The sequence below is a fragment of the Pithys albifrons genome, chromosome 2 (genome assembly GCF_047495875.1).
Source record: "Pithys albifrons albifrons isolate INPA30051 chromosome 2, PitAlb_v1, whole genome shotgun sequence".
Taxonomy (NCBI): domain Eukaryota; kingdom Metazoa; phylum Chordata; class Aves; order Passeriformes; family Thamnophilidae; genus Pithys; species Pithys albifrons.
Window position 1 is genome coordinate 9,115,901 of NC_092459.1, and position 144,179 is coordinate 9,260,079.

The following is a 144,179-nucleotide window of genomic DNA, read 5'->3' on the forward strand; positions in this document are numbered from 1 at the left end:
AGAGTTAACTATACCAGCTACCTGGAGAAAGGATTGCAGTGCTGATGTTATATTTTTGAGTTTGGCAGTGTTTGAGTTGTTGTCCATTTTGGATGGCAATGCATTGCTTAATGTTGCACTAAAGTAAATGGAGCCTGGCCAGTCATAAAAATTCAAGGTGCAGGGAAATGTCAAAGAGGTACTCCTTCCCTAATATGTAAACCAGAGGCGTAAATTCCAAAAGGAGTCAACATTGGCATATAATTCTCAGAAGTCTGTAATTTTCAGAATGTGTGTTTTAAGTTACAGCCAAATGTATACAGTGTGCCACTCTCTAGTTAGCTAAGACTATTACCTCTGCAGTCTAAGTAAAATTCTTCTATTAGAAAATGTAGTTGAAATTTCTGCCATTTGCTGTTTGTTTGGAATATGAAGAAACAGAAATACAAAAGAATGGCTGTGGTTCTGGCTGCAATTGATTCTGTGTTCCCCCCACAATGTTTCACAGCAAGCTGAGTAAAAGTATTTTTTGTTTTCTTTGCCCTTTAATTTTATGATGAGCTTCACTTTTTAAATTTGAAAATACAGAGAATGATTCAGTTTATGTCATGTTTTATTGTTTGATTTTTAGCTGTTAAGAGTACTGTCTCATTTCTTCATAAGGTAAGGAAGAAATACCAAACATGCAATTGTAAGATGTTCAGATTGTTGGATTTTTTTGTTGTGTTTTTTTTTTTTTAATCCAGCAAGCAACCAACTGTTTTAGAGCATCAGGGAAATGGGGCATAGGAAAGTTTTTATCAGAAATTTTCATGCTTTGATAGTTCTTCATTCTATCACAGGGCTGTGCAGAACTTTTAAGTGTCACAAGATAGAGAGAAACTTGATTTGTGCACATAGAAGTGAAGAGGAAGATGGTTCTCCTCACTGTCTGTCCTTTATCGTTATACTTTATGGTTCATTTATCAGTAATGATTTTTAACATGTCTGTTTATATTAAACCCAGGGTAATTTAGTGTCCTATGGTAAGAGGAGAGACTCTTACTTCAGGAGGGAAAAACATAAAAACCAGATTCAGGCCAAGCAAATAAACTGTATTTGACGTGCAAATAGTTTAAAAAGCTACATCAGCACAGGTCTAGTAGGTGTGCTGTTATATCTTAGCAGTAGCATCTCAGAGCATCAACAGCTGCTCTGTTGGCAAATACAAGAACTACAATGTTTGGTTTCATATAATATTACTCTTCTAGTGTGTGAGTGCAAAGTAGTTTTTTTCATGCTTTCATAATGAAATATATATTTCCCAGTGTACAGTGACAGATTAATTAAAGAGATTAAACTTTTTTATTATTATTACCATGCTGAAGACATGAAATAAGAATTAGGGGAAAAGATCAAATGTTATAAATTTATTTTGGGACATATATATTGCAACCTCTGTGGAAGCTTTTGAAAATTCTGGCAAAGATCAATACACGTCCAATAAAACCTTTAAACTTGCAATAAAACAATATTTTAAACATTATATATATATTTTTATATATATTCTTAATTAAAGGGATCATTTTAGCAGGATTTTTTTTTAAATATACTGCATTCCTCTGACATAGCTCTTTCCAGATTGAAGGGATGCAAATGAGGTAAGAATTAAGGCAAACCTAAAAGGCATGCAAATGAAGTACATTTATATCCACTGACAATACAAGCACGTGTGGATCAGACGTGGGAGCTGAAGAGCTCTTCCTCTCTGTCTGTCCAGAACTACTTTACAGCAGAATGGTGACATGATTTATAATAAACAGTTAACATTACCATGGGAATTCAGTGTCACTAACATTACTCAGTCTAGGAGACACAGAGCTAGCATCAGTAAAACATGAACAATAAATAATATAATTCACTGCAGCACAGGCCTGCTGCACAGGCTTCAGAGGAAGAGGGTTGTTATGAAATGACATTGCACACATCACGTTGTGGCAGTTTATTTTTATAATATATACTTTTAAAATTCTTTAGCAAATGACATTCTCATGCACACGAGTGTTTCAAACACAAGAAGCAAGTCCATTTATAGGTAGTCCAAGCAAATTTTTGTGTGTGTGGAAATAGCTGCAAACTGAATGGAACATTAAACTTCTGTGCAGTCTATGACGCATTGTACACAAGCTCATTTTTGAATGTCACACTGCAGGAGTAATACAATGGACGGATCACTCTTTGCAGCTTCTTTGAATTCATCCAGTGTGATCTGATCGTCTTTGTTCTTATCCATCTTACTGAAGATCTTGTCTACCCGTTGCTCAGGCGTCAGACCATCCTCATTCATTTTCATCATTATCACAGTGCCCACCATTTTGTAGATGGCCTTTGGAAAGAAACCAAATGAAAAATTCAACATAAAATTCAATCTAATTTTCTGATGTGATCAGATTCTGGAAATCTGTTCTAATAATAAAATGATTGCCAGTTTCTCTAAAGATTTTTTCCTTTTCTTCTTAGAATTCCGTATTCAGATACTTAAAACAAGGAAGAATATATTTTAGTTTCTTTAGATGTGGGTTTATTTTTGTGGTTACATTTTGTATTCTGGAATGAATTTCTTTGGTTTCCTGTTTCACAGTGCAAAACTCTTGTAACTTATTCTCTGGGTCAACTGCTTAGTTGAAATATTTCACATAAATTCTGAATAATTCATTTTAGAAGTCATCACCTTTTAATATGTTTCTGTGTGTACATGTGGGCACAATCTGGTATTAACTACTGCAGCAAGTAGCTGGCAGATGATGAAGGCAGTCAACTTTATCCTTCCTCTTATGTGTTGTGGTCATCTTAAAGCCCATCTGGGAGAGCTCACTTAAAATAGTGTGTTGTTATCCCTGTAATTTCTGTAATCATCTGAAGTTAATCTCTGGTAAGGTTTCAGCTACTTGAGCTACAATCCAGTAATTTCAGGGGTGTCAAGTGACTTTTGAGATGGGCTTTGTAAATCCTATGCTGGGCTGTTCTTATGATTAATCCATTCATCAGGGGAAAAAAAAAATCTCTGGATATTTAAAAGCTTATATGCACATATGTACTCTGCAATTCTCCTAGATTACATCTACTACCATGTCAATGTGCTTGTACCACTTAGGCATAAGTCAGAATAGGATGAGTGTGTACAATGCAGGCTTTTAATGGTATCAAACAGCCTCTGGTGTGCCTAAAATCTAAAGTCTGGGCGAACAAGGAATCAAATTTTATTAATGTTCAGACATTTTTTGAGTGTCATATTGATCTCACCTCTATAATTTCCAGCATTTCCACTCTTGTAATTTTACCATCACCATCCAAGTCATACATGTTGAAGGCCCAGTTCAGCTTTTGCTCAAAGCTGCCCCGTGAGGTGATGGACAGAGCACAAATGAACTCTCTGAAGTCGATGGTCCCATCTCCGTTTTTATCAAAGGTTCGGAAGGCGTGCTGGGCAAACTTTGAAGCATCTCCATATGGAAAGAACTGCAAAAAAAAATAATTCATAGAACTGTGGGTAATGCAAAGGAGTGAGGTATACACCTGCCTGCAGAATACTGCAGTGAGGCATTTATGAAGAGTGGCTGGTGAGCTCTGTGGGAAATGGAGGATCTGCAATGTAAGGTTCCCTAACAGTCACATTGGAATGATTATTAAGAAATTTATTTCTACAAAAATCTCTCAGCTTGCCGCAAACTATATTACAATTATATTTAATGCTCATTTACAGCTAAATTAACTATATGAATCTTAAAATGAAGTGTAAACGGGTCTAAATGGGAGATTGTATGTGATATTCTCTGGCTATGAAATACAGCAACCAGGGTGTGTTTTAACAGTACTTTAGCCAGCCCTTTATATGTTGCAACCAAGTGTATGTGTGGGATTGTTGTTACATAACTTGATTTATTTAAAAAAAAATAATCCATATATAACAGAAAAAAACCATGAACACATGCCCTATTCTGCCAACCAACATTCAAGTAATAAGAACTGAGATCCAGTTAAACAATACAGTGCAATGATTTTCATATTTAATATCCATTATCAGTGAATGCTGCAACTGACTGTAATTTAACAGACAATTTTAAATGACCATAACATGTATTGTTTTCAGCTGATGTATTTTCCCCTTTGGAAATATATGGCTTAAGACGTTCAAGCTGGTAGTTGTTCTTTCTGTGGGTTAGACTCAAGAAAACACACCCCTTAAGAAAGGGGGTTTTAAACGCATGCTGAAGACCCATTGTAGTGCAGGGACCATACACAAATAATGTTTGTTTCTATATTCTCAGCACAATTTCATGGAGGCTTTTATGCTCCTAATATATAAACATGCATTACTCCCCATTTGAGAGCCATCTCATTTTGTGCTGTTTAAAATTCCAATTCTTAGTAAGTACTGCATTTAATAATGTCAGTTTGAAGGAAAGTCTTCAGTGGCAGCCAAGGAAGTGGAACTGCATTTTATGATTTTCCATTTCCCTTGTCTGTAGGCTGATGGTTGCTGTAGTCACATGTGAACAGTCTTGAACAAGATACTCCAATTTCATGGGTGATCTTGGAGCATATACAGAAAACAGTGCTGACAATAGTCTGACTGAATATGGATGTGGAGCATGACAAGTCTTTGCTGCTTTTCCCTTGAGGATGCCAAATGGCCATTTCTATACTGTGTCTTGCCCTAAAAATGCAAAACTTATTGCAGAGCCAGCTGCCTGCACTATGTGGCCATGTGGGTCATGTCAGGAGCCACTGCTGCATTGCCACAGGGGTCCTAACATGAAAGTTTCCTTTCAAGTTACTGGTTTCTCTGATACCAACTTTTCAGTCACCATTCTAGATAACCTTTGCATTGCTGAAGAGCAGTGCTACAATTGCTTCTCTTGCTCAGTGCATTATGGTGATTGTAAAATCTTCATCTTCCCCTCAAAAGGGAGAGCAGTTTTGCCCAGCTCCATCCATTCTGAATACTGCCCTGTTGTGAATTACTCCGAAAGGGATGCAAATTGCTGTATTATCCTGTAAGTGGTATCAAATATGCCCATCTCACTTCCCAAGTATCTTTTTGGGAGGATATTTGAACATGGTGTGGAGTTATTGAGTGAGTGGGATGCTGTACCCACTCCAGTGGTAATTTATCCAGGTCAACATTACTGTTAAGGTTGTGATTTTCTCATTTCACTTGGTATGGATCAGTATCCACCCACTGCTTCTACACTCCTTCTCCAGTAGCTGAAACAGTATTTGATATTGTCTCCTCCTGAAAATGTAACTTCTGTGCCTGTACTGAACCCAGCCCATTTCTGTTTCAATAATCAAAACTGATGGATCTGTAACTACCTCAAGGTACTACTGCAGCTCTTTCTGTACTTTCTGCTTTCTGGCCTTGTTATGGGTTTGGCCAGGTGGGCCTAAATTTAGGTTTTAAAGTTCAGACTAGGCCTGAAATTGTCAGCTAACTTGAGCTGGGCTGAGCTAGCTAACAGCTGACTTCTTCTAGCCAATAATATTGTATTCCATACCATACTACATCATCTCAAAGGGTGTAAAATCCAGTGTGTGGGAGTGGCTTGGGCAGTTCTGCCATGGCCGAGGTACAAGCTGGACATGATCCAGCTTCTGTCTTGGACCAGGCCTTGCTTCTGCTCTTGCTGCCTCTGCTTGCATTTTGTGTGAATTCAGGGAAGTAGGAACATTTTTGTTGTTACTCTTTCTGTTTCTTGCTAGGTGTCTTTTAGAATACTTATAGATTTAGAGTGATACACTTTGTATTAATTGGGGAGTGGGAAGTTATTTCCTGTTATATATATGTAACTTGTGTAAGTGTGTGTTATATTGTAGTTTTCTCTTAATTTTCTTTTTTCTGTATAAATACATGTAGTTAATTTCAGCATAAACCTGGTTTAGAGGTTTTTTTCCTTTTTCCCTCTTCTTTTTTCCCTTAGCTGGTTGGGGGGAGGAGGAACCCTTTTCACTCTGTCCTAGACAGTTGGCGTTTTGCCAGCTCAACCCAAAACAGGCCTTTAATCATAACTGGGCTCATCAACAGATACAAAGATATATGGGTTCTCTCATACAATCCAGGACTGCAGTGACTGCAGTTACCAGACCTTGCTGAACTGTGCCTCAAACTGCTGTCAAAGCAAAGAGGGCTACCTCTATGGGAAGGTTCCTTGGGCTCACAGCCCCTACATTCAGCTGGGTGAGAACAGAATTTTCTGAATATTAGCCAAAACATGAATGTTACTTGCAGGTTAGTGAAAACCCTTCTCACTGCTTCCTCTTCTTCATGATCTATGTCCTTCCTCCAACGCCTGTACCAACTGCAGATGTTGACACAGGTGATACTTAATTTTACATGTGAGTGTACATGAATGTGCACTTGGTCCAGACTACTGGTGAGAGTTTAAGAAATGGTTCTCATGCCCTGCATTCCACCGTGAATTCCAAAGTATCCCCTTCTGTTCTTGAGAGGCTGTTCAAAGCAAAGACAAATCTCTTGCTTTTAAATCTGTACTGATGTCTACCCTGTATGTGTTACAGAACAAAATAGTTCAGAACTTTACAGTCTTCCAAGTACTTTTGTTCAGAACTAACTATTGCTGAGGATCTGTATTCCTGTGATTGCCACTCTATAGTCCCTATAAGAGAAAGGCAAATAGCTGGAGGGATCTGGGACTGTTCTTTTCAATGTCCAGAGAACGAAAATATATAAATGGTACAAACATATTGGTGAGATCAAAGAACTAAATTCCTGTGAAGAAGTGCACCTACACAAAAGGTTAAGAAGTGGCAGACACCCAAAAACATGCAGGAGCCCAAGAACAAAGCAGGGATTTGGCTGAAGGTGCCAAAGACCATCACCAAGCTGACTACCCCTTTGCCAGTCATACCATTAACCTCACGTAGCAGGGAGAAAAACATCCTTGTAATTTTTTATCACAGGCAACACCTCAAATTTTTCAATTCTCAGGTGAGGAAGGTGGTGGCACTGCTCAAAGCTAAGCCTTGGCATTTACAGCCTCATAAGGTAAAAAAAAATGGAACTGTTGCCCTTTTTTTTTTTTCTTTTTTTTTCTGTTTGCCTCCCTGTAGGCAGCAAATGCAGTAGAAGGTCTTTTAGGGACTGAAGGCACTCTTCTCCAGTCTGTACCTGCTGATTTTTAGTATTTTTAGCTCAGAACAACTAAAAAACATTGTCAAAACTTGTTTAAAAACTTACTTGAAGACTTCCACTGGCCTGTTTTGAAACAATTCATAAATACGACATGGAGTAAAAGAAAGCTAAAACAATTATGGAGCAAAAAAAAGCCAGCTCTGGCAAAACATTATTTGACTATTGAAATACAGTGAGGGCAGAGGCTTTAACTACTTTCAGAGCAGTCTAAGCAAAGTGACAAGGGGAGTCAGGGATCTCTGGAAAACAAACACCCATTTTGTCAGGGAATATGAGTAGTCTGCCTCTGGCATGAGTTCAGTGAAAACCTCAGAAACAAGAAACAATGGATTTTCAGATACTAAAGCCACTGGGAGGGTTGGTGCCTTCAGCCTTGCCTTCTCTGCAAACCCTTGTCCAGGTGATCGATCTAAATATGAAAGCAACCAGTTCCCTTCTACTGCAACCTACCACTGAAAAGAGCACTCTACACACCAGCATTGTCTCCTGCTCTACCTGTTTCCTCCAGAAATCAAGACAAACTATATCTGCCCAGCCTTTTTACAGCAGCCAGTTCCAAGGGGGACCTAACACTGTTCATTCCTTTGTTTCTGCTTCTCTAGTCTCATCTAGTGGAAGGTCTCCCTGCTCCAGCAATGGTGTCCCTGCCCATGCCAGGAGTCTGGAACTAGATCATCTTTAAGGTACCTTCTAACCCAAACCATACTATGATTCATCTCTTGCTTGGTCTATGTGTTTTCTAAGCAGTTAGATCAACATGCTGGGGTGTGAACAAAGTGTTATGTCTACAGATAACTGCCAATTATGAAAAGAAAAAGGAAGATTAAAAAAAAAATCCCTTATTCTGCTTCTAAATGTTGGAAGAGAGGATTGTCTTGCAGATTCTTAACTCCCACAGTGTTTCTGGACACTTTTGTGGTATATGGGAGGCATTCAAATGGTCCTGGAATAAGAATGTCCAGTGAATAGCATCTGCAACTTGTATATAACTTGGGAAAACTGATTAAATATCTGGAAATATTTATCTGCTTGGCTGCAGCTGCTTTAGCCTCGTTGAAGCCATGCTGTTCCACAGACGACTTGGTGATGAACTCTATTCAGATCATCTTTGGGAGGGAATTAGTGCAAAAGCATAAAGCATATGCTAAAGCATATGGCTAAAAATTTAGCATATGTCTGAAACATAAAGAAAAAAACCCAAAGTCAACTTCACTAAATTCTCCAGGGTTGGAGGGGCTGGGAAAATGAGCGTCTCTCCTTCCTTGGTGTGGTGGAGTGGAGTGAATCTACAGACTGGCCTGAGTGGTACTTTGCTTCCCACATGATGTTTTATCATAGCTGAGATGCATTTCTTTGAAAGGGAAATTCTGCTATAAAATAGAGAAAACCAGAATCAGACTAGTGTACAGAAAGCAGAACATGCTGCCTACACATGCCCAGGTGACAACTTGGTCACTGAAGTAAGGTCACAGCTTCCAGAACTGAGGTGGGAGCTGGAGCACAGAAGAGGAGGCAGGGAAGCAGAAGGTGGTACAGGGTTTCTGTATTGCAGGTTTGAAGAAGATGGAAGAAGCAGCTGCTGATGCCCCTGACAGAGGAAATGCCCCATGTGGGGCTCAGCACTACCAGCTCTGCTGAGGGCTGATGCAGCCAAGAGGGATGAGGGGGCACAGGTGTTGGCAGGGGCCAATATGTGAAAACGAGCCTTACAGTTGGCTCCCAAAGGAAAAACCTTACACAATTGATGCTGTTATGCTTTAGGAAGGAGTTACTTATCCTTCTTATCTGCTTTATTAGGGATTTATTTCCTCCCTTTTATAAGTTTGATAGGCAGTCGGGTCACCTTTCTTAGTGGAAACATGAGCACTCTGAGAATCAAAGAGTTTGGCTGCATTTGGAAGCTCATATAGGTAATTTTTTAATCAAAACTCTTAAATTTGAACCCAGATGCTGATAGCTGCTGGTCAAGCCTGGTCTTACAGCTCCTTGGAACTGAGGTCACTGGGGAGGATGCCTGTGATGACTGAGTAGCAGTCTCTAGTCTGCTCTCTAGTTTTCCAGGAGGATGAAGTTCTGGATTCCTGCCAGAAGTACAAACACAGAAGTTGAGGAAGTATGGAAAAATATTATCCTTTAATTGTCTCCTTTACTAAAAAATAATTGTAACTTACTACAATGTACTGTACTCTTGGACTTCAAGTTTTTAGGCATGAGAAGGGGAAGAAATGCCCAGGCTGCGACCTGTTGGGAAGGCTGTGCTGCTCTGGTACCAGGGTGACCTGCAGGGCTGCAGCCTGTCTCTGCCAGCAGCACCTCTGTAAAAATGATAACCAAAGTAACAAGGGCATGAGCAGACCAGCACAAAAAGACACAGCAGCACATCTGTCCTTCTTCTCAAGAGATCTGACTGCCCTGTGACTACACAGTTCAAGGGCAGGTCAGGACAGAAAAACCATTAAAATAGATAAAAGAAATATTTTTAAGACTTCATAGAATCATAGAATCGATTGGGTTGGAAAAGACCTCCAAGATCATCGAGTCCAACCCTTGGTCCAACTCCAGTCCATTTACTAGATCATGGCACTCAGTGCCACGTCCAATCTCAGTTTAAAAATCTCCAGGGATGGTGAGTCCACCACCTCTCTGGGCAGCCCATTACAATGCCTGATTACTCTCTCTGGAAAGAATTTTTTTCTGATCTCCAACTTAAATTTCCCCTGGCAGAGCTTAAGCCCGTGCCCCCTTGTCCTATTGCTGAGTGCCTGGGAGAAGAGACCAACCCCCACCTGGCTAGAACTTCCCTTCAGGTAGTTCTAGACAGTGATGAGGTCACCTCTGAGCCTCCTCTTCTCCAGGCTAAACAACCCCAGCTCCCTCAGCCTCTCCCCATAGGGCTTGTGCTCCAGTCCCTTCATCAGCCTTGTTGCTCTTCTCTGGACTCGCTCCAGCACCTCAATATCCTTTCTGAACTGAGGGGCCCAGAACTGAACACAACACTCAAGGTGTGGCCTCACCAACGCAGAGTCCAGGGGAAGGATCACTGCCCTGGTCCTGCTGGTCACGCTATTTTTGATACAGGACAGGATACCATTGGCCTTCTTGGCCACCTGGGCACACTGTTGGCTCATGTTGAGCTTCCTGTCAATTAGTACTCCAAGGTCCCTTTCTGCCTGGCTGCTCTCCAGCCACTCTGTGCCCAACCTGGAGCGCTGCAGGGGGTTGTTGTGGCCAAAGTGCAGGACCCGGCACTTGGCCTTGTTGAACTTCATCCCATTGGAATCAGCCCATCTCTCAAGGCTATCCAGATCCCTCTGCAGAGCCCTCCTGCCTTCCAGCAGGTCGACACTCCCTCCCAACTTGGTGTCATCAGCAAATTTGCTGCTGATGGACTCAATCCCCTCATCTAAATCATCAATAAAGATGTTAAACAGGACCGGACCCAACATAGACCCCTGGGGAACACCACTGGTGACTGGCCGCCAGCTGGATGCAGCTCCGTTCACCAGCACTCTCTGGGCCTGACCCTCCAGCCAGCTCCTAATCCAGGAGAGGGTACACTTGTCCAGGCCATGGGCTACCAGCTTTTCCAGGAGTATATTATGGGAGACAGTGTCAAAGGCCTTGCTGAAGTCCAGATAGACACATGCATAGCCTTCCTCTCATCCACCAGGTGGGTCACCTGATCGTAAAAAGAGATCAGGTTGGTCAGGTTGGCTGCACTTCCTGGGGATGTGCAGATTAAAAATTGGGTAAGGCACAATATGCCTCTCTTATTCATGTTATATCTCACCTTAATCTCACCCTTAATTTCTGAACTGCCTCCATGCCCCGTGCTGGAGTGGAGATCATCCCACCACGAGTGGTTGGGACTGACAGGGACCAGGGACAAGGCAAGGCTGAGCAGGACAGGGCTGTGAGCAGGAGCCTCTGTGGGTGAGAGAGCCACAACATCACCCTGGAGCACTGACATGCATTGGAGAGAGGCTTCTCCAAAGAGTCACCTTAAGTGATCAAATGTCAGACTTCTCCCTTGCTTGGCTGTAGGGTAAGCAGAGAGGTCACTAAGGTTAAATTATAGTTAAATTGCAAAGTAAATCTTCACAGCCCTAAGCAGGGAGATTTCTAGCCTTTATAATTCTCTGATTAGGCCCTTTTGGCTGGAGTGTTTTCTGGGCTTGCCTGCAAAACAGGCTTTTGTAGGCAAATGACAGCAGTGGGATGGTGCAGCATCTTTTGCTTGGTCGGAGGTGTGAGTTGGACATGGAAACCTCACACTTGCCTGCCTTCCTCATCTGAGACAAGCTGAACGAGTAGGTCAGGGCAGTGCACCGGCTACATCATAGTGTGGATGAGTTCCCAAACTGGGAAGAGCTTGTGTGAACTAATATTAAAGGGATCGGGAAGAGAGCAAACTTTTTTTTAACAAATTAGTGGTTGAGGAACTGCTTTAGGAGACAGTAGATTTGCATTTGAGTATTTCCTCCATTAAATATATTTAAAAATCTACTTTAACTCAGGTAATTTTCACAATTCTCCTTTCGCTTCATCTGCATCTTAACCACTATAATACCTGGAAGAACATACGCTATTAGAAGTATGGGCCAAGATAAATGATCCAATTATTTCAATGAGTTTTGAATTGGGTTTAAGATCATGCTAAATCTGAAAGTATTTCCTTACTACTTTCTACTTGTGTTAAAGGTTTTCCCTTAGTTACTATTCATTGGATGAGATATTTAATGAACTGAAAAAAATGCAAATGTTGTTTTTCAAGTCCAGACCCTCAAGAGCCTTTAGGCAATCAAGTCAGAACCCACAAAGGGACACAGGCAGTAAAAGGTACTGAGCAATCTTTGCCATAGCCAGGTCTTCCATCACTCTAAGCATCCAAATGTTTTGGCTGTGGTTTTTCAGGGGCTCTTCTCAAGCAACTCTTTTGTCTAGACCTTGGAGATTTAGTTCCCCCAAAGGCAACTTAACACACCTCACTGTGTTGAAGCCCCTATGTGGTTCCTATTCCCCAAGGCCCTTTAATTGAAAACCATTTAGATGCATTTACAAAACCACTAAGGATTTAAGTCTCAGAGCTCTCCAAGGCAGAGGTTTGCTGCAGACATAACAAGCAGTGAATGAACACCCAAGAATTTGGCTTCACAGAAGCAGAAGTAACTTCATCAGCTATGCATTCTTCCATTAACAATTTAATCAAATGTTAAAGGATCTCATCCCAGAGATACAGATATTCTTGTCCTGATCCCAGCTCTTAGCCACAGAGTAGCAGCACATCAGCACAGAAAGGCACATCACATGCCTTTGAAAGGTCTGGGGCTCTCTTGTTCATATGCATAAAAAATGATGTGAGGGTTACAATTTTGTTTCTTTACTGAAATTCCAGGTGGAACAGGATAATGTTTCTGCACTGTGCTAGAGGTGGGATGCTGTAACAGATCCAGACCTGATATACAGAATTGTGGTACAGATGGGGACCCACTTCTCAACCTTCTCCTTCTCCTGTTCCCTCTCACCCTCCATTATCACTCCCTTATGCAGAGAAATCCTCGGAGAGATCTAAAAGCAACTGCTCACCCCCAGCTACAGCAGCGAGGCCACTGACCTCCATATGGAGCAAGTGCTGCACAAATGGGGCTGAAAGGGATCCTGATCTCTGCTCCACCACAGGTACAGTCAGAGGAAAATGGGAGGGTTGGTTGGGTCTTGTGGGTTAATGGTGCATGTAAAACTGTCTGGAATCGCAGCAGCGTTTTGTGCTGCTATTTCAAAGCTGCCCGACCTTGCCCAACCACATCTTGTGTGTATTACTAAGCTATTTAGCTTAAAAATTCATTTTATTAAGCTATTTTTATGTTGCAGATAAAGTTGGAAAGGGCTAATATAGGCCTAATAAACTGTTCATGGATTTCAGCTGCCTTCCAAAACACAAATAAATGGATAAAAATGGTACTACTGTGTCACAGTGTACCTTTTGAAATCCAAACTCAGCGTATTACTCCAAGGCACTCAAGAAACAGGAAGATTATCACAGTAGATTACGATATTTAGCCTGTCCATGTGCAGGACTGCAGCTTCTGCTGGTGGAATATGCAATGAAGCAACAGCATTGATGTATTTTTTGCTGGTACATTAATATACATTGCCTCAGAAGTCAGATTCATATTGTGTTCCTCCTACAGCTGCCTCTACCAGGAGGAAAACATTAACATAGTTTTCCTGTTTCTCCTTCTCCCATTCAACCTCTGAAAGGTTATTATCTCCTTCCATCCTGTCACATGTGTACCAAACCATTTCACACACAAAGCACATGGGTCCCTGCTCAGTATCTGGGAGAAAGGCCATTTTCTGGCTCCACTCAAGCCTTTTTATTATGCTTTACACAGACAAAAGATGCATTGGGACAACGCACTGGAATATGCAAAATTGGAGCATGCAATGCCACAACCCAGTACTGCAGGTCTGCACAGCTTTTACCAGCTGGATTCCTTCAGAGGAATCAAGTTCTTCTCTCAAGTCAGCCAAAAAAGGAGTCTGATTATGTTTTGCTGAGTATCAGGGAAGAGATTACCCCATAGGATTACAATGGATTGATACACATAAATCTGGGCTTCAGTCTGACAGGATTCAGATCTGAACCTTTTAACAGTGGCAAAATTCATTGCTGCAAAGAAGAAATAAGAACAGTATTTTCTGCAGCAGGGAGAATAAAAACAAGACATCAGGGATAAAGAATCAGTTGCAGAGCAGGAACAAAACAGAGGAATGAAAAAACCCACACCCTTATGCACTGTTGCAGAGCTAATCTTGACAGCAAAAGCTCTCCAGCCCTTTGCACCATAAATGCTGAGTCTGGTATAGCTGCATATCTGCAGTGTAAGGGGGAAATATCCCACCTAGGAAACCTGCCTCCAGTCACCTGGCTGCAGCTTGCCAGAGGGTCCCAAGGAGCAGGCACCACCCACAACTGTGAGTCTATAGGTCTCAGCAGCATCTAAGCCACAGGGCTCAGCCTCTGGGTCTAAACATCTGTTTAGATTCAGGACTCGGTTCTCCATGTGTAAATTTGTGAGCTGTCCTCACCTCAGAGGTGCACTGGGAAGATAAACACAAAGAAGGATTGTGATTATTTCAGATACTGCAGCAGTGGGAGTCATATCACTGGCAAGAACTGGGGAGAGCTGCCAAACCTCGTGGATGTTTACTGCTCATGCCCCTGCTCAGTAGCTTTAATGCTGTGAAGACATATGCATGCATAGACACATGGGGAGGTTTAGAAGCAGCTGTCAGTTTTTTATATAAAGAAATATTTAGATGAGCCAAGAAATGTTTCTCCCCTTCATAGGGAAAATTCACAACTTGTACAGGCTGAAGTGGGATTAGCGAAGAGTTTGTCTCACTCAGACCTCCAAAGACTGTGACTAGCACTTACATTATTGTTAAAGACTAAATTACTCTGTCTTGCAGATGTTTTTAGCCATTGTAGAAATGCTCATTTGAACAATATAGAGAAGAAATATTTGAAAATTTAGGAGCTGATCATGAATTATCAATAAAAGATCCTTGCACTCATGTGACACAGAAGTTAAGAGCCCAGAGAAGCACAAGCCACAAGCTGTGCTAAGGCAAGACCCACTGTAAAAAGCAAGAGGTTGGAGCAAGATGGATGGGAAAAGAGAAGTCATGCTTCTTCTTCACAAACATCCATCTGGCAAAGTCTACCTCTACCTCTAAAAAAACATCCAACCTGAAAAGTTAATCTCTATATTCATATTTCTGGGAAATTAACTAGTCATTAACTAGCAGGAAATGAATTGATTTTCAATCTCAGCTTTTCTCTGATTAGATTTGGACAATAAGAAACTTAATTGAGCTGTGGTAGTGCTAGAGGTCAATGCACTAGCAGATCAGCTATTACTCACTGCTACTAAAAAAAAAGTCTTCAGAGAAAATTCTCATCAAAACAATTAGTATCACTAGTTCTTAATGCCACAACTACAACTGATTAAATGTTATTTCTCTTTGATCTTCCTTAACTAAGCAGCAGCACTGGAACACTTTATTTATTTTAAGTTTGGCACAGTTTTCCAGTACCCCAAGGTCAGCAACAGCACAGGGCTATGACAATGTCAGGATCCTGCTGCACTGTAGCTATGCCCCAGCCTCATTACAACGTCCTTTTTCTTGACACCATGTTATCTCTTTAGAAATCTGGGAACATACCAGATGGAGAATACACTGATCTGGGACATTGTTAATTTTTTTTCACCCCTTCTTTTTTTTTTCTCTCCCCAGTAGAGATCATCTGACTCCTTTTCATTTCTGAAAGAGGCTTTATTTTCCCAGGGAGTTTTGGTTCCAAAGCTTCAGAATATTAACTTGAATGCTATGCCTGCTGTGTTGTGAAGTCCTTAGTGCAAATTTCCCAAAAGAGCAGGACTATAGAAGCATCAGTAAGTGCCATTTCCAGCCAAAAAGGGATTTGAAACACGAGTTGCTGAAGTCTGAGACAACCATCTTATGAATATACAGATGGGACCGCAGAAAAAATACTCGTTCCTGAAATATCTGCCTGTCTCATATACTTATGTAATATGCCCTCCTAGAATTCCTATACATATGGAGTTGTTATAGCTCAGTACTGCAGACAGGAAACTGCAGAAAGAGAAGGAAAATGGCTGTTTCTGGGCATATCAGAGAACTGACACTTCCCAAAGGGAGAAGAGGTAACGGAATGGAATGGACCATGAAGTCAGAGGGGAGAGGCAGGAAGAGTGGTAGCAACAGCAGCAACAATTGACATAATAGATAAGAGGGCAAGTGGGCAACAACTTGGCATAATCCTTATTCCCTTATGTCCCTAGGCATATCCTACTGACTTCAGTACTGAGTTTGAAAACAATCCAACCACTCACAGAGGAACGGTACTGAAATTAAGTTTGAATCATTTGAAATCAGGCCCACATTTCTATCTGCTGCAAGGTCTGTCTCAGAGCTTTTCTTCTGCAATGAAGCTGAGAGCAGAGAGGTTTTCAGCTATCCTGAAAATTCTGTGCAGCCTTACCTGGGAGATCCATCCCTCTGTAGGCCTTCCAATTCTGTTTTTATGGAGACTAATACTAAAAATGAAAAAAGATTCTTTTAACACAGTGCAGTTTTCAGCAGACAGCTTTCCAAGATAATTTATTTTCTTCCATATCTATGCCTTCTCCTGTAACATAAACCGTTTCAAAGGTCAGTGTGAAGACTGACAATTCCAACTGCATATAAAAACCTTGAAATATCAGCACTCTGGTGCAAGGGATCATGCATCTATATCTACGTATACATCTGGAGAATCTGTATCTCTGTATCTATATAGAGAGATGTATCAAGGGAGTGGACTAAATCAATTGCTGTCTAGAAAGAGGACAATACTGTTGAACTCATTAACGTTTAAAAAGAACCAGTTTTATTTATATGAAATGTTGGGCACATTTGTAGTTCCAGGTGAATAGCCATTATTATTGCTGTTACTGCTAGTCACAGAATCTAGGAATCTTGGTTGAGCAGCATTTGGATAACACCTAAAGTTCAACATGTAGAAAGAGGAAAAGACAACACTAGGAGCTTGGAAGACCTTTCTTTGTGACTTGAATCCAAAGGATTTTCCCAAGGGTGAAAAGAAGAGAGGAATGGCACAACCCATTGTGTCACCTTCTGAGAATTAAAAAGATATGTGGGCAGGTCTAGAAAAAACCACAGGTATTCAAACAGTGATAGTTCTCAGGTATGCTGTCTCCTTGGCTAATAGCCTGACAGAGCAGTTCCACTAAGGGGAAGGAATTTTGAACAAAGACTTCCAAATTATGGAATTATTTCAATTATGGAATTAGGTGAAGGAGCTTTACACTCTTCTTCCTTGTCTAAAATAGTGCAAGAAGGCAAAGTCCTCATCACACACAACTTATTTTTCCCATCAGTTATGTTCTTTGTTATCTGTAGACAGAGATGTAGAAAACCTCCCCATGGCCATATGGATAACTGCCTTCACATGGAGATGCCACCTCCCTGGATATGCTGCTGCTGTGCTGGTACTCACTGTGCTCAGCCAGTGGAGACAAAATGTGGATACTGATACTAGTGATACTCACTACTAGACAGTTCCCAAAGGTGTCTCCTTTCTATGCAACTGGTCAGCTAAAGAAGACAGTATCATTTCATAGAGTACAGCTTTTCCCTGACTTCATCCCAATCAACTCTAATCAACTCCTGAGGGATGCAATTTCTGTGAGATTACATAAACTGGATCTTTGGACAGGGAAAATTACCCAGAGATTCCTTTTCCTCACTAATGTAACTTTGGATTATTACCTCCCAGTGGGATTCTGTGGGTTTATTCATTCTTCCAGGTATCAGACATGATCACCAGGGCTCATTTTAGGGAAATCTGTAAACTTATTAGTATGAACTGAAACATGCTATTTACTGACTTAGGGCATTGCAAGCGAGAGGCAAGATTGCCTCCTCTCCTGCATTTGCCTGCTGAAGTAACTTTAAATCCTTCAGTACATGGTAACTTTGAATTTCAGTGCCTTTTTGCCATGATTAAACCACCACTGAAGCAAAAAGCTACAATTGGTGGAGCAGCCTCTTCTCTTACAGAAAAGTCAACTGGCTGTGAGCTTACCTGACACTTGGTTCCTTTAAGATCTTGTAATTTTTTGTGGACATAGTCTGCAAAAGACTTAACACTACAATGCAGCGAGACCATACAAAGGGATAGTACAAAAAAAACCACAATAAAATCTGCAGAGAATGAGTTACCTTTGATTAAAAATTATCTTCATCTAAGAAGTGGAAAAACTATACTCACAAAAATGTAATCAATATGCATGCTTAAAAGAAAGCTACTGCCCATGCTCGCTCTTCCAGCACCAGGATATCTCATTGCATGCACTATTTGCCATTGTTACAAGCCTAGCCATACATACACACAGTGATGGAAGTTTCAATGACATAATTAGGAGTCAGCTGAAAGGAAGACACAACAAAAAGCACTTAAGCAATACACTTCTCTAATGTTGATTCTTTCCTGCTTTATTTATCACAGAAGCTTAATGTAGCTACACGTTGTCATTTGGATTAAGTTTCCCTCTGTGCAGCAGACCAGCAGAAGATACTCACACCACTTTAGTTGTGCATAAAATTCTGAGCTTGACAAATGTAAAACTGACTTCTTCACTGCGGTGGTGAATGCAATTGCATTTCACAATCCCCTCAGCTATAACAAAAATCTCTAAAAACCTGAAAGTCTAAGTCCATTTGCAAGCAGGAAAATACAAGGTCTATTTATAGACAGAGTAAACCATAACTAGAGGGATGTATCAAAATCAATCTTTCCTATTAATAAACATTACCTCAAAAACATGCTAAAAATGCAGAATGATGCAATTTGAACTGCCCAGCAGTGTAATTATGGTAACTCTCTCACACTGGGGAACAACCGCTACTTTTCCACGCTGAGTAATGAATATGAGGAATAGATTTGACTTCCCCCCCCCCCAAGTATTCTGGTAAACATGTTAAATAAATCAGGTTATAGGCTTTCATGAATACACAACAACAGCTACTCAGTTCTTAGAAAGCACACAAGATACAGTAACAATAACAGTGGCAAAAAAGGAGTTCAGTATTGGGGTGAGAATTCAAAGGAGGACTGATTAGTCATATGTGCCTTTGGAGAAGTTCACTCTCTTATGTTGTGAGAGCAGCACATTGCATCATCTTAATATTCTTGTACCCCAGAGTCAATAAAGATGATTAAAAAGCCCTATAGACATTAATGGCGAAATAATAAACCATATAATCATGACCTCACTATTACACTACCAACTGCTTTCCAAAAGGCTGCTGGTTTATGCTTGCTAAGAGGGAGCTTCCCAGGAACACTGTTCCTGGTGATGTCAGATCCCAGTGTGCTTTTAAAGTTTATAGCTGGGTGATGCAGCCCAGTTCCTGACATCCACAAGTTCTTTCCTATCTCCTCCATGAGCTGACCACATATAATGCTCTCTAGAGACAAGTTGTTTCTACAGGAACAGTAATGCAATATATTTCACACTTGTTGTTTTTCTCACTTTTCATACTAGACGTAATTAAGGATAAAAAATAATAAGCTAATTCTAGTAAGATGTTAAATTCTTAAACAAAAAATATCAAAACCAAATCCCAAGAAGATGAGAATTAAACAAGAAAGCATTCCCTCAATTGTTTACTATTACCACAGAAGAAACAGGTAGGCCTTTTCTGCAGTGTAGGGGCTTTTCTGAATTTTCTCTCCTATTGCATTTCTTTCTCAACACACTCCTGGTTTAGTGTCTTCTTGATGGTCAAAGGATTTTAGAGGTCAAAGCCTCTAAACACTCAATAATCCATCTGCAAGGGGCATTCAATGAACAACCACTCTCTTAAGGCAGTTGTCTCTAGAATGTAACTGGTTTCACAGAGACACCAGGTGGCATCTTATTTAAAAATATATGACAGAGTTGACATTTCATCTGTTTTAGAGTTCATGTTCTTATAAAAATAGGGCAGTCTCCCCCTTTTCATACCATGAAATCTTTATGGAGAAGCAACAGCACCTTCACAAGTAAAATTACAACCAGATTTCCTCGTAACGAAATCTCAAGATAGATTTGCATCTTTCCTCAGTGACATCCAAATACCTAAGAGTGAAACACTACCCAGGAAATGACCTTCAACAAACCAGTCAGGGAATTCAGTCTCTGAGGAAGTAACAAATACTTATTGAACAAGAAACACGGAAGAGTTGTATTTAGTCCCTGTTAAAAAATATGTGAGGAGAAACTTGAAATACAGACAGGACATGTCTAAAGAAAAACAACAGCCTACCAAGCTAATGGGTGCCAATGCTTTTTAGTGCTGTCAAAATACAAAGAAGCTTATCTTCCAGGCTGGGCTGTAGGGTCCAACTAGGAAACATAACACTGGCATTTCTTGCTGTACCTGGGATGGAGCCCAGAGGATACCTAGCCCAGCTGCCAGGACAGATTTAGCACCATCATCTGCTATGACCCTGGGCACAGACAACCCATGAGAAACAAAACAAAATCCTAAACTACAGCTCCAGAGCTCCCAAATTCACCATTTTAGCACTTGCCCAAGAAGACACCATTAGCAGTAAGGAGCAGTATTTTTGGTTGTACAAGTACATGGGAAAGAGAATTCTGAAAGCACCAAAATCTATGAAGGTCAATTAGAGATTGCTTTCTGAGGTAGCTCTGCTCTTCCTTCCTTACACAAGCCTTGGCAAGAGAATGAACCTGCAGTGGCTCAGCCTCTCCTGCTGGAGTATGAGCAGACCTCCTACTTTTTGGAAGCTCCCAGACCTGAATGATATTTTCACAGAAATCTGCCAGCTGGAGAGTCCTTGTGTCAAGGTTTTGGCTCTTATCATTTGGAAAACAGTGAGAGTATACTCAAAGCAAGCACAGAAAAAGGTAGATTTTTCAGAGTTGTCCAGGTTATTTATAAAGAAAATTGTCTAAATTCAATCTAAATAAAACTCTGCTGGCAGAGAGAGAAGGTCTTAAATTTAATCATTTCTACCTGCTGTCAGCATCAATACTTCTTCCAGCCCTATCTCAAAAAATGTTTAGATCTGACTTCTCTTATTCACTAGATTTCTGACACTATCAACTGTGGACAGCTGTGATATCCAATTGGTAGCACAGGACCTACACCTGTCATCTGTGAATATATTGTCTTTTTCTGGTAGCACTGCTTGCTGAAAAAATATTTTTGCGAGCTGATGTGTTTAAATGGTCTGTCACGTGTAGTTTAACAGGTAGCCTGACAAACAGCAATTCAATGTTCATTACTCAGTGGAGAGGGATGCTGCATCTTGATGGGTGACAAATCCCAAGAGAGGCCATATATCCCAACAGGCATGACCTGACTCCCATTCCAGGTGAGAACTTTGTGATTTCTTTGGGTTATGAAAGACTGCATGAATACATGAATATCTCAGTGAAGAGTAAGATTTTCTCAACTGAAAAATAAAGTGCCACTTCCTCATCGTCTTAAACTGATGACATACCTACAACCCTTCCAGATTTACCAGTGAACAAGACAGTCCTGTTGTATTTCCAGTAACATGCATAATTACGCTGCAATCTACAACCAGCTATTCCAACTGCTGATGTGAAATGACAGGGAGAGAAAGGGATGGTGTGGCGCTGTAGCTTGAATGCGATGCAAATTTGAGGTCACCCTATCATGTGTTTGAGACCTGTCATGAAGCTGAAATACCAGTGAAGCTGTCAGAGATACAGTGACAGCACAGTTCAGCATGCTGATGAAGTGACTAAAATCCAGGATGACTGCAGAGCCAAGGGGAAAAAATAATAATAAAAAAAAGCCGTTTCTTTTTTCCTACCTTGTGTACATAAATAGGAAAGATTTGGTTGCATTATCTTGTGAGCACACTGTCTGATATGTCAGTCTAAAGCAACAACTGACCTGTACTATAATTACAGAGTGGCAGAATATGTTGACTTTTCAGCTGAAATACATCCTTGGCTGTTTTTATTGCTGCAGAGGAGCTGTGTTTTCACAAGAGGGCAATATATATTTTCTACTCACAGCAAAGTAGTTTGTTCTTTTCCCCTGACAGATATCAATGCTTCCATTGTCTCAGGAGAGGCAACAATCTGTAGATGTAGCCAGCTATGCCAATTTGTAAGATGTGTGCTTAATAACAGGTTTTCAATTTAAAAAAGAGCTGTTTTCACACCTACAGATCCCTGAGTGATCCCAAGTGCTTTGCTAGCATCAGTCTAATCCCACAACCTACCCCCACACGTGGACACCAGAGAATCAGCAAAGCCAAGCAACAGAACAAATGAACTTGTGACATCACACATAAATAAGCCATAAACCTAGTCTGGCACTTTTATACCTGACCTGTCACATTATTACTTTGTGGGTCCATCTGCTTGGGACTTTCAGATGAAAACCAGCATGGAATTTGTTTTTAGCAGCCTTTAAGAAAACTCAGATTCCCTGATAAAGGACCACGCTGCATTTGCAGACTGAGTCCCCAGTGAGGCACAGCATGTATAACATGCACCAGAAGCACCAGAGTGCCTGCCCACGCATTGAGGAGTCAAACAGCACATGTGCAACGTGCCCAGGGCTGATGCCAGAAGGTGCAAAGCTCATTGTTTCAGTGCAAACCAGTTATACAACATACAGACACTAGTTACACAACATACAGACATTGGGAGGAGACAACCTGCTATTCACACTGCATGGCGTGGAAGCACATAATTCTCCTCAGGAAGGCTACCAGGAATTCCAGGCACAACTACAAGAAACAGCATTTTTTGAATTTTGGATATTGGAAAGAACTAGCACATCTGAATCATCTACAGCTCTCGAGCCATGAAAGCAAATCGCACACTACACTACTGAGAGGGCAGGCAGATTTCTGGCTGCTCCAAAAAGCCCAGGAATTACAGTTTCCATGTAAAGCAGGTGAGATCTTGGTTTCTAAATACCATGGATCGTGAATCTCGTCTTCTTCCAAATTCTCCATGGAAAGATTGGTTTTTGATTTTAGGCATTAGAAACAAATGCCAAGGCTGGCCAATGAGCTAAGATGTGGCTTTTATGTCTGTGTTATGTTTCTGAACAAGTCCTAGCCACTTACTTAGTCATTTACATTTGAATACTGCATCATTCATCGCTTTCCACTGCACAGTTTCATGCCAGGTTTTCAGCTTTACTGAAGGATTGTCCAAAGCTGAGAGAGAGTATGAAGCATGAAGGACCTAGCAGGCGCTTCCACAGTGGGGGGCCTCAGTGTGCAAGGCTGCTTAGCACTTCTGGGCTGATAAAAACTAGGCAGCATCCCAAGAACCTTCAGGAAATTAGCAGATCTCCAGGGCCCTGAAAATAGTGACCATTTTCACTGTGAACAGTTATGGCAGGAAGGAAGACTCCCTCATGTTCCTTAGCTTGTATTAAAATCCTGTAGGCATGTCTTCCCTCACCTGGTGAGTGGATGCAAGGAGGCCACAGCACTGCTGTGCCTCCATAATCCCCTTCCACCATCATCTTTTTTCAGTTTAACTTGAAAAGATAAAAGCAATTTAATCTGTCCTGCCTTCGACTTGAAGGTTTTGTTCTAAATATATTTTGACAGCAGAAATAAAGACGAAGTTTTAATAGAACTAACTGAACCACAAACTGAATTATGTATTTCCATTTCAGGAGACAATCTCACTGCTAATAACATCACTCTCCTTTCAAAAGCATGTATAACAAAACTCAAAGCATTTCTCTGTTCTTTCACAGTACTGGGTGTCTGGCAGCAGCTGTGCAGCACACAGAGCTGCCTCTTACACGTGTATGTGTCATGTGTCTCACTCGCTTTGTCCAGGAGCTGGGGTGGGACCATCTGAATTGCTGAACCAGTCTGTCTGGAAAATTTGTATCCTAGCGGATTGAAATGCAGACTGAACCCTGGCAACATCCCTGCTCTGGATCTCTGCCTAGAATCTTTATTTCTTCATATTCAGTGTTCTCTGGAAACATGTAGCAGCTGCAGGCCTTCTGTAGGACCCCCACACCAGCAATCTTCCCCCAGAATGGAAGCACATGGCAAGGCCAGGTCTAAACGGTACTGACAGCCTGGAACATCTCAATTTTCCAACAGTGGATTCTTTATGTGGTTCCCATCTTAGAGAAACAACTGCAGTCACCAAGCAGCTTACTAAACAGGGGTCAAATCCTGAATAGATGCCTTGCTCACAGATTTGTTCTTAATTAGCCAAATACCCTCTGAAGACACCAGAAGTGCCCATCAAACAAAGGCACATTTTATTTCCCTTAAGGAAAGGGATTGAAAGAATTTACATCGGCTGCTAAACATATGCTCTAATGACCACCACTGGATTATTAGTAGTGACCTAGATGTAAAAAGCTTTGATCTTCTTACTCCTGGGTTATTATCCAGTTTCTAGATCTCTTAAGGTCAGCCACAGTGAACAAAAATTAGGATGGGTAAAAATTGTGTGCGATCCAAGAAAGAGGACCATAAAATGCTGATCCCAGACATTTCACTGACTAAATCCGGCAGACACCAGTAAACATGATTAATAAAAGCAAGCCAGAAAACAGCATTACATTTCAAAGAAATCTAGGGGTGAATAGCTTGAGGAAATGAGATACAAAGTCTTTCACATGTAGGTCACCAGTTTTAATCCAGCTCTGGTCATAGCAAACTCCAGTCATTAATATCTGACAGAGGTCTGACAACCACATAGAATGAGATGGTGGTCTTTGTTTAATTGCTAGTGGTATCTGCAAAATGTAACATACCAACAGAACTGCAATGCTGCTAAAAGTCTAAGCAGGAAGGTCAAGAACTGACTGGGCACTGACAGAGGATCTCTACCCCCCTTACCAAAAAGCTTCATTGTCTATTAGTGTCAACCTGATATATCTCAAGGGTAATAAATCTTTGTGATGGAACAGAGGATGAAGAAAGTAAAAGGCAGTTCAAAGAGAGCTGTGGTAACTTTGCCACCTTGAACTCAGACCAAGGGCCAGCTCCCCAGCTGGTTCTTCCACTGAAGTGCCAGCATGACACGAGTCCACACTGGCCCGGAGCTGCTCCCTGATCCTTCCAACGAGAGCAGCACAAAGCCAGGACCTGCACATGCGAGGGCAGACATACGGAGCTGTGGAGCCAGGAAAGGAAGGCAGAGAGCAGACCACAGTCATAAAAAAGACAGAAGGAAGAAGGTGCTGCAAACAAACTTAGAGGATGACAGTACAGAAGATGACCTTAGCATGTCTTTCCCCACATGGAGCTGGTTTCATGCCTTGGTCAGTAGGAGTTTATGATGAGCACTGTTGGTCCCACTGCTGTCTCTGGGGCAGGTCACAGCAGACACCAGGGACTGCAGAACAGCCCACACAGTCACGTGTCCCTAACCCACCCCTCAGCCCAGGGAAACTCTCCAGAGTGACACAAATATGCCATCTGAGAGGCACAGTACAGGGAGAGGAGAGAGGAATAAAGGGTCCACCCAGAAGTGATGAATAAATAGAACCCCTTACTGCTGCCTTTTCAAAGCCTTTTCTTTACAGTAGGAGAAAGGCCCGAATTTCCAAAGCCCATGTGAAATACCTAACATTCACCTCAGGAAATGAGAGACTATTTTTTAACTTACACGACAGATCCTCTCAATTGCACATTAGAGCAGAAAGCTCTGATTTAACTAAAAGAATTTTTATTTTTTTTTAAAGTAAAGGCCAAGTTTAAAATTTCAACTTTGATTCATAAGACCAAATGGTGACACACACACCCCCCCCCCCCCCCCTTTTCCTCTAGTAACTGTGCCTTTCCTTTTTTGGACAAAATTTATCTCACTTTATCTGTCCCAAACTCAGGTTTTCCATCTCAGCTAGTTATCAAGGTTCCCTCAACAGTGATGGAAGAGAAGCAGACACCTCCAAGAGGAGACTAGGAGGAAGCTTGAAGAAGTAGGATGAAATCTCTCAGGAGGTGGTTGCTGGAGATGCCCAATGTGTAACTAGTTTAGACTCCAACATGGCAAAATTAAGTGAGTTGAACATAATCTTTAGTAACCTAGCATGACTCTTCAATCATTTTATGGACATTCTTGTGGATATTTTGGTTTCTGTCTTGAACAATGTGCTCTTGATGCTATTATAGAAAGTATTTTTACATGTAATAGTCAAATTATCTGAAGATTGTTTGCAAAAATGACGAATCAAATATATGTCTAAAAAGAATAGCATAGAGTTAAAAATTATGGGTTTAAATACTGCACCACAACTACCAGTACTTATTTTTGTTTTGCAGTTTTTACCTTTTAAAACTCCTCCACTTGCTTTTGGAACTGTGTATGTGACAGGTAAGCATCACATTTCCAAGTATTTTGCATTCAGCAACATCTTATAAAAAGCCATGCTCTTTCATATTGCATTTTAGATTCTATACTCATCATTCACGTGGCCTCTCCAGCAGTTACAGAGGGACAGACTTACCAACAGAATTATTTTTTCTTTGAATGCTTTTACTAAGTAAACAAATAAATGATACAAAAATGCATTGAGGTGCAATAGGCCAGGGTGAGGGTTTTCCCAATTTCCAGGATAATTCTGCATAGTTCTTTCCAAACAGCTATCCATCAAGCTGGAAGGTAACTACCACTAGATGGTGGTGGTGGATGTCACACATGGGATACCTGGCACTTTTTGCTTGGCTTTCTCACAGATCTCCAGGAAGGAGAAACACTTGGGCACACTCTACACACCTACACTGTGGTGCAAGTCAAACACTCCTGGATCCTTCCCAAGCAAGAGCCAAGTGCTTTAACTTGCTACAGGCTATTTTATCACTGTCAAAAGCTGCAGAATGGAAAGTCTTAAACTTTGGGAAAATGTCACGTCCCATGTGATACAACTGAGTACTGCAGGACATTGATGTAAACAAAAACGAGGAATATGGGAGTTTCTCTAGATTTCATTTAAAATAATTTTGCCCATTTACGCTACAGCTGCCTTTGTCAAATTTAGCTCCATTAACTGGCAGTGGAAACCTTCTGCATTCTCTCTTACAGCATTTACATGTTCTGCTGCTCTTCCTTCAAGCAATGTAATTAAAAATCCTGCTTAGCATAATTAATTTGCAAACAGGTTGGATGAAATGGGATTGTATCCCAAAGGCTTTTTCAGCATTAAGTGAAACTACTTCTTCAAGTGTACTGTCATCTACAGTCTCCTGTATATCAACTTCTTGCATTTTGCAGTTCTGACTTGTGCTGCTGATGTGGAGCTACATGATACAGCTCATTCTGCAAATCATGTCCCCAGAGTATGTCCCCTGAACAGAGGGAGGTTGTGTAGTCGAGAGCTCCTCCATGTTGAAGAGATGTTGCTGAAACCAATTTATCTTCCTCAAAAATCCTCAACCCAACCTGATCTGAAACAACAACATGGCATTTTAGATAATAAAGGGAATATTACAATCAGTCCTGCATACCCAGTCAGAGGAATGCTGAAGGAACAGGGAGGGAGGAACACATTCCCAGAGGGAGCAGCTGGAACCTCTTCTCTTGTGCCACCAGTCTGATCAGCTACAGTCATTCCCACCAAGAGCTTTTCTCCCGCCAGCACCAAGACCCGGCATTATTCCTCCTTCACATGTAGGCTGTGTGTAAGGACAAGGACGTAGAAGGGGCCCTTTAGTGCATTCCCCTCACTGGCACCTGATCCACCTGAGCAGTTGAGACATCACCTCGTGCAAAGTGCACCCACAGGACCCTCCTGCCCCCTCCCCTGACTGCGGGCAGGCTGCAAAGGCACCCCCAGAGCCCTAGACCTTCTGAGGGCTCCATACAATTAGCAGCTTGTTAACTGTGACATCCACACTTAGCTTTACTTTACCTTTCTTTTTTTTTTATAATTTTCATTTTTTTTAAAGTGGGAACCTGTCTGCTTTGGTCTGTAGTGGAGAGATTTCTGCTCCCTCCCACGACAAACTCATTTCCAAAGAGTGATAATAAATCAATCATTTATGGCATTAACAGCTTAGCTCCAGAGGCTTTTAATTCCAATACAATCATCACTACCTGATAACAACAGGCAAATGGAAAGCCCTGCCCCCCAAACCTCATTTAAAACTGATCATCCCAGATTAGAAAGAAAGAAGATTATCTCAATGATCTAACCTGAGAAAAGATCATTTGGGTAGTTTTACAAAAAGGGAAGAATATTTATGATGTGATAGTGATGGACAAGTGATACAGAAAACAGTCCAGTGTCTCCTTCAGCAAAATGTTTTAACCACTTAAATTCATGTGGGGACTAACAGAGTTGATGTCTGGCAGTGCAAGGGATAAGGATTATTCTCTACTAAAAGATGGATGTGTCGTAATGAAGCACCTATTAAACTCAGCTATCATGCAAACAAAAGTAATTTAGCAAGCTCATGGTTTCTACTGATTACATAATATTGCCTGCTAACATTATTTCTACTTAAACCTTAATTATACTGCTTTTACAAACAGTTATTTCTATAATTGTATTATTGTGTTTCTAATGTTGTATTATTTCTAATACAAGATATCAAGTAGTGAAGTGGGTGATGCTGTTCAAGATACCACCAATGGAGACCTCTTGGGAGAATTTCATCTGTTGATTCATGACTGGAAGGAATCAACACACATGATGCTGTCTGATGCACTGAACTGGTGATTCTCCAAAAATCAAACATGAATTCCAAACAAATGTCAATCTAAGAATGCTTCTAGAATGTAGGCATTTCAGCAAATTCAGTTATTAAAAAGAGCTACTATCTTTATTAATGAATTTCTTTTCCACACATAATCACTGTATCACATCACTGGAGAGTTATGGAATATATCACAACTAAAAAGCATGAAAATAGTCTGCAGTGCATACCTGAAGCCTTGATTTAAAAACTTGTAATAGACATAGAGGTTTATCAAGACCTGTATGTAAGACTATTAATTACAATCTACTGTGGTTTAAGCAATAAATTTAAAATCATAATGGTAAGACAAAAAAAATGTAATACATTTTATCTTATTTTAAATTATTAAGAGAATGGGAGATGAACAAGAATTTGAATGCTTCTATAGGCTTTATAATCTTAATTGGTTAATATCAAATACTTCCCTGAAATAATTAATATTTCATTATTAAGTATAATATTGAACAAGCTCTTAAACTTGCTAAACAGGGAACAGATAACCTCTTAAGCATCAAACTCAGAGAAATTCATCATTACATCTCAAAATTGAGTGCCCATGTGAATTATGTGATATACCAGAAGGTTTCAGTGCATGTTGGTGTCTTTCCTCTATGAGGGTATTATGGCTTTATGTGGATATTTTCTTATAAAACTTATAAAAGGATTTTTTTTTGCATTGAGGCTCTTATTCCTCTGCCCAAGTTTTATGAATCAGGGATACAGATTCAAAACTCATTAGGAGAAGTCAGAAAGACAGATGCAAACATCCACACAGCTCAATCACATAATCTTTATTTCCTAAAGAAAGAAGACAGCAAAATTGCCCAGACAGACATGACTGACTAACTCCAAGACCAAAGAGTGACCTCGAACAGCAGGTCTGATATAGGACAGACCAGCACTGCTCCATTTATTCAGCATAATGTGGAAGAAGTTGAGGGAGATTGACAAAGCCACATTAATACCACGTGTCAAGGGAACCGTAATGGGAGTTTAGAAAACTAAACTTTAATAATACTCTCAAGCACCTCAACCCCCAGTGTACTTTAAGGCACTACTTTAAGGGCTGTAAAGGAGACAGAAACACTACTTTTGTGGAAAGATTTGAATTTGCTTTGGTGCCCTGCTCCAGAAGGGTTCTCCACTCTGCTCTCCACTCTGCAAATCAAGAACTGAGGGACACAGCCATCTTCAGCCCAGGTAATGATGAGTATTTCCTACTGAATCTGTCCAGTTAGGTTAATTGTCTGGGTTTTTGTTTCTTTAACACCTATATTATGCCAGTACATCCAGGATCTCTTGTGCACCTGCTGTTCGCACAAACTCTTCCAAACAGTCTCTTCATCTACGCAAAATGTTCACATTCCTTTTCCCAAATCAGACCACTAGAGCAATTTGCAGCTCTTGCTTTGGAAGTCCTTCATTTCCTTGAGACAGACTGTTAGCACCTGGATTTTACTTCTCAAGCCAGAGTATAACATAGGGATGCTTAAGACAGACTGTAGCATGGAATCATCCATCCCAGATCCTTTCTTTGCAAAGGCAGACAAAGAATGATGTTCTCTCATGCTGGCACAGAGAAAAACTGATCAAACCCAAGCAAACATGCTGTAATCAACTGGACTCTGACTTGTAAAAGACAAGGCTTGGCATGCAGAATAGCAACTGCTCACACAGTTTATTGATTACACACAGCACATGTCGAGCTCCACTAGCAATAGTAATGAAAATAACTACACTTTCTTGGTTGCATAACAAGGTGGAGGGATGGATCGCTGGCATCAGTAAACCATCCTGCCAGAAAAGTGCTTTTATATACAAAAGGAACACACTCTTTAAAGACTAAGCAAATGAGAGGAAGGCATGTCTCTAATGAGTTAAAAAATTGCCTTGCAAGACTAGCCAATCATTTATTTCTTCTTAATTTAGTGATATGCAGTTCTTCAGAGGAATTAAAGACTGTTTTGACACCTGAATGAAACCATCTCAGCTTTTGGACTCTTATCTTTCCTCCTATCAGTTATTACCGGAACTGTCCATCTGACTCTGACTTCTCCCTCTATTAGAAGTTCCTATTTCACCAGCAGACTATTTTAGCAGGAGATTTTATGTAGGTGAAACAGCATTTCCAGCTTCACAGCACTGTTTCTTACTCCTTCAACACAGAATAACAACTTGCAAGGACACTTTGGAGTGACAATTTGAAGAGAACAGAAAAAAAGACTACCTGCTTTTTCTGGATCCCCCCTATGGTTCCAGCTTCAAAAACCACAGGTTCAGGAGTGATAACATAATCCCTGTGCCCAGAGGAGTCTCACCTGGGGTCACAGTGGGCACAGCTGCCAGCACAACCATTGGCAAACACAACCTCACACTTCAGAGCAGCTGCAATAGAAACTCTGCTCTCATCCAAAATCAGTGGGATTGATGGATTCATGCTCTCGGATAGTTAAACTGGGGACACAGTTCCTCCATTGTCAACAGGGCTACTGGAAAGATTAGTCTTTGGTTTAATTTGATGTCATCCAGGTTTATCTTTTATAGAATCATAGCATCATTTACGTTGGGAAAGACTCTTAGGATCATCAAGTCCAACCACGACTGCAAGACCCTGACTAAATCAAGTACCCAAGTACCACATCTACATGTCTGTCGTTTGGCTGGTTTGTGTTTATTTTACTTAAAACTTTTATTTGTGAGTCAGGATGCTATTTAGCCTTAGCCCCATCTTGTATTTCAACTTCTCTCTGGATACATTAGCTCAAATGCCTTCAGTTAAGTTAAAACATGTGAGCGCAGGTGAGAGCTTTAATTGGAAGTGCTAGCATGAGGAGTAATCAAATTGTTAGGGGTTTATTTTTCTTCCCATGGTTTTTCTCCACTGGTGCTGATGACACAAACTCTTTATTCCAAGCAGTTCAGGTTGGTGCCTTCAGGCACTGCCATTCAAGAAATAATATGATACTCCTTTATGAATCATAATACATTTGAGAAAAGAAAAAGGCAGCTATGCTCTGTGAGATATCAATTACTGCTCTGAGAACAGCAGCAAGATTTTCAAATGAGATAACCATTGCTTCTCCTTACAGCTTTACATATATTCCCAGAAGAAAAGATGGCTAACACTGAGAATACACTGCCCTTCAAAACAGCATTAACATATTACAGTCAACAAAAATAATGAATCCAGAAAATCCATTTAAAGGCCCCATACGGATATTAAAATGAGCAGTTGAAAGGCTTGGGTTTTCTGAGGTGTACCTATTTTTCAAAGGTCCTTTGTACTTAATAGAGAGTATTCTTGTTCTAAAAGATTCCAAGGAGAATTTTTATCTCTTTTCTGTAACTTTTCTATAAAAAACCTAGGAGACACTCATTTCAATCTGGTGAAGGGATTTGCTAAATTCTTTGCAAAGTCAAGTAAATGGTATCAACTGGATTATCTTTACACACATGCCCAGCCACCCCAACAAATACTTCCAAGAAGTAAGGAAAGAATACATGGTGTTGACTCTTCCCCAGAAGACAGTGGTGGGTTGACCCCGGCTGGATGCCAGGTACCCACTAAAGCCACTCTCTCCCTCCCCTCTGCAACTGGATAGAGGAGAATAAAAAAACACAGTGAAGGATTCATGAGTTGAGGTAAGAGCTGGTAGAGGACACTTACTGATCACCATCATGGGCAAAAGAGACTCAAAGTGGGGATTTTAATTAAATTTATTACTAACAGGATCTGGGCAAAAGAGTTCTACCTCCTCCTCTCCAGCAGTGCAGGGAGACAGGGAATGGAAGTCACAGTCAGTTGTTTCTGCCACTGTCAGGGAAAGGAGTCCTTCCCCTGCTTCCCATGGGGTCCCTCCCAGAGCAGACAGTACTTTGCAAACCTTTCAGGCATGAGTCCATCCCATGGACAACAATTTCTTCACAGAACTTCTGTCCCGTGGGTCACTTCTCCATGGGAATCAGTCCTTCAGGCACAGGCTGCTCCAGCTTAGGGCCCTCACAGAGCCACAAGTCCTACCAGGGAAAACCTGTTCCAGCATGAGCTCCTCTCCCCACAGGCTGTGGGTCCTGCCAGGACCCTGTTCCAGCATGGGGCTTCCCACAGGGTCACAGCCTCCTTCAGGAGGCATCCACCCATTCCAGTGTGGGCTCCTCTATGGGCTGCAGGTGGATCTCTGCACCCCAGTGGTCCTCCATGGGCTGCAGGGGCACAGCTGCTCCATGGGCTGCACCACGAGCTGCAGGGGAACCTCAGCACTGGAGCCTGAAGCACCTCCTGCCCCTCCACTGACCTTGGTGTTTACACTGTTCAATGTTCTCACTCTGCTCGTCCCCTGCTGCAAGTTTTAACTGTGCAGTAACTTTCTTTCCATTCTTAACTATGTTGTGACAGAGGCCTTACTCTAATTCCTGATGGGCTCAACCCTGGCCAGTGGTGGGAAGCCCATCCTGGAGCTGCCTGGCATTGGCTCCACCACACATGGGGGAAACTTCTGGCAGATTCTAACCAAAGCCACCCCTGTAGCCGCCCCCCTACCAGAGACCTGGCCATAGTAAATACATAAGTAGCAATGCATAAATTTCAGCCTTCATACCAGTGATGATGACAGGGGAAATATAACTAAATTGGACATAGTTACCCAAGTGATGAAATAAAATAATGTTCAGACTGAACCACTGATTTAATCGGATTTTTTGTATGTCACTTTTTCCATGTCACTTGCCATTTTTCCCCTAAATATATAGTGCAGTTTTATTACAAAAAGATAAACTAATCCTAATTCTTTTTTTAAAAATTTTGTTACAAATCTAGTTGTTCTGTTATTTTGCAGAACTATAAATATGTCAGGATCATTTCTTTATGCGTAGCATTTTGTTTCTTTTTTTTTTTACAGTCTAAATATTTTGCTCCAAATGTCACAACAGTTTTGTTGCCTCATTTCAACAGTTTTGTCAGCAAAACAGTGTGCACCAAAGTACAAGCAATACCTGTGAAAATGCTTTGTCTCTTACAACTGTGTTGTTAAGGAATTGCATGTATACACAGTGGTTCCAAGACAATGAGGGGAACCAAAGAATTAGGAATTTACTGCATAAACTGCCTGGCTAAAATGACATTTTATGATGTTATATTCTCATCAGACTGTGCCTTGAAGAGCGGAAAAGAGTAACCACTTGGTAGAAAGCTTCTCTTAAATGCTTTAATAAAGAGTTAAATGTATTACCTGGCATATAGGGTTATTCTAAGGGAGGGAATGCCTTAAAGAATTTTAAAATGCCTTCAAAACTAGGGACAAATATGCACAAACTTCAGAGGAGAATAAAGAACATTTGTTTTTGTTGTTCATGATGAAAATCTGACATTTTCTCAGTCCAAAGTTTGAGCTTGCTGATTGACAACTTTCTCTGTCCTACAAAAATTTGTCTTCCACTGTTAACATCGCTGTTAACAACACTGTTAACATCTGCACTGCTGCAGCATTCATTTACCTGTCCTGTCTCCACCTGCAGCCTTCATGGTACCTCTTTCTTCACTGAACCAAGGCATGAATGCAGACTGGGTCTTCACTTCAAGCAGTGATGTTGCCTGTAACTATCTACAGTTTCATAGCAAGCAGCATTATATATTCTTCCCACTTATCCTGCCCACTGCAGGGTATTTTCTCCTCTTCAAAATGTCCTCTTGAATTCTGTCTGTCGCTACCCAAGGCTTGACAGTAGTCATCTGGTTTTTGGATTGTGATTTCTGGGGCTCTTGGTATTGTTTCACTATTCACATTTATTCTCATGGTCCATCTCCCTGCCATGTACCACCTTCTGCGTAAATGCAGACAATGAGGTGTGAAAGACAAAGACCCTCTTTATGCCTTGTGTTGGTACAACATTCCTGATCATGCACCCTTAGATTTGAATGCTAATGCCATAAAATGCAACAGCATTTCTAACATCCATTTCTTAGAAACAGCCCCACCCAGTCAAACTAAAGGCATGAGACCAAAAGCACCAACAGAAAAGAAAGTCAATTAAGGCTTGGAAAAGCACTTAAGACTGACACCTTTCTTATCCAAATACAACTATATTTGTCTCTAAAAAAGAAGCAAGATCACTATACAAAATACTATGAATCAGACTTGGTTGGAACTAGATGATCTTTAAGGTCCCATTTAACCCAGACTACTATATGATTCTATGATTTTGAAATACTGTATGTATTCAATTAAATTTTCTTCTTGATGTTCTCTCTACTCCTTACTCCCCATGTAACACCGCATGTATACCTATCACTTCTTGGTAAGGTTTGGCAAAGCAAAAACAATCTGACAACAGTGTGTTTTCAAGAACAATTCACCAAAATATAACCAGTTGATTGACTTTCTCAAATTTCTCTAACATATTATATCACCCTTAGTCACAATGGAGTTATATTCCTCTTATCCCTCCACATTTCTACATATTTCCAAAACCACATTCCTCACTTGTTATTTTAAGTATATTACACATCCATATTTCTATCCATCCTTTTTACAGACCTGGGATTTAAATCCAAGCTTTGGCAGGTAGTTCAGCCCTGTTGCCTAGCAGCAGCTGAGCCACATGATGGAAATTCTCGTGGTTACAAAAGAGGAAAGCCCTTGCCTGCTTCAAACTGATGTTTATAAATCGGCTGGGAGCAGAGTAAGTGGCACTATTAGATCAGAAAAATTCTTTCCAAACAAAATACAGTTTTGAATACAAATCCAACCATCCTGACACAACCTAATAGAGACTGAGGTTCAAAAAGCAAGAGTCAATATTTAATTATGATTGGTTTTATGTATTGATTACACCAGTGTCCTAACCATCATATCATTACCAGTAAAACAGGCCATTCTTCATTTCATTTAATGAGTGAAATAATACATTCTTGAAAGTCAACTGCAAAATTTTCACCACCTTTATAGCACTGGGATTTCTTATTATCTAAATTTGCTTTCATTAAAACTTATTTTTAAAAGCACTTATCCAAGTGTCAAGGTGGATCCAAAGCCAACTGCTTAGCACTCCATCTCTGCTTAAAAAAATACCTGTTTTAATCTGTATTTGATGGGTCCATATGCTCACAGAAATATATAGATTACAAGAGAAGCTTCTTAATTCTACACTACCATCAGCAGTAAGGAACTTAAAATGGTTTCCAAATGGAAACAAATGAACTTGAGAATGACCCCAGCCAATAATTAGATCTGTCCCTTCCTACGTATACTTCAGTATCTTCTGCGTTGCTGGTGTGTAGCATGTTGAGGGACAAGCCCATACTCATCATGAGATTTACCTCAGGCATCAAATTTGTCTAAGTCTAAAACACAGCTACGAAACTTGAGAATCCCTCTATCGTGACAGGAGAATGGTGTTTCCATAATATCATTAATTTCTTTGAAAAATAAATATTCACAGACAGATTAATTCCTTTGAGAACTCTACTTTGGTCCACCAGCCATTGCAGAAACAAAGGTGGTTTTGTATAAGGCAGACATAATGAATAGTCCTATGGAAATATCTCTTTCCTTCCACTGACTCTAGTGCATCCTAAATAATGAACTAGCCTTCAGAGGGCAAAATTAATCCCAACCCTTGACTGTGCTGAAGCTCAATGGCAGACATGAGGGAGACTTAATAAAAATGATCTAGTGGAGTACATGCTGTAGCTGGGTATCATCCCCAAAGGTGCTAATAATCCCTTGAAAATTATCTTATGTCCACTTCCACCTCCAACCCAGACTGACTCTTACATATTGTAACACAGTTATTTTGATACCCAGATCTTGTTTGGGACTTCTTGACCTAAACATAATTTGAAACCTCCTGTTTTGGTTTTAGTCTACAGTGCCACATTCCCCAAGTTCTAACTTCTTTTGTTGTTTACACATTGCATATTTATACATGGCACAAGGGTTTTTTTCTTCACTGAACTCTGTACATCAACAGGAAGAAATATTCCTTCCTATTCTAAATATTTTGACTACAGGTTTTATTTATTCCAACCGAACACTCTTTATTTGTGATTTTTTCTCTCTTCTAAGTATGATGGTTTGTTAGCTTCTGATGCTCATTCTCTATTAATTTCTATCAGCTATATCTCTGGCTCCCATGAGAACACTTCAATTTTGTTGCATGGCCCAGAAATATGATAATCAACAAATATTTCCAGGCCAAATCCACAGTGTCAGCGTGCTCATGTGAAATAGTGATGCAATTAAACACTGATTTGCCACTCCACCTCACAGCAAGACAGAAATAAAGTACAAAGTACAGTTTGGTTATATAGATCTTTTTAAATCATCCCCTTTAAAAACCTTATGAAAGATAATTGGTTATACTGAAGGACTGAAACAGAAAAAATGCTTGATACTTTTATGGTGATTTGCATTTTACTGCTGTACAAGCATTAACTAATTAAGCCTCACAATACCCAAGTGAGGAATGGAAGGAAGCATTATTATGGTTATGTATTATAGTTATACTGACTCATTTAGAATTTCTTGGGTTTTGACTTTTAAAGTAATTATTTAATTATCACAAAACTAATAAAAAGTCAGAAACAATCTTTTTTTTTCCCCCACTATGAATAACCTCTAAGCTAAGCACATAAAAAGTTTACAAATGCCTAAAACCCCCCTCTTTTTCACGTATCTCAGCTTCTGTTTTCCCTTTGTCCATCTGAGTCCACAGGACTGGATCTTATTTCCACTGAAGGGGAAGAAAACCTTGTCAAGGACCACGATAGATCCTTGAATTACCAACACTAAAAAGATAAAGAGTGTGTTGAGATTATCTCCATTTTTTTACCATTAGCTAAGAAAACATTCTGAGATCTTGATACAAAACATGCTTATATGTTCCAAACAACATTATAAAGTCTGTATTATATTTTGCAATTGGGATTAATTTTTAAGTATTATTATGCAAAATTGCTTTTCTCTCAAATACCTCTCTCCAAGGTCTAAATTCCTCTTCCCAGTTCTAGCCCTCTAACAGCTCACTGGCACCCTTTACATACATGTAGCTAGGTTATTTCCAGGAATGACTTTGGTCATGTCTCTCATACATCTTGTAATGACATGATTTCCTAATGGAAATGCCTTTGCTCTACATTAGTAACAAAGTCCCATACATTTCTCCTATAATACTGTAATTTTTGAGGTCTATAGGGACAAGATCCATTTTATTAACTATACAAAAGTGTCATACAACTTTAATGTCCAACTGCCTCCATCGAATAGTCACTGCAAATTCTTAGGAGTTAATCACAGCTGGATCATCCTCTGGGAGAAGCTTCCTTAGAAGGTAATAATCAACTGAATGACAATCTGGAAAAGGATCTCAGACAGTTTCTTTTTAGCTGGAAGAACAGCAGGTGTGGTAATTTCCTTCCTTTTTTTAAAAAAATTATGTAGTATAAAACTAATGATACTAATGTATGTACAGTGGATCCAGCAGAAGAGAAGAAAGAGAAGTATTCTAATGAACCCAAAATACACGCAATACTCTCTTACTGGCAGGTGGTGGAGAAATAAACAAATAAATAAGTGTCTGGTAATATATCAAGCAGGTCAGGGCAAGATTAATAGAAGACACAACAGAAGGATGGGATGTCATCCAGAGGGACCTGGGCAAACCTGCAAAGTGGGACCACAAGAACCTCATGGAGTTCAACAAGGCCAAGTGCAAGGTATTGCACATGGGTTGGGGCAATCCCAAGTACAAATTGGGAGAAGAATTCATTGAGATCAGCCCTGTAGAGAAGGATTTAGGGATTTCGTGGATGAAAAGCTGGATGTGAGCCAATAGTGTGTGCTCACATCCCAGAAAGTCAAGTGTATCCTGGACTGCATCAGAAGCAGTATGGGCAGGAGGTGAAGGGAGGGGATTCTGCTCCTCTGCTCTGCTCTGGTGAGACCCCACCTGGAGTGCAGCATCCAGCCCTGGAGTTGTCAATGCAAGAGGGACATGGACCTGTTACAGTGAGTCTAGGAGACCACAAAGATGATTAGAGGGCTGGAGCACCTCTCTTGTGGTGGAGACAGGCTGAGAAAGCTGGTGCTGTTCAGCCAGGAGAAGAGAAGGCTCCTGAGAGACCTTTTAGCAGCCTTTCAGTACCTTCAAGGAGGCTCATAAAAAGGAGGGAGATGGATTTTTTGTATGAGCAGATAGTGACAGGACAAGGGACAATGGTTTTAAATTGAAAAAGGACCGTTTTAGATTGAATATTAGGAAGAAATCCTTTACTTTAAGGGTGGTGAAGCACTGGAGCAGGTTGTCCAGGGAAGCTGTGGATACCCCACCCCTGGAAGTGTTCAAGGCCAGGTTGGATGGGCATTTGAGCAACCTGGTCTAGTGAAAGGCATCCCTTCCCAAGGCAGAGAGGTTGGAACTAGATGATCTTTAAGATTCCTTCCATTCTATGATTCTATGACTCTAATATTAATAGATTAATGTTCCTAGTTTGCAGACCAACCACAGCACTGCTCGGTTTCATAGGCTGCCACCTACTCCGTGCATACCCAAACCATAGCTGGAGATGTTGCTCAGTTCATCTGACTATTAGAAAGGAAATTGTTGTCAAATGCCATCACCAGGGGTTTTCTGCAACGTAATTCCTTTTCTGCAGCAAGTTGCCAATGCAATCCTTGCGCTAGTTGTAGATAGTATTTTGACTGCACTTGCCTCATGACAAAAACCATCTGGCTAAACAGATGTGGTAATCTGATTTGTTTGGCCAATGAACTGAAAAAAACCACAATGGCTTGAATGGGAGTTCCCAGGAGTGCACAGTCCAGCATCCTCTCTGTGCGTCCAGATACTATGTTTGTCATTTCGAGAACAGATTTGTAATGGTTTATTTGCTTGTGGAAGTTACCAAGACAGAATGAATTTCCATACGAAAACCAAAAAGAGGTGAACAAATTTTCATTTAAAAAAAATAGTCATAAGGACACCTGCCATTCTTTTGCAGAGTGTATCATATGTTAGAAAACAAGAAACTGGTAAAATGCAAGCCAAGCCTTGGTCCCACCGAAGGTGTCAAATCTCCCATGGACTTGAGCAGGATCATTGGCTCTTCAATCTGTTTATAATTTTAGGCTCTTTATAATTTTAGGTCTTCTCAGAACCATGTGTTTTATTATAGATATGTAACCTTAAATATGGAATGGATTGTCTAGACAATGACCCCCTGCCAACATTCTCTTCATCATCTGCCTTAAATCTTAAACCCCTTAGGTTTATAAAAATATATGTACTTTTAAATCTTCCAAGACCTATGGCAAGTTTACACTCACCCAGCCTCAATGTCTTCTCGTTTAAACTTTCATTCCTCAAACCTGTACTGTTTGCAACACCACACATATAACTTGCATTACTGCAAAAAAAATAAATTAAAAAATAAAAAATTTACAGAGAACAACCCCCTAACTTTTGGCATAGTGCATTATAAATTTATAGTTTTAAAGATTAAACGGAAGATACTTCAAAACTCTTTCTGGAGATATTTCATTTTAGTTCAAGTAAAAGAGTCTGGAGTCTGGAGTTCCATTTCTTGAAGCGTTTTCACAATGAATAACAAACACTTAACTATGCTTCTTCCTTTTGCTTTGCAATGCAGCATCTTGCCAGAGCTTGTAGATTTGTATTTTAGAGTTTTCAGCTGTAATTTTCTCCTTTGTATGAAGAATGGGGCTGGCTTTCTGATGCTGGACTACCCTGGTCTTGAAGTAAAGAGAGAGACAAATTAAATGAGCAAGCCCCCGTCACAGGCTGAACGAGCACAACCAACAGCAAGCTCCTCCTTATGCTGAGGTCACAAGGCAAGGTTTGCAGAAACTTGAAAGCTGGAGAACAAAAGGACGAAGGTATACAGACATCACATCAGGCTTCACCACTTATCTAGTCAGTGCTCTGGGGAAGAAGGAGATGAGCTTGGTGAGAAGAAAAGCACATTATGGTTAAGAAAAACATGGGGATGTAGCTCAAGATTGTGTATGCCTGACAACTACGATTGTGCAGGAGTTTGGAGATGTCAAGGTTGCATCTTTCTGCACTCCTGGAGGAAGGAGGGTACTTTGCTCCTTGGGGAAGAACATTATATTGCTTTCTGTGAATGTACCCAGTGATAGCAAGAATTGAGGGCTCAGTACAATAAATAAGTTTAACATTTAAAAAAGCACATTTTCAGTTCATCATGGACTATAAAAAAGAAATTTGCTCACTTTGGTCATTCACCCTCCACCATAATGCTTCCACTTAACTGTACATGTGGCATGCACTGTTACCACTCCCTTTTGTTATACAGTAAAATATCTACACAGTAATCAGGGATTGCATTTCTTGTAAAGAGTTTCTTTTCCCCTCTGTTTTTCTTTTGGCTCCAAGACATCCTGTTTGCATAGCAACACAACTTTAGCTGTCCCCTGACCCAGCTATCACACCAAAGTGCTGGCAATAAAACCTGCGTGAGACTTCTTCAACCAGTGAGCTACGTGGACTCACTCATACCACCCATATAAAGGACTTCCATGGAATTTTTATATCATGTCTACACAAAAGGGAAGGAGAAAAGATGTATTTTTGCCCACTGGTGTACTTTCCAGTGACATGGGCCATTCCACAGAAATCAGTGGTCCTCTTAGGACTACATACTGGCTTTCATAGGATTATATGTAGAACAATATTTCTATGAATCTGGAAATGTAAATATAGCCCAAAGTACTCTAGCAACATGTAAACTGTGTGTGCATGAGCCCAGAATAGATGAGAGCAAAGAAAATGATTGAGATGAACAATCACGTGGAAATAAAAACACTGGGTACATGTATAGAAAATGGAAACAAATAACTGAAACTGCCTGAAAGCAAGTACTACTGGTGATAATCCAGGGATAATGTTTTCATAGGGATTAACTGTTCTGGAGCACTTTTCCCATGTGTAAAGCACAACATACTTTTTTATTCAGATAGGTTGATCTGGCAGTCTCTTTATTTCTAGCAGAAACTATTTAATGTGCCTGTGCAGGAAAAATTCCACCCTTGGATAGTTGGAATGTAGGGTTTTTTCTCTCTCATTGACAATTGCCTGCTGGATAGAGCTCAAGAGCTAATTTCCCACAGATAGTCCACTTCTATAGGATCATTAGAAGTTTGTGTGCCAAACTAATAATTTTCAAAAGTCTTTAATAAATTTGGCTACATGTTATAGTAATTTTTATACTGAATGTGTTGAATTTATTCTTTTAGAAACAGATTTCATTTCTTTGGCAAAATGTCATTATTTTTACCGAGAGCTAACGAAGAGGTACATCATTTTAAAAGAAATTGCTGGATACAAAGACCAGCATTTCTCTTCTCTTAGCAGGATTTTTTTTACTCAGTTTTATTGCTCTGGACATGCTGGTGATTTTCTGTATGAGCAACTAAATTTTCTAAGAATGAACACAGGGTTTCTTTAAAGGTTGTTTCAGAGCATGTGCTCTTTTTCATGATTTTTCATGCTTCAAAAACACCCCAGGGTAGTAGATACAAGAAGCATAAATATCCTTATTCTCCCAACTCTTGGTCATATATTAGAATAACCCCAGCATTTATGTCTCTGTGAAAGTAACATCAGATCCATTAAACACAATTCTCCTGCTCTACAGAAAAACTCCAGGGGGAAAGAATCTTAAAAATAAATGAGTGGATAGACTAATACACCATGGAGGTTAATTTGTGGCACTGAGTTAGCAATTCTAATGCAAGGCTTCCCTTGTCATATACTGTATTTAATTGCAGCAAGAACTAATTCATAGATAAATAATTGCTTCTTCAAGCCAAGACTAATATAGCACCCCTACAATTAAAAATTATTATTATTATAACTTCCCATTTTCAGAATCCTCTTTGATATAGCAGCATTTCTTTCAACTCAGAATTTAAAAAAAAAGAAAAAAAGACATCAGATATGCTTTAAATAGATGTTTTACACTTTAACCACAGTTTTCTTGCTGGACATTTAAGAACCACAATATAGTAGAACACAGAAAATGTGTCTTTCTCAGGCCAACTGCTGTCTGAAGTGCTACATTCTGTTAAAAAATACAAGCAACTAAACCAATGTCATGTATGGGAGTTATGGTTAAAAATAAATAAATGTCTAAAATATTTTTGAAAATCAAATATTGGGAAGTTTGACTTCCAAAAGTAATAAAGCCAGTGTTAAGACATCCCTGTTCTGCACAAATGTGAAGCAGGAGATGAAAATGATGTGTTCAATATCATTACTCTGAAGCTGATGCTTAGCTGTACCTTTCTGTGGCTTTACAAATATATGAGACAATATGATTGTATTCTTCCAAGAAAACTGTGGGATTTGGTCACCACTAAGCAACTGTGAGCTCAGAAGGGTGGATTGGCACCTAAATCACTTGTCCTAATCAAAAAACATAATGTGCACATATAATGTTTGTACTGAGCTTACTGACCACATGTAATATGACTCAATGTGCTGAAGATGCTTTGTACTGAAATGTAGAAGTTGGACCCTGAGGAAAGGAGATGTGCTTTACTCCTGAATAAAGGAGGAGTGTTAATAGAGTACAGGGAATGGTACCTCATCTGTTCAAGTGCAGGTGAGAGGGTAAGTGTGAAGCAGTGATTTTACAGAAGAAACAACTCCTTTCCTGCCAGGGCATGTGTGTGTGGATAGCAAGGCTCTTGAGGGGGATCTAAGGACATCTGCATTTCACCAGGACCACATTCAAAGAGCATCACCTTCCAGAGATCAGAGTTTAGCAGCTGGCTGGAGTTTATTCTGGTGAAAACAGATCCATGTTAGGAGGAAATACATCTCCTAAAGTCATCTGCATCCCTTTGGTGTACCATGAGGCTTTCACAACACATTTTCTTGTTTTGGTTGATCCATTCTTAGACAACTCCATCATTCAGTTAAATGTTTTAAGTAATAATTATCTGCACTGACACATATTATAAAATTAGGCATTGTAATTGCTACATTAACAAACACCAACACAATTAAGAGTTTTCCAGAACCAAAAAGGTATTTAGAAGAGGGGCACAGATAGTGTTAACATGGACACATGTAGTAGTAGCTGGAGCCTGCAAATACAAAGGAGAATTCAAGGACTGTTTTTGGGTTTTTTTATCAGTTCCTGTGTATTTGGTATTAGCACTACAGACAGGCACTACAGAGCCAAAACTCATGTATCTTGGCATAGGGCTTTAACCATCCCCTCTAGCCTGATTGGTTTGACAGGGAGGAGCAAACTAGTGAGTATTTGTCAAAAAAAGCTGTGAAGAGTCATAAATATGATTATAGGTGTGTAATTTCCTAATAAGGGGTAACAGCAATCCTAGGGCATACCCCTCCAAATAAAAGGGGACCTTTAGAGGCATGTAGAAATAAATTTGGAATATACTTCTGCTGAAAGCTGCTGACAATGTCCATATAAAATCTTATTTCAATTAATGACATAGGAATTTTTAAATCTTTTTTTTAATAGCTTTGTTAACATGGAAATAATCTTCAGCTGACTTTGATATTCACTTTGAAGTGGACTGCTGTGTTGGTTTACATTTCTGTATATACTGCTCTTTTTCTGGACTACAGGGAGATTTTATATAGAGACGCATGTTCAGTTCTGGGCTATCCATGCAACCAGACAGTCAAACTTCACAACTTAAACTGGTGGATTTCACACGAAACTCTTCTGAGAACACTTCATATGTATTTCAGTAAAATGGCAACATCTACTCCTGTCTGATTTTCCTTGTGTTGATTACTTTATCTTCCAAACCATATGTTTTTCTCATTTTGATTTGTTTGTGATTAAAATTAAGATAGCTACCTAATTCGCATGCCAGGTAGCAGTAAATCCTCTCAATTCAGCAATCATTAGGTTTCTCAGTGCAAATAGTCTATTCCTATGAGCCTTAATTAAACATGAAAAGATGGAAATTTACTCTCGTTGAAGAAAAAGAAAACTGATATCCCAAGGTACAAGAAACGTTCACACTATGATTAGCAGAAACCCGACTGGAATGTCAACTAATGTCTACAGGATAATAAAAACTGTGTTTAACTTGGCAACTAAGTGAGCTCCCAAATGCCTCTCCAACCCACAGTACCCTGAAAAAGCACTTGATGTTTTAATACCTGCATGGCTGTAACTTCCCACAGCAGCATTCACTGCAGGGATAATGGTGATTTGCCATGTCAATGCACCATAAGCAGAAGGAGCAGGCTGAGATGAATGCCTGGCTGCAAAGCACCACGGTCCAGACTAACGTGTCCCCTTCCATTTTGGGGATATTCATACCCAGCTACAGTGACTCACAGCTGTCCATCTGGGAAGTTCTGGAAGTATGTATAAGTAAGTGAAATTAATTTTCTGCAGGACTAATGAGTTTCCTGGGAGGAGCAGGGGAGGACAAGCTGCAGTGTGGAGTCAGAGGACACATCAGGGTGAAGAGACTCAGTTCAGAGCACCAAGTTCCCATTTATACCTTAAGAAATACGAATGCTGTTTGCAGCCCCAGACCTTGTGTAAGAGTGAGATATTGAAAGCAGACTTTGATATTGGCAAGAAAAAGAAGTACCAAACACTTGACTTTTTCAACAGATAGTGTAAAGGTTACGAACCACTGATCAGTTTGATAGCTGTTGTGAGGACTACTTAACAGTGGTGAAATAAGCATGGTTACAGCAAACAGTAGATCTGAACGCTGTAACAGCTGTTGACTTGGTGCTGACAGTTCATTGTTTTTTTTACTTTGAGATCTTTCATACTTTGTATTAGCAGTGGCTCTCTCTGTCCAAGCTGCAGCACTCCTTATTACCCTTCAGATAACTGTAATACTGAATTCAGTGTATTGCTACCAAAATAATCACAGCATCCCAAATTCATTGCTTTGATTTCTCAGAGGAATCCAACACAGATCAAAGGTGAGCTGTAAAGGAACAAGGTCCCTTATAAAAATACATGACAGTTTTGGGAACTGGTGAGCTTCCTTCAAAACAAAAAATGAAGTGAAAGTAATTTGCATGTTTTTGTTGGAAAATTTACCCAGCCTGCATACTTCTATCAGACTATGGTGGAAATTAGGGCAGGCATGTAAATGGTGGTATTTTTAAGCATTCCAAGCTGGATCGTCTTGTGCTGGTTGGACATATTCTCTTCAATGCATTGGACCTGAATTAGTTTAGAGTGCCTCCAAGAATCACATATAACCACAGAATTACAGATCTATTCAATACTTAGTATTAATCAGAAGTTTGGACTAAACCTTTGCATTCCCACACATCTGCTGACTTGAAGCCCTAGAGATGCCTTTGGACAGTTGGACTGCTTTATGGATTCATGTGACCATGATTCCTGCCTCTCACAGACTGTCAGCATATGTTACTGATTTGTTCAAGCATTAGGGAGAGTCATTCCACTAGCCTGGATACTCCACAAGCTACTATTTGGAGCAATTAAGGTTTAGATGCTTAGATTTCCTCTCAGAACTATCTGACTTCTTTGTTTTCTAGATTTAGACTCCAGGGGAGATTGTCTGGAAGATATGGGCCATTATATTCTCTGCAACAGAAGAAAAAAAGAATGTACTTTAGCCTTTACAATTAGCCACTAGCCATAATATTAAAAGGACTTGTCCTTCTTTGCCTCTGAAACAAATATTTTACTAACTTCAGGACCGTTCCTTTCACCCCTTACCCACAGAGACTTGGTTTTTAAACAACTGCTGCCTTTAAATGACATCCAGCAATGTGTACTCCTTCACACATGATGAAGGGCTCTCCAGATTAGATACAGCTTGTAGGACTGGACACTAACAGTTAATGGTACTTGCACCAGACTTCACAGCACTCAGGTCTCACAATGATAAACAATTTTGGGAACTCAGTACAGTCCTAAGCGCTTAAGTAAGGATCAGGAATGAAAACTCCCATTAGCTTCACTGAGATTAGGATTTCAATCTAAACGGACTCCATTCCACATTGTTAAAGGCTCTTACCACCCAGCGTTGTGATTTACAGCTGTATTTTCAGAACTGTTTGCTACCCAGAGTGCTGCTCCTTTTCTGGAAATTACTGTTTTCAATTTACTTTGCAGCTTAAACGAGAATCCGTATTTATTTACAGTATATTGTTTTTCAATACAGTTGCTGATCTTTAAAGCTCTGTTTACTAAAGACAAATTTTAAAAGCTCTTCCACAAAACTATATTAAGTTCAGACATTATTTTTCCTGGGATCAGCACAGAGACAGAAATGTAGCAGAAGGGCACATTACCAGTATCCTCCCTTTCCCTGAATTGCTCAAAGTCAGCCTCAAAGTTAACCCTGCCTTTGGGGTTTCTTTGATTTTGGTTTTATATGTAAGAAGCATTCTAGCCCTTTGTTTTAAAATTCATGCAGCACAATCTCAGCTTCTGTTTGAAAATGTAAGCCTCTTATGTGGTTTTGTAGTAGACCTGCATTTTGGCACAGCACCTGTCTATTCATGTGTATATGGAGATGGGAAAAAAAGCAGTTTTGCATGGAAAACATCCAGACAACAAGACCATGTCTTTTTTTTTTTTAGCCAAGTCCTGTATGAAAAGTAATTGCAATCTCTTTTGTTTTTGAAGTTATCAGAACCCAGTTTTAGTGCAGCTTTGAAGCACCAAACACATTGCTCATCCTGAAAAGCACTGCCCCATGATACTGCTGGACCACAAGCACAGTTGCTTTTCAGCATAGTGCCTTTTGGATTCTGCTACAATGATTTTCCTTTCATAAGAACTTTACTGTACTTCTGCTGAAAGGTTTACTCTTTAGGACCGTTTGTTTCTAATGATTTACTGTAACTGTCTCAAATGTGCGGATTTGTATGAAGAGCTTAAGGAAACCATTATGAATTTTACCTCACCGACTGTTTTAATACTCTGCACAAGCAAAACTTCCACTGATGCCAATAACGTTACTGTCATTCCTTTTTAGCCTCTATTTGCTTACCTACATATGCACTGCTTCTTTATAGAGCCACCTGTAAGGTACCCAGATTCCCTTGCTTTATTTTTTTGCATCAAAAATTTCTAAGAGAACTGTAATTATTTTGTATCAATTTGAAAATTCAATAACACAGCAGTAATATTAACCAGTGAAAGGATTTTTTCTAGAATCATGTTTATAAATAGCTATGTACGATGTTTTCTGTGTTGCTGTTAAATTTAGGTGGTACATCCAACAAACATCCTGTCATATTGCCCAGGAAGACTGCTGGTGCACCAGATGTGATCTTCTGAAAGGCAGCAACAGCATGGGCTAAAATCATTGTGTAAGCAGATAGATCAGTGTTTCTTATGTATTATTTTAAAACATGCTGTAGTTCTATAGCAATACAGGATTGGCATAATAAGCTACATATATTAATTATTTTAGGCCTAATATATATAACATCAGTATAATGTACCTTAAAAGTACTTCTGTTACAAGAACTTAAGTGGCCAAACCACACTCGTAAAACCTGTACACCTCTACCAGTTAAAAGGGATGATCCCAGAAAAATCAGTTTCTGCCAGTACAACTGCATCTGTGTTTGGGACATCTGCAAAAACACAGCTGTGCTGTTCTGGAATCCTACTTTTTTACAGCCACTGAAAGCCTGAAATGCAGCTCTAACCTAACATTTTGAGGAGCTCTGTGCCATCTTTAGAAAGATGCTAGTCTGTCTTGAAAATCTGGATAGAGAAAAAGAGGCTGCAAATACACCCACTTAAATTTCAATAGATTTTTGAGATTCTTTTGTTCTACACATATTAAAATGAAGAACTAGAAATCAATTCCCTTCAAGGCCGGAAATGTGAGAGAGAAGCCAAAAATATGACAAACCATTTGACTGTAATTAATCAAATAGCTCTACTTTTTCTTCATTTTAAAAAAAATTTAAATGTTATCTATAAAACTCTGGAACATAGCTAAATACATGGGTGCCATAAATTCACAAAATAAATTATTTATTTAACAGTAGCATTATAACATGATGCCTCCTAACCCTACCCTTCCAGTTAAAGGACCATTGGTGCTTGTTTCGGATATTAATTCAGAGGATATGCTTTTCATGTTCAGTGACCCAGTTCCAAGAAGTATCACAATATAGAAGCCTATTTTCCACTTAATAAACATGCATAATTCCTGTGAACATTAGCAGTAATTATGCACACTTATACACTCTAGGGCATATTCATCTAAACCCAATGAATTCAAAAGATCAGAAGGAAAATGTATTTGGCCCTCTAGACTGCAAGAAACCCTAAAGAATGATAGGAACACTCCAGAATTTTTCATTGGTATATTTTATTTTAATGACAGTTTTGTATATTAATTCCTTTGCTATCTGCCCACAGCGCTAATGAAGTTTTATGTAAGATAAAAGAATTAAGGACTTTCAAGAAAGAAAAAAAGAAAAATGAAGAAAGCCAGGAAGGATTAAGTGTAACAGTTAAGAAGGCATTCTCTTTCAAGAGGGAAATTCTAGGTTTCAGCCTGTCTGATGCTATTTCCTGCAGAAAAAGAGGTTAATTGTGATATTGTCAGCAGCCCAAAAGGTCATGTCTCATCACAGACAGATAAATAGAGGGTGAGCAGTGCTGATTCAAACAGGAACAAGATAATTCACAAAATGGGTAAGGATGGAAGGAAACACAGTCGGTCATCTAGTCCAACCACCCTGCCCTAGCAGGGTCAGCCTGGAGCCCATGGCACAGGATTGCATCCAGACAGTGCTTCAGTATCTCCAGTGAGGGAGACTCCACCACCTCTCTGGGCAATCTGTCCCAGTGCTCGGCCACCCACACAGGAAAGATTTTCTTTCTCATATTCAGGTGGAACTTCCTGTGCATCAGTTTCTGCCCATTATCTCTTGTCCTACTGCTGGGCACCACCACCAAGAGCCTGGCTCCCACCTCTTAAACCCTCCCTCCAGATACTGATAGACATTCATGAGGTCCACTCTCAGTTGTCTCTTCTCAAGGCTCTGCCTTTCCTCGTAAAAGACATGCTCCAGCCCCCCGGCCATCTTTGCTGCCCACAATGGACTAGCTCCAGGAGCTCCATGTCTCTCTTGTCCTGAGGTGCCCAGAACTGGACACAGCACTCCAGATGCAGCCTCGCTAGGGCTGAGTAAAAGGGCAGGATCACCTCTTTTGACCTGCTGGCAATCCTTGTCCCCAAACAGATTTGGTTTTCTACACCTTAAGGAGTATTTAAACCTCTGTGATAAAGGTAAGGCAATCACATTATCTTTATCACTTAAGAGAGAAAACAAAAGGACTCCAGTCAGTTGTTTTTGCTTTGACTTCTAATGTCCTAGATGGTTCTCTGCAGGAGAGGTTTGAAAGATACAACTCCCATATGCAAACAGATACATATACCCTGGAGAAATGTAGAATTTAATACCAATTCCTGTCCTGTGGTTTTGTACATTTGTTTACAACATGTTGACTTCAGTTTTAGATTCTTCACAACATAAATCCACAGATTTCTTCCCCTCTTATTCTCTGTTCGAACAGCTAAGTCAGTGTTTCAGCACTGGGCTCTGGGCTCAGGCTTGCAGTATATAACCAATTCTTCAAAAAACTATTTCAAAAACTGGTGAAGCATTCATGTCATTAAGCACCATGGAGAGAAAAATGAGCCCTAACAGCCTGCCACAGATTTTGGATCCCAAGAAGAATCTATCTACCCAAAAATGAACATAGTATTTTTAATCAATCTGTTATATTGCAGAAGATGATAAATATGCAACAGTATAAAGTATGTTTCTGCCTATTAGCTGCTTATTTAAGAGGTGTTCTTGACTAAATGTTTTTTATAGATATTTACACTAAAAGTGCTGTAAATAATTTTTGTGTAGAGTCTATTTGTGTAACTATTTATTTTAAGCGCTGGATGATTGGTATTCATAATGGAAACTTCAATAGCAAATGTTTCCAAACCAAAATAGAGTAATTCCGCCTTTAATCAATACAGTCTTCATTTACATCAGTAAACAGCACAGTACAGTAGATGCAAATACACAGAGTTGGAAGAGTTCATGTGGAGGACCTGACATCCACATATCACATGTTGTGGATGTTTAGTTTCAGACCTAGTCTTATTAGCAGGCATTAGACACAATGACACATTAAGTGTGATCCCAACACACCTCTAGTTACATTTAAAAAATTAGAAAGAAAAGCAGCTTCTGTGCTTCAAGATTGTAGACCCCACTCTGCAATTATGATAGAAGAGAAGTGGAGATAACCAGGAAATTCACCTCAAAATACTGCTCCTGATATAATATAAAATGTTTTGGCTCTTTAAGCTGAAGATATTTTCTACTGTGTGTGAGTAAAAAAATAATAAAAAACAAAGCTTTCTTTGCATCTTAGTTAGATGGCCAACACCTTTATATCAATACACATGACAGTGCACCACACAACTCTCATGAACAAAGAAACAATGTCATCTTGAGTAAATATGAATCTGAAATGAAGGTAAATCTTGTATTGCTTTTCAAAACATACCGATCTATGGAAATCTTCTTCAATAAAATCCAGATCAGACCAACACGTAAATGTCATCTCTTCCAACTACACATTTGTGCAGGGGAATTACAAATCAACACATGCTTCATGCATTTCCACCCTGAATATATCTTAAGCGAACTGAAATACTGTAAATATAACCATAATGATTTGGGTCTCCTGCTGGTGGCTCCTTATAGAAAGATCAGATTTTGCATCTGGAGTTTTGTCTGCAGCCAGCAGCCAGGGCAGGCAGAATGTCCTACACAGAAGTCGCCACCACGGCCAACACTCAGACTATTAGGTCGTCAGAGACATTATTCTACAAACATTTCTGCAGCAGAAAGAGAAGTAAAGCTCTGGATTTACTACAGCTAATCATATTTCTCCTCTGCAAAATTAGTATTTTGCCCTGTATAGACGTTATATATAGGATGGCAATAAACTGGACTAAATATATGACAGTGCCATTACAGAGCAAAACTCAAAACCCACAAGTACCAAAGCAAGGGAGACAATCGCATGTGATGTGCATATCCAAAGATGTATGAGGCCATAAAACTAAAAAGCCAGATATTGCAGTTTAGTAAGATTATAAAGTTGTCTTCAAACTTCAATAGTGAAACACTGCTTGTGCTCTTCATTTTATTTTTTGCACTACCATTGCTGTAAACATGGTATTAAATTTCCTCTCTGGTATGTCTTCATGAGTAAAGTATCTTGTGAAAGAGCTATGAACACCTCAAACACCCCTTTGAAAGAAGGAAGTCCTGACAGTTTTCAGCTTTTTTCAAAGACTTTTTTTCTCACAGCACACAAAAATCGTAAAAAAACCCAAATAAACCCTTTGCTGTGATTTGCCCAAAAGAAAATAATGATTTCTAAAGAGTTGACATACTTTAGTAGGAATTTTGTAAAGACCATTTGCTTTTCTCATAAACATGTATAAGAAATTACTAGATGTCTGCTGTTGCTGGAAGTGCACTGAGTAGTGTTTAAAATGGAAGTTATAAATTATCAGTCAATAACATGCACAATACCTGAGGCTGTAAAAATTCTTTCATCTGAAAATAACATTTATTACAAAGTCATTCATTTCTTAAGAAAAGGATTGCGAGGCAACATCTTGAGTCATAAATATTAAAATATGAAGATAGAAGCTTATTTATGAAAGCTGGAGTTAGTAGGTTTTGCTAGACCATTCATTAGAAAGAAATAGGGGCTAGGTAATAATTTTCAGAGTGATGTGGTTCAAGACTGAAGAAATTTAGGAAAGAACTGTAGCATGCATCTCAGGGAAAAGACAGTCCCAGTTGTCTGAAGAAGTTGTCAGTGTGCTCAGTATTAACTACTTTCATTTGAAAGGCTTTTTTATTTTTATTCAGCCTCACATTGTATTTATGAGCTGTTCTGATCTCACTGTTCATCACTGCCATCCAATATTTCTCCTAATTAACATTACTTTGAAGTCTTTGACCTTTAGGCAGACACTCAATTCTGAATTAAAATATAATTTTCTTTGTAACATGAATATAATTCTTATGCTACTCCCATTCTCTTCTTGTTACAGAATAAATATGTAACAAATGTAAGGAAAAAACTAAATTCCACTTGATAAAATAATGAAAAATAAGAAGACAATAAACAGATTACCCTGCTTTTCCCTTCCAATAGAATGAGGACAAAGTGATAGTAGGGGAAAAAAATGAAGGCAATGCTTCAAATTTATAGAAGGAAATCCTTTGTGCACAGTGTCTAATTTATCTGCAGGTTTTACTGCCATAAAACTTTACCACTCTTATATAAGTATGTCCAGCAATCACATGGTTTATATTCAACAGGACCACATCCATCCCTTGAGGGTGAAAAAGTCCCATGAATTACAGAGCACGGAGAATATATTTCTTGTTAGGAAATCACAGCCTATTTTCTAAACTTTTGGTTGTAGTCAGTATCGTTACATGAATCACTGGTGGGATGAGGGTAGCACTTCCCATTTCTCTCATCACCATTGCTTCTCCCAGCAAAGTTAATCCGTAGTCTAAATGACCAGCAGGTCTTGACCATGTATTTGCTTTACATTTATTCATAACTTTTTCTGCAGTCAAATAGTAGGAACTTTGTTAAAGAACTTACTTTTACGTAGAGCTGCTGAAACTCCTCAAGGTTCAGTCTACCACTTGGACAGTCCTTTAGAAATCCTTTGTACCACTGTTTTAGCTCGTGTTCATTGAACTCCGTGCTCTTCACCAGATCCTCCATCACCTCAGGGGCCAGCTTGCTATTTTGTTTCCCCATTTTGCCTTAAGAAATAAATGAATACAATTAGCCAAATGTGAACAATTTAAACTGGAATTAACCATAAAACTTGAACCTAACACCTGTTTCGTACTCACTGCTGCTTTCAGTCAAACACAACTTCCCAGGGTTAGCAAGTGAACATGAACCTTAGTTACGCTGCAATACTGGAGGCTGAAAATATTGAAAAAGACAACACTCTTCTTTCATTAAGAAATCTCAAGGCCTGGAGACAGACTACCCATCTGCCTTAAAAATAGGCAATTTATAGCTTTTTTTTACACTAACATTGAAAAAGATTAATTAATTTCTTCTTTGAACTCAATTAAAAAAAAATCACAGATTCAGGGATGGTCACAGAATTCCTCTTTATCCTTGTCTTGAAAATCTCTTCTGATATGAAACCCACATTAGTAGCTATTTCTCATAGGTCCAAGGCTGTGGACAGACAGGCTTATAACCTACAGCACTAGGTTTTCTACTGAGAGGAAGCAATGCAAGAGTCCACACACTTGGTCTCAAAAAATGATGCAACCAAACTGGAAAAATAAATATTTAATGCACAGCTGATACACATTAGCTGGTTTATATTTCATCACTATTAACTCTGAAGATATTCAATGCGTTTGTAATATGCATGTAGTATACATACTTATAAATATTAAACATAAAATGGGCAGAAATACAAAATATGTGCATGTGTGTATAGATAAATACAGTAGTTTCAATAATACTCATGTTGGCCCTTTGAAATACCTCTTTGACATTTGACCAAAGATGTCCTTTGAGAGAACTTTAGAGAAATTGTTTTCCTTCATTTTTTCCCATTCTGCTACAGTTTGCTTCATGACAGATGTCTTTTAGTTATTTTTTAAACAGATGACAGACAGCACTTAACTTGTTCTATACAGAACTGCAAAGCAATGAATTTCTTTCCTGAGCCGAGCTTTGCATTTCCATTTTTATCTCCAGTATAGCATCTATCTCTAATGACTGCACCACACTGAATGTCTTATTTCTAGTCCGTATCACTGCTCGTTCCTGATATTAATCAATTGCTTTTGGCATATTCTCCTGTTTCAAAGGGGAAGAAACATCTTTCTCCTCGAAAGGACATACTTTGTTCTATTCCAACAAATCAATATATTTACATAATTTTCTTTATTGGACTCTTCCTTGAGCAGGTGCAAAGTTAATCATTCCTCCTGCATCTTTCTGAACTACAAGAACCTGATGCAAGTGCAGCTGTTAACTCAGGGCAGCACTAAACTTACTTTGAAGCTTTGCCAATCTCCCGTTCACACATTTTCATAAACTTAGAACAAATACGTGAGAATTCAACCTTTCAGTTAATTGCCACAGGAATATCTGTAGACATGGATGTCCAGAAATCAGCAGTTTTGACTAAATCGTTTGTTTGCAATTCATACTACTTAGAACAATTGCCCAAGCCTTATCTCTGAAGTCCCCATCTTCTCATGTTCAACACTGATCTAATTTGGCAAAATCTGAATTTAAATCCCATGGAGACTACTGTATACTAACAGTTATTTCTCTAGCCCCAGCTCAGATAGCTTTCACATGAAACAATGACTGGTTTATTTATTTTTTAGTCTTTATGGGGCCTGTTTATTTCACCTTTTCGTTTTCTTATTTTAAATTCTGTTACCCTTTGCAGTCATGATGTGCCTTGCTGAAGACTCAGAAGACCCCTGAAGACTCTCAGCAATTACAGTAACTACCTTAGGTAGCCAAGTTTTTTTTTTACTTGATTCTTCACCTGGAGTCTTATCCTCATTAATATTTAACTCAACAACACCTATAGATGAAAAAAACAATCTTCAATGGTTTTGACAGACAATTTTTCTGTAGTAACAACTTTTTAATCTTTATTGTGTTAGCTTTGCAGCCCTTGGACCTCACGCTACACAGAGATGGAAAGAGACAGAACTGTGAACCTCAGATCCATCTTCCACAGTTACCTGTATTGTTTTCAGTACTGTGAACATTAAACACTATAGAACACCTACAGAACACGGAGTGTAAGTATGTAAGAATACATAAAGACACACATATCCACACGTAACCTTTTCTGTCATCAGAGAAACAAGACACCAGCTTTCTGCTTCTGTGATACAAGTCCCTAATTTTGGTCAGCTGTTTCTCTGCCACAGGTAGTCCAGTAAGTCCCAAACACCTTGAAGACATCTCTGATGTACTTCACCATAGAATATCCTCTAGTAAATGGAAACCACGGCTGACATTGTGATAAACAGTCTCAGACACTATTTTTTCCGCAGAACCAAACCAGTATTTGAGAAAGGTACAGTTTGGAACTGCTGGGTTCCATAGTCTTTGCTGCTCTAGAACAGCGTGGTTTGAGACATGCTGACCCAGCTCAGCACAATGCCTTCCTGGAATTAGAGGCACTCATTCTTTTTTCATGTTTTAAAGCTCTTTTCTTATGGAATTGAATTACAATCTGCAAGAAAGCCCAAGAGTCTCATATAATCATAAAATATAAACTTACACTTCTGGCTCTGGGAGATCCATCTTATTTGGGAATAAAAACTCAAATACATAGATTATCCTGTTAATCATAACCTAACATCTTCTAGAGCTTCACTGAATCTCTTATTATTGAAAAAATACAGTCACTCAATAGCAATAAGTATGCTACTGCCAAAACATATAGTTTTCTAAAATGAAAACTATGTTTAATTAACTTATAATCACGATTTCCTAGGCATGTTTTTTCCTTCGAAAAAGTCTACGAATATGTATTAGGAAAAGACAGGAGAGAACAGCTGCACAATCACTAAGTTTTCAAGAAGAGGAAAGATCACTCTGCAAGTATTTCTTTCTTTAGTAAATGTTATCATTTTAAACTATAGATTTGCTTCCAACTTCCATACTTCCAACCAGGCAATGTGACAATCCAAGCATAGTTATTCATCTTCTGTTGTGTTTTCTGGCAAAAAACATGAAAGGGAAAAAAAAAACCAGCAAGATGCTTCAATTTCAAAGCATTGTGGGGGAGATTCATGATAAACAAGAAACCAGGTATGTGGGTGTCACATGGCTTCAATAAAGGTGCCAAATCTGTTCCCAGTGAGATTACTCTGACAGAAGAATGCTTATTAATACTAACAAGGGCAACACAATGCAAATTAGACATCAAGAAAAACACTAAAACTTTACTGTTGTGTAACAAGTAGCGATAGCAATGAAGGTTGAGTTTAGAAGTACATCCTTTTTCTGAGATGCCTGAAGAGGCCATCAGCTACCCAGAGAAAACAGCCTTACAGAAATCCTTTGTAGACTAGTATGCTGGTACTTCATTAAGTAACACCTTAATTGCTGCTTTTACAGCTCTATAGGAAGATTAGATTTGAAAGATGGAATTTTATTCAACAGCCAATCCCCAACTTGATGCAGTCTGAGCTCTGCCTACAGCAGGCAGGTGCAATAAGAGGATGTACCTGCCTGCTCTTTGCCCTGCTGGACCTCAAGAGGCCCACACCAGCCAGCTTGGGAAGTAGGAAAGGGCTTCAGCAGCAGCTGGAACTTACTGGAAAATGGTTCAGTAGCACTGGTTAGCAAATATTTTATATGATTTACATGGGGCTTTAGAGGAAATGGGCATTAAGTCACATGTAGAAAGAGGAAGACAGTTCCTTCAATTTTAAGACCTGCTATCACTTGTTTAATGTATTTCCTGCAATGCTATCATGTGTTCCACACACACTTGTGCTGTTTCAAAAGCTCTCCACTCAATCACGATGCAAACCTTCTCGCCAGGGGCAAAGTTTTTTCCCTAGAATATTTTACAGCAATTCCTGCATGGGTTTTTCAGGTCTGCATCTCCCACTTGGCTTCCCAGTACCAAACTGCTAGTGTGAGCAGTTTTCCAAACCAAAATTTTACTGAAGACCTAAGGGAAAAAAAAAGCTTAATTTCAATATCAAAACATGACTTATGGAACCTTGTTTGCTGTTTAATGATTTCAAACAACCCCCCGAACAGTGGCTAACACAGGTCCAATCCCACTGTCTTCTTCTTTCCCCTCCTCTCCTTCCCATTTGGCCTCCTCAGCAAGTGCTCAAAGGGAACAAATGCAAACAAATAGAACTCCGTCTGTCCTTAAGGCAGAATAAAAGTGAATTGTGACAAAGATCTAATATTTGTTCTAAAAAAGGACCCAAATTCCACTGAGAAGACAGCACAATGTCCAGCCATGTCCCTAAACCCCAGTTCTGTGCTGTTTTGCCTATTTCCCTTGAACGTACTTACATATAAAACTATTTTCTTTTCAAGTTACTTTAGAAAAGGTGTTGCCAGGAGGTTTAGGGAGGTGATCCTTCCTCTTTCCTCAGCACTGGTGAGACCCGTCACTGGTCCACCAAGACACCGGGTCCAGTGCTGTACTGGACAAACATGGACTTACTGGAGCTAGTCCAGCAAAGGGCCACAAATGTGGTGAGCATTGGTCACACAAAGGAAGTTTGAGAGGGCTGGAGATGTCCAAACATCCCCAGGGATGAAGGGAAGGCTTGGGGGTCTTGTCAATATATGTCTAAATACCCAGAGAGGGGAACAAAGACAGCAGAACCAGCCTCCTCTCGCGGCCACCCAGAGAGAAAAGGGGCAATGGCCAAAAAATGAAGTTCAGGGAACTCTGTTTTAATCTAAAAAAATGCTTCTTTTACTGTGTAGGTGACCAAATACTGGAAGGGGTTACACAGAAAAGTTGTGGACTCTGCAACCTTGAAAGTCCTAAAGCCCAACTGGACACAGTTCTGAGAAATCATCTCTAGCTGACCCTGCTTAAGCAGGAACTTGGACTTGGGCATCTTTGGAGGCCCCCTCCAGTCTTGGTGATTTTGTCATTCTGTGAAACAGTTAGGGGCAAATAGGGCAGTCATACCACCTGTTTTGGGTATCCACACTAGCTGCCTAATTTCACTAAATTCCCTCATGGATAGCTGAGAAAAAAAGTACTCAGCCAAAGGATCATTTGCAGAAGAGGTGCTTGTGACTCAAGTCGCTTTCCTCCCCTCACTGATTCCAGGAGTGCAGATTCAGCTTATATCCCTGGGCACAACCACCTAACTGATTGGGCCTGCCCCAACTAATCCATGTCTACTTTGGCTGCTTTGACACCAGCCCATGCTTTCCCAGTAATTCTGCATGAGCTGAAGTGGTTGGTAGTCAACCAGCACCTCTGCAGCCTCATGAGTCTGTGCATTTGATGAATTTCCTTGTATGGTGCATGTTTTTCTTTCTCTTCCCTGGCTTTGGGAAATGGGAATGAGTCGTGTGGACTACGCCAGAAGCAAATGACAACACTAACTTTGCCAGCTCAGCTGTGCTGGCAGGCACTCATTAGGCTGGAGGGAAAACTGTGGCTCATCCCCATCCCTCTGCCCACTCCCAGCCCACAAGCTCCCACAGGAACGTGCTGACTCCTGGGGACTACATGTGAAATCCAGGCACTGAGCAAGCAAGCATGGTGGGTGTCTTTGCAATCATTGGCACAATACAGGTCTAAAAATGGCACATCAAACACTGTATAGACTTCAATAAATAAACACATATAGCAGCAACAAATCCCAAATAATTAATGCTAGGGAAAGCAGAGAACTGTGTCTATAATCTATAATAACAGAATAATTTTTAAGCAGGCTGTTTATCAAATTTCCAGCTCTGAGCAGATAAAAACTCTAACTCCTGAAAACTTCCAACATCATTCCTTTCTCTTCAGGCTACTTCAGACACTGCCTTTTCTTTACAACATCAGTATGAAGGATAGATAGCAGGTGATCAAGACACACAGAGGCTTCATTCCTTCAAATACACTTATTGTTCCATGAAAGAAGAAATTTGGATCTGTAGTGTGTCTTTCACACACAAAACAAGGACCTCATTGCCAAAACCCCACAGAAATGAGTACCCAAGGAACTGTATTGTGTGGAAAAGAAGAGGAATTCTTTCATCCTCATGAAGAAAGACTCTTCACCAGAGGTTGTAGTGAAAAGGAAAAGGGATAATGATTTTAAATTGAAAGAAGGTAGATTTACATTGGATGTAAGAAAGACATTTTTTACAAAAGGGTGATGAGGCAATGGAACAGGTTGCTCAAAGAAGCTGCTGATGCCCCATCCCTGGACGTGTGTAAGGCCTGGTTGGATGGGGTCCTGGGCAGCCTGGTCTAGTGGAAGGTGTCCCTGTTCCTGACAGAAGGTTGGAGCTACATGACCTTTTAGGTCCCTTCCAACCCAAACCATTCTATAATTCTATTCTCCCTAGGCATTTTGTGAAGCAGCCCTTCACATCAGTTGTCAACACAGTTTCTAGGTCAGCTTGCATAAAAGAGGGATGATGCTGAGTCCTATACTTTGCATAGTAGAGCCACACTAGAGAAAGCCCTTTTTTCTCCTAAAACATTAAGGGGTCAGTGATATTAGAAGCAACAAGTGGTAGCAGCAGTTGTTTTTCTCCCTTCACTGTCTCTCCTGTAAGCCAGCCAGCTGGGTCTTTTTCAGTGACCAGGAACCTTTATTTCATAATGTTATGGCACCTGTGGCTCTCCCACAGATGGGTCTGAGCCCCATGAGTCAAAAACTCCCTCACTTGTCCCAGTGCCATCTTCCTACTCCTTTCTCAGAACCCCTGGATCCAAGCACACAGCAGCTCCACGCCTGCACTTTGCAAGAGAGAAAGGCTGCAACAACCTGTTGGAATGGAAGATGAAAGTGATCCAACTCCAGGTGTTTGCTGTCAGGACAGAAAAGCCAGGAAAGAAACACCACATCAGACATTGCCAGGGGCACCAGGGGCAGAGAGTACCTGACACGGGGCTGGGCACTGCCAAGCACTGTGGACCTGCTCTAGCTGACCCTGCTGAGCAGGGCTGAGTGTTGCACAGTCTTCAGGGGTCCCTGACAGCCACCACAGCTCTGTGCTTCAAGAACTGCAGACATCCTTCCAGTTGTTACTGTGGCAGAAACCCATGAGCAGTATAGGGAAATACACCCTCATCTTGCTATATTGCCAATCAATGACCTCAGGACCGTGTTGTTCCCCTACTCAGAAGCAAAACCAAGTCTGAAGTAACAACTTCTCCTTCACACAAAACTTAAAGAGCTCGTAAGTTTGTAACCAACCATGACTGAAAAATAAGAATTTAAATCTGTGTATGAAGAAGAACTTCCTTACTGTGCAGGTGACTGAGCACTGGAACAGATTGCCCACAGCGGGTGTGGAGTCTCCCTCACTGGAGATAGTCAAGAACTGTCTGGATGCAAACCTGTGCCATGTGCTCCAGAATGACTCCACTTGAGCAGGGAGGTTAGACCAGATGCCCCAGCGTGGTTCCTTCCAACCTTACCCATTCTGTGATTCTGTGTTTGTGTAACACCATACTGAAATTAGAAGCAGGAATGATTTACTGCTGATGACATAAACCTCAAACTATGGGTAAAATAGGCTAGGTTCAGATTTACATCACACTACAGTAAAAACTGGAATAAGTCCAGTGATTTCAGATTACTTTACTGGCTTTACCAAATATCAGATTCAAGTCTGTAATCTCTTCATGCAAAAGAAATGGGGGAAAATAGAGAGTAATTACATTAAGGAATGCAATTATCCAACCAAATTGAAAAATAAATGGATAAAAGAGGTTTAACCAAAAGAAGAGAGATATATTTTTAAATTTTATTTGAAATGAGATGGATATTCAATTAGATTCAAGCAATAAACATTTGAAAGGGTAAAAGCTGGGCAGGAGGATGCTCTAACATAACAATGACTGGTATGTAGGGCTTTTATTCTCTGGGTGACTAGGAAGCTAAAATTTGATTTATTTCATTAAAAGTGTGGACTTGTTTTCTTTTGAGTCTGGAATAAAGCAAAATGGAGTTCTTTACATTTTCAACATGAAAATCAAGGGCAGTATCAGACTCCCCAGTAGCTCCACTGTTGATGCACCCCTGTGAGTCATAGTGGGGCTCCACTCAAAGCCCAGTGCTGAAGCTGGCAGCTTGGGTACAAACTAACCTGGTCTGAAGAACATGGCAGGATCTTATTTCTGCCCCTTTTTCTTATTTGGACTGGGAAATTGCTTACAGACAACCATAGCTGGCTTTTCTCCTTTGTGACTGGATATAGATGGCAGGACATAGCATAAAACTAAGACTTACTTGAGTTGTTCAACAAGGCGCAAGTGCTCCAGAAGAACTTCCATGCTCTATCACAGCTTTGGATTTGGAAAGACAGGAACAAAATCTCTCTTCTGTTTGTTCTTTCCCTCAGGCTCATCTAGACCACTAGAAGGAGAGTGTCCACATTTCTACAGAAAGCTTTGACTCCAAATGATCAGTTGTCCTTAAGAAAATTTTTACTTCTTACCTTCATAATTTGGCTTTGACACCTGCCATAACTCAGACTTGTCATTTTTTTCCCGGGTCTACTTTTTTTCCAATATTTCAATAGAATTTAGTGATTAATTTCTGAACAGAACAATATGCTTGTTAATGCTGAGTGTCAGACATACGTAAGTCTGTTGCCATAGTTTCATTTTGCTATTGGCCCAGTGTCTGTTGACGTTGGTGATCAGCAAGTAACAGGAAGGTGTGAATTGAGCCTCATTCTTCAGCAGTGGAATGAGTATTTAGTTGACTGCTGTCTTCAATTTAGTCCTCGTAAACAATAATCTTAAGATGCCTCCAGAACACTTACTGTACCATTCTCTACTAACTCATATGTTGAATTACCATTGCAATCATGTAATTATCCCAGAATGCTCCAAACATCTGAGCCTTGATTACTGTGACAAGATTGTTTTGTACCTTCTACAGAATGTAAGAGTTTTTGATTGCTTTCTCTGAGGTTTTATTCTAGAATAGTTTCCAGTAGGCTTTCCCTCATGAGACATGAAATCTAGAACCTCCTGGACATCATTACATCAGAGTGGCCACTCCAACAAGCTACAAGTCAGCACTGATGGTCACTTTCTGAGCCCTGTATTTCAAAAGATTGGTTTGTACAAACTCAGATACTTCAGAGATTTATCCAGTACTCAGTACTCCATCTTTTCTGGGATAATTTCTGCAAACATCTCTTTTTTAAGGGAAGACTGACAGGGCATGCATGAACATTGTAGTTTCTTCAGGTAGGCTCCAGTCTTACTCTGGAACCATGGGACAACATCTGTGTTGACAGTAAACATCCATCTAGTTCTGTTATGTCAAACTATATTAACATTTCCTCTGTCTGAGATACAGAATTCTTGTCAATTTCTAGAGACTAGTATCAATTAAAATGCTGCTTTGAGGTAAAGATTATCAAAGGTTCATGCTTGGGGTAAGGTTTTTAGACTTCAGCCATTGCCTTGACCACATTTACATATATGCACATTTTTTTCTTAGTTTACATTTGTTTGTAAATATTCATTTATTCTGTTGTAATGTTATAGAAAAGTAATCTGTGCTTTCTCTCCACTTGTATTACATTCTTATTTGCTATCAGTATGCTATATTGTTATTTTGAAATGTCACTATACTCCTGTTTATTATGTGCAAAGCCAAATTCCCTACGTTGGTATGCTTACCAAGAAGTACTTTTGCTGTTCACCTTCCAGCCTTATTTTGAGTCTGAAACCATCTGATGACTTTCTGAACTGCATCTCTGACTCATAAGTCATCGGACTTAACTTAATGGTACAAGATTCACTCTTCATTTATATCCATATTCCTCATTACAACTGTTTCTGCAAAGGTGGATTAATTGAATCAAATGTTTACTGCTTAAAAAGTCAGTTGTCTTTGGTCCTTCTGCAGTCAATGGAGATGGACAGAAATTTCAGAGTGATTCACCCCATGCAGAGAGAGAAGTCTGAAAGAGGCAGGATGAATATATACATGTATTTTAAGACAGAATGAATCACCAAGTGTCTCTTTCTTTCTGCTGTTTGTAGAGGCAGTATTGTAAACTTACCTAGATCTGAAACTGGAATTCTAAATGCTTAAAATGACGCAAGAAAAATTCTACCTTGCTCACTGACAGTGGATAACCTAATGCTGTTCCTGATCTCACTAGGTAATACATACATTTGCCAAAGTTGATAGTTATTCCTATGCATCTCAACACTTATTCAGGTGTGATTAATGTCATGACAAGTGCAACATGCTGGTTACCAAATACAGGCAGACCTTTCCAAAATGCTACTTACTTCCGTCAAAGACATGGAAAAACTATTTTCCACCCTTTTCCAGGCCCCCTCAAACCAAAATAATTTTAAGTAGCTGAACTGCAAGGATCAAGTTGTTCAGGATTGTTTCATTATGCCCTTGTCATTCCCTGATTTTTCTTAGCCAAGCAAAGTTTGACCTCAGAGAGTAAAAAAAAATAATTTATTAATATTAAATACAATATTCGATTGTAACAAATTTCGCTTTGACCATCTAAATGCTATATTACATTCTCCAACCCACCTCTAATATCCAACTTCCTTTACCCAACATAGTCACTTTAGCAGCCCTGTCCAGAAGTGCAAGACTGTCTTATTGCTCTCAAGTCACAGGGAGAAGCAGGGATGGCGAGCACTGTGTGGCCCTCCTCTGTTGTCTGCTGGAATCAACGGCAGCCAAGATCAGTGCTCAGACTGTTTTCTTTCTGTTCCCATCGCACACAGCAGTGACAGGGTCTCTTTTTCGTCTTGTTCATGCTCCTGTGTCCTGTAAGAACTATGACTGACAAAGAATGGAGTAAAACTCTGAGTAGTGATATGAGCATGTGGTCTATAAATACAATTGATACAATTCAGTGATAACTGAAATAAATAGAAGTTAACACATACAGATACACTGTAAATCTGCTTCCATTCCATTTCTGCCTGAAAAGGAGCAGCCCAAACTCTGCAGTTAGTTGGCTTTTGCACACCCATCTATCTATGACTGCTGTGAATGAGCTGATTTCAATGGATTGTTTTGACCTAAGGGCTGAACAACTACATTACTAAAACCCACACGGCTGTATTATGGCAGATATTAACAGAAGTGGTTAGCAGGAAAGGAGACTACAGCTTTTTATTTTACTAAAAACCTTTCAAAGTCAAAATAAAATGTTTACATCATTGTGGCTAGTGATCCACTGGTGCAACGCTCACCCCAAATTCATTATAAATGAATCGTCAGAACTATCCCTTGTGACTGCTTCAGATGGAGCATGATTAAATGCAGAGGAAAGATATTACTGAGAAGATGAATCATAATTCTGCAGAATGAAATCAATGGCTTTACACTTTTCAGTTGGACATTGAGGGGTGATCAAAAATGTTACTCATACAAACAAGTGAGCAAAATGAATCACGTACACAGCTTGAACAGGAAAAATATACTTTAAAATTCTACTAGCAGTACCACTGACTATCAAAGAAACACAGAAGAAAATCTAAAAATGTTTTCCTAAGGTAGAATTTTCAAACAAAAATCCTTTCTTTCCATACTATGAAATGAAAAGTTTTTCCATCACTTGATATTATGGTTTGGAATAAATGTAATCATTTTACTTAGAGTGGTTGGATGGCACATTTGAAATAACATTTTAGTTCCTTCAATCTAGCTCTAAGCAGGCAGGTTGGTAACCACCTCACAGCAACAAGGATGAGATGCCCTAATGAGCACCCACTGGCATAACTTAAGCCACTTCAGTCACCTGAGCTGCCTAGACAAAGGGCTCATATTGATGTCTCAGACACCTTGGGCCCTTTCAGATGGCACTAGGCACCTCTGCTTAAACAGCTGGATCAAATGAATGAGATCTTGCCCTCCTAACTTAAGAGAGCTAACTTAGAATCATCGAATCCTTTAGTTTAGAAAAAACCTTCTAAGATCATCAGTCCAACCATTAACCCAGCACCACCATGTTCACCCCCTAAACCATGTCCCCAGGTGCCACATCCACATGCTTTTTGAACACTTAAGAGATGGTGATACCCCCACTGCCATGGGCAGCCTATTTCCATGCCAGACCACTCTTTGAGTGAAGAAATTTTCCCTAATATCCAACCTAAACCTCACCTGATGCAACTTGATGTCATTATCTCTCAACCATTTACTTGTTACCTGGGTGGAGACCAACCTTCACCAGCAACTTCAACCTAACAAATCAGTTAAGCATCACAGTGCCCTGTGAGAAAAGCCATCAAAGGAAAACCCTGCACACCGAAATCAATCCATCAGACTTCTATCTAGAGGCTCTCTCTCTGGAGTCCATGAAAAATGCTTTCATTCCCACTTAGGCTATGTATCTGAAGGTTGGATGGAAAATAAGATGTTTCTGATCTCACTTAACAGGCTGATGTGGTTGTGCTATGCTGTGTGAGAAAACAAGCTGTCAGCCATCCTGTCCACTCGAGCCAACACACCCACAACCAGCAAAGAGCACACGTGGAGCCAGCTGTCATGTCAGCAGTGCCCAAGGCTGCCAGGCTCACCTGTTCTTTGTGCCTGTGCAGAGACTCAAGCACAGAATCAGAGAATCGTTCAGGTTGGAAAAGATCTTTAGGAACATTGAGTCAACTATTAATCCAGCACTGCCAAGTCCACCACTATATTATTCTCTTTGCTGTTTCACAGAATAATGCACAGGAGGTCCTAATCACAGTTGATCTCCAAGTCATTTTTCACCCTTGACCAGTACCCTTAATGAATATTGTAGCAAAAAGGCCAAAGCTGGGAATGTGTGAAACTGAACTGGTCCTACCAGGACTGAATTTAGAAGTATTCACTGTGCTTCCTCCTTTAGGAGATTCCCTTTCTAGAGCTGCCAATCCAATTTCTGTCATAATGCACATAATTGATTAAAAATGTAAAAGTGGCTTTAATTCAGACTGAAAACATGAGTTCTTTAGTACGGAGTACCTCTGTTACATAAGCAAACCCAGCATCAAAAAGTAGTAATGCATGTAACCATTACCTAGTGTTTCCTCATTAATTAGCACATTAGTAACACTGCTGTCTGAATTCACTGACAGATAATATAGATAAGCCTCACAAACCTTTCTTCCTGGAAAAAATACAAGTATTTTATGGATGACAGAGTTGCTAGCAAGGTTATATATTGAGGGCAAAAAAGAATGCACTCATTAATATTGATAGAAATTGCAAAATGAGTAAAAAGGACAAAGCAAAAGAAATGCTGGCTGTCTCAGAGGAGACTCTATGTCCCCAGTACAGGAACCTCATTATTATTTCATGACCTTAATGGCAAGCCTCTGAGCTTCATGTACGTCCTTCATAACTAAAAATTAATTACAAACACAATCCAGCAAATCTCGGCAGTTCAGCAATGAAAGCCGTCAGCAATTTCTTCTAGCTTTGACTTCATTTATACAGTACAATAGTTCTGCAACACAGCAAGGTAAAACATACAACTGTCCATGAGTCTCAAATATAAATCACAGCATATGGTCTTTCTGTTAAAAGATAAGCCAGAGAGAGGCAGGCAGGGAGAGAGAGAAAGCCTCTCATACTAAAGGACTGTACAATTTTATCATTTCATATATGAAAAATAATTAGAAAAATTTCTTCCAACTGTTTTTCTATGAGGACCCTACTGGAATAATGTTTTATAAAAACTGGCTACGGTTGCTGTGCTAATAAAACTGATAAATTGCTCAGCTGAATCCACGTGTGTGTACACATGCTTTTTTTTGTAAAATAGTAAAAGGTATTAAAAAAAAGAGAGACACACAGTCTAAATTTCAGTAGCATTTACCATGGCCAATAATAATAAAATCTATACTGAATAAAGAGGCAAACCCAGACGAGACCTATACAACACACCATACACTTGTAGTGCCACATCATCTGTGAGAACTTCAGTGTCTCATCCTGCAAAGGACAACAGGCAAGGTACACAAGTCTATTGTGTATTGGGCTTTTTTAATTCACAGAGATGCCTGCTTTCCAGATCACTTTCTTAAATGCTTGTTTTTCTAGGACACAATTCAGGAGTTATATTTTTGATGATGACAAATAAGCAACATTTTTGATTTGGAAACTAGGACAGGCAGAACATCTCCAGCAAAGTACACAGAAAAACTGTTACAAAGGAGCAGCTCTGGGACAGGCCATACTAATACACTGGACAAAATTACTGGACAAAAAAAGGGTATAGCGATGCAGATAAAAATATGAAAGAAAATGAAAGCTATAGAAGCATTTAAATTAATAAAAAATACTATCTGAATTCCTTCAGTCTATCAACCACCAGGATAAAGAAACTGATAGAGGTTGCTAAGCCCAGACAAGCTGACTCAGAAATCTTTTCAAAGGTCTCAAAACTGCAAATCTAAAATATTATCCTGCAGTTCCATTAAATTGTCTAGGAAAATAAAATTTTGTTCTGATTCACTGTCCACCTTTGGTAGATAAGGACCCCCTGGGGAAACTATTTTAGAGCACCTAGCAAGAAAAATACATTATTGTAAGGCTATGTATCCTGGAAAGAACTGCATATAACTCTAATTCTCAAGGGGCAGGATGTTTTTTCCTAACTTAGGGCTGTCTGTTGTTGAAATGGCCATGGGAATAGTTGAGATTTACAGAAGCAAACTACAAAGGTGCTGGATTAAAAAAAAAAGTAACCATAAAAAGATGTGATCATTTTAAAGCAGAGTTGCACTTGCAGAGGCAATCTTGAGACTCTTCTCGAAGTTGATCAGGGAGGATGTTTCCAAATTGAGGGGGAACTGTTGGAGATAAGAGGCAAGGACAAAGAGGCGGGGCAGCCTTTACACCGCTGTGCCTTTTCACAGCAACTGCTACTCCCAGGTGACAAGAGACAGCAGTGGGTGAAATATTTTTATTTCCAACCATGATACTAAGCAGCTGCAACTGCACTGGCAGCTACTCTGGAACTATTTAAGTCTGTAGAATCTGCAAAGCTAGAAATATCATGCCTTCCTTGGCACTACCTCATGATTACTTCACTCATCACTGGAGAATGTGGAGCCAAAAAGGTTTATGATAAAAATGGATGTTGCTCTTTCTAATGATTCCAGAGTCTGAGAGTGACTTTGGGGATGATATATTCTCTTTCACATTTCTTATACTTCTGCAATAAGGTGCATAGATTAAACTGCTGCTAAGAAAGAAAAAAAAAATCTTAGTGACAGATAGAAAAATATCCTTTCTGTGTAAACAAACACCCTCTTCACCCACAGCTTTTTTAATTGCAAAAATGCCCCACATCTTTAGTATAGGAAAATAACATCTACAGTGGTATTTAAATGACCTTGCTTTAATGTTTCCAGATTCTGGTGTCTATACTATGCTAAGGTGATCATTTAGACCAACAAAGGTATCTCCAGATAGCGATTCAGCAAGCTGACCTAAGACACTTCTCCTAGGATGGGATGAGTCATACTTTGGAGGTGCTGTTCTCTCTCCATTGACTCTCCAGACTATCATGTCTAATAATCACTGATTAAATTAGCTTTCCTGAATTTGTCTGATCCCTTTTTGGCCACATTTATATCTTGGTCTCCACAACATCCTGTGGAAATCAGTTTCATAATTTAATTAAACGTTATACTATAATTTCATTGGTGACCCTCATTTTTGCACTGTGAGAAACACTGACTATTTCTTATTCACCTGCTCCTCATCAGGCATGAAACAGCCAGACTCTTTCTAGACTGTGCTCCACATTCCTAACAAATTTTACTCAGTTTTTCTAGGCTTCTAAAAAATTTACTAATTCTTTATCATACAAGTCACTGTAATTACAGATAGGATTCTCCACGTGCTTATGCAATAGAATATGTTTCTACTGTCCTAGTATTTCCTAGCCATTTTAACTGTTATTTGACATAAACTGGTAATTTCCAAGATCTGTCTTCATGAATGTCCAGTACCTCTCCTGATTTCTATTATTTAATCTATAGTCATCAATGTATTTATCTCACAGGCATTACCTTCCTCTTACTGCAAACAAATTCACCTGATATTTTATCTTCCCAATATTCAGTATTACATAATTATGCTGCAGCAATTTATAGTCATATTTAAATTCAGCTGTTATGGGTAATCTCAAATCATACACAAATCTTCTCACTTCACTAGTCAGCTCCACAAGTCATTTATGAATGCACTTAATTTTTTCTCCCGCTTTCCATAGATTGCAAAAATGTGTAATAACTGTTTTTATGTCTACTATCTTTTACTGTATTATGGCTATGTAAGTACTACAAATGAATGACATAGAAAATCAACACTATAGAGAAGATGGCTTAAACATGTTTTTACCATTAAAGGCTAAAATCTTGATTAAATATTTCATATAGTCCTGTATTTTAACAACCTAGGGAAGAAGTGTCATCATCGTTTAGGACAGAAGAAGTACAATTTCACACACAAATTGCTGGTTCATCTCCAATCTTTGTTATTGAACAAGAGTACAGTATTTGGTCAGGCACCTGGTCTTGACTCAAAGCTTGAAAACAACAATCTACCAGGTCTGTAATTGGATCAGGCCCTGCTTACACTAAATGCTGCACTGGTGGAGCTGTTAATTCTCTCTGGTGTGTGACAACACAGGTGAAAAGTTAAAGGAAATTAAGACTGCAACTTAGGAATAAATTAAACAGTGGAATAAAATATAATAACAACAAAAAATCCCCACATCCCCTGAACTCAGCATCATGAAACAGAGTAATGTTAAAACATATTGTGGCACTTGCCAAGAGTTTGGAACATCTATTAAATTAAATCAGAAGATGTAATATAAGAACTTCTGCCTGCCAGAAGGCAAAGAACTGTTTGAGCTGGTTATACTCGTAGCACTTCTTCCCCCCGCTCCCCCCTCAACTACTCCCAAAAGACTCAGTATGAAAAGAACCTGTTACACAATGCCCTCTGGAAGTGAACAAGACTCCAAATGATCAGCTTCTGGTAGCGATATTTTTTGATCTCCAAGACAAAGGAGACGACAGAACACATGATATTCATGATACCTGCTTTTTCGTGGTGGAAAAATTCCTTTATCTTTCCTGATCAGAGAAGTACTTGTTACTAAGGCCACTCAAAAAGGGAGGGGTTGAGACTGTCAACAGATTCAAGAAAAAGCATCAAAAATCTTTTCTTACTTATAAAAATCTCTATTATTTTTGTGAGAACATGTACATATCTCAGAACTGAAAAATGTAGACTTCAGGGCAAATGGTACAAGGAGCCAGCTTTACAAAGACATGTAAGTGCTTCTATGGGTCTCGACTACTGGCTAATGTAGACGGTGCTGTCTAAATGCCTTGGTTCATTTCTGTTCAAGTCAAGGTAATCTTCAGTATAAATCAAGCATCTCTCCAGCAGCTTGAGTGCTCTTAGAAATCTCACCAAGTACCTAAATAGCTATGCAAATCTCATCTCAAGTATTTAGTTGCTGTATTCCCTGCTCAAAATGCAACTTAAACTCTGTCACCTTTACTTTCTAAGGATATGACACCAGCATACAAAGCAGTCCAGAGGCTAAACTTCATAAGACCAGCCTGTGCATCCATGCCTTGCCTTATATAACCGGTATCACCTCTTAACGTTTTTAAGGTCCCAATTTCTCACACACTGCCACTGTGAAACATTCAGGATAGCATTTGATTCTTCATAAAAATAGCCAGGCTAATAAATAATCCCACGTCATATTAATATTAGTCCTGGGGAACTGTGAGTGCCAAACTGTAAGCACACATTAACAGAGTGGTGTATGGAATGTGCCATCAGGCACCTGAACAGCCCAGTGAAACAACTGGCTATAGTGCTGTTGAGAAACAACAACATGTATATAGATGTAGACACACAATACATATAGGCTAAGCTGGTTTTATTATGCAGACATGCTCAGCATTAAGAATGCCTACACAGTATTACCATTGCTCTGCTGTCAGACAGACACAGGTCACAGCAAATCAATTGTAAATCTCAGGACCATGTTGTCCCTCTTCCTCTTTCTTGTCCAATCTCTTCCGTGTACTTTTGGCTCCCTGGAGCACACTGGCCAAGCCAGTCCTATTAAACCTATACCGGCCCATCTTGACTCTTTCTCCAGTTTTCCTTCCCTCCTTCCTTCCTACTTGTTCTTATTCCCTACCCAACACCAATTCTCATCACCCCTGGTGTTTTATCTGCACTTTGTCCTTCCCTTTTCTGGCCTTTCATCAGCAAAAGCAGTGAGAGCAGTGATGTTCAGAGCGTGCAAGGTGGATGCATAAGGGAAAAAAACCAACAGAGGTAGGTTTGTTTAAGCTTCAGAGGAGTTCAGCTGGGCAACATCTTATTGACATTTAAACAGCCTTGGCATCTTCAGACACAAAAATAACACAGTCACTCCCAAAGAGCAGAGAGGGCTTGATGCCCAGGCTGCCAGCAGGGCTGTCAGCATTTGTGAGAGGCAGTGGCTGAACAGGAGGGACAGTGGCAGGACTCAGCCTGTCTAAACAATGCTGAACACTATACAATATTGGAGAATATTTTATATTAAAAAACAGGTTGTAAGGTCTGAGTGAATTATGCAGCATATAATTATGTTGTACAAAGCATAAACAACCCAAGGCAGCCATCAAAGAAACACCATGATTTACAGGTGTCAGGTGCAGATGCAGGGGAGAAGGCAAGACTGATACAAATGTTTCCCTCACATGTGGGCAAACGTGTGGGGTTTGACTGAACATGCATATGAACTCCTCTGGCTACCCTAAATCACCACAGGCTGGTTGGAGGAGGAAACATGGAGAAAGCCGAGGTTTGTCAGTAGAGGCTTAAACTGGGTTTGTTTGTTTTTTCCAGAACAAATGCAGAAATGAACCTGACTGTTGCTGCTGCCAGTCTGCCTTGATGAAAGGATAAAATGAAAATAGAAAAGGCATTAGGGTCACAGATGTCACTAGCATTTGTACTTTCTCCTTTAAAATCCAGCTATACTTCTCAAAAAATCCTTTTCAAACATCTAGGAAAAATCTTGTTTAAGGTTAAGAGGAACATTCAATTTATTCCTCTGCTCTGCTTGCCATATAACTATTTCCAAAAAAAAAAAAGGAAAAAAAAGAAATGAAATTAAGGAAAAAATCTTGGCTCTGACAGGATGGGAAAGCCCTGAGGATCTGCAATCTCCTAAACAACCAAACAATTACTGTCTTGAAATTTCCATCCAATTAGTCCTTGTCACCAAATAAAGCCATTTGACAGTCTGCGTGTTATTTGCTGATGTCATACTTCCACCCTCTTCCACTATCAGTGGTTCAAACTTTCTTAGAAACATTTTTTTCTTTAACTTGAAAGGAGTTACACTGATTTATGACTCCAAGAACATGGCCAGAATCCATAAAAACATCCAACTGCTAGTTTTTAACTTAATCTGTTCCATCAAGAAAATGAACTTAAATGTTCTTCTTTTTATTAAAGATTACAGTAAATAACAAAAATGTCTCAATTTTTAAAACTTTCATATGACTGAGAACAACAGAAAACTGCACAATTGTACCATTAATACCAAACCATTTGAAATTATTACAAAGAAAACCAAGAGAAGACTCTTTTTTAACACAACGTCTACAAATCATGTACAGAACAGGCAAGTTATTATAGTCAGTGGCAGGTCACTTGATTAATCCAGATTATTTCTACCTAGGTGGTAGCCATTAGAAACTGGATATCTAATCTAAACTAGTCATCAAGGCTCCAATGCGCAATGGAGAGAAACAGGGACCCAATTCACCAAAAGGCAATTCATCCCATACTAAATGTATATATACAAGGTAAGTGCAATTAATTGCTCTCTGGAAATACCTACTCTTGTTTGACTAACAAAAAAGCCTACACAATCAGTTTAGACTAAACATTTGTAACTCCTAGACAGCTACAATGGCATGAAAAAAATTCTATCCCTAGAGGTCAGGCTGAGTTTCCTCTCCCAGTTCAGGCACAACTGCAGAGCCTACACCCAAACTGTGCTTCAAGCCTTGTGCCCCAAACCTTGGCACTACCTTGTTGGTGAAGTCCAGTGAGGAGGCAGTGACTTTTGTTGAACTTATGGAACAAAATACCAGCTTGACGTTACAGTAGCCCATGCACAGACTTTTCCCAAGAAATTCTCTTTGCCAATACAGTTACCAACCTGTTTCAAACAGCAGATTTACTAACAAATATCACACAGCTTTGTGTTCTCTAATTTCTCTAAACCTTGTCATACAGTCATTCAGTTAACAAGCTTGTTTTGGATGAAAAATGGGGACTATGTTAACTTAATTACTTTTAAAGGTATTTTGATAGCTTGGAGAGGGTAGTACCATTGTTGACACTTCCATGGGGAATGGCTTAGTATCAGCTGGCTCCAGTCCTTGGTAATTAATCAACAGGAAAGAACACAAACTTTTCTACAGTACTATATTTTCATAATTCTATAAAGGAGTTCTGTATAAATGTATCAGTAAAAGTTGAAAATAGCATCTATCTGGTGTTAAATAAATTAGTTGTAATATCCCCACTGCATCTACAATGCTGAGTTTGAAGCACCCAGAGATAGGCAGCTATTCTGAAAGTCCTACTTCTCCAAACAGCACAGGTCATTTTGGCATTTTTTTAAGAGGACAAACTCACTAGGCATCTAAGTGTAAATTAATTAAATGGGTTGAAGCAAATCCAGTCATAGCCAAGTGTCCCAGTTCAGGTATCATGTAACCCTCTTTACTTCCAGGTCTCATGACATGTTTCTCTAGATTCTTGTTTTTCTTAAAAGAATTGTCTTCTGAATACAGAACTGGCATACAATCATCACTAACTTCAGCCTTACTTAGGCTTCTTTGATTTGCTTTCAACCATGACATATACTCACTTTGTCCTTGCTTTTGTTCTCTAAAGCAGTTTATAAAACTTGAAAAAAAGATTGCTTTGTATAATATGGAAAATAACTGTGCTGTAAGGAACAATACCAAGGCTGAAAAGCCTAAAATTAGACTTGTAAGCTTTGCTTTCATTGGCAGCAATGTGTGAACATTCATATTGTCCCAATCCCACATTCTACCTCTTCTATTCTTGCTAAACACACTACCTTCTGAAAAACACTGAAGTTTAAAATTAGCAAACCTGTCTGATTCAAGGGTATGCTGACCTTGGTGATGGGCTATTTTGATCACCTTTAGGCTTTAGCAGTGAATTACAAGATCAGTTATTTTCAAAAGAAGTGAAGAAAGAGCATTTGCAGAACAAAAAGCTGAACATCTCTGAAATGGTGCCTGGAATAATCCTGTAATTTCTAGGTTGCTCTTTTTTTTCCCTCCTAAGAAAACTCAAATGCAAATCCAGCAGCTGTGTTTTTGTACTCTGAAGGCAAGCTGGTGAGAAGATATGCAGTGTATAAAGTCACTGGTTCTGGGCAACATGGGACTAACAGGGATAATTCAGTCACAACAGGTTGGCATCTATGATATATCCATTCCCTTCTCAGCTATACTCATTCAGTTCCTACTGCAGTCAGCAGGGGGAATAAATAAGAGCAAAATGTATTCAAAAGGTCAAACTTCACAAGTTTTCAACTGAAGAAAGCCACAGAGAGGCTAAAGGGAAACTGATGCTTGCTACTGCCTTAAAGATAATTGAAGCGGTTGCTAGTGTACTGTTTATTTTGAGTGTCTCCTTCTGGAATTTCAGGATAAAATATGAGATTGGCTGCGAGCCTGAAGGGGGTATAGTGAGAGCAGTCCAATTTCAACAGACTATCAAGATGAACTGTTGGGAGTTATTTTACAGGTTTATGGCTATAGCTCACTCTGAAGCACAGTGTTACTAATATTTGTAGAGCACTCTGATATAAATAGCAACACTACATCCACCACCTAGACACCTGCGGTACGCTCTGACAGAGCACTTTTTAGATAATGAAATACCATTAAATGCACCACACATGCTATACTTGAGTTATGATATTAGATACAAATGTAATGCAACAGATATTTATCCATCAAAAACGCTGATGTGGATCTTTAATGCAACACTAATGTTAGCAGCCTTCGGCACTAAATCAGGGGTGATTTTTCTGTCAGAAAACAGAATTAATTCTAGCACTGTTACAGCAAACAAGGAGCCAAATAGTTTCTTGGGAGCCAGGACCAGGGGAAGCCTAGATAAAGCTGGTCCTGAACGATATTCATTGTTTCCCACTGGAAAATCTGTGGCCATAAAAAGTAATGTTTTCAAAGTAAGACAAAGAGCAGCTGGACAATACTATTTATTTCATCACACTGATCTTGTCAATATTTCCCAATGTTTCCTACACCCTGGAAATAGCGTAGGCATTTCTTCAAGCTTCTCTTACCAAGCAGCAAGCTCCACAGGTCACACAGTGGCATTTCAGACAATGTTGAGCTTTTGGAAAAAGAACTGAGGCTGATTGCACCACTGAGACAAAATGGAGATGTTAACCACCCATTGCCTCATGAGGAGGTTGTCATGGCATGGAAACTCTGGGAAAGGCAAACATACCTTTCTCTGGATCAGGAAGTTTTGTCCTAGTTCCAGCCTCAGGATGAGGTAATTTCTTCCTGGGACAGCCTTTCTTTTGTGCCTAATAAAGCCAGGTAATTGCCTCCTGGATTTTGTGGGTAGGAACATGATGTGCAGTAAGACCATTTATGGAGCTGTGGTTTCAGTCTCAAGCTCAGATTTCTATTCCTACATATAGAGAACTGCTTTTACTGCCTTGGTAACTGCCATTTTTCAGGTTTCTGTAATTCTTTCAAACACTTGTAATCATTCAATCACTATGAACATGTCTATACTTGAATAATAGTTCAAATTAAAATTGGCAATGAACTACAAAAGGTATTCCTGAGAAATTCAAGGTGATAACATTCTCGTTCCTTTCTTATTCTTCAGAAAAGCATCTCATTTATACAGTTATGTTTCCAGTGAATTCCCTAGACTAAGAGTATTTATACATAATGATTCTGGAATAGCTTTTCCCAAAGAACTTCAAAAACTCCTCTTTACTATTCACATTGTTACGAAAATGTGAGTTCTCATTTTACATAAAACCGTAGAATCTGGGTTGGAAGTTCCAACCTCCCCACCAGGGGCAGGGACACATTCCACTAGACTGGGTTGCTCAAAGCCCCATCCAACCTTTACATTTCCTGGGATATGGCATCCACAAGTTCTCTAGGCAACCCATTACAGTGTCACATCATGTCCATTGTGAAAAATTTCTTCTGAATATCTAATCTAAACCTGCTCTCTTTCAGTTTAAAGACATCACCCCTTGTCCTATTACTCCATGCCCTTGTAAAAACTTCCTCTTTGATACTGGAAAACTGCTATAAGGTCTTCCTAGAGCCTTATACATAAAAGGTGTAAGATCCATGGACCTATACACTAACAGAAAGTAATTTCCTATTATTTATTAATTACAAAAATCAACAATCAATACCAGAATTTTTTACTGTGAGGGTGGGGAAGCACTGAAACTTCTTCCAGAGAAGCTATGGATGCCCTGTTCCCAGAATAGTTCAAGAGCAGGCTGGATGGGGCTTTCAGTAACCTTGTCTAGTGGAAAGATCGATTCCAACCCAGACCATTCTATGATTTTATGGTATGTGTACTGGAAAGAGAATTACCACATAAAAATAACCAAAACTGTTAAAAAGATTCAACAGTAAGCTGTAGAATACTTTTTAAAATATTTAAATGAAATTAAATCTATTAATTAAATCCCCACACAGCCTATGCACACTTGTGCTAAATACTTTATAAAATTTATATATTTCATACTATACCATATGGAGGTTCTGCACAGAGGCAGGAGGTAGATTTGCAATTTTTTTCATGAATAAAGTAGGTAACTGTCAGTTAGGCTCTCGTGGAGATGACTTACAGAGCAGAAGTAATGGCACGATATCCTGGGTCTGTGTGTGAACCAAACAAGTAAGAAACTTTTCCTCCAAGGTTCACACACAACTTGGGGAAATGCAAGGTCAAACTTGTGACCTGGGCATAACTGATGTGGGATGTTTATATCTTAGGAAAAAATAGGTTATCATTCAAGCTGTCTGTGTTGTCTTCAGGTTTTTATTCTCTTGGAGTATCTTCATGGTAGAAGGCAGTTGTCACTGAACTGGTGGGTGCTGAGAAGAGTTGTGCACTGGACTTCTGAACTGCCCCAGCTCCTGGGTGTGTCCCTGGGATGGCTCTTCCCAATGCCCAAGACAGACACTGATGCTAGCTGACTGTGCCCACACCAGATGCAGAAGCAGGACCTCAGCAGCATCCTCTGTGCTTCACTTCATACCACTTATTTCCCAGCCAAGGAAGTATTTATTTAAGTTCAAAGCAGTCTAGACATAAGCTAATATATACAATGCAGAAGCACAGGAGATTATTACCTGACATAAAACCAGAAGAAACCGTCTGATAAGAGAAAAAAATTGAGACAGGTTAAGCTTGATGCTGGTGAATATATTCTTATCATAATCTTTTTGAACAGCTACTTCATCTGCTCACCACAGGAAGGACTGCTTGCCGCTTCCCACTAGCGATATTCCGCCTTTCCACTATTTGGTGCTTATTTTGATTTTGGCTGAGGGGAAGAGAGATATGGAGAAATCCTTGCAGGAATGGCAGAGCACAGCGGGCTGCTTTGGCTAAAATCAGTGCATGCCACCTGGGAAGAGGGGCAGGATGATAATTTTCTTCCTGCTTGTTCACCTGCTCCCCTGGGAACAAGTTCCACTGCAGTGGCACATTAAGGCATGTGCTGTCAGAGTGCTTCTGACAAAAAAAAAATAAAGGAAGTATCAAGTGACTGATCCCTTTCAGCTAGCCATGAGATGCAGGACTCTTCAAGCCAAAGCAAAGTCCCACTAAAGTCCCACATATCTTTAAAATTTTTCATTTAGAGAGATAAAAAGTCCCATTGAATTGTCTGAGGCTACAGGAGCAGAACAAAACTGGCAAGTTCTTTTGTTGAAAAGCAACCTGGCTGAAGTTCTACCTTTAGAATACACACCTAAGCTGGCAAGTTTGCCGTATGAGCTAGTCTTGATGTGCTTAAAAAAAAAGTGCAACCAATTCTAATATATGGCAGGTTTTCTTGTCTTCCATAACACGGACTTGGCTGACAGTACTCAATAAGAACTTAATGGATCCAAATAGAGTTGAATTGGCTTATGTGATTGGTGTTCAAATGACACCACTTTTAAATATTTAGCCACAATAATAAATGGGAAGTAATGATCACCCATAAATGGTGAAAGAAATGAGAAATTTTTCAAAGGAAAAATGGGGAGCACGCAACTTCTGGACCATTCCACACAAAATACATACCTTTCATTTTCTCCTGCTCTAGTACTTTCAAAAAAATTACTTTTACCCGATCTTTGTCTTTACATTGTCACACCCATTCACCTCTGAAACAAGCAATATAACAGCCACTCCTGCCAACTCTTTGTGCAGTGACAAATCTCGGGCACAACCCATAGATTAGCAGAATTTAACTGGTTATGCCTGTTCACAGCACTGTGCTGAGAAATCTGCACATTTCTGTTCATTCAGTCAAACCGATTTCCAGGTAATGCTTCACATGTCCAAGGGAAAAAGCTAAAAAGCCTGTTTAAAGTGGAATTTGTCTATACATTATAGAAAAGCCCTTCCATTTAGCTGTATGGTATAAAGCATAAAGCACTTTCTTGCTTTTTTCTAAAGGGTAACTTCAAATCCAAATGAACAACTAGTCCGATCTCACTTTTTAGTAGTACTTTGACAATCATGTGTGCATGGGCAATGAGCATGCTGACACCTGTATTTTATTGAGTAAAAGCCTAAGAAGGAAAAAAATGTCAAGGACTACAGCTAAACTAAGAATTAAAACTGATGTAAGAATTGTACGTAAATGCAATATAATGATCCAATTAATCCATTGTAATTAAAACCCCAAGATAACAGACATGCACCTGCTCACTATCTACTAAGAGCCCAGTCCATGCTCTGCAGCTCACTCCTCATCAGCTTTAGTGTAAATGGATCATGATTATCACAACACCACCCAACAGATCTCAGCAGCAAAACCCAGGAGAGATGTAAATACCTGCTTATTTCCACTTTATATATATATACCAAAATTAGACTACTTCTAGTTCATTGTTACTTTTGATATTTTTTAGTTCATCAAGTCCACACAAGTGCTTGCTCCTCTAATAATTTGTAAAATTAGCCAATATTACTAAACTGAAGTTTATCTTCCTAACAAGTACCTCAGGCAGCCAAGAAGACAAGTCTCAGGAACAGGTCACAGGCAGACAATGATAACACCTCTATACTGGTCCCACTGCACCATGAGAGGATGATTACACAGTGATTTTAATATGACATAATCCAGTTCTCCTTCCAAAAAAGGTTATACTCTTCAAAGAACCATATTTATTAATGGAAATAACTCCTTGCATAATGCTTTGTGTATCTCCTAGGATTTGTAGGGCCATGTGCAAGGTAGGATAAGAAAAAACTGGTCATGTCACTCCACACTAAGAAGAAAATAAGGGTCATTTGAGTGAGCTAATCCACAAAGAAACAGAGAAGGGTAATAAGAAAGTAACCCAACAGGGAAAGCTTCCCTTTTTAGCAGAAATGACCATACAGCCCTGCCAGGAAAGGCTGGGTTGGGCTGGATGGAAAGCTCAGCTCAAGTTGGTATCACAGTTCATTGTCGCATTGTCAGGAATGTAGATCACCTGGTACTGGGGTAATCCGACATTTGTTTCACTCAGGACTGACCAGTGTAACACCAAAGTCCAATGGGACACAGCTTTCAGCCAAATTTCTAGGTCTGCATCTTCAGTCTTTTAAAACCCCAGGTGTGGTCACTCCACCAGCAGTTCTTGTACTATTTGTCTCACTACCAGATGCAGAAGACAATCATCAATACAGGAACGACACCTGAACTGCATGAGCAACTCTTCTGAGGAAGAGATTGGCCTTTACTGATGTACAGCACTGAAATACTTGTAGCTTCTAGGTGAAAAATTTACACAATGCCAAACGTGTTTCTACCTTGACTTGGAACAACTACAAAATTTTCAAGATTTTGTCCACCTCTTTCAATTTATCAATGCAAACTGAGCTCCTCCCATGATAGGAACCGTCATTATAGCACTGTGATCAAGCACATACATAAAACAAAGTCTACAATTCACCAAGCGAATCAAGGGTTTGGATTCTGTCCTCTGCTTTGCCATTAATTTTCTAAAAGCTCTTGGACAAGGCATGTTTCTGTCTTCTGCACCATCATGTAATACAACGTAAATGAAATCATGTTAAATTCTATAAATTTGCCAATACTGTAGATGTCATATCACATTCAAAACTGACATCAGCAGTGAAAAACTACATGGCACATAAACACAAATGAAAAACAATGAGCAACTTGTCACATAAATTCTTCAAAATCAAGGCTCCAAACAGGTTTCTACTGCAGAAAAGCAGGATTTTTAAAAGCAACTGTTCAGTCATAAGATCAATGAATCATATGATGAGAGAACATATAAAGTCTTATGCAAATACTTCACATTTTATTTTTCAGTCCTTCTCTCCACTTCAGTTTCCTGTCCAAAATGCCTCTAGATGAGCAAGTTCCCCTGCACCCACACAGAGCTCACTGTCAGAGAGAGTCTGCACTGGAAATGTTTTTCTCTGGTCATTTTTAGAACTTCCTTGTATGTGCCTTTAAACCATCTCCACTCTCCTTCTTCTTCCCCAACAGCTACATCTATGATCCATCTGACACACAATATAAGAAAAGTTACCACAGCTCAGCTAGTTCCTGACATCTCAGTAAGGCTTATCTTCGAGCACTTAACTCAGATGCCTCTGCCCAAGCACAGTTCTCATACAGCTTGTCTATCACTACATCTGAATAAGCAGTTCAGAGAAAAGTGTCAAGAATCCACTGGATTTATCACTAAATTCAATGTTTCCTGCAAATTCAAATTTTCCCTGTAAAGTTTTCTAACAACATATAAAAATCGTGAAAAGTGGTGAATCTGTCAGTAATTTTCACGTTAATTGCCCTTTTTGTGAGAGACTCTCCACTCCTCAGTCTTTTCTAGATGGTGACACCTTTGCCTTACACTATCCTTAAATGCTATTCTACTCCTTTTCTCACTCCTCCCTTCCTTTTGGATTCATTTAAAATGAATCTTCCAAGCACTGAAATCTTTGCAGATCTGATCCAGCCTACATCTCTGACATGATTCATAATCACAACTTCTCCTTTTCCCCAAGTCTCATCTCCTTAAGGCTATGAGCTTGCTAACACTTACACCTACATTTCTAGTCAACTCTGTGTGTTCAAAGCAACAGATTTCCCCATGTATTTAAATCTAATCACTCACAGCAGCATTCAGGATGTACTTTGCACTATTCAAATTCATTCCTTGATTCAATTTTTTTCCCTGAAGGGATCAGATCAGCAGCTCCTTACATTTGTATGGCCTTGGACTTTGGCCCAGGTACTTCAGGATAGGATTGATTTAGAAATCTCCACTTCACGTTTAGCTCTATGGAAATTTTTAATAATGAAGCACCATCAAGCCATCTTTCCATGTGTTCCTAAAGATTTCCCAAGGTCAGTACATGTAAATGGTGCTGCTAATGCTCACTGATGGCATACATTTCTTTTCACTGTACAACCACAGCTAACTCACTTTTACTGTAATTTGCATTTTTGAAACACGGCAAATTATCGTAGCATAGTGGACAAATGGTGACCTTGCCCCTAAAACTTGTGTGAAATTACTGCCCTGTTGGGTTTTTTTGTTGTTTATTCTCACAGATCCAATATTTATAAAAGAGTATCTCATTAGTTAAGTGTCCAGAGTGATACCACAAACTGTCCATGCAGAACAAATGAAAACCTTCAATTTCTGTGGAATTCTTGGAAGATATTTTCAAAGGAAAACAGAAGTACAAGACTGATATGGCAATAAGCTGCTGTGTAGGTCTTACTAGAATTGGGAATCTCATAAATTACTGAGTGACAAAACGCAGAGTTGCAAAAATAAGGGAATATGTTCGTCGTCTCTCAGAGCTTTGGATGCTGAAGCCCTTCTGAATATATCAATTCTGTCAACAGTACATGGTTGGGATTACTGCTATCTCAGTTACATTTACCACCAGAACAACCTTGAACGTTTCATGAACTCCTTCTTTTATCTGGAGATGAGCTGACATTGATATATTGTTATTGGTCTTCACTAATACACCCCTGTTGGCAACAGGGAGATGCAAGCAGCTGAACATATTGCAAGACCTTGCAATTTATACAGAAGAAAGTGCAATTTTAAAAATATCCTTCTTCTCAGCCAACTGTGCAATGCAAGACACCCACTAAAACTCAAGCTGTAGTCAGACACAGTTATGTTTCATGTATTTGAAGTGCATGAAGTTGTAGCTTTTTTTTATTTTAAATTAACTAGCTGCATTTCACCAACATTACATCAGCAATACAAAGTCATGATAGGACTGTTTGATGCTGAAACAAATATTACTCTAATACTTTATATTTACCATGGATTTCTCATGCAACAATTCAGAACCTTGTTACACCGTTTTTAGTTATAGTGGCACATTTTGAAGAAATCTAAATTTGATTACAAATGCTTGAAGGAGGCAATAATGCAAAATAATGTATTCCACAAATAACAATAGGTACAAAACAGTTCTCCAGCTCATTCTCCTATAAAGAAAGCAAACTGCTTTGTTTGAAGAACTTGCATTAATAGATTTTTTGAAGGTAATTGACAATGTAGATGTTACTGCATTAGGTGGTAGGTACATACCAATAGGAGAACATTTAGAACAACACGTAGAAATAAAAAACAGAGTACACTATGCTTAAGTGTTGCAACATTTTCAGGTTTCTACCTCAACATTCCACAACCTAGAAAAAGAAAAAAACCAAACACATAGGCTGTGTTTCTACTATGGGGATTTACAAGAACATCTTGGGCCTTGCTCTATAATATGGAGTTAAGGCACTGAAGAGAGTGATTCCATAGACAAAGCAGACAGACACACAGAAAGAACACAGCTGCACTCAACATCTGTTCACCCTGTACTATGACTTCCTAGAGACCTCTCTTTGAAACTACCAGACACCTGGTATGTATCTAGAGATACTTGGATACAAACCCAGATGTTCAGGACATATTCTAGGGTGCATCTACAGTACAGCCCAACAGCTGGAGAAGAGTGTGTGCCTCAGTCAGCTTCCAACTTGCTGGCTTTGCCCCAGCAAACAGCCTCACCAGGGCCAAGCAGAACATGGTGTAACTTGCTCAAGGGCAGGATGAAGACCTGAGTGTATCAGCCATGCTAAGCATGGCACCACTATATCTGGCTTGCTGCAGGTACATCATATATTGGGTTTAGAGCTACTCTGATTATGTCAGCATATTTCTTACACAAACTAGGGACTGCAGTATAAATGTATCCTAATTAGCTGAGCAGGAGACAAACTCAGTCGCTGCTATCAGGCATGGACTGGGGTAAAAGTCACTCCATGCAATCCCTGAATGTGCACCTTATCTTTCTACACAGGCTACAGGTACAGTATATCTTATATTTTGTTAAAATTTTAACACGAATGTTTATCCTCACAGCACTGTAAATACAGCTGCACTTTCTAGATCATATATAAAAGCCAGATCCCTGTTTTATAAAGCTCATAGTTTAAAAAACCCCACAAAACTACAGTTAAAAGGCAAGACGAAGGAGGCATCCACCATGATGAAACATACACAGCCAGGTATTGCCAAGTAGAGGGAGACTCTTAGGCAACAGGAGACCTTTGGAACATAATCAAAGAAGACATGAAGCAGATCCAGAGAGTGAGGAAAAAAGGGATCAGTAAAAGCTAAGGACGAGAAAAGACATGAGGCAGGGTTAGTATGTGCTGACACTTCAGGATTACGTTATCTTGTAACAGAGTGGGAAGCCTGATTGAGTAATGTTCACCTCTTAAATCACACAGAAACAAGTGTTACTTACTGATCTATGTTCCAGTAGCACCTCTTTGTGGTATGACACTTCAGAAAAATATAAAAGCATCATAACCCCTTCCAACCCTCCTGTTTTTCCAAACAGAAATCAAGATAAACAACAGCCATTGAACTAAATAGCTAAGCACTCATCCAGTGTGAGGAACAACTCTTGTAAATGAAACTTGTTAATGAAGAATGATAAAGGCTACTTTGTGATCTTTTACCATACTGGATGAGGAACATGGATCCTTAGAAGCTACTTCTCTTGAGCACTTTGGCATTTCAGTAATACAGCTGTATTGTTAGAATTTCACAGACAGAAGGAGGCAAACATATTTTATATACTTTTATGTATATGGGAAAAACAGTTCGTGATACTTTGATTCTCTATGTAAGGATGCATGACACAGAAGTTTTAACAAGGTAAAACATGTAAGACACTGACTTCAAGGCCAAAAAGCACACTAATCTTACAAATTTTCCCATTCTGCATGGATGCCAAGGACCAGATTCCAAGTCAACTGGATCTCATTGTAGAGCATCCTTTGATCTTACAATGTGGTTGATGTTACATATCCAAGTGAGATGCAAAAATACCCCAAAAACCTCAGGTGAAAAATACAGATCAAACTTTGTTAGGCATTTGAAGAAACAGTCCTTTTGTATAAATCAGTCAGGTTTGCCAAAATTGCCAGTATGATCAGATGTTTTATGCATCCAACTAAAATTCCTTTACAGGTTATCATATTTTCAAACTGAAAGCCTTTTATGCCATTCAAAGCAGGCATTTCAAGACCATTCCTGAATGTTGGTAGTCCTTGGTATAATTTGAAAAACAACAACAAAAAGAATATTTAAAAGGAAAAATGAGTGCTTAAAAATATATTATATATATTCTGTTGTAATGAAAGAATGCCAGGTATAAAGAAATTGACTGGATATGTGCTGGACATTAACAGTACCTGCCCAAGTAACTTTTTGCAGCATTATGCATCATATAAGTTGGTTTTATTTTCAGCGCTAAGACCTTGTACAAATGTTCGCTTTAACTAACTTGAAATTTTTTCTTCTCTACAGATACCAACTTCTACTAAAAACCAAAAGCATTTTAATTCTAACGACTATCTCAAATTCATTCTCTAAGAGTCTTCAGTTACTTTGTATTTCTAAATATAGCAGATAAGAGCACAGAGAAATATGCTGTATTGTAAGAGCTTTTATAAACAAGATTTTCTAATTTTAGAAGACTCCATTCTGAATAAACTCTAATGAAACCACATATACCCTACAATGCAGTCCACAAAAAGCGTAATAGTCAGCTCCCATCACTTCTATTTGATTCCACCTCACAGTGAACCATTCAGTATCTACTTGTGAGTCAAAATGTTTTCTCTGAAGTGGAACACTAATATTTCATTAAAAAATAAATTCTAGTAACATACTGCTTTTGTGAAATTATTTTTAGATATTAAAATCAACTCATAACTACTTTACACACACTTGGCTCAACAGCTGACTTATTTAAGATTAATATTCTCTCAACTGCTTTGAGGATTGATTGGTTCAAAAACTCATAATGAAGTCCAGAACCAAGACATGAGGTGTACATTTTAACTCTAAGAATAATCAATTAATGAAAAAGCTTAGAGAGAACTGACATAAATTTTCCATTTGTCATGGTCTTTAAATGAAGACTGATTTTTTGGGCTTGGGTTTTTTGTTTCTTTGTTTTGTTTTGTTTTTTTTAAATGTATGTATTTCATGAACAGGAGTCTAGATAGAGGCGTTGCTGAGTCAAATGCTATGGACTTTGCTCGACATGGTTAAAATGTTCGTTATTCTCCCTTCTGGAATTAAACATTTATGAATCTAAAAGCTTTTTCTTCTAGAACTCAACTTCTCATTTGGCTACAAATTACTAATTAAAGTCATTTTCATCAAAAGGTTTAGAGCCTTATATTTATTAGTCTAAAAGCTCTGTAAATTACTGTCACAGCTTGTTTTCTTCCTGAGTATACATTCTGACTCGTACAGTTAGTTTGAACAACCAAGGTAATCCCACTGGCTGTTATTACACTGGTTGATTCAACTCATTGGGAGTTAAAATTATACTATATTTTTATGCCTAACTATGGTAAGAAAATACTTCAATAGGACCAAAACTTACAATGCCACTTGCAAGTCTTATAATTATGGATCTCAGTTTTCACAGCTTTTCATAAATGAACTTAGAGAAACTCCAAGTTAGTGAACAAGAAATAACGTAAAATCATTTTTCCTGGTATTTAGTAGTGCTGAATAAAAACGATGATGCTTTTCTGAAATCACTGACTATTTAAAATTAAATCTGCTCTAAACCAAAAGTGATTAAAGCGCAATTTAAGAAAAAAAGTTTAGTACCTCATATATATAAGTGTAAAAGCTATAAAAATCACCAAATCACCATCACAGCTTGTTTTCTCCTGCATATCAATTCATTCTCTTGTGATGCTGATTATGTAGACAAAATTCTTCAAATGGCTTTGTGATGATAAAGTGATTTAAAAATTCTTTCTCTTCCTAGTAGGAAATGATTTTATTATCTTAAAATATCTTGGTCACCTCAAATTATCATTTCTCATTACTTCAAAACCTGTAGGTTGTTGACAAAAAGAATGTAGCAAAACATATGTTTTTTTGAAACAGTGAAACTGGGGAAGTTATATGTTCTGTTAAATTATGACAGTCTGGGATTGAAAATGTGACTTCACGGAGTTTATATCAGGGAGAAAATCTTCAATTATATCTGTAATGTTTATTCCTTTGTCCTTGAGATCAGAAATCTAGAATACATCCTGCTTAGATCAATGTAAGATGCAGTTGTCCTTTCACTCCCAATGAGCACTGCTTATTTCAATTAACTGTGGTTTTACAGGTTATTTTACAAAGCATATTCTGTTCCTTAGCCTCCTCAGGGGAATAATCACAAAGAAAAACAGCTTGATATTTTATAAACACATCAGTGAATTTGACTGTCAAGTGATTTTTATCTTTTCCTCTCCTCCAACTGCCTTCTTGAAACTACTTACTTTTTACAACTCTCAGCTATAAGACCATCTCTAACACTCTGCCTTAATTTCCCACATGTGTATTACTGTCCTTTGAGTCACATTCACATCCAAATGTAGAAAAGGTCTTGAAAGCAGAGACCCTGTGGAAGATGTCCACATAATAAAAATAAAAATTGTAAAAAAATGAAAAAAATTCATGTGTATTCTTAGCAATTTATAACTTAAAAAGCAACATGGATGTGTAGCACTACCCCGAGATTTTGTATTTCACAAACTAGTACCCTTTTTTATCATCTGCTTTATTATCTTTGAAGAGGTTTATAGTTATCACTCTCAGAGCAATAGTATAAAAATCAAAAGATAAAATTCTCTCTTTCTATGAAAAAGGACAGGAGTTGGAGCTGAGGTAGGAAAGCGCCGCCCTGCGATGGGAGCCCATCTGGCTCCTCACATCTCACAGCACTGCATATGCTCGCAGCCTCCCCTGTTCCTGCTGCATTCCTGTACCACACAATGCGCTCAGCGGTGTCGTACAGAGAAGCTGTAGAGTAAGGCATGGTCTTTCCCAATAAAGAAACAAACGGGGAAGAGGATAATTGGTGAGGAGGAAAGCTATCCAAAGATGCAATGAAAGTACAGAGAAAGAAGAAATAAAATTACACTCCAAAAGAAGAAAGAAAAAGGCCAGGGATGTAGAGAACGGCAAAAGGTGTGCAAATGCAAGTAATGGACACCCACAAGAAAATGGGGACAGATGAAATTATACAGGCTCCTTAGAGTGAAGTCTGAGTCAAAATTAGGCATGAGGAATAATGCCAGAAGATCGCTGCTTTTCTCTATTAAAGACAAAATTAAAGGAAAGTGCAGAATACATGGGCAGTCAAAACCACTTGGAAACAAGCTTCTTTATAGACAACTTTAAAGACAAAGCCCCAATACACACTAGTAAAACAATACCTATTAAAAACAAAAGGATGAAACAATGTTTAACATCACAAACAAGGAGAACAGTTGCTCAGGGTAAGTGTTATGTGTTTCAATTCCAAGTACTTTAAAAACAAATTTGTCTACCATAATTTAAATTTTCTAACTCTAACTTCAATCAGCATACGTTGCTGTTTGATTCACAATTAGAGGATAAGCCAGCACTACTTGACCAACTGGCATAAAATTCTGGAAATGCAAGGGAATCTGCAAAACTGAACACCTAAAATAGGAGCCTGAGGCACAGATATCATACAAAAACAACTAGGAATGCATAGTGAAGACAGACATAACATTAGAATTCCAGAACTGAAAAAAGAACCAGAACAACAACTTGAAATGTAAACAATTTTGGAATCATCCACAACAAAGTCCACCACACTCATGAGTTAAAGGAATCTGTATTCTTAGGTTTAGATCTTTCCTGCAGCTATATTGAGCGTATAGATGGAAAGAAAAGTCAGCTCTACCACCTCAACACGCTGAAAAGAGAAGAAATGGAGCTGCAGGAGCACGGTGCTGCAGCCCTCAAGCAGGACGGTGCTGCAGGCACATCGGGATCTCCCCACACCCCAGACACACTGCAGTCAGCAGGATGTCACACCCTGGGACACACGCAATGCCTTTTCCACACAGCACCAAATGCAGCTTCATTGCACCGCTTCCATCCCACACAGCCAACCTGATACCTTCTGCTCTGATCTGCCCTGCCCTACCCTGACCCATCACCTCCTGGTTAGGCTTCACCTTATCATTCTGGGCAGAGCATAAGTTTCCTTCTGGCTGGTGCTGTAGTGTGGTATCAGCTATGACTCTTGTGGTGTAATACATCAGGGGAGTGTACAACGGGACCGACAGCAGTGGAGACATCTCTGGCATTTGCTCTATGGTTGTGAGTTACATAACGCTGTGATACTCCAAAAGAGATGTTGTTTGATGACAGAGCTGATGTGCTGGCAATAGCTGGACGTTCCAAAACAAGAAGCATGTTGAAAGATCAGTGGTGTAATGCCCTGTGCAGGTATATTTTTGAATGGGCCAAGAAGACTGGGCAACCTAAAAAATGATTAAATATTGTAGGTCTATGTCATAAAAGTTTGTGGATAAATAAAAAGATAAGGATTCAGTCCTTAATTAAAAGGCAGGAATAATACATAACAAAGACAAAGAACATGATTCCTTCGTTTTCCTTGACATCAACATTAACCCAGACTACTTCATGCTTTGTTTAAAGTTTTAATTAGAATTGATTGCAGTCCACAAACTGAAATGGATTGTGCTGTTCGAACATTGAGATGGAAGATCTTTCAAGTAAACTGATGCTCTCAAATGAACTTTTCTTTAAAATGGAAAGGCATTCTGTCAAGTAATAGGGTTGTAGTGAAAACTAATGACTCTGAAAATGTGTCACAAAAACAAATGCTAGTAAGCACATATTCTGAAAGGGGCAGTGATTATGTATTTTACAAAGACTGAGTTTTCTCACACTTATTTGTCCCGGTAATTAATCTGTTTCATATCATATTCCAATTATAAAATATGTACATATTTTTATTTTTTATAAAGAGGTGGTGATACCTCTGAGATCTGAACTTGAGGAAGAGAATGCCTATCCAGAGACACACTGATAAGTAACAAAATAGCGCTAAAAAATATTTTGTCAGCTAGGTTAGGTGAAGTATATGTATCTCTTAAACCCATCTGTTACATTAACATCTTCTGTACAAGAACACGAAATTTATTCATACATTTGGCCTTTAGGTAATTAGCCAAGGCTCTAATGTCCAAGTAATCACCTTTCAATTTTAATGAAAAGGTCTGCTGTTTTCATCACCCTGTTATCCGCACGTTTCCTTGTCAGCCGAAAAGCCTGGCGGTGCAGGTAACCCCGCTCCCTCCCCCGGGCGGTGCGGGATTTGGGAGCGCGGTACCTCCGCAGCGGCAGGAGCTCCGCACGGCCCGGCCAGAGCTGTCCCCCCGCCCGAGGAAGGCGAAGAACCCTGGCCCACCTCTGAAAAGCTCCTGAACAGGCTTCTCCAGGGGCGGGAAACTGGGGGGTCTGCAGTTGCATAAGATCAGCCCCGCCGCTCCCCTTTCCCTCCCAATGTCCGACGGTTTATCCGCACGCCGGAGGCCGGAGCAGCCACCCCGGACCAAGGCAAGTCAAGGAGGTGCCTGGGGCGGAACAGCCAGCAAGGGAAGGGCTCATGGCATTGAGGGCACGGTGCAGAGTTGGGGTGCGGGTAACCTTGCAGGTGGTTTCGTGCAGGGAGGGGACCGTCGACTTTGGGGGGCGGAGGGGGCGTTCCCTGATGGGGGCAGTGGGGAGAGCGGAGGACTCCGGGAGATGCGGGCAGCCCCGGGGGGCCGGGGGAAGCCTCGAACCTGGAGAGCTGGCGGCACGGGCAGCCCTGCGGAGGGCACCGAGCGGCGGGGCACGGAGGGACTCGCGGTGCCCGCTGGAGCCGGCGCCGGGAAGCCCGCAGCGCCCCGCAGCGCGCAGAGCCCCCGTGTCCGGCGCCCCGGGTGCGGGAGCAGCGTCCCCGCCGCAGCTCAACGCGCTCTCCCCTCACCGCGCGGCCGGGATCCGGCCCTTCGCGGCGGGGGCTGGAAAAGGAGCGAGAAGAAGCCCTTGGGGCATCGGCAGGCGTTCCTCCCCTCGCCCCCCACACACCCAGCACGTCTCCCCGGAGGCGAGCAGCTCATTTCTGAGCGATGACCGGCGCGCAAAGTTGCGCCGTCCGGGCAGCCCCCGCTCGCGTTCCCTCCCTCCGCGGCCGCGCATATCCCGGCCCCCGCAGAGCCCCCGCACTCGGCTCCGCTCAGGTCAGCGAGGAAAACGCCTCCCTCGCTTTCCGCCCCGGCAGCTCACGATCTGCCTCAACCTGCTCCTGTTTTTGTTTTGATCTTTGGAAATAAAATTCTCTCTCCTGCTGTCTCCTTTCCCTCCTCCTTCTCACGCCTTCGTGTGGGAGATGCCCAGGCTCTCACACCAGCTTTTGTTATCTCCTCCCACCTCCATCTTCACTCCGACTGATGCCCTAGTAAATAGCAGGAGCGCGGCACCTCCGCCCCGCACCTACCCGGCGCCCACCTGCAAACACCTCGCGTGTTAAATAAATTAAATTATAAAATAAAAACAGCCCTTACAGGCAGTAAGAAAAGCGATAGAGCGATCGCATGGATCGGGGAGCACTTCTGCCTTCCCCGTGGTGTGACCTTGCGAGGGCTGCTTTGGTACTTGGTTTCGCACGGTCTTTTTTTCCCCCCTTTCTTTTTCTTTCCCTACTGGAAAAAAAATCACGCCCTTCTCGCTATCGCTTTTCAAAAGAACACGAACGACAAAGACTCCCACTTCCACCAAAGCGTTTCCAAGCACAAATTATTACGCGCAGCTCAGCTCTTCCTTCTAATTCTGTTGTGTTTATATCCGGATCGGCGCGGGATTCGGTCCCTTATCGCTCAGCAGTTCACGGCAAATCGCTGCGGGTGCGATTTCCCTCCATCTCGCCACTGGAACAACAAACTCCCGCACGCGGAGCGGGCGAGCACAGACCAACTTTCCCGACGAGGATGATCACAGCCCCCGTCTCAGCCCCGCCGCGCCTCCATCCCGCCGCCTCCCCGAGAGGAAAAGCCCCGCGCGGGGCACCCGGACCCACCGCCGGTACCCCCGGCAGAGCTCCCGCCGCCACCTCGCGCGGGGGGGCGCGGAGCGCGGATCTCCCCCCACACCGCCCGCCCCTCCCCGGCGCATCCCCGCACTCACTGCGGGCGCGGGGTCTGCCGGCGGTGCGGAGGAGGGCGCTGGCCCGCGGGGTCCCGCCGGGGTGCTGGGGCCGGAGGGACACGCGGCGCCGCCCGTGTGCGCGCCCGCCGCCGCTCGCGCCGCAGCTCCAGTGCGCGCCCCCGCCCCGCCCCGCGCGCCGCCCGCCGCCGCCCCGCACTGCAGGACGGCCGAGCATGCGCGGGCAGGGGGAGCGCGGGAGGGCAGGGAAAGGAGGGAAGGGAGAGGGAGGGTAGGGAAGGGAGAGGGAGCGTAGGGATGGGGGAAGCCCCGGGGCGCCGGGAACGGGGGGCTCGGGAACCCGCAAGCAGTGCGGGGAGAGAGGGCAAAACCCCTGTGGAGGTCGCGGCTCCAGCGACGCTCGCGCTGCCCGTGCGGTGCCCCGCGTACAATGCGGCCGGCGCGGGGTCGTCACGGAGTCACCAGAATCACTCAGGTTGGCAAAGACCTCTGGGATCATCGAGATGAATCTGTGTCCCAACACTACCATGTCAACTAGACCTTGGCAATGCATGTCACGTCCAGTCTTTCCCTGAACACCTCTAGGAACAGAGATCCCATCACCTCACTGGGCAGCGCATTCCAATGTCTAATCATCCCTTCTGTGAAGAATTTCCTCCTAATGTCCAACCTACACCGCCTCTGGCGCAGCTCAAGGCTGGGTCCTCTTATCGCTGGTTGCCTGGGAGAAGGGGCGACCCCCATCTGACCACAACCTCCTTCCAGGTGCGAGGTGGTGGCGCGGGTGGCCCATGCGCGGAGCCGCCTGTAGCTGTCAAACGCGTGTGTGGGTGACACTTTCCATTGCAAGCCACGCTTCCACTGTGGCTCTTGTCCACAATTTTCTTATACAACCGTGGAAGTTAATTTTGGTTTACCTTTATAATATTGTTATGTAAAATTCAACTGATCTTGCCCTTCAGTGTAAAACCCGACTGATGCTTCCCTGCCCTCGCTGTTCTCCCCGTCGTTGTTGTAGTTGCTGTTGTGGTAGGAGGAAAAGATCAAGGCTCCTTCACTAAACACTGCACAGCATATAAGTAATAATAGGCCCCTTCTAATGCAAAGACATATATGAATGTTTACTTTCATGCATGGCAAGTTCTGTCACTGACTGCTTACATAAATTAAGCATTTTAGCATGTCTTAAGCACAACACTAGAGAAAGCAGATGGATGCAACAGGGAGGTGAAAGGAAGGCAAAATAATGAGAAATATAAAAAAGAGTAAATTACACCATTCCTGTTTTTAACTAGCTACTCATTATTTCAGGAAAAAGGATAAAAGCATGAAGATTGTGTAATATGTGATACATGGAAATAATTCTTATTGTTGAAATGGCCAAAATTCAATTATAACACAAGCTGATGTGTACAAAAGTACAGGAAGGGACAGTATTTTCAGTTTACTAATGCAGACAATTGAATTTATAAGTTATCTTTTTGTGATAGGCAGAAGTCACCAATCTAACACCCAGAACACGTTTTTGTGTGTAAGACCATAATTTTATGATTTTATGCTTTTGTTTTTTAATCTTCCAGTGTACCTCTTTTCTGCAGTATGTTTTGACTTTCTAGATGTACAAAAGTGCAGCCTGAAAATGCTAAAATTTTAGGTTCATTCCAGGCTTGGCAAAAGCAGTTAGGAGGTGATGCACTTCACTGGGTATCTCTGAAATTCATGTTTTATTTGTTCTGATTAATTTAAATTATTTTCTGTCATATTCATATTTTGCTACCTCATTGCTTGCTTGGCTTGTCAGATCATTAATAATCATCTCTAGCATAATGAAAGTTAGAGTGCTGTAGCATCTGCTTCTGAGTTTTAACCACACTTTCTCCCCATATTTTCTGTCTCTTGTTCTGTTCTTTATAAGTTTGTTTTTTATGACCACAGAGCAACATTAATTCTGTGTGACCTATTTTGACTGTGTCCATATTGCAGTTACTGCATGACTTCATCTCATCTTCATAACTCTTCTAGTGGCAGCAGTGTAGCTATGGGAGTGCAGAGCTCTGTTTTGGTTCTAAACTCAGGTATTTACTTGGTATCTTAAGTTGGGGTTTGCTGCCATTTTTTTCTTCCACATCTACTGAGGTAGAAATATCTCAGACAGGTGGTTGAAAACTGGCTTAGGATTAGTTGCCTGATGGGTGACCGGCACTTAGACCTGATGTACATTTTTTCCATGATTGGGGGTCATCCTTCGCACAAAGGTGCTGAACATTTACTTACCCTCCAAAAGCAAAAATCATAGGTTGAATTTAAAAAACTTTGTGACTAAAGCACATTTTAATAAGAATTTTCATGTCATAATATTTTTTCATCTAATTCAGTGACATAATTCCCATCTGCTACAAAAAAGTGTAGATTAAGCAGAAGATACTACATAGTGTTTTCATGTCAGACCTTCCCCGTACATTTAGATTGTTCTGTATAAAATCATGTTACTTAGACTGTGTTTTGAATGCATTTGAAAACATGATGCTCATTCAAAAAAAGAGGTACTCAATGGTATTATTCTAGAAAACTGGCTTATTTTTTCATGTACTACATCACAGAAACAATGCAATACAAAATCCTATTTAGAAAGTAATAGACCTATAAACCTCTCCACATGGATTATTAGTGCTTAGTCCAAAATGCCCATGAACAAGATTCCTTTTGCTGTAAATCAACAATTTAATATGTTAATTATTATTCTATGCATGGGGTTATCATTAGAAAGATAATAATGACATATCAACAAGTGTGTGATTATGACACATCTTACACTCTACTGTCCTACATTGCATGCAATCACTGAAGGCTTTTGTAATTTGGGTGTAAGTGTTTACCAGTTCAGATAGTTGGCATTTTCAGCCACTTACCATTCATTTTTAACCTATGCAAATGATATTGTATTTTAGAAGGTGGAGAATTATATCCACTGCACATGCTTCTCAAGACAGGTAATGGTAAAATTTTTCATTTTCTTGCTATGCAGTTCTTTGGATTTTGCAAACTTAGTTGTTGTCATTTAGCAGCTTCAGATGGTTTTTAAACCTAAATAACATGGTGCTCATAATGAAACTACAGCAATTCAAACAGAGTCATGATCTGACCCAAAGTTTTTTATTTAGAGTATATTTTTTTAATTTTAACATTTAGGAATTCTTATCTTATGAATGAATAGCATAAAAATGTGGGTACCTGCTCCTTTTACAGTCTTCCATGGCTTACATAGATCTTCTTTAGGCTTTGAATCTCCTAAACCTTCTGCTTATGCCTTTGAAAGAAGCCAAGTGATGCCCTAAGCCTCTGATCTTGTCAGGGAAGATAGATAGGTGTCTCCAGAGGGAAATTCAAAATCTAATGAAATCGAGGATCCTCCTCGCCTTTTTTCTCTTCCTTCTTTCCTCCAGAGTAGGCAATTCAATATTAAAAGACACAGTAGTCTCTGAGAGGACTCGCTATCTCAGCAGGTGGGTTACTGGTAATGAGATTTTTTTTTTTAATTTAGCATAGTCTCCTGTTTTGCAGACACCAATTTAAATGCAGAACATCATTTCAGGGTTTGTATTTCCCCCTCTCTTTTCTATGTTTAACACTCGCTAGGAATATATTTGTGTATATACTTTATGAGAGTCAACAGCAGAAAAAAATATAATGAGAAGGAATTTGAGCCTATATCTACATCTCTAGATGTGTGCTTTGTGTTCTGCAAGGCCTTTTGAAGGAATAATTTCCCTTCTTCCTTCTGTGTTCCCTTGGTGCTGTTTCTGCACGCTGAGATGTACTTGTCTGTTAGATGGGGAGCTGAAAGCAGCAATGCGGCTGCAAGGATTGGCAGAAGGGAGCTGCTTCAAGCTCTGTGATTAAATGAAGCTGCTGCAACACACTGCAGTTGGAAAAGGGTGAGATTCTTTATACTCAACAGCAAACAATGAGTGTGACCGAGATTATCAGATTCAAAATGACTATAGATTGTCTTCTTTCTTTAATGTGCTATATGCAATATGTAATTATATGAAATTAAGTTTTTAGATATGTATTATCTTTCATGTCTCATTCATTTTTTGAATAATGTCCCTAAGAATATAGATAAACAAAAATGCACTTGCTTTACTAATAAATCCATTTTTTCTTTTTTATGAAATGTAATGATTTCATGTTTGCAGATCACCTTTGTATGTGTCAAACCAAATAACTTATAATTCAGACTTTTATTAATGAGACCATTCATTAGTCTTCAATTTCTCAGACTCATGGAATGAAATGCAAAGAAAATACCATTTATGTAACATCATCTCTGATGTTGTATAATACAGTCACAACTGGGGAGTGTGTGCAATGCTTAACTTTAGATCCCTACATTTGATAGCTAAATACTTGCCTATTCACTTGCATTGCCTCTCATGTCAATGAAAATACAAAGATGTGATAGGGTGCTTCAGGCTGGGAACCTGGCTAGCAAGAGTCAAGAAAAAAATATATTGAAGTTTAGGCACCTAAATGAAATGTCGAAAGATAAATGACATGAGTCCAGGTTTCACTCCAGCAGGCTGCTTCCCACAGAAGCTGTTCCAGTTGTTCTTCTTAAGTGAAGCATTTGCTCAAGCGGAAATAAAAGGTTGACATTCTGGAGCTGAGAAATATAACTTTCAAGTAAATAATGGGTCTTTAGAGGCATAGGAATGACAAAACTTAGAAGCATTTATTTTTCTACAAATGTCCTAAACATAGCACCGTGCTTTCCTCAGCCATTTAGCTCAAGGCAGAACTCTTACATATACAAAATAATTCTTGAAAAAGTCATGATGGTCATGTGCTCTTGAGATGTTCCCAACAGGGCTTTTTTTTGCTTATTTTATCTGAGAGCGATTATGCTTAGCTAAAATATTATAATGGTGACATGTAAAAATTGGAATGCCACTGTAGATATAATAGCAAATAATAAAATAAAAATAGAGGAAAAAGGCCACAAATTGCAGTTAGGTTAGCAGATTTATTAATAATGACATGCCTGGTTTTACCAACACACATCAAAACAAAAAAGATGCTACCCAAACTTTTTTTTTTGACACCAGGTTATCTTACTCAGTTTGTCATTTTTTTCATTATTTTTATTATTAATGTTTGTCATACAGATCTGTATGATTAATAATACACTTCAATGATGTGATATGAGTGTACTTTCTAGTAAAAAATGATGGGAAAGTAGATGAAGAATAAAAGTTGCAGCAGACTGTTTACTTGCTTATGGACAAAATGTACTCAAAACTTGGTGGATACGTGTAGTTATCTTTGTATAATTAAACTGCACTGTGAGACACAGTGACTTCTCCTAATAGTCTTTACTTTAGAGGTAATACTTTTTAATACAATTTTGTTTGAAAAAACAGCAGTGAATCAGCACACTCGGACCATAATCGCAAAAGCAGGATGTACTGCTAAGAGCGGAGAGACATCGCAGAAAGTAGGCTACTGGACATAAAATCAGTTCAGAACCAACAGACAGAAAAGAACCATCAGTGAAAAGAAATGTTAAACAAATGTAGTGGGTTGACCCTGGCTGGATGCCAGACATTCACTAAAGCCACTCTCTCACTTTCCTCTGCAAATGGACAGAGGACAGAAAATCTAACAAAGGGTTTGTGAATTAAGGGCCAAGAGAGATCACTCACTGATCACCATCACAGGCAAAACAGACTCAGATGGGGGTATTAATTAAATCTATTGCTAGCACAATCAGAGCAGGAGAATGAGAAATAATATAAATCTTAAAAACACCTTCCCCCCACCCCTCTCTCCTTTCACATTCTAATTCCTCCCTCCCAGTGCTGCAGGGAGATGGGAATGAGGGTCAGGGTCAGTTGTTGCTTCTGCCGCTGCTCAGAGAGAGGAGTCCTTCCCCTGCTCCCCGTGGGGTCCCTCCCATGAGAGACAATCCTTCATGAACTTCTCTAGTATGAGTCCATCCCACAGGCAAGTTCTTCATAAACTGCTGCCTCATGGGCCATTTTTCCATAGGATGCAGTTCTTCAGGCACAGCCTGCTCCAGCACAGGTCTCTCATAGGGTTAGAAGTCCTACCAGGAAAATCTGCTCCAGTGTGGGCTCCTCTAGCCATGGGACAGCAGGTTCCTGACAGGACCCCGCTCCAGCCTCCCACAGGGTCACAGTCTTCTTTGGGCACCCACCTGCTCTGGCATGGGCTCCTCCCCAGGTTTCAAATGGATCTCTGCACCCTTGTGGTTCTCCATGGGCTGCAATGGCACAGCTGCTCCATGGTCTGCAGCACAGGCTGCAGGTGAACCTCAGCTCCAGTACCTGGAGCACCTCCTGCCTGTCCTTCTGCACTCACCTTAGTGCAGAAGTATCTTAAGAGTTGCTCACATATTCTCATTCTGCTGTTCTCTGGCTGCAATTTTCACCTGCAAAATAACTTTTTTTCCTTCTTAAATATGTTATCGCAGACATGTTATTTTCATTCCTAATGGGCTCAGCCTTGGCCAGTGGCAGGTCCATCCTGTAGCTGGCTGGCATTGGCTCCTCAGGGCAGAGAGGAAGGTTCTAGCAGTTTCTCAGAGAAGCCACCCCTGTAGCCTCCCCTGCTACCAAAATCCGGCCACAAAACCCCAATATAATGAAAAATTATTTCATGATTCCATTTGCAATGAAATCTTTCCACCTCTAATATTAGGTGATCTTTTTCTGCATCTGTTAACCACTAACATAAGTGCCAGTCTTCTGCACATACCTTTCTAATTGCCAACATGTCTGTTTGTCAAAATCATGCTGCTAATTCTCTCCCCAAAATAAATCGCCCAGCAGTTACACAATGTTTCTTTTACGAGAGCATCACTCTAGTAGATTCAGGTTCAGGAACACACAGAGCTGTAGTACCCATTTGGATCAGGATACTTAACAGGCACTAAGGAATACGTTGTAAATCAGTTTTTCATTATAAAGGAATTTATATCTGTGTTTCTGTAACTTCCTGTTACAGTGAGTTCTACAGTTAAACAACTTTTAGACATATGAAAAAAATGTTTACCCATTCCATACCATTAATATAGTCTCCTTTTTTCACATTCAGTGGTGAAAAATCTAGTGTCACACTGAAAACCGTCTGTGCAATATCAGCATATTAATTTTATGTAACTTTGAAGATACTAATTTATAAAAATATTTGTTAAAATACACAATGTAAAAAGATATTAATACTGAGGTAGCTTTACTGATTCTTTTCCATCTGATAAAAAAGAAAAAAATATTTCTAAACAAGTGTTCTGTAACATATCCTATCACCATGTATGCTTGGTGCAGAATTCCTGGGCCTTTCCCCAAAGTCAGGCCTCAGGGAGTGTCTGGATTATTTTATTTGATATGTGAGGATGAAGAGGGTAAGATGAGCAGGGCAGAAGTTCTCAGAACCTACCTCCTAAAACACTATGAACTTGAAAATCATTTACCTGTACAAAGCATCCTAGGTGATTTACACAGACATCAAACACTGTTCTGAAGTGTTTCTTCTTCCCTGAGCCTCCCTGAATAACTTCCATCCCTTTTGAAGCCCTGTGAGTTGACCTTGTTAAATATCCAACCATTCTGACTTCTATATTGGGGTCCCTCTCTGACCATGATACATCGCTGTTCACTCCTTCATCCCTGGAACCTCCTGTGCTCTCTGCTGCACTGAGCAGCCCATTACCAGAGCCACAAGCCCTCTTCCAGAATGTCTGGTTACTCCCAGAGGAGGGTTCTACCAAAAAGTAAGAAATGCTAGCTGGGTGCATATTATTATATTCTAAATTTTAAACATGTCTTATTATCTTATGTAAGAGAAAGAGAATTCAATATTTTTACTCACGCTTGTGATTTGTTTAGCATTAATGGAAAAGTAAACAAAGCGAAAGGGAGAACAGTCTGGTGTGGCTATCATAAACAAATGAATATGTAGCAGCCAGAACAGTTTAAACAAATGCAGCAGATACTTTGCAAAACTGTTGTCTCAAATAGGCATTCTAAACTTCTCTAGCTATATTTATTAGTCTCTGGTTGCCTGAGATATCTCTGTGTCTGGAGAATAATGAAAAATATTCTTACATTTGCTAGCTTATCCAAATTATGTATAATATAGCAATAAAAAATGTTTGCTGAGCACATAATTTTTTTTAATTTTTAACATAGATTTTTATTTCTTTTTAACCATTTGATAGTTTATTTCTTGGTTTACAGCACTGTACACTGTACGAATAATATTCCTCCAATTTTCAGATTCTTTATGACCATGACTTTTGTTCCCATAAATATTTTCTACATGATGTCTAAAGTACTGGTCAGCATACTTCAGGTCATTTCCAGGTGCTGTTTAGTTCAATAGTGAGGCCATCAGTGTCTGTAATTTGGGAGGTGAACCAAAAATCATAGAGTTAGTTATGCTGGTTTAAAATCAACTCACTGTGAAAAAAAGATTGCCCCTGGCTCTTTATTGTGTGACTGCAGGTTGCTGCTAACTGGGTAGTATATTGAAACACCACACTGTACCCCAGCATGAACAGCAAAGAATTGAAAGCAATATTGAGTTGGATGAATTTTAATAAATCCAGAGACTAATAAAGACCTTAGACTAGATATTTTAATTTACATTATTTATATCTTTATAATAGTTTTAATAGCATCTAGGGAAATGCTGAGTATATTTTACTTCAGGTAATCATAGAATCATAGAATGTTCGGATTTGAAGGGACCTTACAGGTCATCCAATTCCGACCACCCTGTCATAGGCAGAGACACCTTCCACTAGACCAGGTTGCTCAAAGATCAATCCAACCTTGCCTTGAACACTGCCAGGGATAGGGAGTCCACAATTTCTCAGGACAACCCATTCCAGTGCTCACCACCATCAAAGTGAAGAATTTCTTGCTTATAACTAATGAAAATGTGCCCTCTTTCAGTTTAAAGCCATTTCACTTTATCCTATCACTACATGCCCTTGTAAAAAGTCCCTATTCGACTCCTTAGCAGGCCCCTCTTGGGTACTGGAAGGTGCTGTAAGGTTTCCCTGGAGCCTTCTCTTCTCCAGGCTGAACTGCTCCAACTCTCTAAGTTTGTCTTCACAGAAGAAGTGCTCCAGATCTCTGATCACCTTTGTGGCCTCCTCTGGACTCACTCCAACAAGTTCATGTCCTTCTTGTGTTGGCCACCCCAGAACTGGACACAATACTCCAGGTGCACTCACAGGAGCATAGCTGAGGAGCAGAATCACCTTTCTCAACCTGCTAGTCAAGCTGCTGTTGATGCTGCCCTGTACACAGTTGGCTTTCTGGGCTGCAAGTGCACATTGCTGCATCATGTGAAACTTCTCAAGCACCAACACTCTCAAGTCCTTCCATCAGAGCTGTTCTCAACCTATTCTCCTCCCAGCCTGCACTTGTCCTTGGGATTGCCCCGACCCAGGGGTGGGACTTTGCACTTGTCCTTGTTGAACTTCATGTGGTTTGCACAGGTCCACCCCTCAAGCCTGTCTAGGTCTCTCAGTGACATCCCTTCCTTACAGTGTGTCAACTGCACCACACAGCTTGGTATCATTGGCCAACTGGCTGAGGGTGCATTCCATCTCACTGTCCATGTTGCTGACAAAGATGTGCCGATCCCAACTCCAGTCCCTGGGGAACAGCACTTATCAGTGGTCTCCACTTGGACACCAAGCCACTGACAACAACCCTTGTAGTGTGACCATCCAACCAGTTCCTTATCCACCAAGTAGTCTGTCCCTCAAAATCATGTCTGTCAAAGTTAGAGACAACTATGTCAAATACTTTGCTCTTGCCAGGCACCAAGTTGAAGTTGACTGACTCAGGTGCTGGTGCCTTCCTTTTATTCCTCCTTTTTTAAAATAGGGTTTATGAGTTCCCTTTCCCAGTTAGTGGATGTGGGAATTGGTTTACAATATCTAGCATGGAGAAAGTCCTGCCAGAAATGGATTTGTGAAGAAGGTCAACAAGCCACTGATAATGCTTTAACAACTGATGTTTTTAATGATGTTTGAATGTACAAAATGTTTGTTAAAATGTCTTTTTGCAAAGTCACTGCTTCTCCTTCCCAGAATACCTTAGGGTACCTGGTATCTCAGGGGTCTGGAGGAAGGTTGCGACGTGTCTGCTATCTGAACCCCCTCCTACTGAATGTAAATCCCCCTACTCTCATTGGCTCAGAGCCAAACCCTCTCTTGTTTCCTATTGGTGGGTTTGAATCCCTCCAAAGTCCATATAAACCCCTGACCAGAACAATAAACTCTCTTCTCCTCCCTCTCAGGTGGTCTCTTTGTGTCCTTCTCAGGGGCTCTCGGGGACCACGTGGTCAGGGAAAGTGGGGAGCACATTTTCTTCTAGGTAATGGACTAAACTCCAGGACCAGGAGAACCACCATACTGTTGCAGATTGCATCCCTGCAACAGACAGCACCAGCGAGGCAGAAAGAACCCCCAAAAGGACAAGTGGGAACTTCACTGAACTTCCATCACTTCTCAAATATGATGCTTAGCCACTTCAGTCACCAGTTCTCTCAGGATCTGTGGATGCACCTCATCAGGTGTCATGGCCTTGTGCATTTTCAGGTTCTTAGCCATTGAGCTTTTCAGAAACTGATTGCAGCATACAATTCCTGTGCTATTAACTAGTCTTATGAAGGCACAAGACAGGGGAAGGGGAAGGGGAGGGGGAAGGATGGTGTGGGGAGGGGGAAGGATGGTGTGGGAAGGGGAGGAGAGGGGAGGAGAGGAGAGGGGAGGAGAGGAGAGGAGAGGAGAGGAGAGGAGAGGAGAGGAGAGGAGAGGAGAGGAGAGGAGAGGAGAGGAGAGGAGAGGAGAGGAGAGGAGAGGAGAGGAGAGGAGAGGAGAGGAGAGGAGAGGAGAGGAGAGGAGAGGAGAGGAGAGGAGAGGAGAGGAGAGGAGAGGAGAGGAGAGGAGAGGAGAGGAGAGGAGAGGAGAGGAGAGGAGAGGAGAGGAGAGGAGAGGAGGTCATTGTGAGTGTCTAGTACTGAAAAGAGACTTATGAAAAAGATGGAGAGACTTTTTACATAGGCAAATAGTGATAGGACAAGGGAGAAAAGTCTTGAACTAAAAGAGAAAAGATTTATATCAGATATTAGGAAGAAATTCTTTTCTCTGAAGGTGGTGAGGTACTGATGCAGGTTACCCAGAGAAACTGTGGATGCCTCATCCCTGGAAGTGTTCAAAGCCAGGTTAGATGCAGCCCTGAGCAACCTGGGCTAGTGAAAGGTGTCTGCCCGTGGCAGAGAGGTTGAAACCAGGTGATCTTTTAGGTCTTTTCCAGCACAAACCATTCTATTGTTCTGTGAAGACATATCTGTGCTTCAATATGCTATTCCAGCTAGATATGTGTAATCCTGAATGAACTTATTTAGGTTCCAGCAAAATGATAGTCATGCAAATGCATTCCTAAGTCCAGATTTATTTACTTTGTAGTCCAACAGCTTCCTATATGAAAAATATTTAAAAGTTCATGATCTTGCATTCTGCAAAGCAGTTTGTTACACAACCTTTTCTCCCATTATTTTCTCTCCAGCCTTTTCTGAAGCAATACTTTACTAGCTTCTCAAATGATTAGCCCCTAATTGCAAATACATTGGCTAAGATTCACTTAACTGTATTAAGACATTGGAGTAGTCCTCTATATTTCAGGTAGCCACAATGTGCTCCCAGTATAGTCTGTTTAAATAAACAGGAATTTTTAATCTTTCATCTCAACCTGAACATCTGAAACACTTGATATTTAATGTCAGCCCAGAAGTGCCTATTTTTTCCCCACTGTCTATAAAGGGAAGTTTGAGTGGTTAGCTCAGATGGCGATGGCCTAAATTAGGTTACATGAGAAGCACCCCTGTAGTTTTCAGACTGACGAGAAAATCGTTAATTGTAAAAATGGCAGTCCTGGTGCTCAGATCTGTGGCATCTACACCACTGACCCAGTTGCTTCACTGTTGAGTTTGCATTAATTTAGATTATATTTCATCTTTACAGACTTAATGTGTTTTAGAACACATAGGGAGATCCAGTCCGTGTGCCATCATTTGAGTCTAATAATCTCTTAATCAGTACTCTGGTTTTAATCAACTTTTAGATAAGTTCAGTAAGAAAAAGATAATAGGACAAATGCAGATTTGCCTCGTGGACCTACAGCATGTTATTTCAGAAGTTTAGGTAGAAATAATGGTACTTAATTCAGTCTTTATTATGAAGAAATTGCCATTACTGCAAATTATTTTATACTCTCTCTGTAGCTGGGATTAGACCAACATATCTTTTCTGTCTTGGAGTCACCACACTGATGAGAATCTCCCACACTGGACAGTTAACATTTAAATTACAGAAATGAGGTGATAATTAGCTACACAGTGAAAGGGCCCAGAGTTTAGTGCTCATTTCCTTATTACCAGGATGATCCCTTTCAGATGTAATATCTGAAGAAAGCAGTGGGTTAGGTTTTAATGTCATATTGTGCTCTAAATTCTTTTTCTTTGCAACACAGATAGTAATTCATGATCCTTAACTCTGATGCAATTTCAAACTTGTGGTAGACTTACAAGTGTTTGTCCCCTTTATATTGATATGAGCAGTAGCGTAGCTGAGATTCTGCTGTTTCTCTTAAGAAATTTATCTTATGGTCTACATGAGTTGTTGAAATGTGAGTTAGTGTATATATGTAGTTTGTGTGTGCAGGTGCAACTACATACACACAATGTTAAATCTACATTATTTACTGCCAAATTTCATGTGTTAAATGATTTACTGTCTTTACAAAATTTGTTTATCAATTTTTCATGTGTTTACTTACTTGACTCTTAGTTGTTCTTTAGATAGCTGGGTAATGTGGGGATTTTTTATCCTTATGGATTGTTCTCTTTTACCAATTTTTTTATGTTTACGACATCTGAGCTATTTCATAGATTCTTATTGGGGCATCTGAACTGTTTCATAGATATTTAATCAACTTTCTTTCCTCATATTGAGTCTATTCTAAATCTCTATCCATAGTTGAAATAGGTGTTGAATGCAGAAGTTTTCTAAAGACCTACTGAAGTGTCATTTTTGGTCTATACCTGTGTTTACACATAAGAATGGCTCTTACATAAAATTATATAAAGGTGCATAACTATGATATACAATAATACATACAATAATATTATACAGGTATAAAAACAATATATATGTAATTTATCAATCTTTTATGTGAGAACAATGCTGATCAGTTTGCAAGATACTTTAGAATAATGCCCTCGGTCTTTCTCATGTTGATGGTTGACCATGTTTAAGATTGAGCAAAGCAGGAGCCAGAAGATATCTCATTTTGGAATTCTTCAGCATGAACTTCAAGAAGAAGGTCAGTGTTCTTAAAAAAAAATTTATCTCCTAAGGCTTTTATTAAGCATAAATTTCTGGTTCATATTCTTTAAAAAAGAACATTAATTTCTTCCTGTATTTATGCACCCAATATTTGTTTAATTTCTTGTTTAATTTTTTTTTCCTCTATCCATAATTTTTTTCCTAAGACTAAGAAAAACATTTAAAAGGGAGAGTCTATTTAAAATAATTAATTGATCTCCATTCGTGCCATGAGTATTACTGAAATTCCATATCACTTTCGAACTAGCAACACCTGAATAGATTAAAATAGATTTGAAAGAATAATTGCTGAATTTAAAAGCTAACTGCTTATTAAATCACCATAGCATAGCAGTTGTTTTAGCAGGCAGTCAGTGTGGAAACCATTTACCAGTTGCTAGGATGTCTCATTTATCGTGTTGACCTTCAGCTGTATCAAATCACTACATGCTGTGAAATAGTGGAAAGGAATAACCCACCTACCTGTATGCTCTGCCCGGTTCCTGGGGCTCGCTGCAGACAGACACAATGCTCTTACAATATACAGTAGTGCCAGGAAACCCCGGGATCACAGGAAAATGTACTCCCATCAGAAAATAAACTCCCATTCAGCACACTCAACAGGATGAGCAGAAATGAGTGGTGTTGAATGGACGTTTTATCCCTGTATTTGTCTACTTTACCACTTTTTCTTTCTTGCAGTGTTTTTCTGTGTCCATGGAGAAGATTTTTGTAAATAAACTATATATATATTGTGTATATAAATATAAATTAAATTAACACTGTAGCTACACTGTGACTTCATGGTATAGATGAGAAAGTATTTTCTACATGAAAATAAAGGGCTGCTATTTTTTCAAGATAATAAGAAAGAGGCAGTGTTGGTTTTTTTTTTTTTTTTTTTTTAATAATAGCCTGTTGTCTGGCTGCTTTAAAGAAATAAAACTGAAAAATTATAGATTGCTTTTATGTTGTATAACCAGTATTGTACATGGTTCCCTCCCTAAAAATGAAAATAGATTTGATTTATTTTTATTTATTTTGTGTTTGTTTCGAACACGTAGAGGATTGTTCATATTAATTGTCATGCAGCACTATTTATCATTGCTCCCATTTCTTAAGGTATGCCAGTATTATAGCCAGGTGGGGGCTGGTGTCTTCTCCCAGGCACTCAGCAATAGGACAAGGGGGCACGGGCTTAAGCTCTGCCAGGGGAAATTTAAGTTGGATATCAGAAAAAATTCTTTACAGAGAGAGTAATCAGGCATTGGAATGGGCTGCCCAGAGAGGTGGTGGATTCACCATCCCTAGAGATTTTTAAACGCAGATTGGACGTGGCGCTGAGTGCCATGATCTAGTAAATGGACTGGAGTTGGACCAAGGGTTGGACTCGATGATCTTGGAGGTCTTTTCCAACCCAATCGATTCTATGATTCTATGATTCTATTAATTTTTCCTGGACTTTGAAGTCCTGTATGCTAACAAATTAAAATATTTGTTTTCATCTACCATACTTTATATATGTTATTATAATTAGAGAATCTCAGTCATACCAAGATAACTTGAAAAGATGCTAGGAGAAAAGTGCTATCCACTTTTTTAAAAATTTATTTGGATAAAACATTTTAGATTTATTTGGTTTCACCTTACAAATACTGCACAGGAAGTCAAAGTGTTAATATTATTGACAGATAGTTACAGATTATTTTGAATTGTGCTTTCACAGGAAAAAATATTTGAATTTTGATTACCAGCCATTTAGAGTATTTCATCATTATAACCTACAGTTTCCTCAAATACTATCAACATTATTCCGGCTTTTGTGATTCTCTGTAAAGTGAGTTTCAACTTTGTCAGTTTTGTTTGCATCATTCATCTTTTAGTCATCATTTTTAATATAGAAGGTAATTTATTCACAATAAACCATAATCTACTCCTAATGGTTCCGTATTAAATGCATGAAAAGATGCACTTTACTGAACAAATGTGCTTTACGCCCACATTTTCAGCCCACAACTAGGACTCTATATTAGATCTGGATAGTAAGGGAGAATAAAAAAAAACAACAATGCATCTATCAGTTAAAATGGGCCTATTCACTTACAATGTAAGCAATACATTTTTTTTCTTGGTATTTAAGTCTTGTTTTGTGTTTGGCAAATATGCTACAATCACATTAAACTAAAGAATTCAGAAAATATTTTTCATTGCTATGTATAGGAACAGAGGAACATGTGTCTGGAGGAAAGCTTTGGTCATGGACTGCATATGTGAATAATTGGGAGTAGAGATGTCTTCAGTTGTAATCCCATTACAGGAAACAGTTTCTGAAGTCCAAATAAGAGATTTTAATTTTGAAGAATTTATGAGATGTTAATATGTAATGAAATCTGCCTCTGAAACATTTGCCATGGAGTAATGTGCTCTTCAAATTCCTGTCAATTGCTCTCAAAGTCAAAACTTTCTATCATTAGAACAAAATGTACCATTATGCTCTTCTGTCTGCTGAAAGATCAACATTTCTTTTTTTTATTATCACTAGAGAGATACATTTTTGAAAACATTTCAAACAGGAATAATCAAAAAATCAAGGAAGAATTCATTCAAAAATCTTTAACAGATTTAAAGAGGGATAAATATTCAACCTATATAATAGGCATTGAGTTTGTAAGACCAGTGATTTATTATTTCATTAATATTTAGGCCTGATTACCTTTCATTAGTAGCACACTTCAGCATACAGTATCCTCTGAATATGTAAAAATACTGCACATTTTTAAAACATTAATAGAAATCTGAAATATGTATGTAATTAAAGCAAAATCCCCAAAAGGTAAAAACGGCCACATAGGATCAGTTGGTTATGTTTTCTCTGTACAGAGATGGCACAGTATGTGGTCTCCAGCACTCATCAGTGTCTGATGTTTACATAAAGTGTAAAAGAAATTATGCAAATATAAAATAATCCTTCACTTAGTACATTCTAGCTACTGACAATCAATATTTTGCAATTTTTTGAATTTGAATTTGCATCCAAAAACAATCTGGAAAGAGGAATGCATAATGAGGTGACAAAGTTTGCTGATGGTACTGACTTATTTGGAGGAGTAAAAATGAGAACCACAAGTGAAGAACTGTAGAAAGACCTTGTGAGATGAGGCAATAAACTGGCAGTTGAAATTTCATTTGGAGTAATGTAAATGGCTGCAGTAGGAAAAAAACAGTCCCCACTTCACACTTCAAATGATGGGCTCTGAAGAGACCCTTTCTGCAGAGGAGCCATCTCTTCAAGTTATGATAAACAGTTCACTGAAAATGTCAGTGATCAGCAGCAGTCAAGGAAGCAGGCCAAAATTTTAAAATTACTGAGAAAGGAATAAACTCAAAATCAAATAATATTAATATGCTACTGCTTAAATATATGAAGCACCTGCAACTTGACCATTATGTTCACTTCTGATTCCTCATCTTGTAGAGGATATGGTAGAATTTAAAAGGCTCACAGAAGGGTCTACATCCACTCTCCCTGCCATGGGCAGGGACACCTTCTACTAGTCCAGGTTGCTCAAAGACCCATCCAATGTGGCCTTCAACATTTGTAGGAATGAGGCATCCACAACTTCTCTGGGCAACCTCCTCCAGTGACTCATCCCATCAAAGTGAGGAATTTCTTGCTTATAACTGATGTAAATGTGCCCTCTTTCAGTTTAAAACCATTTCACTTTATTCTATCACTACCTGCCCATGTAAAAAGTCCCTCTCCATCTCTCTTGTAGACTCTTGTCAGGTGCTGAAATGGCTCAATAAGGTCATCCCAGAGCCTTCTCTTCTCCAGGCTGAATAACTCAACCTTCTATTTCTATCTTTATATCTCTCTATTGAGTATAGAAAAGAAATCCATGGAAATCCTAATTATGTGGACAGTGACCAAACTAGATATGTTTGCAGATTGAGGCTTCTTAGGAGAGGCACATGTTTTATCCCAGGCTTGCCCTCTTTACTTGAGCCTGACATTTTTGTTGCTGTCAGGGTGCTGGGCTGGACTGACCTGAACGTGACTCAATATGACCACACTTCAGTTGCTATGAATACTCCTTTTCTTGCTTCCAGTTTTATACTACCAAATTTTGTATAGACTCATATCTTGTTCATTGTTAATGATCTCCTTTCTTCAGTTAAAAGTCCCAGTATATATACTTTTTTTCCATCTGAAAGTTCTTTTACATTGATCATCATTGTTTCTTTTACTTCATTTTCCAGTTTTATGCATTTAGGTTTTTTTCAGGTGGGATGACTGAGTTCCACTCACTGTTAAAGGTCTGGACATACTGTAGACTACAGAAATATAATTTTCCGAGTAATTTCTTACTTTTTGTAATTTTTTCATTGCTTGTGAATATTGAATTACTGTTTTCAGAGATTTTCTGTAGATGCTTCCATATTTTTTTACAGAGTAGTAGTAGCTACTAAATATATACTAAATGTACCTGTACAGATAGGGTTATATTTCTTTTACATATTAAGTATCATTTATCAATAATTAAATTGTTTGACAGAATTATTACGCAGTCATTTAGCATTGCAGGATGATTCTGGAATTCTTTGCAACCAGCTATAACTTTGAGTTCCTCTGATAACTGTGATCTTTCTTACATAGTAAGTAATTTATGAGTATGTCAAACAGCATAGTTCTCAGCACAGGTTTTTCAGAAATAAAAATAGAACAAATAAAGGCTTTGTCAAGCTCATCAGTTTGTTTTCATATGAAGTTTGATGCTCAAAGGTAAGATAAAGACAACTACTCAAAAGTGCACCTCATTTTTTTTTATATATTTGGCTTCAAAAGGCACTTTCATCTTGCACACTTAATTTTCATCTGTTCTTGCAAATGAAACAGGCATTATAATCTGGATAATTTTAAGAAACTAGATGGGAAGTAGCTGAGCAAGACCTTAAAATTCCCCAGAGAGGAGAAATGGAAGAGCTTATTATTTTCCTGTTTCTGATGCATCCCCAAAGTATCATGAAATGATGCATCATGCACTTTTGCCAAATAGCTCTGTGTGAAAGTTCAGGGACCCAAATCATTAACCTTTTTTTTGCTTTAAGGCAGTAGAGAACCTGTGCTAGTTCTCCTTTTCTTATATGGAGTGCAGTGGATATGGGGAAAACTACCTTGTGAAACTTGTCAGCTGTGCCATGGATATTTTGCACTGTGATTATATGCTTTGAAGGAATGTTCTGTGGGTGCAGCTTACACTCAGCTTTTACACTGTGCAGACCTCCCAGTATAAACTGGGACTTTCTGCAATACTTTATCCCCTCTTAAATGGCTCCACTTGTCTGAGAAGCTGCTTGAGCAGGTAAGCCCTGCAACTTCTACAATATATTCAGTTAGTAATAGCAGAAGGGGTGCTGTGTTTGTTGTTAACAAGACTTATTTCCAAGGACATAAAAAACTACTGATAAGTAGACATGGCTAATACTTAGCTTTACTATTTGACTCTGAAACAACTTCTTAGCTGTAAACAGTACTCAAGAAGAAAATAAGTGCAGATATTTTTTGTTTTCATGATATGTGCTTAAAGAAGAAAGTTTCTAAAACATAATCTGTTATTCTTAAGTAACTTTTAATCTGAAATATATAAGTGAATATAAGTGAAGTGCTATATGTGTTACCCATTAATTACACATGGTTTAGTCAGTCCTTATGTGACCAGCACAGAGACTAGAACAAGACAGCAACAGCAGAAAAGGGAAGATGGAAATTTTGTGGTATAACTAGCTTTTTGTAGCAAGCACTCCAGAGGCACTGGGGAATCTCTAACCTTAGAGATATTCAGAGCTTAACTGTAAAAGCCCGAAGGAGCCTGATCAAGGACTGAATTAGATGCAACTTGAAACCTGGCTCTGCTCTGAGCAGAGAGGTCCAGATGATCTCCAGAGGTCCCTTCCAAACTATTTTTTTTCTGTGGCTCTATGAAGTAACCTGTATGTTCTATGCAGTATCTAGAGCAAAACAAGATCAGGGATCATATGGACTAAATTAATTGCCCTGCTAGCATGAAAACAAAAACACTGCATCTGAGTTCCTTTGGATGCATGTGACCTGAATTCAGCAGCACTGCAGACTTTCAACAAAGAGGTTTTGAACTGTCTGGCAGGCAGAACTATTTTCACTGCCCTTTACAAAGAAGATGGATAGTAACAGATAAAATTTGATGCAGATCCTTTGTAGCTCTGTGTTTAGTGCTCTGTATACAAATGGCCTTTTTAGCTGCTTCTCTTTTGGAATTAAGCTGCAAACAAGGTATTTCAGCTGGAAAATGAGAACATTTTTGAGGTTGTACAGGGATTTAATATAGAAAGAATGATATGGTGACAGCAATGGAGCGGTATGATCAAGCAGTGTACCAGGTGATAAGAAGACAATGTGTCCAAAGTATCAAGTCTAATAAACAGCAGTTTTTATTCAAAGTGACAGCTGTCAAATGTGTAGGACAAGGCAGTCAAGCAGTGACTTCATTGCAGTGGACAAAATCAAGGGGCCATGGAGTGGTATCGTTCGCTCCACATTTAAACAGGACTGGCTCAAGTTCTTAATCACCTCTTGAGCCTGTTCTTTCATATCTCTCAAGTTGTAATAGAACTCCCTTTGAAAATAACAGAAAAGTTTCTTACCAGTGGAAATCAGAGCTGGTCATTGTGCTAGTCAGGCACCAGCAACAGACCAGTGCAGGGAGAAGATGGTGTGGGTCCCTTTCCCGAAAGCTAAAGAGGAGGCTTTGTCTTGTACTTTCTCAGCTTTAGACTCAATGCCTTCTGAATCTCTCCCAGTGAATCTTCGCACACTTTGTTCCATAATTTATTTATATTGTTAGAGTACTATATTTTGGTTTTATTGAGTTTCTGGAATGGTAATGTTAGTTTATGGCACAGTTCTGGTCCTGAAAGGAATTTGACAAATCCGAAAATTACGTGGAAAGGGGAATGCATAGCAAGGTGACAAAGTTTGCTGGTGATACTGACTTATTTAGAGTCATAAAAATGAGAACAACATGTAATGAACTGTAGAAAGACCTTGTGAGATGGGGCAATAAACTGACAGTTGAAATTCAAGTGGAATAATGTAAAATACTGCAGAGGGGAAAATATAGTCCTAGCATAACATTTAAAATCATATTTTACATAATTTTAAACACTCTTTGTTTTACAGTTCTTTTCTTTCAATTTAGCTCAGTGTGGGGCTGCAAGAGAAAAAAATGATTTATGGAACAGCTTCTTTTATGAGACCTCCTTTGCATTCATCATAAAAGACCTTATAAAGGCAGAAACAAAAAGAAAAATGGGAAGAAATATTAAAATAACAGCACCTCAAGAAAGGGTACTGAGCAGTTAGTAAACTTGTACTAAATCGTTTTTCAGAGTCTGTGGTTTTAAGCACAGTTGTATTCCAGGCTGAGCTTTGAAGGACTAACCTATCACTGAATCCCTCCATGACTATTTCTTGCATACACATGTGCGTTCTGCATGATGTTTTTTCTTTGTTAATCAGTACAGATACTCTGCTGGGAATATGGAATTAATACATGCAATGCATACAGGGAAACATTAGCTTCCTTATGATTTAAAGTACATTGGGTAAAGTTGAAGTTGTATCTTTATTAAACCAAATAAAAAGTTTATTACTAATAAATAAGCTTATAAGTATTATTTATTGAGGATGATATGGAATACTCTGGAGTAAAGGGAGGGATTGAAGTTTTTATTTAACTTATTTCAAAATTGCATGGTTACACAGGAAGCATGAGCATTAGGGCTGCAGATAAAGCAGTTGTGATAGGAAGTACTGAATGGATTTTTACACCCCAACTCTGTTATGAATACTTTTAATGATGGCACGGTTTTGTGACGTGTTTCAGTAAGATGACCAAAAAGGTAATTTAAAAAATACAGTTTCATAAGGTTAGTGACTAACATCCTGTTCATAAGACTAGTATCAAAATGAGCATTTTCCTAGTAAAGCAGTAAATTCCCTCTGCAATATTGATTATGACCTTTGATGAATCAGTGTTACAAGGTGAGCTGCCTTCAGAGTGGGATTTTTAGCATTACAGTGCATGATACAGACATGATGAATTACAACAGTCAGTCCTTCAGCATTGAAATTTCACATTCTGAAAAGGCAGTTTGCTTACAATGAATTCTAAGGACAAGGCTGAAGTCATTAAGATGGCACAGCTAAATTGAGACAAAGGACCTGAGCCAAATTGTACTGTTTCACTTGACAAATCAAGATTGTCAGATTTTAGTGTCTTATGGATCATGTTGAGTACCATAATTGGTTTTGGTGCTGTCTTTGCTGATATTTAACTTAATTTAACAAAATGTATTCCTGACCTTTCTTTTAAATATTTTGCAGTGTTTTTCTTTTCCAGTTTTCAACAAAAATGAAAAAGAAATGAGAATTTCTTGTTACATCAGTACCCAAAACTTCTTTGATGACTTTATCAAGAAACTGCTCTGCAACCCACTTCAACAACTCCCAAAGTATAATAATAGCTGCATAGTAGTACCTGATAGCTGTGATGGAGATGTAACCAACTGACAGAAAGTAACAATTTGAAATTAGCCACATTCTACAATGAAAGTGGGGTGTTTGCATCCTATTAAAACAATATTGAACCGAGTAGCAGGGAAAGAAAGTATGTCTTTTTTTCTACTCCATTACCAAAAATATGCTGTATTCAATTTGTACTGTCAGTAAACAAATGGTATGAATAAATCTTTTTCATCAGTTGCAAATTAGAAGTGCAGAGCATGCAGGACATACTCCAGTGGAAGCCTGTCAGTTTATGCTGGATACCTACATTATGTACAGCAAAGTTCTCCATGGATGTGGAACAGCTGGATGGGGTTTAATAAACAATCTTGATTTATAGCTGTGTAGTTGCGAGAAAAGGCAGTTTTCTTTATTTTTCATGTAATTCTCATTGGTTTAACTGGTCAAATACGTGAATAATTTTAAACTGACTCCTATTTACTTGCAACCCACCAAGCATACTAAGGGACTGTGAGGGCAGGCAAGGGAAGGAATAGTCTGTTCAGAATATGTTAGAATGCCTACAGCATTTCCACTTCAGAAAAATACAATATTTTGCTTCAGAAATACCTTCTAGATGCTATTCCAACACAGAGCATAAGTGTTGTGGTAAATCTCTCTCACAAGCCTTAAAATCCTATTTCTAGTGTATGTGATGACCTTCATTCCATATGGTATTTTAAATATTTTAAGATTTAGATGTGATCTCCTGGATTTCATTTTTTATTTGTTGCTTAAAATTAAATAGGAACTGTATCTTGTTAACTAAAGATTGATTTAATTAATAATAGTTTTAAGCATTAGAAGCAGTTATTTAACCAACTTTGCTTAGAAAAGCAGAAATATTGAAAAGAAAGCTATTTTAGGGCTCAGTTCCATACAATTCCTGTGTGGAATGTTCACTGCCAGGAACAATGGATCTGTTGGGCTTCAGTGGATTTGTTCACTACAGTATGGACAACAAACCTTAAAAAAATACATATTTGCAGCATGAGACCCTCTGAATGTTTCTGTTTTTACTGCCCATCCATAACACTATTACAGCGACCTGCTAGTTTAGCACAAACTTTGAAACTTTCTGGGCATTTCATCGGCGAGAGAGGAAATCTGTTTCAAAGGCGTGGAGCTGTATGGATGGATCCTGGTTATTTTTGGAATAAAGTTCTTGGCTGGATCAGCACTTGCTACTGTGAAAAGAAAGATCAGGGAAACAATGTCTGCTCTGCCGCTTGTTAGAGCAGAGGGTGGAAAAGGAACAAGGACATAACCTTTTGCTCATACAGCATCTCATACTTTTGGAATTAGGGAGTTTGGAAAGAAACCCCCACAATCCCGCTTGTGGAAATAACCGTCGGCAGGATGCTTGGCTCTGCACCGTCACCCAACAAATAAAGGATTTTCCAACCAAACTGCGGCCTCCCGGCAGCCACGCTCCTCGACGCAGAAATCCCGACTGGTCGCTCTCGCTCGGGGTGGGGTGAGGAGAAGCCACCCGGCCTCTTTGTTGTGGCGAAGGGACACAGATCCCGCGGGGGAGGTGCCGCCCCTGCCCCGCGCGGTGCTGCGGCCCCGGCGCGCGGAGGGGTTTCCCAGCGCGGGGGCTGTTCCCGCCGCAGCCCCCGAGGGCGGCAGGTCCGGCCCCGCCGCTCCCCCCGCGCCTGGAGCCGCCCCGTGCCCAGGGCACAGCCAGCGCTGGGAAGGCCCAGCCCCGCCCGGCGACAAGCCCTGGAGACGCTGGAGGAGGAGGGGAGGGGGCAAGTTGGCTGTGGGGGATCCCCTCTGCCCTGAGGGATGCTCCGCCGGGAATCACCACAGGGCGGGGTCGTGGCTCCTGGAGCGGCAGAGGGGAAGCACAATCGCTTTGGAAGACTTTAAAAGAAAAGCTTACAAAAGGTTACAGAAGTATAACCTCTCACGAAGGTGCGAGGCGCCTTCCCTCGCACGTAATTCCTGGGGGAGGGTGGGTGTCTGGCAAGCGGGAAAGCACCACAGGGACGGGACAGGTCCTGACACCTGAGGCGGGGGGAAGCCCCTGAGGGAGCGGCAGAGCCGCCCTGAGGGAGGCGGGAAAGCCACGAGCGTGAGGATCCATCCCCTCTGCATCGCACAGGTATATCCCGCACCACAGGACTGTTCCTTGCCAAAATGGATTTTCCTGTGCCGTTAAAGAAGTAAACCTGTCAAATTAGGGATAGTACTTGACTGTTGAATCGTGCAGTCCTGGTTAAGAAAATTAATTCTCTTAATTACATACTTGATGAAAGGGTTTGAACACGTTCCTGTGGGCTCTCTGGGCGATGACTGGGTTGTTCAGAGACACGAGGCTGTTACAAGGATAATAAATTATCTCGATGAGTGTATAGAGTTTAATTTTATTCAAATTATGTTCTTCACACTAGGTAGATAACTTCTTAAATGAAGCTGCTGAGTGCATTTAGCTTGGAGAAACACACACTCAAACATCACCAGCACCGGTGCACTTGACAACCTGGATTTATACCCACACCACCACTGTCTCTTACATGAAGATAAAACCTGGTGCAGTGTTTTGGCATACCTGAGGGCTTTTGATAAACTTTCCTACAGCTCCACATTAGAAATTATCACACAGTGAAGACAAGACTGGCAATTTCTTTTCACAAATAAAATTTTAACAATTTTAAAGAATCCACTCCCAGATTCAGAGGAGTTCATAAGTTGATGTTGCTTTCTTGATATCTGTTCTAAGTATTCAGGTTTTCTTGCCAAATATACTGTGTAACAAATGCACGAAAAATGCAATTAATCTCCTTAACTTGCTAACACATAAAAATTCTCACCCATTCTATTTTTGAAAATGTTTGCAACTTTAGTAAACAACTCCCATTTTAAATTCTAGAAATTGGCTTTAAATGTTCAGTGGTTCTGCCTTTATTTCAGGTCTGTAATGTACACAGAGCAAATATCAATGTGGTGATCTGTAGATGATAGAATTACTGATTTTGTTTCCTATATAGTTTGGAAATTGTTAAGAGATCATCTATGCCTAAAACTTTAATATTTCTTAAACTTCCAGGACTGTCTCAGCAAAAGTAAAACTTATTTTTGTGAGCATGAAAAGTACATGTTCCAAAAGATTTTTATCTGCATCACCAGATGACACTGAGTGGTACCTGTATGCAAAGCAGAGTAAAATAGAAAGTGATCAAAAAAGCAGAGAGAAAGAGGAGCAGCCAAAGCTACAGCGAAGCACAGAGTGTGGGAACAGGAACCAAACATCACCACATACACACCACGTACATCACCCCCTGTACTTATCAGAATTACAAAATCACCTGTTGTTAGAAAAGCAAAGCTGTGATACAGCAACAAAAACTTTCTGTTCTCAAAGATGTAGCAATGGAGGGTTATCATGTAGAATAACAGAAAATGAACTGCCCACCAAAAAATGGAGTCCTGAAAATGGAGACCAGAATACCACAGAAGATGATATTTCATTGAGTGTACATGGACAGCTTCTTGAAACAGAGTTGCTTGGTGTGTCGAGTGCTGCTGACTCGTGTCAAAATCTACAGGTACTAAACCCACCCGAAGTGCAACAGAACAACAGTATAGAACAAAATAATAAAAGAAATGAGGATAATGAGATCAAACAAATTTCTCCAGTTACATCCTTAAAAAGACATTCATTTCAGATGGAATTGTTGAGGCAAAAGTCTCTTTCTGATAAAAGGTGGCAGCAATACCAGCTTTTGCAAGTTCCATTTTTGTGTGGTACCAGTTCTGTGTTTTCACACACAGAAAATAAGAAAAATAATTTTCTGAAAAATGTATGCTCTGCAGAAGATAAAAATTGTTCCAGTAACAGTAAGGAAAATAGTGCAGAAAGAGGTAATAAAGAAAAAAATAATTCATTGTATATAATTCCAACATTGAAACCTTTTAAAAGTATGCAAGAACTGAAAATTCCAAATTTTCAACTTCCTACCATTTCAAATAAAATAAATAGTAAAACATCATCAACCAACTTGAGTGGGACAGATTTGAAGAGTTCCGAGGGCCAGCCATCTTTGTTGCAATCTAAACAAATACATGGTGGGCAAAAAGTATCTGAGACAGGAAAACAAAAATTGCAAAATGATAAAAATGGTGTCAGAGCCTTAACTGTTGGTTCTGAATTTAAAGAAAAGAATAACTCACCAATTAAGAAACCAGAGCACAGTAATTTGGCAGCAAAAGAAGTATCTGGAATTTATTTCAGAGGCGACAGCACTGACATTGAATGTAATAAAATATTTGCTGAAAATGACTTGGAAGATAAAATGCTGGAGAATTCAGCGGGTGATGATGACCAGAAGTCAAAGATGCTCATTTACATTAGTGCTAAAAATGTTCAGAATGAGAAATGTGTCAGCTGTAATGATCTTCTGCAGAGAATGGGGAGGAAGAGCAGTAATGAGAATACGGGAACATTTCATGTACAGACGAGTATTCCGGTAACAACAGAAGAATTAGAGGAAAATAAGTTAGACCTACACTGTGATGTGCGTAATTCCAACAGTAATATGAGTTTGTATGAAGTGGAACCAAAACTCTCCACAAAGGAAATACTTGACTTCCAAAGATATGCAACAAAAAGTATTATATCTGAAAGAAGTTGTCCTCGCATTATTGTGCAGAATTTTCCAGATAAGAGAGTGAGTCGCAATATATTTAGGGCGAAGGAACTGTTCAAATCAAAGTTTTCTTTTCAAAACATTTTGTTTGGGTTGATCAGGACATGGACTGAGTCTTTCCATGAAGATCTGTCCACATGTCAGGATTGGTTTAATTGTTGTGACACATTAAATGAGCGGTGTGATGCTCAAGAGCTGGTAAAGAGCACTGTAAACAGGAACCACAATGATAAAATATTCATTTGTTTGCTGGCTGTTATTTCAAATCATCTGAAAGGGGAGCTACTTAAGACAATTCTTTCTTCCTTTTCCAGTAGCACAGATACTTTATTGGCGGCTGAGGGCAAGTCTGTGCGAGTGGAGAAACAGCCTTTACGTGGCAGAAAAGAAAATCAGTTGAACTCATGCACAGATGATACTTCGAGGCAAACCACAAAATTTCTTAAAGAAAATTATACTTATCCAGGCTTTGTAAGTTCCAAATTTACGGAAAACATTGCTCTGGAATTACAGAATGAATGCCAGAGAAGATGCTTTTCTAGACCTTTAGGTGATGAAGAGTACACTTGCCTACAGATAGGAGCCCTCTTTCATAACCAAAAAAGCAGATTGTGTAAGGGAAGACATGTCAGGAAGCACCACCTTTTATCCAGAAAGAATGAAGCTTTTAGTGCTTATTTGAGGTCAGTCAGTCACAAAACCAGTATGAAAAAGCAGATTTTAAGTGCTAAATGCCTAATCCTGCTGCAGGGCACTCCTGATTGTTCTTCACTAGACAAGATGTATTGCTGCAATATCACAAAAATACAGTATCTGATGGGAGCCAATCTTAGATTTTGGAGATCCTTTCCTGCACATTCAAAACTGGAATTTAAAAAGTTGAATAGTAAATCTATAAATGAGGAAATATTGGCAACTACTGTAAAGCAGGAGAAGGAGAAACCAAACACAATGCTTAGAAGTTCTTTTCATGTAGAAAGATTTAAAGCTTTCTCCTTTGTTTTATGTGAAAACAAGAAACACAAAACTTCTGGATATAGAAATTGCTTAACTTCTACAGATGAAGTCACTAATAGTGAAGTCACATATACCATGAAAGAATATGCGGGTGCTTCTAGTTGTATAAATGCTGATGGAGAAGAACGTGCTAATTCAAAAGAGTTGCAAATAAATTATCCCAATTTTTTTTCTAAAAAATCTTATTCTATTTTTGATACATATGAAAAAATTCACCTTCCTACTGAAGACTTTGACCAGATCCCAGCTATAAACGAAGACAGTTGCATGAAAAAAGAGCTGTATGAAGAAAGTGCAGTCATTAGTCCAAAGGAGGTTCATTGTTTGCCTGTTAAATCAAATGATGTGTCGATGCTACTTGAACAGTCAAAAGCAACTACAGAAAAATACAATTCTCTCCTGCTACTAGATAGACAAACAAAAAAACATGAGTATTGTAAAGAATTGTGCACTTATAGCCCACATTTAGCAAACAAAAAAGTAGAAGACCAAAATACTTATTTAAAATCTGAAAATTTACTTCCTAGTTCCTCAGATGTTTGTCAGTCTGTCACTTTGTCATTGGATAGCAGCTCTTTGGTCAACAGAGGAGTAAGTGGTGATGGACATGGCAGGAGTTCCTCAAGTGCAGGCAAACTAAAAGAAACAATTCCTGCCATGGTACAGTATCCATCCACGGGAAGGCCTTCGATGACAGATACATGCTTGCAATTACAGGCCAAAGAAACAGCTCAATTTTCTTTACAGGGGCAAGAACGGACAAATAAGACCGGCAGTTTAGAGCCGGCAACTTTGAAAGAGCATCCTGAATATGTAAAAGAACAGGAAGAGAGAAATGATGAACAAATGCATGTAACTAATGAAAGTCAATGTGAGACTGTAATGAAAGACTTGATTATGTCACATTCAGAAGACGAATCTCAAACATTCATTGCTGGAGAAGAGGAATTAAAAATGCATTTATCCGTGATGAACAATGGATGTCTGGAAGATGTAAAAAATAAGTATTTACCTTTAGAAAATAAACTCACACATGAATTTGAACTGAAGAGAAAATTCGATTTAGTGCTAGAAGAGCTACATATGTTTCACAAAATTAGCAATGAAAATGAAAACAACTTATCTAGTTTGGAAACAAACTCGCTTGACAATTATTGGGAATTAAATAATTCTGAGGAGATAGATGAAAATGTGACAAGTGTTTCTCAAAAGAAAATATGTATTTCTTCTCCAATTCGTGGTACCATAGAGAAGCAAAACATAACAGATAGTAATGAAAATTCATTAAATGAAGAGATACTAAATGAAAAGAAAGACCAGGAAGTATCTAAGGAATATTTTATTTCAAGACTTTCAAGTGAAGTATTGCTATATTCACCTGTTGCAGAAGGTAAGCACATAGAACTATTGACTATTATGTTAAGAAGAAAATCTAAATTTTCTGCAATATTTGATTTGTTTTAAAGGTGTGTTTTGCAACGCAACCAATTCCATAACAATAACTGAGTTTTTATGGAATTGTACAAGGTTTGTTGGACAAAAGTACTTCCTATGAGTAGCCAAATGCAAAACCCCCCCACACTACTACAGATACCTGCACACTGTGCTGTATCAGGTGTAGCTCAGAATTCAGTCAGTCGGTTTCAGGCTTGCTCAAACCTGTGTTAATGCACATTCTGTCCAATTATTGTGTTTGATTTTATCATAAGGAGCCCTGAAATCTCTCTAAGAGTCAAAACGTCAATGAGATGCACATTCACAGAGAGAAAACTACCAATTAAAACATAATACAATGTTTACAAGGCAGACAACTGTTTTCTCACAACTGATGTCATGGAATAAAAAGAGTTTGGGTTGAAAGGGAACTTGACAGGTCATCAAGTTCAACTCCTTGAAATGACCAGGGACATCTGCAACGAGATCAGGTTGCTCAGAGCCCCATAAAACCTGACCTTGAAAATAACTCTATAACACAAATATGTAACCATAGTTAGGTTTGTTCAAGGTTTAGATTCTGCTGTTATTTTATTTTTCCTTAAAGAGCCACAATCCCCACTTCAAACAGTAAGTGGAAAATCTGCTTTGTAAACTCTAAGACTCTTACCCCACTTGCTGCAGAATCAAGAGGTATCTCATGAGCAAAGCAAGGACACCAAGAAGAAACACAGTTGAATGCTGTGCCTTCTTTTACAAAGAGCTTTTATGTGATAAGTAAATTACTCAGATGGGCGGTCCCCTGGTGTAAAGGAGAGCACTCTGGACTCCGAATCCCAAAGACCTGAGTTCGAGTCTCAGTGGGAACCGTCCCCTGGCAGTTCAATGCCTCCCTGCCATCTGACCCCATCAGATCTGGGATGCCAAGCAGGGTCTGCCCCGGTCAGTACCTGGTGCTGGAGACAGTCCCGAGGACTTCACTGTCACTGCCCAAGCTCACTTGGCCATGGCAAATGGACCTTAGGAATTAAAGAGTGGGGCCACACAGTGCCCTCACCTAAAAAATCCACTGCACAGGCTGGAAGGGCACACCCACGTGGGGAGAGCCCTTCCCAAATCTTTGTTTGTGAAGTTGGGCCATACATACATGCAAATTACTCAGATACTTTTCAAACAGTGTATTTATCAGATTGTGTGCATGAAATTCAGTTTGCAGAAGTGATGAGTTCTCACAGCTGCAAATGAAATCAGTAAGGGGTATTCTTAGGTCATATTTGGTAAATCATCTGATGAAAATGCAACCATCTCAAAATTGGCATATGAAATCAATTTCTCAAGGACTTGTCACTAAATTTATAAAGTGAAAAATGCAGGGGATTTATGAAGGTAATTAGTGTTTTGGAAGAATCTGGGGAAGTGACACAGAAAAGCCTCAGAGGGAATTGTTTTCAATAGAGTTTTAACAGCACAACTTGAGGCAAGTTATACCTGAATGCTTTGCCCCAGAGAATGAAAACCTATCAGATACTGGGTAAATGGCTCAGTAAGTGATGGCTTTACTGCCTCAGCCTGGAATAAGATCCAAGTGGAGAAAATTATATGTCATCAGAGGATTCAAAACTGCATTATTGCATCCATGCAAAGAGGAACTTCATGAGGTGTAGAATTAGCTTTTGTCAAGCCTCTGAGAGTGAGATTTTGTAGTTTCATTAATATTTCCTGTAGTATGCACATACAGGTTTTCATCACATCAAGAACCACAAATCACTAACTAGATGAAACAAACTTGGTTATTTTTTTAATCAAAATCAATTAAAATATTAAAGGTATTATGTTTCTGTTTCAAGACTATTTAGGTGCACCTTATAGAAATCCATACACATGGGACCCTGCTTTTTTACCCTGCACATTTTTTAAGGAGCAAAGCTATAATTTGCAGAAAGAAGGAGGTAAGAGTAATATTATTCTCTAATTTATACCACAAATACTAGTACTAATAGACGTATTTCTCAAACATTTCTATTTGTTTTCTTCCCTTTTTATTTTTCTCTCTATAGAAATTACATTTAGTTTAGTTGTAGGTTACTAGAAAAGTGTCCTGTCTTTGGCTTGGTTCACAGAACAAGTCAAGCTGATGATCATTTTTGTTCTTTGGATAGAAAAAAAGAACTCTTACAATATGAGGTTTCCTTTGTTGCTTGTTTTGGAGCCATTTGGAACAAACATCTTTGAGTCTACAATCATTGCAATATAGCCAGGATATACTGCAAGGAGAATATGTTTTGATATACTTTTTTTTGGAAGATTGGCAGTTTTGTATACATTGTGGAAGGAAATTCATGAGGATATTGTCAAGAGATCTATTAGGATTTACACTGAATGTTGCCTTAGAGGTTATTCTGAAACAAGGGCTGCATCCAGTTTTGTCACTGGGAATGCTGTATTTGCTGTACTGATAGGAGTTCATGTCAGATGTTTTCCTGATGTGTGAGTGTCTCCCCCTATTTTTAGTGGGATTCTAAGCCATCACATGTCACAGAAACGGTGGCTGCTTTGGGAAGGAGATGTCTAGGTGGGACAAGAAGATTTATACTTCAGCAGTTTTATAGTGTAGCATGACTAACAACCATGATTTACTGGCTACATATAAACCCATAACTCTTGACTGACTTTTAGTGCCTGCTGTTCCTCTTCCAACTGGCTCTTATGAGTCTTAGAAAAGACATGGCAGCACTACTGTCTCATCATTGATTTAAGAATGGGGCTTTGTTTCTCATCCCATCTTAGAGAATTTTTCCCCTCCCTTTAGTAGGATACCATCCAAATACCTAAGGCTCTGATGAGCTCACTATTTGATGTCCCAGCTAATTGCTCAGTGCTTCATCATTTTATAGAATAATGTAAAATAGAACAGAAAAGATCTTGAAAAAATTTGACACCTTCTCGCAGATGAGTTATTGTCATAATCTCTAGTTAACAACCTCATGGTCTTCTGTTCTGCCCCAGTGAGTATATTATTTTATGCAAAAGAGAACTGCTTCTAAAGGATGACTGAATTATACTTCTAAATAATAAAACCTTAGTAGACTGCTAGATCCTACCTTCAGAATACCAGATACTTTACCTAATAGATCATGAAACAGAAAACAGATATTCTTCTATCCTGCTTTCTGTAAAATGAGTGGCTCAAGAAAGGGCATCATGATTATTGTCACTGGTAGAGAGGTGCCTGGTTCTGTAGTTTTGATTTTTACACCTAAACCCCTCAGACTAGTGGTAAGTATTAAAGTGTACTCCCCTCAACATGTCCCTTCTGTCCTGAAATGTTAACTTGTATCAAATTATATGTCTTTGCCAGTTTCTTAAGAAAGTTACGTAATGTTGGGTTGAGGATCCTTCTAATCAGAGGGAATCTGCATGTCACCAGCTGTTTGCATTTCCTTTTCAGCCCAAACAATCTGTCAGGTGCTCTAGAGGCAAACACAATGGAGGTGGGATAGGATGTAGTATAGGGCTGATTAATTAATATTGGTCTAATTTACTTATCTTGTCAGTATGCAATTCTTGTGTATATCATATGGAATTCTGATATTTTTTCACTTCTTATTCTTTCTTTTAAACACAGGATACTTTCTGTCTCGTGACATTATCAGAGTACAGCCTCTAAAAACATGCAAGGGCCCCATCAGGATTGGGCTGTCAAGAAGAGCTCGTCCCAAGCAGCTTCATCCTTATCTGAAATGATTTACTGAATTCTTTTACCAGTCTCCACATCTGGGATCACTCTACTTGAAAACTGTTGAAATGTTTCAATGTTAAGTTTTTCTGTTGATACTTTGATCTTTGCAGATTGAGGGTTTTTTAGATTAATATTGCAGTATTTGCTAGTGATTTATTTAGCAATACTCCTGTGAATACTTGATAGCAAAGGGATTTATAATGAATGTTTACTAGTAGAAGTTTTAATGGAAGGATGAAATCCTTTTAAAGTTTATGTAATATTAATAAAATCTGTCATGTATTTTTAATCTATTAAAATATACTGTGAAAATTTTCTGTCACACTCACATTCTTAGAATCCTCTGTGTGTTTTTATAGTTTTAAAAACTCAATATTTTTAAAGAGCTTTGTTACAAATGTTTAGAGTGATGAAGAAAAGAATTTCAGGAAGCTAAATTTAGATTGCTAAAAGGAAGATCATGTTTTAGGCTTCAAAGATTGTTTTCTCTGACGTACTTTTAGTTCCTTGTACTTGTCCCATCAGACAAGAGTTGGAAAGGAAGAAATGTAAGGTATAAACGTACAGACAGATTGTACCATTGTGAGGGCACTGATTTCATTGCATACAACATGTAGGCAAAATATCAATACATAAATTCCAGAGATTATGTATCTTGAAAAATGGGAACACTTGGGCTGCTCTGAGGCATGAAGATCCAGATTGGGGACATCTGTTAATAATTGTTAATATACTGATATTTTTGTTGTAAAGAATAGGGAGAGTTTCAACTGAATTAAAGCACAAGAAGAAACAAACATGGGTGAAGTCTGTAAAAAAACCCAAGTTTCAGAACAAGGGTGATTCAATAACAAGAATTCAGAAGAAAGCTCTAAACCATCTTTGATAGCATGAAGTGTTTTAGAAAGAGTGTATTTGACATTGCAAAGGATGAGAGGGAATTCCAGTATAAAAAGTGTTACAGAACAATGATGGAATGATGATAAACCCTGGAACAAATAATAACACATGGTTGCAGCTGACACAGGGAAACTGAGCAAGCTGACTTGATAGGGAAATACATTTGTAGATTAATTATTCTACAGAATTTATAGCAACAGTGCAAAAATAAAGTCACTACACAATTTAGATTCTTTATGAGTGACCTTCAGAATGTGTCATATATAATAGCAAACATATCAGTATGATTATCCTATGAAGACCTAAATAAGGAAAGGAAATTCAGTCCACAATATTGAGAGAAATCAATGAGGCAATAAAATTAAAAAAACCCCAGTTATAATTTTGTTCCTAATTCCTGTTACATGAAATAGCAAATATGTCAGATGAACATTTCTTTCTAGGAACATCTGATTCATAAATAAGGTTGTCTAAATTGATCTGTTGAAATCTTAAGCATATGTTGTCCAAAAGGTGTGCACCATTTAAATAACAAAATTTACTAACTTTCCCACTAAAAATTTGATGATGCAAGTATAAAACCATCCATGCTAATGGAAAGTATATTTCTAGAAGTCACACAGGACAAGAAATTATCTTTCATTTATCTGTATGCCTAATTTATGGAAAAGTTTGAAAGGGCAAATGAACAAATAGAAAACGTTCAGAAGCAGCTTTTAGGAGGACAGGGTCATTAGTCAACTCCCTTGGGAATATGCAAATGAGACAGAGATATCCAGTCAGGCAGTTGAACAGGGATGAATGGACTAGACTTTGTTGCACCTTCACCATCAGCAACAGACTTCTCTGTCTCAGAGAGGGTAACTTGGCATTATGTGTCAGGTCGGGGTGGCAGCGTGAAGCAGCTTGAGGACCTGCGGTTGGTAGTAACAACTAACTGAGCTGAAGGTCACTAAAGGGATGCTGGTTTCTCAGTGCTCTGTAAGAAGTATCTGCTCAAATTTCTCTGGACCCCAAGAAGAAGCAACTGATCATAATTCTTTAACTAAGTGTTTTTTATTGTGTACCAGGACAGAGTAAGGAGGGCTGGTCTGTAGGCATCTGAATGTGCCTCTGGAGTTTTGTTCTCACAGCTGGGCAAACAGTTTCTTGAGTGCTGCCAACATACACTCGTTGTCAGGAATGATATTTTATCCATAGCTTCTGTTCATATTTGCAAAGGTTGATGTCTATAATAGGAGGATTTCTTAAAATTTGGTAGTGATACTTCTGTATTTATAAAACATTCTCTGAATTGTCCAGGAAAGCCTCTCTCTGTGTGATTCCCGATCCTACAGTTCTGGTGGAAAAAGATATCTTTACTCCACACAGCCATTTTCCCATATCCTCTTTCTCCATTGGCCTGTGATCTTTACTGATGAAGGGAATACAATTAAAACAGTGCATTAAGAATAATTATGAGTCACTTCTGATGACCATGGCTTGGAAATAGGTATGTCATATGTGTCCTAGCACAACTGGGCAACCCCGCTGTTCAGAGTATGGTGATACCTGGTCTCAGCCACCTTAAAAAATCACCAATCACAGAACTTTATAGATCAGGGCAAGGACAGCAACCAGTGCACGTGTCTACCAGCAGTTCCATGGCACAGACTGATCTGAGTTTGTGATGTCCAGGGGTCAAGGCCTTAAATGTCTAGTATCGAGGTTTCATGACTGGTTCCTAGCTATTAGTCTTCAACAGTAACCATAAAAAAGTAGCCTTTGTCATTCTGAAATCAGTTACATCAACAAAAGTCATATATGGAGGTGATGTGACCCCACTAAAGGGTATTTGTAATGCATAATAAACTGTTCCTTGCAATATCTTGGTAATTTAGTTCTGCCTTACACTAAACTCTGGAAACTCAGATTAGTCTAAAATCTGCAGGGATGTGTCCCATGGAAAGATTCCATGAAAAAACCTCAGCACTGTTTATACACTGAATCATACTTCCACTAAACAACTTTGCTGTCTAGTAAAAAGATACAAATGGTCTGATATGTGATAAGAAATATCTTCAGAATATCCAAGAGTTAGGCAGCAACTGCCTATGTTGTATTCAACTTTAGGGTTTAAAAAAATGCCTATTTTTAATTCTGTGAACTCAGCTGTTTTCAAAATATGTCTCTTTGTCTGACGTTTTTATGTGAAAATACCGCAATGCTCTTGTGTGCAGAAGACGAAGGTATATAGGCTACTTTTTTCAGGACAGGAGATAAAACTTTAAATCACTGAGTTTATACTCAGTAGTAAACATCCTTGTGTTTAATGCTGCAGAATTTGTTCAAGAATGCCCCCAAATATCCTGGAAAACACCCAAACACAAACCCCCCAATCAGTCGACTAAAAGAACAAAAATTGGAGACTATGGAGACAAATAGAATAGTCCAGCTGAGGTGTTATGTAAACTTTATGTCTGACTGCTCATTCAGCTGGAGAGAGCTGCTCACAACATGTCCTCATCTTAAATAACAGAGGGAGGGTTGGCACTGGGAATGCTGGCTGGCCTTCTGCCAACTTCATCTTCCCCAGTCCCCTTCAGCTGGAAAAGCTCAGGTACCTCCTTATGCCGGAGAGCAGCACAAGAGTGCTCAGCTGTGTAAGGCAGTGATGGAAGCTGGCACCATTCCATGGACTTTGGGAGCTGTGTGGGTATATGCCAAGCAAAGATCCTGCCATATGTCCTTGCATATCTGATCGAAGCAATGTGTATAGATTTTGAATATTTTTCATTACAGACACAGTATCTGGTGATGTTTTTGAATTAGTTAAGCCTGCTAATGCTGACTGTTACAGAAATGCAGATGTTAAGCATCATTATACTTTAATAATTATGCAGAAAATCTTAAATATAATTTCTGAATCATTTTGTATCAGCTGCTAGAACAATACACATAGCTGAGGCTTGTTTAGTACAAAAGGATTCAATTATACCCTACTGAAAGCCTTGAATTCCATTTTATCCACCGATACATGTGATTTTTTAATAAATAATAATTGAATGTATTTTTTTTGTCTGCCTTTCAAATGACTGGATGCAAAGCTAAAGCTGCTTTTCTTAGTGTATTTTGAATAAATGTGGGTGACTAATGAGTGAACAAATGCAAGATTGTTAAAATCCAGTTTAATGCCAGCACCTGTATAGTTATTGTCTCTTTCATGGAATTGAATTGAAACACATAATGAAGTCCTGTTACTCCTTCTACTGTGGGAAGACAGTTTCTAAACCAGAACAGATGACCAGCATTTCAGGGACAGCTTTGAAGAAAGGGCTGGAATGACCATGTATGATAAAAAGTTCATCATTAGGGAAAATGATGTCAGAGCATTTTGTGAATGTGTTACCAAGAAGCTTCATTTTGTTAAGGATGAGCTCCACTTTTGCTCTAACAGTTCACATCCAGTTTTGATTTTGATGCTCTGCTCCCAAATGTACATCCCACCAAGTTATTCCCTCACACCACTGGAGAATGTACCTGCTGTTGTTCCCTAGCCAAGCCACTGAGTTCACTTTACCTGCTTGTGCTCCTGGTGAGCCACTGATGGAGCATTTCTAGACAGAATGTCAGGTAAACTTGAAGCATATGTTAAAAGTGTCTAGGAAAAGAAAAAGCTGATTTTGTTCAAAATTATTTCTGTTAAGTATGATTCAAGTAAAAATGTAAATAATGACACTAGTTTTGACACTTGTCCATTGATGGTTTGGGTGGCAGATGAAAGGCTGACAGCTGTCTTTATGAAATGCAGCAATTTAACATAAACAAGTTATAGTTAAATAAAAGTAAAGAGGTGGTCATTTTATAGAATATATGCTACCATTAGATATTTGATCTGAGTCAATGCTTTGATAGAACTATTGATTGCTAAAAAGATGTGTGTCCTCCATTATTTAACCCCCACAAGACCCCTTGCATTATAAAAATATTTTTAGCTAGAAGTCATAATGAAAATTCAATAGAAATTATACTTAGTGTATGTACTAAGAAAGGTGCCTGGACTAATTCTTGTTAAAACACTTTCTGTCAAAGCTTACATAGGCAAAAATATGCAAAGCTTACCAAAGGAATGTGAAAAATTGCTGAAACTGCATCAGCATGGAGATAGAGATATAGATATGTACATAAATAACCTACCATGTTTAAGGTGTAGTCACAATGTATTCTCATTACCAATGACATCTTGGAGCCTTTGGTGTAACACACTGGCAATGATTGATTTCACAAATTGTAACTGAGGTTATGGCCGTGTGTGGAGATATGGGAAACAGATTAAACTGACTGGGAAACCCCTGTCAATACTGTAAGGTAGGCCCTAAGGCGACCTGAATTACCTTTGGGACACAACTGTCTCTCTCCATTGATTAGTGAGGAGACATAGGGAAAGCTTGTACCACAGACAGTTATCTCAACAGACAGCAAGAGTTGAAATACCTTTTTTATCTGTTACTTGTAGCTAAGAGTGAAAGAGATAGATTTTTAAAGTGGTTTCCAGCATTGAAATTCTGTTATTCTAAGGTTTGTATTCCAAAAGTATCCAGGACCTCTGATCACAAAATCACTATTTACTGCAAAATCCTGCAACACAGATTTGGTTACTGTCCTGGAGGTTTTGCAATTCCTTTTTTCAGTTTGTCAATGTACCTTTAGTTCTTGTTAGTTATTTAATAAAGGCAAATCACCAAAAAAATTTTTAAAGAGAGCAATCTTTTACTGCTACACTGTAGATATAAGACTATTTTGCAAAATTAAAATTATATCTGGGTTTTTTTGAGGAGTATGTTGATGAATCTTGAGTATTATTTTTCTCATCTGTTCCAAACATTTGCACCCTTTTTGGAGCAGACTTTTCCTTGTTAAAATGAATAATGTTCTATGTGCCATTTGGACCAGCTCTTTGTGCATCTTATCCAACATACCAACTTGCTCTTCCTTCTGTCTCACTTTCTTCCCTCCCCACAGCTTCTTTATGCTGGACTTTGCTGAGATTCTGCCAGCATTGTGGAAAGCAAATAGAGCTGGACTTTCCCACAATCAGTCTAAGCTACAGAAAAACTTACCTGCCTGGGCTTGCCAAACTTCACCTTGTGAACTTGCTTGTGCCACAGATGTACATAACCAACCAGATGTGGTGAACTACTGGTCATGTCCAATATTTTCCCTGTGAAAGGGGTTCCTTGGCCATGGGTGGGTGCTGAACTGTCTCAGTGTGCCTCCCTCACCGCAGTGCCTATGTTAACACTGCCAGTGCCGAATTGCCCAACTTTGAGACTTGTGTGTAGGAATGGTTCTAAAAATCAGCAGTGTTAGAAATCTTCATTTCTCAGAGACCTATAAGTTGCCTATAAGGGAACATGCATATGGTGTTGATTTTGGAACCAATGTCATAAGGAGAGTTCTGTGAGAGCTAAAATATAACTCTGCTTTTGCTCCCTATGAAAAAAAGTATTTGTGAATAGTCCTATGCTCATCTTTTCTGTGTGTATGTTACAATTTAACATGTATATTTTATTATTTGTTTCTTAAAAAAACCCTGTCATTATCAACATATCAGCAAAAAACCTTTGGGATGGGGGAAAGCTGTGGAAAATTATGTTTTGGCATATTTTCAGAAGAGGATTTCTACTGACATTTTTCAGAAGAGGATCTTGTTTAAAAGATGATGAAGGCTGGAATTATGCTTGTATGCCACACTACACTGCTGTTCTTTTATCCCACGTATTTAGTATGTTATTGCTTGAAAATGATTATAGGGTATAAAGATTGAAGCCATGAGAAATGAACATCTGAAAAAAGATTACAAGACTGCTCACAAAACTGGAGGCACAGCATTCGACATGTTCATCCTTGTGAAAATTCTTCCTTTGTAAGTACTGCCAAGGTCAATGTCAGCTTGAATTCCTTAATACATACTGTAAGTGCAAGCCATGCAGATTAGATATGCCCAGAGCTATTCTTATTTGTTCATCCAGCTTTTAAAATACGTGTTTGTGCTCTTTTATTAAAATAATTTCCACTAAAATAATCAGCAGTCCAAGCTTGTATCAGGTCTTTCATTATATTCATTCTCCACCTACTTTTTATTTTGCCCCAGAAATATGTACAAACAAGTTTTCATCTGCACACAGCTGAATGTATATTCACATTCAATAACAACAGCATGATGTATTCCCTGCATTTTCCAGATAAGTTAATGAAATTAGATTATGCAGGGAATAAAAATAGTTCAATGTTACGACTCATTATGGGAATCTTAATGTTTACTAAAATGCTGAACTAATAATATTGAACATGGAATTGTATTTGTAATTGCTTTTATCTCTAGAATGAATCTTTACCTGCATGAACTATGTCATTAAGTGCACAAAGTAATCCAAAGTACAGCAATATTTCATGTAGTCCCACTTATTCTATTAAAGCTCCTATTTTTCTGAAGCTTCCAAGGAAAGAGAGGAGGGGGAGAAAGAGAGAGAAATTAGTCCTTTTTTGATAATCTTTTTTCAATTGTGAAGTAAAATGTGAGATTGTTTGGATATCAACACATCTTGTAGTGGTTTTTTTTTTGTATCAAACTGTTTTTCTCTGGCAAAGAAAATATTGGGAAATACTCGAATTCAGCCTGATTCTTAGGCATGGTCCTTAAGGATTCCTGGAGATACTTGTCTATTTGACAGGGAGATATGTGATGTTTCCTGAGCAACCACAAATAGAAGTCTGTCAGTCTTTGCATCTAGAATCTACAATTTGTGGTTTTGCAAAAAAACTCTCAGCGGTCTCTTCCAAATAGCTCAGGAATATCTCTGTAACAGCCAATGGACACTTTGGGACAATACTGGTGTAGAAATCTGTCATGAATATTAGCAACTTCCTCAGAATAGGCCAAGGTTGTGGTATCAGAGATTTTCTATCATTATCAATTATTCTGGACTACCAGAGGTGCTCATTGGGTTTCAAGAAAGTGATAATTGCTTTCTCAAGTTGATAACAATTTATATCATTTCACTGGCACTGAGACATCTGAACTTCAGGGGGTGATGACCTTACAAATATCACTTTTGATTCCCGTGTTAGCAAGCAGCTTGCTATCTCCCAGCTTTACTCTGAAGAAAAGTGTGGTTTTAGAAATTTAAACTACTGTTTTCTTCTGTTTCCTGCTCACTCATCTATCCTTGCTGTGCTTCTCATTGCTGGCTGCTGCTGGGCTGCTGACAGTTTGTCAAGCTGACCCTGCCATAGCCTGTTGACATTGCCAGGCTGTTCATAGTGGCACTGACTTTGGATCCATGGCAAGACACTGAGTCTGTTGTTGGCACACTTGTCCCCTCTGTACTGTTGCAGTTCTTACTGTGCTTCTGTGAGTTACTGACAATTCATGTCGTGCTGGCTCCTTATACAAAAAATTATCTCTCTTAAGACTGTGCAATAGGGTTTTTTTAAAATTTGTTTGTTTGTGTGATTGTTTTGTAGTTGAGCCAAACATGAAAAGTAATGCCTGAACTAGAGTGTTTGGGTTTGATTTTGCTGGGTTTTTTAAAGATTTTTTTAAAGAATTTTTAAAAAAGTTTTTCTCATAGCAATGAATGACTAAAAGATAGTCATTCTGGATCAAGGAAACATTTAGCTCAACATCAAGCATAACATTTTGTTTCCAGTGTAGATTCTTCTAACTAAAGTAAATTATAGAAGTACAGCACTAAATTTTTAGCACCAGTTGTAAAACTGGCCAGGAATATTGTCCTCAGTGAGTAGTGAGGATGTTTACATAATATATGGGACACATGTTCAAATCCTCCCCGAAGAAACATCACTTCTTCACCTTCTGCCTGTCTGATGCATGTTCTACATGTCATACTGTGTGGGTGTATCTTTACTCAGTCAGATGTTCTGCTTTGTGTCATTATTTTAACAGGAACTGACAGCTGCTTGTTCTACCTTCTCAATAAGTGTGTGAGTGTGTAACCTGTTGCATCATTCTGATCTCCTCCCTCATGAATACTTGCACAAGATGGAAGAAGAAATTGGAACAACTTATGCTAGAATGCATTACAATCACTGCAATGGTTCTGATATACTGTTTCTGAGATCCCTATTCTTAAATGCACACTGCAAAACTGCTATTATCTCTGTGTCACCTTGTTGAACATAATTCCAAACGGTTTTGTTTGTAAATAAAGAATTTTTTATATTCCTATGTCACAGAGCTGTGAACTCTGCAGAGAGTACAGTGACTTCTGAAAAGGAGCTGTGTATGTACCAAGAGAATTTGTTCTCTGTCTCAATCTCAGCTTAGTATTAGTTCCTGAAAGAGGATCAGTCTCTGAAATGACATTAGTAATGAGCTGTGACTCTTGAAGAACAAAGTGACTCCTTACTGACAGTTTCATCACTTCTGTTTCTACATGATTGTGAGTTGAAGCATATGAAACTAAGTACTCAATCTTGGTTTCACTGAAATCCACTCCATAGAGAAGCCAAATGCAAGAATATCTACTTAGAAAAGTTATGATTTTGGGGCCATAATAGTACATAACTTTTTGAAAAGCTCTCAACCAATTCTTATCTAACAAGTCTCCAAAACGTTTTCCTTGTTTCAATCTGCTAGTACAAAAATGAATAAATGCTCTTAAGCTTAGCTGCAACTAAACTGGGGGTGTTATTCTGGGCCATCCTATTTCTGCTTACACTCAAGATATCACTGTATTCATTGAGGTCTTTTGCCCAAATTGCTTCTACTGTTTCTCTTGTCAACCCAAGACCTGGGACAAATCTGTGTCTGGCCTTTGTCATGCCCAACAGTTATTCACTGCTCAAACCACAGTTCTCTTCCAGCACCATCCCACCCATCCAAGTGAGTGAGTAAGGTGACTCAGAGTCCACTGAACAAATCCCATTATGAAGCATTATTTTCTTTTCAGTGACAGAAAAGATCTTAGAATTGAAAGGCAAGTCCTTTAGTCTTGAGTGCTTTGAAGCAGAGGTGCAACTCTTCTTTATGCTGCACCTCTCGTGAGCTGAGCTATCTGGAGAAGTAAGAGGTTCTCTTTATGAACATATTTATTTAAGAAATATCAGGTGATAAACCACATCATTTAGGATTATATCTCTCTATAAAATCATACTAACTGAGTCTGTTGGAAGCTTTCTCCGTTGCACTCCCTTCATATTTAGTTAATTTAGAAAATTGCCTTCAGCTTCTTTTCTCCCTTCCTTGTATTTCTTACTTCATGTTATCATTTTTATGCAAAAGGATGTTATTTTTTTAATTTCACTTTTATTGTAAGATTTTTAATGTTTTTTATTCCTTTTGCCTGTGTCAAATGCTTTTGTATACAGAGCTGAATGCTATGCCTAATTTGAACTGGTCTTGTGAAAACTGCAGAAATTGTTATAATTTATTTATTACCAGATGGAAAGTCATGTCTCCGACAATTTTGTTTATTATGAAGACTCAAATTAAATTGATTTGGTTGTCAAGGTCCGTACTGTCAATCTTTTCAACCACTAGGAACCTTCTGTGCCATTTTCTTACTTAGTAAACCCCTTCTAGGAGAGTTGCCAGGTTATCATCCAGGTGAAAGAGGCAACAAATGCAGTTCCTGCAGCACTTCCTAACCACACTGACATGTCTTTATAAGCACTTTCAGAGTCTGAATCCTTCCTTAGAAACTGAGGGACATGGATCATTTAATTTATTTTCTCTTTTTTTTTTGTCTTGTATAGTGTCTATTTGTGAAATAAGACACTTCAGCAGAAAATGTTCTCTTCTATAAAGACAAGGAATTCATGATGTCCATTTAATGAGCCCCAAAGTATTGACAGTTATCATTTTTACTGATGTCCTCAGTCTTTTGCTGAAGCACAGTAAGGTGGATAATTGTGGACTTTGCCCTGGCAGTACTGGGCACCTTCCAAGGCCTTGTGCTGAATGATGATCATCCTTCCTTGCAAAGAAACATAAGAAAAAATGATTTGAAACATTACTTTTTACAGATAACCTTTACATAACATTATCTAAGGAACCTACATCAAAGTGAACTCTCAGAAGATCCAACCTAACTTGTATTTCCTTAGGCTGCTGAACTCCCTGTATTATTATTATTACTTGTTCTCATATCAGGTACGAAATTGCTGCCAAGAGTAATGACATTATGCAAAAATTAGGAGTAACAAGATGATAAGGTCTGGGAATTGCACAAGCAATCTGAAAAAAAAGAAGTGGGGCAAAATAAATATCAGGTAAATATGATTTCAAAATATGGGCTCTTATTAATCATTTCTGAAGAGTAAAACTCGACATATTTGCACAAACTTCTAAAAAATATGTATTTTCTGTGAATGTACTAGTTGGCTAAAGAGAGCAGTGCCTCTGCCTGACCATCAGGCTGTGCCTCCCAACTGAGAGGAAATGTGAAACTGCTTAAGACATTTGGAATATTTTTTGCATAACAGTGAAACCCAGCAAAACAGAAGAATATTTTGCAATTGTTCATCTGTTCACAGATCTGCAATCAGCAGAAGTCAATCACATGAACCTATATGTTTATAATAAGAAAATAACACTAGTAGATGAAAGTAACTGATATCATCCACAGGGTTATTTTACCAAAATTTTCACCTGAGATGTCATAGAATATTCTTGAATTTAAGATGAAAGTATTTTTTTTTCCAATTTCATATAGATTGGTGACTAGCCTACATGTTATTTTAAGGTAGATTAGAAAGCCTGGTTTTCTTTTCAGGCATGATACTCTAATGCAATCTACTTTATAAGAATAAATTTAGTTTTGATCCTTCAAAGTATTATGAAGGTTGAGAACCTGAAATTGTTCTGAGAGGATATGAGGATACACAAACAAATGCCTTGAAAATGGGTCTTATCAGTACAGTCAGTGTATATAATTATTTTGTTTGGAGCACTGCCATTCTGCAACTACAGTGTTTCTGCTCTTTTTAAACACACAGAAAATTCTTGTAAAATGGCTTTAAATTCTACACTTTCTCCATGTGACATAGGCAAATTTATTTCAATTTTAAAGATTTTTTTTCCAAAATTAACAAAATAAAACAACCAGAATGGTTCTGCTAGCATAGGCATGCAACTCATCAGCATGTTAGTCTGCCAAATTCCTTGGCATTGTTTGACTTTTCTGTAACCATCTAAACGTGTTTTAAATGCTATTTCTTGATTCTGCAACTGATTTGGCTATTCTTTCCCAATTGTGATTGATGTTATTGATTGTCTTCCCAAGGCTCCTTGAAGTCGGTAGGAGACAATTAATTTAGTCTGTGTACTTTGGATCAGTCCTGACATGTAATCAGAATACCTGATGTTTCCTTCTAGACTGTCCTTCACTGCCTCTGATTTTTTAACAGAGCAAAACCAGCATTAGTTGTGTTTAAACTGTAATCTCTTAGTTCTTCTTGTAATTAAGACATAAGTAATATATAAGGAAAATATGACAGAAATTATTAGTGAAAATCCCTACTTAAACAACAGTAGTACACAATCACCTAATAATATCTGGAGGGAAAGATTATTTGGGGCTATTGTGATTTTGATTTTATGAGTGATAAAAGGAAACTAATATTAGAAATTATAAGGATCATAGGGTACTATATTCATAAACCAAATGAAATCTAATTGGGGTTTGAATGAAATATTTTTAATGTATTTTAAAAATAACTTGTTTCAATTTGAAGCTCCCAATTTAGCATGATCTGTAACAAAAATCCCACTATAATATGTTAACATTAAACGTACATTTGTGTTTTTACTGAAAAATTTAGCAGATAGGTTTATTAGGTAACTAGGAATTAGCTTTCCATTGGCCCAAATACTGTTTTAAGTAGGATTTTTCTCATTAATTTTTTTTTATGCTGGAGATTCATTAATATTCATTCACCAAAATCTTGCAAAGGTCAGTCAAAAGGTAATTGTGTGAGGACTGAATACTTTTCCTTAGAACTTTCTGTACATTTTAAAGCTGTTTTTTTCTTCTACTTCTATAAAACTAATTTGCAGTAGGATTTACTGGCTCTGTCAGACCTCTCTTACTCCAAGGCAACCTTTTAGATGTTCTGCCTGCTGCAGGCACACACACACACACACACATTCTCACAAGAGTGTTGTAAATTTACACTGCTGTGGGGAATTACCAGCATCCCTGGAGAGCAGCTCTCTGTGAACCACAGTGGGAGAGCCCCAAGCAGCAGTTGGGGACAGCAAGGAATCACTCTGTGTCACAAAGAAACTCCAGTTGAGTCAGTCAGAATTTTCCAAGTCCCAAATTGGTGCTTGGCCAGGAGACTGCAGCTAAACCTTTACTTTTAAAGGAGTAGCACTTGAGCATTAAGGAATTAATGAATGAACTAAGGAATTGAAGAACATTAGGGAATAGAGGTGTGCTGACTTCACATTTCAGCCTAAAAGTAAAACCTCTGCACATAAAGGACATGTCACCATTATATTATGAGGAATGGCCTCAACTCTGGCTCCAAATAATAGCAAATTGTTATTTATTACAAACAACTAGCTGATTTTAAGCTTGTCTTAAAAGTTCAAGTTTAACCATAGGGGACAATTACAGATTGCCAACTCAAGCTGGTGTCTCATCACTATTTCAACCCTAGAGCAATGGATAGTATTTTACTTTATGTTGAAGTTTTATTCTAGGTGTAGTTTCTGCTCTGGCACCATGGCAGTGTCTGGGCAGCAGGGGAGACCCCAGCTCACCTTTGTGTGGTTCTCACCATTAGGAGGGGCTCCCTAGACAGGTCACATCTCTCTTTCCTGGGGAGATATTGAGCATTTGTGGAAGGGAGAAACTCCTGGAGCTGAAGGAGGAAGAGGCAGAGACCGTATTGTGAGCAATTCTGCCACAGCAGAAGATGGGAGATTCCTTAGACGAGCACATGATCAGGCCTGAAGATGCTGTCAAAGAGACTTTCCTAAAACTGCACAGGGTTTTCTCATGCCAAATACACTGAAAACAAGGATAAGAAAGACATAAAGAACAGGAGAAAATTTTACTTTTATTTTAATCAGTCTTGCTGAGGAGACCTGTGTCCTGCACCTAGAAAGTGATTTTGTCAATGTTCATTTGGATTAACAGCAACTGAGATTCAGAGCTTCCTCATATCTTTGATGACCTTCTCTAGGAAAACACGAGGTGATTGTATCTGTCAGTCAGGCTAACTTGAAGCTTATGAATCAGCTTATTCAGACTTACCTTTTTTCTGTAAGTGCTGTGGAAATGCTAACCAAACTAATCAACTGCCAGGAGCTGCCCAGCTGAACTGGCAATAATTCCTGCAATCTCCCTGTGCCACAGGGACATTGCATGCTGCTGAATGTATTCTCCCTATGTTAATTTTGATGGAAGAAATTTAACGTAGATAAGTAAAAGTGTTTACAAGTTAGCTGTTACAAAACCCCATCATATTCTCTCACCAAAACTTTTTTTGTGGGCTTGCAGAGGGCCTGGTCAAACTTTAAAGCTCGTACCAAAAAGAGAGTTTTTAAATCTTTCTTTCAGAGAAACTCTAATTTTTTGTCAAATATTACATCAGAACAAATCCAAAACAGTTACGATGCTGAGCAAAACCACTTAGAGCTGGAGGGGAAAAGCTGACAACAAGGGCACCTCTTAGGTGTTGTTCCTCTCTTTTTGATCTCAGACATCTCCACATGGGTTTACAGAACATCTTTGTCCTTTTTGCTCCATAGTCTGAGAGGAGATGCTCATGCTTTCTTTCTGGAAGCAACTGCGTGGGAAATATTTTATCTACACAAGTAGTCAGCACGGCTGACAGAGGAAAGGTACAACTCTTGACTGCTGACATGGTGTATGGACAGAATTCCACAAACCAACTCTGACCTTCCTCGCAGCTCAACAAATGTACACTGGAATGCGGTGCCATATACCTTTGCATATACACACCTACGTAAATAGAGCATTCATAAATAGATAACTGAGATAATTGGAGCATTTCCATTTGCTGCTTTGCCTTAGATTTAAACCAACTTTTCTAATGTCGTTTGATAGTATCATGACACTGAGGGTTTCCCAGCCTTGAGGAGCTCATTCTTATGTGTCAGAAGGTAGGTCCCTCAGAGCTCACTGGGCCTGAAAGGAAGGGTTTATAATGGCTATTTTTAAAACAACCTGACTAGCAGGCACTCAGCTAAAAATGACCTCTTGATGGTTTTTTTTCCAGTTCCAGTTCCTATAATCAATTTATATTTAATTAAAAATGCGTTGATAGTTTTATGGTAGTAAATCAGGACACAAATCTATTTTTTCAAGTGAATGCACTAAATATAATTTTACTTAATGTTATTGACACTGTGTTCCAGAGAAATTCGAATGAGTTTCTCATAGTGAGACTGTTTCAGAAGGGAAGAGTAGAACATCATCCTCCATCCTCATTTTACCTTTAGGAATAGCTACCAGTTGTGGTTAGGAGATGGAGATTTGACCTTGAAAGTCTGAAAAGAGCATTCATCCCACTTCAAGCAGAAGTGGCAGTGTAAAAGGTAGATAGTACTGTCAAAACTGTGTCCTGCAGGGTTTTTGCTTCTGTCAGCATCTGATATGGTCTGAGAAACTTTGCAGATCAAATCCCAGAAGCACTTTGGGGAGACATTTGTTCAATCTGAGACCTTGGCCTGAGATATCCACTTACTCACAGGAGGGTGGCTTGACAAGCACAGAGATGCCCTTTTTAGCACTTTGAGGTTGTTTAAAAAAAAAAAACAACAAAAAAAAAGAGAAAAAGAAGAGAGATTAGATTTAGCCAGCTGCTTACAGTGGATTTTTGAACTTGCATTTTGCCCCATATATCTGACATGAGTCAGGTGCTACTTACATTATGTGTGGAAGAGACTTTTGTGGTCACTTAAGAATTAGATGCATCTGAAGAAAAATAATGTATTCTGCATGGTCTACTGGAAAAGAAAATTAAAATGTATGTGCCTGCTCTTATGGAAAGAATTAGGCTGATCAGTCTGATTTGGTTTCACATGCTGAGAGACATCAGGCTTCCCACATTGCTCATTTCTTCAAGGATAAACAGACTCTAAAAAGAAGACTGTGAATAAATGAAACTGTTCTTTTGAGTTTAATTCAAGGTAAAGCAGGGGTCCAGCACAAGTATTTGTAGTACTTTACCTTGCAAATTATTTTTACTGGGTTTTTAAAAGGTACAACTATAGCTGCTGCCAATGGTTTTCCTAATAGAAGATAGGACCAGTCACAGCAGACCCCCAAGAAAATGGCTAAAACTAGGCTGATCACCCCAAAAGGTTGAAAGTGTTGAAATTTTAAACATCAAACTAATTAAAATGCAGAATTCTTCACTACTAGGCATAACTTATCATATTATTAAGAAACTGTTTCATGTGAAACTGGCTAACAATGATAACAAAAACTGATGCAACAACAAGAGTACAATAAAGAAGAATAGTGTGTTTTCTGATATTACTGCTAACATAAAAGTTGTTCTTCCTGTATTTATGTATGTAGAGATGTTATGATAAATATCTTGCAGGGAATGGATGGCATTTCTCTAATTTATACCGGGAACTAAGGTAAACGAATCCACCAGCATCAGTTAAAATCAGTATGATCTACAGCAATTTTCTGCAATGCTGAGGATACAGGGGTGGGCATTTAAAGACTGCCAGGGGTAAATAAACCCATTGTACACTAATGCTTGAATACAGATCTAAAAACAAAAGAAAAAAAAAAGAACAACCCTCCTGTAGGCCAAAGCTGTCCCCAGACAGCATGCATTTTCAGTATGGAGCAGATAGCAGTGACCAAGTGTCATTCCAGGAACAACAGTGACATAAGAATTAGCAGCTGTTAGACAAGCTTTGAACAGTAACAAATACTTCTACATGAAGTCATCAAGTTATCTTGTTTCAGTGCCAGTTAAAGTATTAAGGGGTAATTTAAAATGAAGGTCTCACTCTACCAGTCATAATAGAATTTTATTTTATCTGTTTCACATTTTTGCTAAGGATAATTAAAAATGAAATACATACTAAACTCCCATTTGTCTCAGGGCCTATCACTGCAGTAGGAATGCCTTCTCCTGTGAACTGAAATCCAACGATTTAACATCATACATCACGCTGATATAAGGCAGACTCTTTTGCCTAAAGGACATTCTAATGGTACACTCTCTGTAGTTAAAGTTGCAAATGATTTCTGTTTGAGCCTGGCTTTTAATCTTGACATTTAAAAGGGCCAAAATGAAATTAATGGTGCTGATATATTTGTTTGTTCTAGAAAATGAAAAGCTTGGTGAGAAGCTGATAAGCAAATTGCATTAGTAAGATATGGCAGCTTTAATAAACTTCCTTCAGTAAACTTCTGACTTTCTTTCTTTTTTTTAATGATCATTATGTCTCAAAAACTTCTGAACTATAGTGGCACCACACATCTCAAATTTCTATTGATCTCAAAATTCAAAGTGAAACCTCTGAGTATTTTAAGTTTGTAAAGTTGTTACTATTTAAATAATCTCAAACATATTTTGAGAATTAAGTTATGCTTTTTTAATGGAATCTGCAGATTTACTATAACATTTTGTTCCTGACATGAACGAAGAGAGGCTAAACTAAGGTGCTTCTCATATGGTACTTATTAATGTTGTTATTAAGTATCCACATCATGTCTAGGAATCCACAAGTGTTAAATTCCCAGGAACTCTGTCACAGAGATGGATCCATGGTCCAAGGAAGGTTCTAGGTAACACCATGGTAAGGAAATCAGATGTAGGCTGCGCTGGAGGGGTAGGGTTGCCTACAGCCAATGGGGATCAGATAAAACAATCTTAATAATCATAATTCAGTTGCTTTCATTACTGACAAATTTGAAAGGAGAAGTAAATAAAAATCAGGCCAATACCTTGGTCTGACTTTTTGGCCAATACCACTACTAATTTACTTAGAAGCTGTGATTGACAGCACTTCTGAGCAAAGTTTTTATATTCTTACATATTTTTGGGACTTCTGTTGAGTACATATGTACTAGAGAACTCCAGATTAAGCTTGGAATTGCTTAGATTCAGAACAACTCTTCATATGTCTAACCTTATTTCCAGTATGATGAAGTTATACAGCTTTTTTCTTTGCCTCAAAACTAGTCAGAAACCTTGCTCTTCAGGCCAGGCAAGAAAACATCTTCATATCATCTAAGCCACAGATTCCTTGTTACTATATGATTTCACTGCACGTTTCCTGGAATCTCTCATACTTATGTACATGGATTAGTCTGAATTCATTCTCTTAAACTGTTGCCATTCTTAAGATTGTGATCAATCCCCAAAATAATAAGAGACAAACATGAAGTAGCAAAACTGGTTAGTGCAGAATGTTTGACTGAATATTTCTAAGCTTAAAGAGTTAAGATATTTTGATGGAGCTTGAGTCTGACTTCAAATCCAAGTCAAGAAGAAATGCAAATGCCTTTTTGAAATATGGGGCAATTCAATATTTATTTGATGAGCATCAACAAGTGTAGAGAAATCCCTCTGCCCATATGTTAATTGGATATTGAAAGTCAAAAAGGAAACTGTTCCCATTTGACTATGTGATTGTTTCTGCAAATTCAGATATTAAATAAGTCCACCCTGCAAAACTTCATATTGATTTTTCAATTAATATTCTGATTCAGCTGAGTGCTTTGGAGCTTTTGGAGGAAAGTGCTACCATGTCCCAAAGCAATAGTAGTAACATACTAATGCTTAAGATCACAAATTATTTGGCATTCTGTATAAATTCAGTGACATATTTCAGTCACATATTATGTTATTTAACTGTTAGACTTGAAATGCCTGGCACTAGACCTCAAGACTCCTGGAAGTAATAGCACAGGCAGGCCTCTCCAATTTGGCTCTGCTGAATAAGTGATCCAGAAGGCCCTTTTAAAAGATGCTCTAAGCCCATTTAAAATCAATAGACCCAATGGCTGCTGGGATCACTACTGACTTCATTGGGCTCAGTTTTTGTATTACTACTCTTCTGGTGCCAAAAAGATAAGCGAAATTACATTACTCTTTTTTTTTTTTTTTTACTGGTCTGAAAACTGAATCAGGGCATGAGTGCCTCACTTTCCTCA

At 39.2% G+C, this 144,179-nt stretch overlaps 2 protein-coding genes across 2 annotated transcripts; one reads left to right on the top strand and one right to left on the bottom strand.

Moving 5' to 3' along the window:
• Nucleotides 1-1,304: 1,304 nt before the first annotated feature.
• VSNL1 (visinin like 1) lies at nt 1,305-92,415 on the bottom strand. Its single transcript, XM_071548314.1, has 4 exons — nt 92,258-92,415; nt 53,212-53,378; nt 3,262-3,477; nt 1,305-2,344 (listed from the first exon to the last, which is right to left on the bottom strand). The coding sequence occupies exons 2-4, from the start codon at nt 53,371-53,373 to the stop codon at nt 2,147-2,149; spliced, it is 576 nt and encodes a 191-aa protein (XP_071404415.1). The 5' UTR covers nt 53,374-53,378; nt 92,258-92,415; the 3' UTR covers nt 1,305-2,146.
• Nucleotides 92,416-105,587: 13,172 nt separating this feature from the next.
• RAD51AP2 (RAD51 associated protein 2) lies at nt 105,588-125,117 on the top strand. The gene is given in 6 exon segments (XM_071548147.1): nt 105,588-105,663; nt 115,626-116,187; nt 117,264-117,318; nt 117,321-121,329; nt 123,230-123,322; nt 124,999-125,117. Coding segments are annotated over 6 exon segments (4,914 nt in total).
• The last annotated feature ends 19,062 nt before the right edge of the window (nt 125,118-144,179 follow it).

Bases quoted from the DNA above. Each gene is read 5' to 3' on its own strand.
- VSNL1 (XM_071548314.1), bottom strand. From the start codon at position 53,373: ATGGGGAAACAAAATAGCAAGCTGGCCCCTGAGGTGATGGAGGATCTG. The intron at 3,478-53,211 runs GTAAGTTCTTTA...TTTTTTTTGCAG, and splicing joins TTCAGCAGCTCTACGTAAAA to TTCTTTCCATATGGAGATGC. The intron at 2,345-3,261 runs GTGAGATCAATA...TTCTTTCCAAAG, and splicing joins AAATGCTGGAAATTATAGAG to GCCATCTACAAAATGGTGGG.